Source organism: Centropristis striata, chromosome 1 (genome assembly GCF_030273125.1).
Source record: "Centropristis striata isolate RG_2023a ecotype Rhode Island chromosome 1, C.striata_1.0, whole genome shotgun sequence".
Taxonomy (NCBI): domain Eukaryota; kingdom Metazoa; phylum Chordata; class Actinopteri; order Perciformes; family Serranidae; genus Centropristis; species Centropristis striata.
In genome coordinates, this window is record NC_081517.1 from 19,483,769 (window position 1) to 19,627,947 (window position 144,179).

At 40.3% G+C, this 144,179-nt stretch overlaps 1 protein-coding gene across 1 annotated transcript; it reads left to right on the forward strand.

Annotated features, from left to right (window-relative positions):
* Nucleotides 1–2,216: 2,216 nt before the first annotated feature.
* On the forward strand, nucleotides 2,217–118,113 carry LOC131972160 (protein sidekick-1-like). The gene is made up of 18 exons (XM_059333943.1): nucleotides 2,217–2,350; nucleotides 6,155–6,261; nucleotides 7,939–8,086; nucleotides 39,425–39,558; nucleotides 67,923–67,949; nucleotides 77,762–77,864; nucleotides 82,178–82,353; nucleotides 85,010–85,093; nucleotides 87,473–87,667; nucleotides 89,097–89,213; nucleotides 89,349–89,516; nucleotides 90,358–90,460; nucleotides 92,248–92,421; nucleotides 97,152–97,288; nucleotides 98,465–98,612; nucleotides 108,048–108,188; nucleotides 112,459–112,640; nucleotides 117,863–118,113. The coding sequence occupies exons 2-18, from the start codon at nucleotides 6,204–6,206 to the stop codon at nucleotides 118,102–118,104; spliced, it is 2,337 nt and encodes a 778-aa protein (XP_059189926.1). The 5' UTR covers nucleotides 2,217–2,350; nucleotides 6,155–6,203; the 3' UTR covers nucleotides 118,105–118,113.
* The last annotated feature ends 26,066 nt before the right edge of the window (nucleotides 118,114–144,179 follow it).

Genomic DNA, 144,179 nt, shown 5'->3' on the forward strand with positions numbered 1-144,179 from the left:
ATGGACCTGTCCATACGTACTGTAGCAAGCAGATAAGCCTGCCCCCTATAACCCAGCTTGTGTGTGTGTGTATGTGTGTGTAAATGGTTGATGGGTTGAATAAATCTTTTTGTCTACAACCCCCCACCCCCACCCCGCCATCACACTCACCCCACACCCAGATGCTGATTTTGGTTTAGTGGATCCAGGCCTCAACACATGCTGACAGGTCCTGCAGCTAGTTGCTATGGACAGACTCTTTAGCCTTGATGCCTCTATGCTGTGTGCCGGTGGAGCCAGGTCTGAACACCTGAGCCAAGAGTTAAAGACTGGATGGCATTGTTTAGACAGCAGCTGCAGCCGAGCCATTCAGCAAATGTACCTTGCAAGGCATGGCCAGCAATTCAACAGCCTTATCATAAGACACAGTAATGGTAGTGTGAGTCACTGTGCAATTTTGTACCATCTTGTTGCTTTGATACTTGACAGGCTAGTGCATTGCATGGACAGTGAGTGCTAATAAACAAAGGGTCTCATGCAGCAATATTTTCCTCAATATTTTTTTGCTCTAACCCAGATGTGCTGAATGACGAATCCCACCTGATCATAATTGGCATAGCTTACGTCCCCTAAATGCTATACAAGGACAGGTTTTGTGCAGTGTGCAAGTATTCTGGCGGATGCCTCAAGGACTGGAAAGATGCCACCAAAAAAAGGCTCTAAGAAGAACTTAAGCAGTAGTGAAATGCACGTGCTATATACTTTTCAGTATGTCAGTAATGGCATTACAGGAAAAGAATAGGCAGCTATAACCTATCTGTAATATATAATAACCTAAATTTGATTATATCATATTCACAAAATCTCACAACCACTTGTAACCACTTCTTTACCCCCAAAAAAGAAAAAAATAAGAAGACAAAATACAAACAAATCATGGATACAGAGGAAAAATAAGACGAAAATTGTATTGCTTCCTGTATGATCTCTTGATATAAGAAAGTGACAGATGAAAAGAACCCTTGTCCAGTACAGTAAATGGTTGTGATCTTAACATGCAACAAGCTTGAGTGAATGTGATTATCTATATCTTTTTATATCCCAGCCCATTTGAAAAATAGGACGTCCAATCTTGTTCTACATTTGGGTTGAATGTGACTGCGAACTAGAGTTTGACCTTTCTCTTCACACAAAGCCTGAAGTGTTATATACACTGGCATTTGATACAATTCAACTCATGCCAGCAGCACACAGCAGATGCTCTGTGCAGACTGACGTCGTCATGTTACGCTGTGTCGTTCCAGGGAGTAATTGTGATAGAATTGCTGCTTTTCTGGACCACTGATGCGCATCAATGCTGGGAAAAAGGACTTGCCGACATGATGATGCATGTCACCGGTGTGTGAGCATACATGGAAAATAATGTTCTGACATGCGTCATACGCCCTACATGTGTTTCCCTGAAGGACATACCTTTATTGATGGGAGTATAATATGTCATAATATGTTGCTTAGCATCAAACATCGCATACCTTCAAGTCCATCTAAGAATGAGTGTTCAGAACATATTACAGCAAATCCATCCATGTTCATTGTTTAAGATTTTCTGGCACTTTAGAGGATGTTTTTCGCAGAGGGAATTTTCAAATTCAAGTATTTATGAGTAGTTTTATGACTGTAGAAAGAGGAGTAGAGGAATGTTTTGGTAGACCTCTATAATGGAGTGGTGACCTCCAGAGAAAGTACTGGTAAATCCTGTTAGATGAGTCAAAGCAGAATTTTCCACTCTCACACTCTCTCACTGCCACACCGCACGCACGCACGCACGCACGCACGCACGCACACACACACACACACGCACACACACATCCTGGTTCAGGTACTCTTACTGAAACTAATGATGGAGAGTGTTGTAAAGGTGAAAGGTCAGAGTCTTGGCTGCAGGAGTACAGAAGTGCATATGAACGAATCCAGTAGTAGAAAGCCATATATTACAGAACATGCAGATTCCAGTCTGAAACAAAAAAATGTAGGCTCATTGGTTTGGCAGTGTTTTCTTTCACCCAGTCTTTGAGGAAAGGACAAAATATGAATGGAATTGAATATTTTTCTGGTGGATGACTCAAGATCACATTTGCTCCATTGTCCAAGCATGACTAACAGACTTTTTCATACAACAAAAATAACACATTTCCCTCTCTGTGTCTCTATCAGAGGTGGCTCCCTACCTGCGAGGGGGTGGACTGGGACAGCAGGTGGTGTTGGAAGGAAACAGGCTGGTGCTGACCTGCCTGGCCGGAGGCAGCTGGCCTCTGCAGTACCGCTGGACTCTCAACAACAGCAATGTCACCGACTGGACACCGCAGTACAGGTCAGTTATCACCGACTGGCTGGTTATGACTTCCTCATCATGTCAAGGATGTCTCCATTGTCCTGAAGTGTATGTCTGCCTGTTTTTCTATCTGACTTCATTTATTTTATCAGTGTTTCTCCTTTCTTCTGAGAATTTCCCGTGTGATCAGTCATGCCTGTAGCATGGAAGAAAAGCACAAGAGCTGTGGGCCATAAGTGATCGAGTGTGTTTAGAGAAGGTCAGAACAATTTAGACAGTCCATCCAAAGTGAGATTAATAATTACATTAGCACCATAAATATGTATATGGTCTGGGGAAAGAAAAGAAGTGCAAATCAATACATCTGAGCTTCTTTCTCCTCTATTGTCTCTGTGCCTCTCTTCTTTTTCTCCTCTTCCTCTGCCCCCTCTCTCTCCGTCTGTCCCTGTGTGTGTTGGTTGGTAAGAGCTTAGCAATCCCTCTCAGCAAAACTGCAGCTGTGAAACAAAATTGTTTTTCACATCATTCAGATATAGAGGGGATCTTGGGAACGCATGCACACTGAGGGAGGGAGAGGTTGAGCCAGCATTTTCTAGGCAGTCGCTGTTCGAGCCAGGAGGCGTTGTGCAGCTCTGGACTGCTCTCAGCGATCTGGCTAGTTGAGTTTGGTGAGGCCCGGCTATGCTGAATTGGCAAGGTGCAGTGAGTAAGAGAGTGTGACCATCTGGAATTTCAGCCTTGATTTTAAAAACCTATGCATTATTTACATTTTTCTTTACTGCAAGGGTTATAGTTACTGGCAGAGTGAGTTCTTGAGCAAGATACAAACCCACAATTGGTCCTGGTGGTTAGGATGGCGCCTTTGGTGTGTGAATGTGTGTGTATAAAGGTTCCCACGGGTACTGGAAATTTGAAATTTGAATGTGGTGTGTTTTCAGGGTTTAAAAAGTGATTTGATTTAAAATAAATAAATAAAATGTTTAATACTGCTTGAAATGTGGGTTATATGGGATGTCATGTCTGACAATTGTCAAACAGGTGACACATTTTGAAACATGAAACTATGTGGTCTTTTCTTATAACTTGTGTAGAATGCTGTCACAAAACATTATTTTGGTTGTTTAACACACAGTAACATCGAGGTATAAGTGAAATAATCAATGGACTGTATGTGCTGTATATAAATATATAATTTACCACGAATGAAAGGTGGAAACGATTGCAAGTGCACCTTGAAAATGCTTGAAAAGTTCTTGAATTTGACTGTAAGACCTTGGTGTGCCAATGTTACATTACACACATTGTAAAGAAAGGATAAAAGCTTTATATGAATGCATACATTTCCATTTCCACATATTCAAAATACTTCTGGCTGTACAGAATCACACACTTTGTCCCTTTCCAACACCGTCTCTTTAGAATATAGTCTGATTTATTTTATTTCAATTACCTCCTATGCTTATGTTTAATGTACTGGACAGGGAAGAATTCCGATGAGCAGCGCTGGAAGTGAAAATGATTTACATTAATGGACACTCCAGTTCAGTTTCCTTGTTCAGTTCTTCAGTTCAGCTACGGTAGCCTGGTCCCTTTTACACACATTATTTTCCCTATTTTTTAGTTTAAAAAAAAAAGTATAATCAGTGGCCAAGTTAGACTCACAAAAAAGTGTTTGCTTTGTTTGTTTGGAACACCGTTGACAAGGCTACTGTATCATCATCATTATCAAAAGTGTATAACAGTCTTGGCTGACAAATATTTTTCACAAAGACTTATTTTTCTAGCTGACCCTTGTGCTCATTAAATGCTGCCTAATTGTGTTAGTAAAAAGAAAATGGCAACCTGCTCCACCTGCTTCCTTATTCTGCACAAACACATGTGAGTGGAAATTAATTTTAAGCAGACGAGACAATGGAATATCCACATTTTCCCTTGATATTACTCATTGAGCACTACCAGGCTGGCTCCATCTGCATTCTTCTTCAGGGTTTTTTTTCTGAATGGAATCACCCACTCAGCCTTAGCCATGACGTAAGTTACCTCTGTAGGAAATTCAAAAGGGTTATGAATAATGTAAATGCTAACACTAGCAGAGTCAGCATGCTAATTTTAGAAATAACAGCGCAGAAGCTAAGCAATGTACTGCTGTGGGTGCCATGTTAGTTCTGATTTTAAAGTCACAATAAAACAAACAAACAAACAAACTATATGTGGCAGCAGTACGATAGGCCAGCCAGTTACATGTTTTGGAAGGTAAAGTTACTGTTTTTGTCAATGGAGTCTGGTGGCTTTGAAGAGAGCATTGATAATGGTTTTAGTTTCATGTCAGAAAGGACTTTGTGACGGCAAGGTAAATTGATGAAAATGTTCTGAATATATCGTTCACTTGACTGGTTTTGATTTTATTTCAGGTTGTCTTTGTTTTAGGTGGCTTAAATATGTGCAACTCTACTGCACAGCAATAAATATCACTCTCTTCAAAGCCACCAAACTCCTTTGACAAAAACAGTAATTTTTCCCTGCAGAACACAGGAGTTGCTGGTTTACCACTGCCTTGATAGGTTAGTTTCTTTGGGTTATTGTGTGACTTTTGGACTTGGATCCAAACTAACGTGGCGTCCACAGCAGTACATTGCTTGGTGTCCATGCCGGTAACGTGACTTTGCTTCTCCAAACTGTGAGCGTGTAGGCGAAGAAAATATATGTTGCAATTTCATCAACAAGAAACCTGTAACAGGTCATGAGGGAAAAACCTAATAATAATAATATAACAATGAAGCACTGAAATGTGGTGCTCTGTATTCACACTCTTATTAAAGGAATTCACGCATCGCAGATGCCTCTAGTCATTTGAGATTGATGCTACAGGGAGGTTTGGTCAATTTGTGAAGATCGAAAAACCTGATTGAAATTGTTTTTTATCTTGGATCACACGGGGAGTTTGACTTCACACGCAGGGCTGGGACTGTGTCATAGAAATTTACTGAGAAATGGTATTATTGATTGGGACATGTCAACATTTTGAGTTTGTGTTTAGTGAGAAATAAAAAGGAAAACTTGTTGGGGTTTGAAAATTTACAGTGACAGCCCGTCCACACACGCCTGTTATAAAACGTAATGGAACACGGACACAGAGAGAGAGATGCACTTTCCAATATCAAAATCTGTTTCAGGATGAGAGCTGCTGTGTAATGTGTCATTCCTGATTCAAATGGACTTGCGTGTGTGAGTCTTTGATGTACATGTGTGTGCGTGGGTGTGGGTTTGTGTGTGTTGGCAGCAAACTCTGACAGCCTGGGAGTTAAATACTTGGCTGTCCTGGTATTCATAATGAGCCCCAAAGCGATGTCCAGTTTTACTGTGTCTATCCGGTTTGTGTGTAATAAATGTGTGTGTGTGTTTGTCCACGCATGCGTGTATATGCATTTGTGTGTTTGTCCAGCATGGCACCAACCTAGATCCTATGCCAAGCTTCCCATTAGCGAAGCACAGTCCATTAAAACCCCATTAACAACCCCTCTCAGTAAAAAAAAACAACATGCACACAGTCAAAAACATTTTCACACACACACACACACACACACACGCACACACACACACACACACATACTGTACATATGCACCACTCCGCCTTCCCGTCTGTTATCGGGGAACTTTGACAACAATATGCCCAATCCATTCTCCGATCAAGGTCATGAAAGAGAATCACACAAGAGTGCGTACATATGGACAAACAGACCGCCACCTTCTTTCCCTTCTGTCTCGTCCCAATGCTGCTTTCCTCCTTATGATACTGTTTATTTACAGCTCTCATCACCATGCTCTATATGTGTCCATCTTTAGGTTGCCTGTCCAGTCTCTGAAGAGGACTGATGCTGGTCTGTATCAGTGTATGGTGAGGAACAGGATGGGAGCAGTCATACACAGGAGAACGGAGGTGCAGGTGGCCTGTGAGTACAGTGTTTCACACCATTTTAATAACGCCAATACATGAGGGCTTTTTTAATGACTAAGTATGCTGGCTTTGTTGGAAACTGTACCAGCGGCAACAAGCAGCCTTTCTCTTAAAGTCCAACTGAAATTACAATTAGTCATCCCTTTTCACTGTTAGAAATGGTGTCAAATTAAGTTTATTGTTAATATTTTATTATTACTGAAAGGAAGCAAAACCAGGTCTCTGCGTCATTAATTCTCCTTTCCTCTCGAAACATGCAATCTGATACCAGTTTAACTTGATTATTTGAATGTAATATGTGAAAAGCATTTACCCAAAGAGTAAACAACTTAAATCAGATAAATGGCCCGGTCACACAAGCAATAAAAATAGCGATGTACACGATTAGTCGACTAGTTGTTTGAATGTTGCTTCTCTTCGCTAGGCGGCACCGGAATACTCGTCAGTTAAATGTATTTTCAAATGATTAATATTTCATAAATGTACACATTTAAATTGCATATTAACATATGCTGAGCCAGCTGTTGCTGTGCCAGAGAGTCTCTCCACTCTGATCTGAACTCATCAGCCGCTCTTGACTCACTTCCACTCCGTTGCGTTTTCCCGGCCCCCACCTCTTTTTTTTTTTTTTTCAAAATAATGGATCTTCTGATCGACTGGATTGGCCCAGATCACACTATAATCATGTGCTAGCCGCTAGCACGTGTAAATGATAGCAAAGCATGACCCTTTCTTAGACCACAGTTCTTGCTGGTGTTTTATCAAACATTACACCACTCAAAAGGTTCATGAGGCGCATTTTCTTACCAAGCAACAGGAGCCACTCCTGCTGACCAGACACAGGAGACATATTGATATTGGCAGCATTAGAAATACCAATTTATAACATGGTTGTTGAAGAATGTGATGATGTGACGATTTCCAATGGCTCTCATCATATATGCAATGTTTTTTCAGTTAACCAGTCTTTAACCATATAGATTAAATTTTGCTTTATTGTGTTTCTTACATTTCGACTAGTCAACTGTCCAAGTGTAGACGTAGAACAACCCTAATTTTAAACAATGAAAGCAGTTCATCCTAATTGAATTCATGGGGGCAGGATAAATTGGTGTTACATAGACACAAAGTCATGCTGTTGATAGCAAGCCATCCTCTTTTCTCCCTCATCTTGTCAACAATGGAGGAAAGTGTCATAGCATTGGTACAAAGACACCTTGTGAATGAACTGATAGAACTTTTAGTCCTGTTAACGACCGAGCTAACTCGCTTGCCGAGACTCTGAGAGCTTTTCCCTCTTCGCTTATTCTCTATATCGAATGAAATGTTCAATCCTCAAAACAAAATGTCACAGGACATTGAACAGCCAAGTACAGAGAAAACAGAACTAAGCTCTGAAAGTTTTCTTTGCGACTGACTAGTGCCAACATGTTCTGGCTAGCCAGTTAGTGGTAGCTCGCCAGCTACAGAAGCTCACCAACTAGCGCCGTAAATATAGTCACCACGTTACCAACTTCTATGACCACACATTCTTTGAAGACATGCAGATTACTTTTGCTCTTCCACTTTCCTTATATTCTGTGATTTGTATTGCTTGCATTAATATTTATAAATCTAAATGTAACTTGATATATTGATATTGTTCTTTATTTTTACCTCTATCCTCCTCCAGTTATGGGGAACTTCTCCGCTGAGGAGCAGAGAAAGACGGTGACTCAGGGCCGAGCAGCCGTCATCAGCCAGCCTCCCCTCGCCTCTTTCCCCCGACCCCTCGTCACGTGGTACAAAGACGGACACAAGATAATCCCCAGCAGTCAAATGTAGGTTTCTCTTTCATTCTGGATTTCTGTGTGTGTGTGTGTGTGTGTGTCCCTCCCTATCCCTCTCTCCCTGTCTACCTTGTGCATTTGACACACTGGCACAAAGTGTGTGTAACCAAGTACTGCTTTAGATCAAATTAAATTTTACAGTTCTTATCCCTCTGTGGTATATTAATTAGCATGCCGCAGAAGCACAAAAGTTCTCTTAAATCCTTGTACACCAATTGTTATGAATAATAAGCCATTTAGATAACTGACCCCTTTCATTAGACATCTGTACAATAGACCAAGGACATTATCAGGAGAAGATAAAATGGATTTTTCACTGAATCAAATGGTTTCCTCTTGTCTAATCTAGAAGGTTATTAAGTAATTTTAGGTGCATGGGAGATGTTCATTTATATTAATTGTACAGCAGAGATATGAGGGTCCCAGGATGTGTTGTGTAAGCTGTATTTCACAGTCTTTTGTTTAACACTGTTGTCTGGCTCCTTTTGAAATGCCTGTAATTTGCATATTATTCCGTAGCAGCTCCTGCTATCCTGTCAGTGTCGTTATTTTGAAAAATGCTCCTACAGTGTATTAATAACGTAATTATTCAGGCAGAGCCGGGACATGTAGGCTTGTTGTGAAAGGTTTTTAAGAGTAATGCACGATAGATTGAGGCAGTATCTTAAATTATTTTAGAATATGTACCTGTTTGAATCTACTCATCAGGGAAAGTAGGTTTTGAGATATAGACCTGCAGTGATTTTATTACGCTGCTCTCACACTCCGAGATAACTAACTCCCCATTAAGAGCACTAACTGCTCCCCTGTGTGTTATTGAATGAAATTGTCAGTGGCCTTGCTGAACACTTAAATGGCCAGACAGCAACTTTTTCATTCCTTTAATGACAGTCACCACCTCAAAAGTGCTTTTGAAAAAGCTTTGCGAAGTCAGGTTACATTAGCTTTTTATTTATTTATATATTTTTTATCATTTTTGTTGCTGGTTCACACCAAGTTTGACTTTCTTTTTAATTTGAATGGACACTGAAACCGGCACTCCTGTGGAACTTAATGGGGCTTCATTGAGTGTAGCTCAATATCGGAGGACTCAAGACGCCGCCGCTATTGAAAGTGTTTACTGTCAGAGCATCATCATTTCAGTGTCCTCACCCCTCACAAATGCACCACCAAAAAGAGCGCTTCTACTATTATCACTGCCACTGGAGTAAAAACAAACAAGTGAATAAATAAATACTTGACTAAACTCTGAAAATAAGGCTCCGAATGCTACAAATGTTCACCTGCTGATCAATTACTTTAATAACCACGACAATGTAGCACTGAGTAGCAGGGTATAAAGACAGCCCAGACAGCCTTTTCTCCACAAACCCTATCTGGATCTTTTTGTTACATTCTCAAATGGTCCGTAATTTGTCCAAGTGCAAGTCTAGCCTCACGTAGCCACTGCAGAGGCTGTAGAGTGAGATGTTTGGGGAGAATTATTTTGTAAGAGCTATTAAACGACTACTTTTGAAGACAAAGTATAATAGCAACACTCCGAGGTGGTTCAAAAACTCCGTACCTTGCATCATGAAAGGAGGCTGGGCTGAGTATCCCTTAAATCCCAACAGACAGAAACAGTTGAGTTTCAGCCTGCATGCACATTTTTTCAGACTGACGTTGTTGAAACACAGAAGCTAATATTGGTATGGAGAGGAGACAGAGCTGACAGCAAAATGAAGATTATCGATGTAGCAAAGGATCCATGAATTCCTTCTGATTGCCAGAGATGGTAAAAATACCTGAAGGACAATGAACTCTGGCGGCCAGGAAGAATAAAATTGGATTTATTGTTTTAGTGTTTGTTTTTTACCGTTGTTTCTAAGTAAGTGTCATAGAATTCCAACAGAATTTATATGGACTACTACATTTCTGGTACTGGGACATCCATGCATCCATCAATCCAGGCCGGGTCGCGGGGGCAGCAGTCCCAGCATGGTATTTTAGACATCCCTCTCTCCAGCAATGTTTTCCAGTTCTTCCTGGAGAACCCCAAGGCACTCCCATGCCAGACGTGATAAACACTGTCGCTCATAAAGTTGGAATAAAATATATTTTACCTCTTTCCATGAAATGATTGTGGCAATGCAATTTATTCTTGACAGATAAAGTGTATATCTTCTCAAAACAATCACTCTCTTCCAAACATATCACAATGAAAATGAAACCACAATTAACAGAGGAATGTGTCTGAAAACAAAATTATTCCAACTTTATGGGCGACCGTGTATAATCTCGCCAACGTGTTCTGAGTCTACCTCTGGTACCGTGACATCCCTACTCTGAATGAAAGCCTGACAGGGATGGAAAGCTCCCCAGAGCCTGTAAATCCATGTTGAGGAACAAACTTCCACAAAGTATCTGAGTTTGCCAAAAGCACCTCCTTCAAAGTTTGTTACACAAGGACAAAAGCAGCACAGTAATGTCTGGCAGTAGGGCTCAGAACTGGAAGATCTCCATCCAGAATCAGTTGCACAAACAACAAAAGTCATTAATAGTAAAAGCACAAAATGAAGATAATGAAGGTTGAGTTGAAACTGCAGCGGCTGCAGAGATTGCAGAGTAAGCGCTGATGCAACTGTTGCAGGGGTAGGTTAGCAGAGCATTTAAAACACAATCTGATTTGACAGTGAGCAATTGGCTGTCACAGTGTGGCAGGTGCAGTCAGCTGAGAGTTTTGGGCTAATGATCACAACACAGATGACGCTGTGGCCTGTGTTGGAGCCAGTTTATGCAGTTAATGTAGCTACATTGGCTCCATTTCTCTTTGCCCTTTATCTTAATTAAGTTGAGAAGAAATGATAAACATCCTGCCTGAAAAAATGCACTGTCCATGCATTTTATTATCACGATAAGCCATTAAATTCATGCTTTTCCTCAGTTATTTACTGCAGACTTCTGCTGAATACCTGACTGCCTCCACTAAAGTCATACCAAATGAACACATTTTTATGAAATACAATGTAAGTGACATTGAGTGAATGAAAAACAGAGGCGCTGTCTCACACTTAATGTAGAAGATGTTTTATTTAGACTATAGACCAATTTTATGCAGTGAGACAGGGAGGAATGTCACTTGATATAAATCATTTGCCAATCTCAATTAACTCTATATAGTGTCCAAGAGAACCTCTCGTCTCCTCTAATGGAGGAGGGAGAAACTGAGACATATTTAGAAGTCAGCTTTCCTATGGTACATTTTTTTCCACACCTGTGATTAACAGCTGGCACAGCATCAGACCTGTAAATTAAAAAGGTAAACATTTCACTCTGACAATCTGTTCTTGCTTTTAAAAAAAAAAAAAGTTTTCTAACTAAATTTACTTGCAGTTAAAGTACATTGGTTAGCAGCCAGCAATCCAGTTAGTTGACAGAAAATGAAAGTATTGTGTGTTTGCTTCATGTTCAGTGAGTTATCGAACAAACTTACAAGCTATCTCTTTAGAGCTGTTCATGCAGTGGGTCAGATGGTCTGCATTCAAAATCTACAAATATTAAACCTTAAATTGGTAATTTGTTCTATGTTTTAGTTTCAACATTAGCATTTCATCTGATTAATGCTGAAAGGGAAACTAGATTATGAACTTCACTGATTATGCACACCACTTAAATCAACCAGTTGTTTTTTTCATCCTCAAGGATTTTGTTGTAGTTTAAGAGTCTTTTGTGGCTGTGCTGTTTTAGGGATTTTAGTGTTTAATGTTCTTTTAGTTAGACTAGTCCCTCTCTGGGGGTAGATAAACCCACTTCCTGAAGAGTAGCTCATTAATGATTGCTTAATTGTAGCAAAAGTACTAAATACTAACTTCACTGCAGTTCTAACCAATGTTTTAAGTCTGAAATATACTCACACTAGCTACATGACAAAATTAAAAATAAATAACAGTCTTAAATAATGGATAACAACGTAAAAAGCCAGGCAATGATAAGCATTTTGAACCATGTGAAATTATTCTGTGTAATTTCTACTGACACACAAGTAAAAAGTTGACAAAGACTGAAATAATCTGAGAAATTTTTCTCCCCATCGATTTCTCAGACATGATTTAATATGTCACAATATTTCTGTCCTGGTTACTGGGATTTTGTTTGGGCCAAGAACACCTGATTGGTGTGCAACTTTGAAGCACAGAGTTTGTTTAAGATTCAAGGCTTTCGCACTGGTACCTGTATCCATGGCAACAAGATAAAAATGACAGCTGCCACTTTCTGTGTCTGGTTATGGCAGTATATTATGTGATATAGAAGTATTTTGAATGACATTGTTAGCATGTCAGGAAACATTTAATCCTCATAATTGTATAATTTTTAACAGAAAAATGTCCATCTCTGCTTCTCAAAGAGCATGCACACCTGTATATGATGAGAAGAAGTGAATCTCACTAAATCATTTTCAAGTATTAATATAATCTTCTATCTCTGAGATGAAACATTCTGATTTGCTTGCACCCCACATACACACTGTGATAAAGATTCATGCATAACACTTCCTTTGAACCCTCATAGAAAAGACTAATTTGCACCTTTCTTCACAGCTTCTCTCTTGTCTCTACAAGACATGTCTTCCTCTCCCTTTCCCCCTCTCACCTCGCTGCTCCATCTCTCACTCCTCTAAATTATTCTTTATATGGCTCCGTTCTCTCCGCTGCCTCTCACTCTCTGTCTCTTTTACGGTCATTATCATGCTACAGGATATACTGTTACAGAAGCTATAAACTTCTGTTCCTGAATAAACTACTTAACTGCTGCAGTGTACACACACACACACACACACACACACACACAATCTGTCTCTCCAGACCAATCTCGGTTGCGTCTACCTGGCTCAAACGTTTCTGTGTGCGCTCATGCGTGTCAAAGCGAGCGCACTGAATATTTGCATGGTTCTGCCTGTGTAACCGTGTGTGTAACGCTGTGTGTGAGGCTGTGTGTATGCGTTTGTGTTTGTGCACGAGGTTACGCTGGCTGATCCTGCGGTCCGGTGAGACAGGGCCAGATGGTGCCTGGCGGTTGGCTGTCTTCGTGGTGACCGAGCTGATGATGTTGTTTATGAAGTTTATTGATCCGATATGCATCGCTCCCAGAGTCCCCAGCCCCATCTCGCTGTCTGTCTCTCTGCCGCTCCCACCGCTCTCAATTTATCTGCGTGTGCCTTCCCCTAACCCCACTTTGCATATCCAACACACACACACACAACCTCGCTCCCCCTGTGTGTCCACGCTCCTCATCACGTCCGCACTCACACATCCTGTCTGTGAACATTCCCAAACTCCCCAGCTCTCAAAATACTGGCCAGCAAAGAACTTACAAGCTGTCACTTCCCACACACTCTGCTCTAATCTAATGGAGCCTGCACTCCCTGCCCCCTCCATCTCCATGCTGGTCTGCCATCACTCTGATTCACCACCCCTCTCCTCCTCCCCACCGTGCAAAATGTTTTTCATCCCTCATTCTCCCGTTCTCACATGGGCTCTGGACATTTTGAGTGTGTTTTCTTTTTTAATTTTTCTGTCCAGCAGCAGAAAAAACAACTTCAGGACAGTGCCGCCACTTCAGCTGTGCTGCGCGCTGGTATATATTTTAGCTCTGACCTGCAGCCCAGGTCGAGAAGAGCGAGCTGCTGTTTTTAATTAGCTCTGAGGCCTGTGGCAGATGGACGTGAAATGATTCTCATAGCCAGCAGCTTTAAGAGGACGGCCAGGAGGAGGAGAATTAGAACTTTCTTTTTCCATCAGGGACGCAGAAAGCCCAGATTGATCAAATAAAGTCAGTGATCTATGCAGAAGCATGACAGGGCAGACAGCGAATATTTCAGTTTCTTGTTGCCGGGGAGTCGAGTGGTGCGGAGATCGCTGATGTCACAGGTGGTCAATGTCAGGACGGGGCCTTAAGGGGAGTATTTCTCCTCATAGACCTGGCCTAAGCAGCCATATGCTGTGTGTGTGTGTGTGTCTGTGTGTGTGTGTGTGTGTGTGTGTGTGTGTGTTTCGACATTCATTCATTTTAATTTGTCAAACACCACTTTAACAGAGGGAGCGATTCATTATTTTGGTGCTTTCCATTCCTCTCTCTCTCTCTCACACACACACACACACACACACACACAGCAGAGGTCTGAACAGAAGGAACTTTCTCGCTGCCTGAACTTTGCGAGCAGATGTTTTGTGTGTTTGTGTCTGCGAGCGTGTGCACATATGTGTGTATTAGACAGAGTCGAGAGAAAAAGAGCATCATTTGGGGGGAAACTGAAAGGATGTGTAGGCTTAGATCGCACCACATGTTGAAAATACAACCGGCCATTTGAAAGGTCTTCCATCCACAATGGCACCGCCGCGGTTCATAATGACTCCGTTTCTCACGGCAGCCAAAGGGGAGGATCAAAGTGACTGAGAGAGAGGTAGAAGAAGGTATGAAAAAAAAGTTGCAGGAAATGAATATGGAGTAAAGAGTTTAAGCTCATCTGAATCCATTGTGTCTGGAAACTTAATCTCTGGAGCCACCAGAAGCTTAGATAGTCTATGTGACTTTCTTCTCAATGATATGATTTAGTTGCTTTTGGGATTACAAAAACATCCCAGACATGTAGGATTTTAAAACATATGGCTGCACTAAAAAGAACCTTGTGCCAAAGTTTTCTCTTCTTACTCATGTATTTTATTCAACAATCCTGTATTTCTGTGTCTTTGATAAGGATTTCACTTTTATTGCATAAACTGACTCAAACACTGAGTTTTGAGTCTTATCTTGGTTGTGATCTCATATTCCATTTGTACATGGAACATTTTAAAACTTGGTTGTTTCCATGATATTAACAGTATCGAGGCGTCTGTTCATCGACGTCTATGAAGGCTGAAGGAGAAAATTTAATCCAAATCAAACTTTCTCCAGACATTTATGGCACATTTAGAAAACTAATTTCACATAAAATCCGTATAAAATTGCTGCCATGGTACGTAGTATGTTGTCATTTGTGGGCTTGAAGTTGAATTATTGTAATATTTCCTACATTAGCGGGCCAAACAGCCTCGCTCTTGGAAGGCAATCTGCTTGATGGAAAGACCAAACTTATCAGTCTGACTTGCATGCCAAAAAATGCCGATGTATTTCTTAATATGCTGTTTAATTTCTGCCCGTTTCTGAAGCTTTTATGTATAAATGCCATGTATTAGCTGGACCAGTGGGGGGCTCAACCTGGGGGTCTGGACCCCCAAGGGGATCACAAGATAATTTCCGTTGTAGCCGGATGGTTGTGGACAAAAAAGTACCACATTAAAACTAAAATATTACATTTTAGACTGGGGAAAATTGCAGCCACTCAACTAAAGTGAAATGCCATCACAAACGAAGCATTATTTATTTAAATGTAATTATCATAGCATTTTCAATAATCACTCAAAAGTCAGCAGGGCAAACTACCTGGAAACAGCTGTATATGCCTGTTTGCAGCTCTTTTTCTCTCTGCCTCACACTGTTTCATTCACTTGATTTTTCTGACTGGTTGCAACTCGAAAAGGTTTTTAATACCACTTAGATAGACAACTTTTTGTTTTTTAAAATATTAGATTCATAGACAGGGTTCGATGTGGTTTTCCCTTTGGGACCTGTGCTGCTGTCCCTGTAAAAACCCAGGTCTTTTCACTGGCAGCTTAAATAAGGCTTGTCATGAATAATTGTAGTCATGATTTTAATATAGTACAATAGGAAATAACGTCTGCACATGAGCCAAAAAGTCTACCACCTGACCAAGAAATTGTGTTAAAGTTAATTGCCTCTTTGCGCTAATAGCAGTAAATGGCATTGGCTAAAACATTTCACATTTCACAGTTGATTTCTGCATTGATTAATTCTAAAGAAGAAAATAAAAGACAGGACATAAAGCAGCAGGGATCCTTTTTTGACGCCTGCATGAACTTGATATTTTCCAATTTACCTCTCCCCTTTGCCTTCTTGCTCTGCTCTGTTTTGCCTTCCCTTATTGCATCCCTTTCCATAATTGAATTGCTTCTTTGGTCGCCTAATGTGGCGGCAAATAACAGAATGAAAACAGAATGAAAATTCTCTACAGTAAACTCTTCCGATATCTTACCTCTCTCTTTGTTTTGAAAGGAATGTTGTTGCTCCGTCTCTCTCTTGTTTGCTTCTTGTTCTCACCCCCTCTCTCACTTTGTCTCTCTTTCTTGTCAGGTCGTATTAGAGGTTGTTAAACCCCGTTCAAAGGAGAAATGGTAATCCTTGTATTCCACTCTTGACCTTAAACTCACCTCAGGTCTTTAAAGGGAAATGATGAAGAGATATTATACGCTACAGATTGGAGCAAAGCTGTGGAAATTGATTCTGCCTGGTGTTGTTTGAATCCCTGTGAATTGTAGTTTGTTTAGTCAAATTTTGTTAAAAATAATTATTAACTTGTGGAACGAAAATGGCAGAAAAGTCTGAGGTTTATACAGTTTAGTCAGAGACACATAGCGAGAAATTTTCCATTTATGGCAAATGGTTATAGATTTGGCATACAATATTCTACTCTCAAATCATCTGAGCAGAAGCGAGGATTCAACTGATCCTTTCTTAATAAATACATACATGAACAGTAAATCTTTTAAATACCAAACGGCACGCAGACCAGAAGAGCCTAAACTTTTCCATGCAAAACTTCACAGTCAATGTTGTATGTTATGGTCATGGCTGATACCGGTGCAGGTTCATCAAAGAGGAAACAACAAAAGAAGAACAAAAGAACAAAAAGCTTAAAGGGACAGTAAACAGTAAACACAAGTCAACCTTGGTCAGTTATTCAACAGACGAACAGAATGGGGGATTTGAAAGGATTCAAAACTGATCCTGAATTGGCCCTCTTCCTCCTCGACTGATATGTAAAATATCTGCTTTATTTATGATCATGAATTGACATTTCACCGTTGTTAATCTTTCCTCGTTGCTATGCATTCTAGAAACAGCTGTGAAAAGTAGAATTAAATGTAAGTTGTGGCTCTCCTTCATTGGCTTCCAAAAAAAATGCACGCACTTGCTAGGTCAAGATCTTTTGTACCAACAAGTTCTCTAGCATAAATAGCAGAAGAGGTCGTGTGTCAATACCACAAATAAGGGCATGTAGGTACGTATCGTGGCTCGTGGTACAACGGCACGTTCTTAAAGTAGCACACATGTACGGTCTGTGGTTGCAGTAAAGGCTGCAGTTTCTGTGGATTTATGTTGTAAAACCACTGACCTAGGGTTAGGGCAAAAAACGTCCTGGTAAGGCGTTATAAAAGACAGTTTAAACAGTAAATAAATGTACGTAAAAGCCGGAAGTGAAGTAGTTACAAGGGTCACGTGACTACCACAAGTTACGGAAAAAAGTTAACGTGAACCTAACTCTCCTGATAGAAAGTCCCAGCCTCCAACTGTACATGGGAATCCGCAGTTTTAAACTTCAGTTGGCTGTCAATCACCACTACGTCAGCAAGATGGCGGCAGACGCATTACAGCAGACGGTGAAAAACGGAGACATAGCTAATTTTTCGCTGCGTGTACACACGGCCTATATTGACATTTTTTGCTTTAATGCAGGGCTGTTTCTGATCTGAATACCTACTTTTTTTTTTTAATCTCAATTCATCCATTCATCCATTTTCATCCGGTGGGGCCGGGTCGCAGGGGCAGCAGGCTAAGCAAATTATTCCAGATGTCCCTCTCCCCAGTCTCAACGTCCAGCTCCTCTTGGGGGACTGCAGGGGATTCCTCCACCGTGTTGTGGGTCTTCCCCGGGGCATCTTACAACTGGGACGTGCCTGGAACATTTCTAATGGGAGGCGCCCTGGAGGCATCCTTACCAGATGCCCGAACCACCTCAGCTGGCTCCTTTTGACGCAAAGGAGCATCAGCTCTACTCTCAGCTCCCTCCGGATGTCTGAGCTCCTCACCCTATCTCTAAGAGATCTCTCTACGGAGGAAACTCATTTCAGCCGCTTGTATCCGCGATCTCATTCTTTCGTTCAATACCCAAAGCTCATGACCATAGGTGAGTGTTGTAACATAGATGGACTGGTAAATGGAGAGCTTCACCTTTCAGCTTATCTTGTTTCTTGCTAATCCGAGTAGAGGGCGTTGGAAGTGTGTAGACAATTTCATCTTGATACAGCTGAAATCACAGGCAGTTTCTTCTCCGCTGACAGCAGAAGAGTTTGAGCAGTAGAGCATCATGTCTGTGGAGGTTAAACAGTTAAAACCCTGCCTTGTCTGTGTGTGTTGTTGTCTGTTTACATAACACGTATCTTTGCATACATGCATAATGTATTCAATTGAGATTACTAATCATCTCTCTACATTTGTAATCAACCGTGTAAATAATTGGAGAAAGGATTTTCTAACCTCAGATTTAGGACGAGTTCACTGCCTCTTTACAATTTATGTCTACTCCTCTTTATGTCTAATTTAGGTCCAATCTCTCCACTTGTGCATTTTATCAGCTTGCAAAAGACTTCTTTTTGCTAAAAAAAATTTGGCCAAAGGCGACTTATTCTACCACCACACTATTATTCATGAATTTTGCAGTAAAGAAATCAGATGACTTGTTTAATTTTTAATGTTATCACTGTACTGCATGGGGAATGGGGGAGCGACACATGTGGCAAAGGGAGACAACGAACAAGGGGTTGCTTTAATTGCATTGCATTTTCTGGTAATATTATTCATTGTCAAGGTGGAGTGGGATAGAATTGCATTATGAAGACAGCACTTTAGGGCCTGCTGTCGGACTATGAATATTCATGGCTTATTCTGCCAAAAGCAATTTGTTGTAGCTTTGTTTAAAACTGATGTGGTTTCCAAGTCTGTAGGCTATAAGTAGACCCACACATATGCCACAAGGTAAAAACACTATGTTTTTAATAAATGACATATTCTTTCCTATCTGGGTGCAGAATTGGGTGGATATTTTAGAGCTGATAGCGCTATTATTTTCAGACCCCATCTCACAGTCAGATATTTTGTTGTTTACTGAAATAACAGCCTCGATGTCTGGCGGATGTATTAGGTGAATTTGATATTCCTCTCATCTGTCCTTAACTCGTGTCCCTTCCTTGTAACTGTGTTCCAATTTTGTTGTCTTCTTCCAGTCATATTTCTCAAACAACTAAGGTAAAAAAGAAAACTTTTCTTTTAAAGTTGAAAGTAGAAAAGACATTAACTCTCAGGCTGTACTTAATGACTCTCCCAAATGACAGAGGCTTACTCTGCTTCACACACTCAAGGGAGGCAGACGAGCAGCGGGAGAGGCAGAGGGAGGAGGAGGAACACAAAGCTCCCTAAACTGCAGGAGAGCGACACAGATGATTGCATCACAGTTGCAAAATATCTTACTATTAGCTACCATGATTATATTTTCCTTTAACATATTTGAATAATCTTCGACTAATCATTGTAGTTGTTTGTGTTCCTGCAGCGGTAAACAAATGCTTTATGTACTGTAACAAGTCCTATTAGGCCGCCGTTTACATTTCCTCAGACCTCTGGCCCTGGTATTAAAAAGCCATCTGTATCTGGATATCAGGATACGCCAAAACATATGCTAATACAAGGTGTAAACACACGCAGCACACATTATCATACAAGTGTGACTGAATTTACAATAGCTCACATTTTGATCTCAGCAGTAGATGTTACAGCTCACACAGTGTGTTTAGAGTTGTGAAGAAGTACCACTCGGGGTGTAGAACCGTCATGACTCACTCTGAAGTTTGCAGTGCTCAGCTTCACAGAGGCACTCTGGCATGATCAGGGTACAGTAGTACTGTAGCATTCACAGCAGCTGAAAACCACTTTTTTGTGGGAAGAAATCAACCTGCCTGTTATTTCTTTCGCCTCCTGCAAGAGAAAACCTGGTCTGTTGGGCAAATAAAAAATAAACCCTGGCTGGAATATATCTTGTCAAAAGGTTGGTTTTTTCCAGTGCTAGAGGTGTGACTCTGGGAATGGTAATGCCGGCTGGTTGTTTGGGCCTCCATTTTGGTCTGGACATAATTGTCTAAGCAACAATTAAATAGATTTTTACGGAAAACAATGTGTACAAATATTCATTGTTTTGAAAGGGCAAATCTTATTGATTTTGATGATTTCAAGACTTTTTTCTCAAGTTTCAAGTTCTTTATGAGTTATTTATGTGATTACTTATTAAAAAAGTACTTAAAATATCTCAAATCCAACAATTTGAATTTAAAGCCTTAAAACCTCTAAAATTCTCTTAAGATTTCATGAAATATCTTAAATGCAATTTGAAAGGTCTTCAAAATGTATTAACGTTACTTTTATTTAAAACAAATGCATAAACTTCAGTCTCGCTTATAAATGTTTTGATTTTTGAGGACGCTTTAACATAATTACAAAATGGAACAAAGTACCTGTGCAGCCCGGTCAGAGTTTGAGCTGTAAATAAATTCATGTATTTTGACTTGTTGAAACCTGCAGAGACCCTGTATTTATGTGATAATCCTCATCATCTAGCAGATGAAATCGGCACAACATTTGTAAAGATATTAATGATTTTCCATGATGAATCCTAATCACTTGAACACCACCAGCAACTTGACATTTGTGGTTACGATTGATAATGATTCACTGTCTCACAAGATGATTTCAAAGATCGTGTGACGGAACTCCCATTCTCATTTGCTCACATCGTGTTGTCTTGTCACGAAGCTATTAAATCCATAAACTCAAAAGTTGTTTACGAAATGTTTGCCTTAACCCAAAGATTAAATTAACAGGAGACTTCAAGCCTAACTGTGAGAGAAACAGAGATGGGGTTTTTTTGTGAACACTGAATTATGTAGATACACTAAGATTCTTGTTCCTTGTATTACTTGCATGGCTGCAACTGTGACTGAACTCTGCAGATTTTGAAATGGCTTCTACCTGACTGCTGAAAACATCCTCAAATCCACCATCACAACATTACCCCTATAAAATATATCGACATTTAGATCGACTAACTTATGTTGAATAACAAATAACTCATCTCTCATATTATAGCAGCCTATATTGCATCAATACGCTCAGCACAAACAGGCCACCAAGGCATATTTCCATGTACAAACATGTGATATAGGGCACATGTAATGACATCCTAATGTTTGCTTAACCACATAGTGCACATTTAAAGTTGTAACATCTATTATTTGTACAAAACTAGCGTTACTCTCGCCCTCCATCTGTCAGAGCGCAGCTGAGGCTGTCAAGGACCTTGGAGAATCTTGCACTGCTACGTTCTGCAAAACCCGTCCTTGTGAAATCTTTTAAGAGTCCCATCACATGACTTTTCCTCTAGCAGCACGTTAAGACTGAAATATCTCAATGATTATTGCATGGATTTCCACTAAAACTTGCCACTCAGATTCATGTCCCCCTGAGGATTTTGATGATCCTTTCATTGATGACCATTGATGTCCTGCAAGACAGTCCTAACAGCCTCAGCTGTGCCTTGTGCAAGTTTTAGCATGATAAAAGTAACTCCCTGCATGCACCACGAAGCCTCTGCAGATGATCCAGAACGCTGCGGCGTGTCTGGTCTTCAACCAGCCCAGGAGAGCACATGTCACTCCGCTCCTCATCTCTCTGCACTGACTCCCGGTCACAGCCCACATCAGATTGAAAGCCTTGTCTCTTGCCTACAAAATAGCAACAGTCACAGCACCTTCTTATCTGAACTCCTTTGTTCAGATTCACAAACCCTCCCGTCCACTACGCTCATCGAGTGAAAGGCGTCTGCTGCTGAAGGCCTCTGCTTCTCAAACCAGACTCTTCTCCTCTGTAGTGCCCCGGTGGTGGAACCAACTTCCAAACTCCATCTGATCTGCTGAGTCCTTCTCAATCTTTAAGAAGAGACTGAAGACCAACTCTTTACTAAACACCTTCACTCTTGATCTACACCAGTGATTCCCAACAGGGGGGAGCCGACCCCCCCAGGGGGGCGCCAAAGATCCATGGGGGGTTGCGAAGCCCTCCTGATTTTAAGGGATGTAATAAATCTAATGTGTTAAATATAGATGAGTCAGCATTTAATTCATTAGTGGGACAAAAACAACAAAATAAGGGATGCATTAAACATTTATTCATTTATTTAAATAGAAAAATCACTACATAAAAGTTTGAAAATAAAGGCTATATCGCAAGAATAAGGACATGTGTAACATCCCTCCTGCAGTATACACAGGTAACCTCACCTAGCGGTAACCTCACCTAGCTGTAACCTCACCTAACAACAGAAACACAGAGCTAATGGAAAAATGACAAAGCGTTAGGGAGACGAAAATGCATAATATCTCAAAAAGAAAAAGAGAGGGTACCATGAAAGTCACATTGAGTACGACTTCATAGAAGCAATAGACAGTGGGGGGGTCGCCAAAATTTACAATGGTAAAAGTGTGGGTCCCTCAAGAAAAAGGTTGGGAACCACTGATCTACACTGATGACTACGACAAGTATCGCACTGACCGCTCGTGTGACCTAAAAGCACTTGTGTCCTAATGGACTCGAACTTAACCCACGACACTTACTCTTGCTATGTTTCTTGACTTCCTCCTTGCTTGTTTTGTATTAACCCTGAATTGTGCGTAGCTTTGGATAAAAGCATCTGCTAAATGACATTGTAGAATTGTAGAAGATGGTGCACATGGGAAACATCAGCATGCTGGCATTGTCTTTGTGAGCATGCAAAAGTTAGATTTAGCTCAAAACGCTCCCGTTTCTAAGCAGAGCCTCACTAGCTGCTTGCACAGCTGTATACTGTTGTATACCATACCTACTCAAGTCCATTGAAAAGTCTGTACAAAGTTGACATCTAGTCACATTGCAGACACAAACGCATACAAATAGCTGTTAATAAGCATGGGCTTTCATTTTCATTTAACACTTCTTAAATTAATTGAATTATTACCAGGTGTAAATTAAGGCTTATGCACGTACAGTTTCTCTACTCTGTAATTCTTTTGTGTTTGTATGTGAGTGTGTGTGAGCCTGCGGGATCCTGGGTTGGTGATTCTCTGGTAATCTATTTCTGTCTGCCAGAGAGCAGCTGCTTCTGTCTGAACTGATCACTCTCAGACAGACAGAAATCACAGAAGTGGGTGACTGTGTGTGTGTGTGTGTGTGTGTGTGTGTGTGTCCAGCCTGGGTAGCTCATGCTGATGATGATTAATGCTATGGATATGTATCTTTGAAAGGTGCAGTGTCTTTTGTCTCTATGTCTGATCTGCCACTCTACCTTCGTTCTCCACCTCTCTTCATCTTCCTTTTCTCTCTCCCTGCTTATATCCTATATCATCTCAGGAATCATTACACCCCCATTAAAGCCTGAACCAACACACTCCCACCTGCCAGCTTGTGTGTGTGCACGCGTGTGCGAGAGCGTGTCCTCTGTCTAAAGTCGTTAAATATTCTAAAGACAGAGACCTCTTTTAATTATCCACTAATCACACTTTTAATTACCTGCCACGCACACATCCATCACTGACCAGACTGTACACACATGCACGCATACGCACACTCACACCCGGCGCACACACGTATGCTCACGCTGAAATCTGTCATTGGGAAGAGTTCTTAACCTATCGACAAAACACTGAAAGGGAAAGCAAAGGGGAGAATGAGTAAGAGAGAGACTACACGGTGCAGCGAGGAGTGACTGAGTAAGGGATGGTTTAAAAGGCCGCAGGTGATGAACACAGGGAGACAGATTAAACAAATGAATAAGCAAATAAAGGAAAACATTTAAGAGATTATATTATGTTTGTTCATCATCCTCCACACTGTAGTTATGTCTTTGTGGAGCCAAACATCCGCAGGACTAGCAAGAGAAAAGCAGCAACAGAAAGCTGATTGACTGCTTAATATCAGAGCCACAAGTTGACATCTTCAAGATCAGAGAGCGGGATCAATAAGCAGAAGGTCACAAGTTTTTTTTCTCTCGCAGACAAATAAAGGCCAAATTTTAGCACTTCCTGCTCTCGGGAAATTACGCTCTCGCTTTCTGTGCTCCAACCTCTCTGCTCGTGTATTCACGTGGGAGTTTTGTGTTTATGACTCGGGGGCTTGTGTCACGAAATAAATGCATTCACAGTGCTAAAGGTGGTGACCCACTGTCCTCAGCTTTAGTTCAGACACTTAGCTATCCATCCTTATTGAAGGAAACTTGTTTCTCTCTCCCCTTCCCGATTTTCTAAGTGTTCACTGATAGGTCATGCTACAGCTTTCCTTTTCATAATTACACCTCGGGTCCAAAGAAAGATTATAGTGTTCCACAACCAATACATATTGACTCATACATGCACACAAACAAGTTCACTTTACTGGAACACACATGCTCTTAAATACTGTTCACAATCACGTAGGCCTCTTATCTCCTGCTGCTACGGAACCAGCATCCACAGCAATATTTACATCAACTGTCTATTTTGCGATTGCGTTTCGTTGGCTATTTTCTGGCTCCTAGCAAATCTGCTTTCACCAAAGTGGGTGGAGTTGAGCTGAGGTTGTGTTTATGCTAATCAGTTGGCACACTGCAATTGTGGTACCTTTTTAGCATGAAATTGAGCTTGAATGTCCGCCTTTTATTTCAAAAGCATGAGCAAAGAGGAATTTCTGTGGTATCATGTTAGTAGAGGGGAATATATGCATCTCTTGAAAATCACAAAAAACACTCTCATGTATGCTCTCTTTATGCCTCACTTTTCATTTCTCTCTCTTATATACATATTAAAGTGTGCATGAAAAGAAAAGCCTATACTGGGTGATCCCAGTGCACACATACACACACATACATACCGGTCTTTTATTTAAAGTCTTTTCAGTGAATGCCCTGAGTTTGTGTTTGGAAATGTTTGCCCAGTTCCAAATAAACAAACAGTCTCTGTCACACTGTCTGGCTTTGTAGAAGGAACAGGTCAGTGTGAGTGATGCATTCACTGACAATTTAGCTCTCTTTCTGCAGGCTTTGCACACACAAGAAGATCTATGAGAGCAAGTGTGAGTGTGCTTGTGTTTGTTACAGAATAATGTAGATTAAAATGTTTCCACCTGTAGGCGGAATCATTTTTTTGGCATTGTATTGATTTCCTATCACAATGGTGACAAGTGTATCAGTTAAAAACCCTTGTTTTATAGGAGATGCTGCAAGTGTGTGGTTGTGTCGGCGTTGATTATAAAGCAGGGGCATTTTGCTTGTTTACTCCATACTATTACTACTGACCTTTACAGTTACAGGAGGCAATTTGTCTACATTTAAATAGCAAGATGCGACTTTGTTTTTATAGATCACCAGTGTAACCCGCTGTACACATATTTACTTGCCTGATATCAGGCACAATTGGTCAATTTAAGGTTAGTACTAAATTGGGAATAGAGATGAAGCTATTTGAAGGCAACCAGCAATTAAACAATGCACATCATGAATCACAACAACCACTGTTTGTATATTCGCTAGTTGTATTAGGCCATTGTGTGCAATGTTAAAAATTAGCGATATGACTACTTTATGATTCTTGATGTTGTTGTTTTTTTCAAGAACATGGCAGTGATGGGATGTAACTAAGTACTGGACTTAAGTACAGCTTTAAGGTACTTTTACTTACTTGAGTATTTCCACATTTGTAACTTTATACTTCTACTTCATTACAATTTAAGGCCAAATATTGTACTTGACAGCAGTAAAACGCTTCTTACTGAAGAAATGCACCAACAATAATAATCTAATAATATGTTTTGAACATAGAAAGCAATCTATGTGGGGTCATTACTTACTTACTTAAGTAAATTTCGAACAAAATGTCACAGTGTGGTATTAGTACTTTTACTTAACGTAAGGGATCTGGATACTTCTTCCACCACTGGAACATGTCACTGGTCACTGTGACCTCACAAAACTTTGGCCACAGATCAAGAATTCATACACTAATGAAATATTCCTCATAAATGTCTAGCAAGATTGTTAAGACCCTTTACCTTATGTCTAGGGGAAAACATGGGTGTTATGAAGCACACAAAAAAAACGGTACTGTGAAAAAATGTACAGAAACTATTAACAAAGATAAACCAACTTACATCGTAGGAGTGGAAGCATAAAAACATCAGGGTCTTCAGGCCAAAATAATAAACAAAAATACATAATAACTTGTCAACTTGCCTACAGAATGAAACAAAAGAAAACATATCTGGGCTCTCTAAGTAGCCACAAAACAGGAGAAAAAGTAAAGCATTTCTTCTACAGAGAAGAAATGCTCTACAGAGAACTTCTACAAGTACAAATCTTCCCTAAAATGACTTACACTGACTGGATAACAAAGACAAGCAAGCCAAGACTGGCAAAGAGAGGGTAAACTGAGCTGTGTGTGGTGAGCAACTCTGGTTGAAGACGATGAAGAAAATTGAATAAAATAAATTATTTTCCCCTCATTAGCAGATAGTTCCTTAAGCAAACCTCACTTAAAACTAATTAATTAATATTTACTTAGATTGTTGTACTGTTTAGCTCGTGTGATTTCATTATTTCCAACACAACGCAAGGAAAAAAAGGCTGCTTTGCAAAATATCATAAAACTACACCAATGACAATGATAATCATAACATAAACACAAATTTAACCAGAAATGCAGCCTCATTAAAATAAGTCTGCAGGTATTTCTGATTTGTTAAAAAGCAGAAATTACAGTTATATTAAACTTTATTTGAATAGTACCTTTCATACAAGAAATGTAGCACAAATGTTTGCTCATCAGTAGACTAGAATGAATGTAAAAACTGGGATATAATGTTTGGAAAATAAGATACGAAATAAAATATAAAACACAATTGAAGCAGCATAGTTCCAAGCCTGCAACTGGCAGTAGATCCATGATAGTTTGGGCTGAGAAGTGTGTTCCATTTAATTCCCCCACACCTTCCTAAGCCACTTTTCCTCCTTTCTCCAAGTGGCTTCAATTGACTTATGCTGTTACGAAAAACCAGGGGCTGACGGTATTTGAACGAGGGGAAGTGGAAGTACTAATGAAACACAACACTGGCCATTATTCAGCACCATACCCCAGGAACAGAAGGGGTGATTGTGACCATATTTCACATTTGGTCAGATACTGAATTGGTGATACTAATCTTGGGTGCCCACCTTCAAACTCTGATGGTTGTAAATCACTTTTGGGCAGTCTGGAGGAAGATGAGCGTGAAGCAGCAATATCCATATTTGAAGCACTGGCTACTATCATGGCTGCATATGACTCGGGGGCAGACATGCATGTAAACTGCAAACCTGCAAGTTGGTCATTCTAGTTTATCTATAAATTGGGTTCCTAATTGAATTTCCTTAAAATGTACCATATCATAATATATGACGTCTAGAACTAGTCCAGGCAATCAACTCGAGGTCACCGCTAAACTCAAACGACTCACTTCTCTCACTGCAACATATATTCAACCATGTAACCTTGAACACTTATCACTGCTGTGAATAAGCTCCAACAAACCATGAAAGGACTTAGCAAATACTCCTTCACTCCTGACTGCAGATAGCTTCACACAGTGAATTCAGACTTGTGAAAGGAGAATACAAAATCATAGTGTCTAGAGTCACACTCTTTATTTCAGGTTCAAACAGTCACATGAACCAGAATTAGAAAATGACGGCTTATTTTCAAGTGTGAAGATTACCGGCTCTCTGTTCAGCTGGTCTCTTTAGCCGAGCAGCTGGGGGAGACGGTGTTTGAGGATAAGGTGTGTTTCTCCGGCAGAGAGAGAGAGGGAGATAGAGAGAGAGAGATAGAGAGAGAGAGAGGGAAAGGGAGAGAAAGAACGTGAGACGGAAAGACAGCGAGAGAAGTCACCGCCAGTTGTGTGGTTAATTGGAAGCAGACATAATTAGTGCTAATTAGGATAATAGCCATTCGTCTAGAGATCCATCCACCTAATGGGACTACAACAGTCACTCAGCTGCACACACACACACACACACACACACACACAGTCACATTGTTACCATTCATCCAGCTGCCTTGTTAGAGGAATGTGGTCTTGTACTGTAGATTTAATGCACGACCTGTGATGACAGATATCCATACCATAAAAAGTAAATGTTTTTTCTGTGTGCATTTACAGTGAATAATCTGCTGTATGTGTGCATGAATGACAAAGAGACAGACGGACATGAAGCAGAGGTAGAAAGGAAGTGAGTCATGGAGCTCCTGTAGCTGAACAAACAGCGAGTGGAGAGAAAAGTCTCCCTTCTCTGTTTACTCAGCATCTTGCCTCATCCCTCTCTCCTCTCCTCTCTTCCTGTCTCCACCTCACCCTTGCCCCGCTTTGCTTTCCTTTCCTGTACCGTTGCCTTTCCACTTCTCTCTGCCTGTCCCCCGGGCCATGCCAGGGGACATTAAACAAACGTAGTCTGTCCAGCAGCCCTCTCTAACTCTCTCACTCTCTCTCTCACTCTCGCATATACACACACACACCAATTACTTTCAGTCTGCAGGCCCTAGGCTGAGAGTGCACAGGCATACTTGACTAGGTGTGTGCCGGCATGCACGTCCTCTGTCTGTGTATATATGTGTGTGTGTGTGTGTGTGTGTGTTTTACAGAGGACTTATTGGCAGTGGCAACTGGCCAAGCTGGTGAGCGACCACAGAAAAGTCTCTCTTTCTGTGTCCGTTTGACCGTTTGAAGGAACTGTAAAGGTGATTGAGGAAGCAAGACCGCGATTTAGGCACTGCGTTAATTACAAGTCACAGAGCTGCAGAGTGTGTAGGGCAGAAGGTAGGGAAATGTTTTCTGAGTCAGTGAAGGGGCTGTTAAAATCTCTCTCAAACACATTAGTGTTCATTACTGTTGTAACCTCTACCATCTTTCTTTTTTTCTCTCTCTCTCTTTTTGCCTCTCTTTATTGGTCTCATGTGCAGTCACATATGCAGGCCGTATTTCTCAGAGTGGAAAAATCATTAAGATTTACCACGCAGAACTAAGACATTAACAGAGAATAACTTTAGATTTGGTGTTCAGTTATTAAATAAAGTGTGGACAGGAACAGAAATACAATTTTGACACGGGCGAGGGGTTGGGTTGCATATGCTATGACTAAAAATCTGGAGAAGCTTGTACTACCACCCAGAAATTGCTTGGGAATAAGTGTTTACTCCTCTGGCTAAGGCCTTATTAGTCATACCTGATTAAATTTTAAATACACACACATTAGGTTCTTGTTTGTGCCATTTTGGCAACAGTTTACCTCACTCAGGCAACCACAGATGCATGCGGCATACACTCACCACTTAACAGGGACACTAGTTGATTGGAAACACCAGCTGACACACAGTGGTAGGTTTCTGTGCTAACTGACAAACTGACAAAGCTGTTTGCTACTTGTCAAAACTAAAAATTAAAATCACCCATTATGTGGAAGTGCTATTTGATACTTTTGTCCTGTGTTTTCTGATCAACAGTCCAATAACTGTCCAAATACTTTAATTTACAGTTATATCAAACAGAAAAAAAGCTGGAAGCAGAGTAGGGATTGTTATTGATATGATTCTATTGATACCTATCCAGCTGTGGTGTCTTTCTCAATCAATTGCCTTATCAATTCCCGATCAGTTTTCTATGTGGAAAAAGTTGAGAAACTGGGTAGACCAAAAGTTTCTGGCAGTGTTAATCACAAGTTTTACGTCATTGTTTTGCCATTTGCAACTCAAGAAATCATGCTGGCATCAATAAAGTAAATTTGGAGGCCTATGATTCCAATGGACCAGACCATTTGGAACCACTTGTGAACTGAAAGTGGTTCTCGATTCCAATCCCTAAACCAGAGTGTGCACTTGTGTTGAAAAAACTGAAACCTATAACTTATTAAAATACTTCACTGAATAATCAATTATTGACTATTTGTTTCAGTTATTACATATGCGGGTGTAATGTTCAAGTGAATCTGGATTTCTTTTTGTATCAGCATGATAATGTACCTTGATTTTTCAGTAATATCATTGACTAGATTAGCAAAAAGTCATCCCAAGTGTCAGGCCGGGCTCAAGTCAGGACTCAGATGCACAGTTGAACTTAAAAGTTTCTTTATTCAAAGAATGCAGCAGGGTAAGTCCTCACAGAGTGAAAGAAAAGGGCGAACTCTGAGGGCTGACTCTGAGTACAAAACTAAACAAAGAAAAGTCACTCAAAATGAGGATGAACACTGAGGCCATGTTTTTACATAGCAGGGTATTTAGAGAAACCACCATTTCCCCCCCTTCGTTTTCAAAAAGTTGTCATTTACATCAACCTGCATAAATACGCCATCGATCGCCATTATAACTATGCCAAACCTATGGGCGGCAGTGTAGGGAGAAGGATAAAGCCATGCAAGCCAATCAGAATCCTCAGAATCAACAACAACGAATAACACGAGCAACTTCCTGTTCCTTTCAAAACAACAAATATGGCGCGAGGTTCGTTTGTGTGGACAGACAGCGGTGCATAGAATGAGCGTGACAACCTAAAACCCCGTTTCTCCCTGTTGACACGACAACACATAACCGTAGTTTTCCAAATTCTCCACTTTGCCTGGAGTTTTTAGAAATAATCGTTTTCTGTGATAAAAACAGGTTTTCGTGTAAAGGACTAAAGGGAGGAAAATAATAAAGAACACAAAATCACTCCAAAAGGAGGAAAAACAAAAACGGCTGACTCAAAAAGCTATGAAACTAAGAACTGCGCTTAACTAATAAATTACAAAGAAAAATCACTCTTGCGAGGAATCCAAAAGGGCGAAAAACAAGACAAGCTGTGGCTTTGGCAAGAAGGAGATAACTGGCTGGTATGGTGACGGGGTCAAACATACTGGACCAAGGCAAGGGAAAACACAGACTATTGGAACACATGGAGGGAAGGGAGCACCAGGTGAACACAGACTATTGGAACACATGGAGGGAAGGGAGCACCAGGTGAACACAATCGGTGATTAAGGGAGACAATCAGACAGATGACACAAGGGGAAGGACAACTGACCTGAAATGAGAGGAGAGTTACTATTTCAAAATAAAACAGGAAATAACAAGATCAGAACACAAAATAAAACACCACCTCACCGCGGTGTGACACCAAGCATTATTTTTTCATTGTTAAAATAATTCCCACTGATCGATTAATTGACTATTTGTTCCAGTTATTACATATATGGGTGTAATGTTAAAGTATTCATAGACCTTGTTAGGATGTCATGCACACTCTGGCCTGTAGGAAGTTGCATGTAGTTGTGATTGTAGGGCTCTGGATCTGCCTTTAATGAACATGAATGTTTCCCTGTTATCATTTTTAATGCAGTCCAAAAAAAATTGGCCTTGATTTAAATTAAGATAGACACGATCCAGGCCTTCTAAATAGTTGATGCACATTTTTAATGCATCGGCAGCCCGCTTCCATTATTTCTTCTCATTTGGTTCGGCTCCAACAGGCCTATTATAGAGATGCTGAGTTGTTCCGTGGATATTTTGTTTTTTTCCCTTTTGTTGATTACAAGATAAAAGGGCAGCAAACATTTTATGTTTTAAGTGACATTTTATGTTTGAGGGATTTTTTTAGAATGAGTCTGGAACGAGAAGAGCACTTAATGGGTTTTGCAGCAGGAATGCCAAAGACAGTCCAGCTGTGGGACTCTGCTATACCACCCTGCTGAGCAGCAACTACAGCAGTACAAAATGCAGTATGAGACACATAAGATAACAATACAATAGCATTAAAGTGCCACTTTTTACTTTTTTACCAAATACATATATCAGCATATTACATTGTTGAAAAACTGAAGTTTTTGAAACTGTTGCCAGTTTTTCTGAGGTGTTCACAAACATTATTGATGTAGACTGACTTTGATAGCATCAAAAACATTAATGACTCTGTTGTTGTCTGTTGTTAAGCCGCCTTTCAAAGATCTGTCAGTCAATTTCAAAAATAACAGCAGGTTTCAGTTGTGTGTTTTGTGGAGGGGCTTCCCCTTTGTTTACACTATAATCACACATTACTGCCTTACAGTACTGATGTGGAAGGAGAAAAACATCCCCCTGCCTCCTTTAGACTTGAGAAAAAATACTTTTAAAAAAGACTCTTGAGTCTTTCGAGTCTCACAAAAAAACAACCCCACTGTTGAAGCTGCAGAAATGACATCATAATTTGTCCAAACTATAAATATTAATTTAGCTTTTAGGCCTTTCCCTCACATTTGTAGCAATCTGAAAGTTAAACAAATGTATTTTTTAAAGATTATTTTTTGAGGCATTACGTTCTGACTGAGCAAGAGGATTAAAGAATGTTCAGCAAATATACTGTAAAACAAATCTTCAACCCCAGGCTGTGTTAACAATAGCTTCATTTAAAGTATGCATGGAAAATCACTAAAGCAGTCACTGTCAAGCTGCTGGCAGCAGAATGTCAAGAGCTTCTGGCAGCGGTCCAGTTCTAAGTCTTAACTCAGTTAGACTGTTTAATCCCATTACAAAAACACATCTATCATATTTTCTAAAACTACATGAAACTGGTGGAGGAAATTGGCAAAGTTAAGTTCTCTTCATTGTTTTTATTCTCTGCTCAGCACCAGAGTCAACCCTCTTTTTTATTTCACTCTGTGCTGTTACATTACAGAAGTGCACAAAACTTATATCATCTAAGACCGCCACCTTCTGCTTGAGCCCAATTCACCCCAAAGAACCACAACAGGAACTGGCAGTCAGGTACTGCCATTGGCCATTAAACGGCAAAGTTAAAAGTGTGTGCTTTGAAATTGGTAAAAAAACAAAAACAAAAAAACAACCTACCGGGTTTGTGTTTGTGCAGAAATGGAATTCTTGATGGATGACTTGCACATGTATCTTCGTGGAGTCCAACAAAGTTACCAAGAAGTTTTCTTTTTTCCAGAATTTAAAGGTTAACAGCAACCCACAAATTAATTTTTATCCCCACGACGACTCTGTGAATTAAGCGGGCAAAAAAAAGCCCCAAAATAATTTTGGATCCTGAAGATGGTAGCAATAATGCGAGAAATAACTCAGAATTGCCAAGATTAAAGTCGTAAATTTATGAGAAAATAATTCTGTATTTATAAAGCCACAGAGTTGCAGGAAGAAACTCTAATATCAGAGATTAAAGTTGTAAATTCCAAAGAAAAAAGTCACAATTTTACAAGAAAAAATCAAATGGGATCTGTGGAACAGCAGGACAAGATATGAAGAATCATCAAATTAATCATCTCTCAAAGCATGGAGCCTCGGAGAGCGCAGCAACTCAGGCACCAGCAGTTCAGAGTCCGGACACACTTTTGGTAATATGATAAATCTGTGCTAAAATCTCCAGTAGTCCTATTTGAAGTGTAGTTTAATTAGGTCATCCCCTGCCAACATAATACACAGCAAGCAAGCAAGCATATCCAAGCTTTTTGCTCATAAATTGAAGACAGAAGTTGAAAAGAAAATTCTCTGAATATCGTTTCCCTCCTCCGGATCTGTAATTACATTTGTTTTTTAAATCTTCAATGGCTCTAATAATTCGTTGTAGTAAATCAGTCAAATTAAAAGAACAAAAAAAAAGAATAATTTAACTAATAATGATGACTTGTTGCAGTAATGCTTATACAGCAATCGCTGGCTTCACTGTGTGTGTCTTTTTATGGCAGCTTTTGTTTGCCGTTGTGCGGACAAAGAAAAACACAGGCCAAACCAAAAAGCTATCATAGCACAAATTGATGAATATCGTACAGAAGCTTTCCCCCTCCTATCCACATTCAAAACAATGCACTCCCTGCAGCAGAGTTTTATAGTTACCAATTACTTTGGGATGGAGGACACTGCACCACAACTCACGCTGACAGGCAATTCTGAGAGCAGGAATGCTTAAAAAATTTGAATACCTCAACACGGTGTAAAGTTTGTAATAGCAAAATCCTAACTTTAAGCAGGATTTATACAGCTGCACACGCACATAATGCAACATTCAGCAGGTATGAACCTGTGTACGTTAACTGTCAATCAGTCCGACAGAGTGTGTATTCAGTTATTCACTGACTTGAACCCCAAAGTAAACATCCGGTTGAATCGGCTGCAAGAAATAGTGAATGATCCTATCTGTGTGAGTGCCTGTGTGAGAAGGTGTGTCTATGTATGCAGTGTAATATGTTGGTGGCTGGCTGGCAATTGCATTGGAGACGAAGCTGCCAAAACGCCTGCTCTGCTGTCTGGACTGGGTTTACAGTGGAGTATCTCTCCTCCTGCTCTGTCGCCTCACTTCTCCACCCGGAGCCTCAGTATGTCAGATGCAGTGTTGTTTAAGAAGGTGGCTCGCTGCCTATCAGAGACAGAGTGGGAGGGCAGATAGGGCCGAGGTGGGCCCTGTTGGCAGGAGAGACAGTCCCCAGACCAGACACACACACACACTCTTAGATGCACTTAGATGTAAGAGAAAACACACTCATTCATGCACGGACTCGCTCCCTCATCCTCTGGCCTGCAACATGTGTGTGCTAATTAGCTCTTGGCACACTTGTTTGTGTGTGTGTATGTGTTTGTGAGTGTTTTCAGTAGTCAGCCCTGCAGTGTGGACACCCAAGAGTGTTTATTAAATGAGTCTTGGGGCCAGACACTTAATGAAAGACCAATCTGACTTGGTGCTTTGGTTCAAAAGAGTCAGAGGGGGGAGGAGAGGGGAGGTGAGACAGGACAGTTGTATGGAGTCAGAGGGGAGGAGTGTGATAGAGAGACAGCTAGAGAGAGAAAAAAAACCCAAAGAAAATTGGATGAAACCAAGAAAGAAATGTGCAGATTGTAATCTGAAGGAGAATGGAAAATGGCATATGAGAGAAAGAGTCAGAGAGGCTGTGTTTTATTATTTGAGCTGGGATGAGGGATACAGGGAGGAATGCAGACGGATGGGGGAATAGGATGTAGTTGATTACTGTATTTTAATTTCCCTCTTCTGCCTGGGGATACACACACACACACACACACACACACACGCACACACACACACACACACACACATAAGCATGCAGAGTCATGCGCTGTTCTACAATTGAGTTTGTCTTTAATTAAAAGCCAGAACAATTTTGTCCAGTTTAATTAAATGTAGAACTTAAAGAGAGCAGAAAGTTGCATGTTGAATTTATGTCATATTTAATCTAAACTACATCGCTATTCAGTCAGAATGAAAAGGCGAACGAAAGCAGTTCATATGCACGTCTATCTGTATGCCTGCGTATGTGTCTGACTACACTGTAACTCTTTGGATGAGCTTGTATAACCACCCTGCAGCTACTCAGAACAAATAGGGACCTTTTATTATTTTTTTGAAGGGAAATCCAGGTGAATTTGGGTCCTCTAATCTCTGTTTCCTGCCTTCTTATTGCCACATTTCATTTCTCTCCCTGTGTTGCTTTTTCAATATGAAAGTTCAATGGGAAGATTTTACGGGGAAATCAAGCCCGAGACCTCCCAATTTGGAGCAAATGAAAGCGTGAAGCAAATCGATGTAGCCATCAGCCAGTGTCATCACAGTAATTTCACATGTAAATAGTATGTGTAAATGGGATATGCAAATGAGGAAAAATACTACACGAACAAAGACTTTTAACTTGACAAATGCTCAGATGTTAATACGCTATCTTAATTGGTCTTACTGCGTTCTCACACCCGCCCACTGAGCGCCTTTGACTTTGGCTGTTAATAACTTGGTGGATTTAGATTCCCTGGAACCTCCCAGGCTCTTCCCTCCCTCAGACACTATAGGCAAGCAGAAGCGTGCCTTCACTGTCTATTAATCAGCATGTGCTGGGTAAAACAGTAGTGATAAAATGGGCTGGTCAGTGCAGTTAATGAGCTTAACAGCCATAAATTGCATTACAGACCTCGGTGGGGATGCAGAATCTATCCTCACTGTGGAACAAGTCGAAGAGAACAGGAGAATGGTTTGGTTAAAGCCTCTATTCCAGGCAGTGATACACAGCTGAGTGCACACACACACACACACACACATACATGCACACACACACATGCAAGGCAACATACAGTCACACAAATAGAGTGTCAGTGTTGTGGTTGAGGCTCCAGCTCTTGTGGATGTTCTCTTGGGAAATCACACCGAATAAAATTAGACCTGAAGAATTCTGTCTGTACGTGAGTGTGTGTTTGTGTGAGTGTGTGTCAGGCAGCCCCACGTTCTCTCCTCTCCTGTCTTCAATCAATACGTAGTTCAATCACTAGTTCCTATCTTCATGTGATGCACATATAAACACCTCCACGTATGTATACTGTAGAGGAATATCATGATCTCATGTTAACGGGTGCACAACATAATCATCTCCAAGCTGTGAATGAGAGTAGACCATATTCAATTTGGTCCGACCGACATGCTGCTGATAACACTGCAGCGCCACCTAGATGCATTAGCGGCCTCAGTTATGTTTCCCCTGAATGACATGCAAGAACTGAGAATTCACCCACTGTTTAAAACGTTTTATTCTAGTCTGTCTGGCTCCGTCCATCTCTTTACTGACCCACTGTATGTGCTTGTCAGTTATGAGAGCGTGCTGTGTGTGCGTGTCAGGAATGAGAAGAAGATCAGTTAAACTTGTGTTTACAACATGGGTTACCACACTACCACACAGTCTATAGATGCTACTGTTGTGGCTGTAAAATGTTTTGAATGTTTGTTTTTTTTTTGCAGAAAATGCAAGTTGAAGTCATGGAGAAGCCACCCAGTGTTTCAAATAACATTTGCACGAAAAAAATTTCAGTATCAAAATTTGATCAGTTCAGTCCGATAATTTTTTGGAAAGTGTTGAAGAACTGCAGGAGTCTGTTCTTCCTTTTTGGTTTTACTAGTTTGAGCCGTTTGAACCTGCAACCTGTTGTTTGTCCCCTGTCTCTCAAATGCCTTTCACTGAAGCAGTAAAATAGGAAATAAAACAGCACTTATCTTACATACCTTATAGAGTTGGGAATCAGCAGAGGCCCCACGATACAGTTTTTATCCTGATACTTGAGTCACAATACAATATTATTGCGATTTTAAGCAATTTGCAATATGCTGAATATTGCGATTTAACTGTTTAACTGCATTTCGTGTCCACAAAATTAAATTCAATCAAGAATTGTTTTGTCAAATAAGAGAAAATTCTCAGTCTATTCATCTGACTTCAGTCTTTTTATTTCTCCACAATGAGAGTCAAACCAACAGACTGACCAACAAAGTATTCAGTCAAACTGAACTCAACTGATATCAAACATGTATGGACGACAACAACTGCAGCATTTTATCAAACTTTCCTCAACTTTAAGCTTCACTGCTCTGAATTTTTTTGAATGAAACATAAAAAAGCCTAATTTTGCAGTGTTATTTCGACAACTTTCCGACACGATATCCTGACGCACATGGTACATATAGGTTATTTAGATCTGTTCGTTTCAAAAACAGCAAAAGTACTGGCGGGCCGTCGGAATGCCAAATATCGATACTTGGCGGCCATGAATTGATATAATATTGCCACTCAAAATATCGCAATACTACGCTGTATCGACTTTTTCCCCCACCTCTAATACTCTACTTGAGATGGCTGTGGTTCAGATGGAAGGCTTGTCATTCGGTCTACATATCGAAGTATCCTTGGGTTCAGGATACTCAACCACGAGCCTCGACCACCGGTGTATGAATGGGTGAATGACAAAAGCACCATAAGTGCAATCCATTAACCATTAACATTCTTACTCATTCTTACTTATTGAAACCAAATGAAAAGAGGTTCTTTCAAAAAGACAGAATATAGAAAAATAAAAATAAAAACAGCTTTGTTCTACCAGATGCTTCAGGTTACCACTGCCTAATTGATATCTAAGCAGCATATGAGATGGCAGCTATGACTCAGAATCTATTGATAATCAAAAAGCAGCAGGTCGTTATGACCCTTTGGCAAACTTTAATTTAAACTTTCAAAGCTTTAAAGTTTTGGCAACAACAGTAAAGCTCCATTTCCATTGGTGCTCAGTATGATGACGGTGCACGTGGTATAGTGTCGAATTAGGTCGGCATAAGTGGCATGTGCTATTTTGTGCGCCGAATTACAACGGAGCAGAAACCACGCTTAACTGGCTCTGTGCTGATCTAGTTTTGGAGTCCTCACAGTAATTTATTGCTGGCAATAAAACACTGCTAAACAATGCTCACAAAAATACACACATCTGACAAACACACACACTCTCAGATGTTTTGTTCAAAATGACGTCTCTCCATATCTAAGCACTCTCCTATTCCAAATAAAAAGGTGTTTAGATATGCAGTATTCAGGATCATGCACATTGCATATCTTTTGTTCTATTATTTTTTTATTTATGTAGCCTCAAATCACAAGTTTGTCTTGCAGGGTTTTACAATACTAACACAGAACACAGTGTGTAGCTGTGTTGCGGGGGCACAGAATCAGACTGAGTCTATAAGGATAAAAGACAGTCATCTCACTTTAATGTGCTTTATTCTCCCTTTGGTCATATTGATTTTATTTCAGTGTCAGCTCTCAGGTTAGAATATTGGGAGATTTACATTCACTGACATGCTGAAAACACAAGTAGCATCACTAAAAACATCAACCTGCGCTTCCTGCCTGGCGGCATCTGCTCACAGACACACAAGTTCAAACACATGAAAATCTGAGCTGTACGAATATATTTTTTTACCTCTCCTCGGCTCCCTATCCTCTCCCACACCGTCTCCCAAAATCTACTCTTCCTATTATGCTCCCCTGAAAAGCGAAAGCAACACAAAGTCTGTTTGTAAGTGATTGTTTCTTATCTCTGTGTGCTCATGTGAGAACACTGTTAGATCTTGTGTGTTTGTGAGTGTGTGTGCCTGTGTTTATTGTATGTTTGTGCTGTATTGATTGCTGCTTGTACTTGGGGAAATGAGGATGGATCAGTGTAAAGAAGGAAGAACAGAAGACAATACACAAACGAGAATGGCCAAAAGAATGAAAGAGCCACAAAATGAGCCACATATCAATCTGAGACAGGAGGAGAGATTTATTTAAGCTCTCTGAATCCTCTTTCCTTTCTGATGAATGTATTCAATGTTTCCTTCCCCCCTGATGAATTCTAAATGATCCATGTACCAAATACTCTCCTCTTGTCAGAGTCTTAGTATGAGCAGTGTTCTGAGACGGAGCGAGGCTAGAAGGAGGCACATTTTGCCTTGGGGTTGTTGGTATTGTCTTTTCTAATCCCTCGTTGTTTCATTTGTGCCCTACAGTGCAATCACTTTGGACAATCAGCTGGTCGTTTTGGCGACCACTGCGGTGGACGCTGGACGTTACCATGTGGAGGCCGTGAACGAGATGACAGGAGAGAATGTGACAAGTCCTGCTGTCTACTTGAGCATCTCAGGTAAAAGAAAACAACCCACAAATAAAACATTCTGGGGAGAATTCACAAAGAATGGATGGCAGCCACTGATAGCACCATGAATTTTTCATCGCTTGCAACCACTATCTGCCCCATCATAAGGTCAGATACACTAAAGATATAGCACTAATGACGACGCAAACGTGCCCATAAAGCTTGAAGCTGGGTGCATTTTGCCTCCTTTTTACATATGATTGCAATTATCCAAGTGAGTAAATATGTGCAAGTTTAAAGTGTTGTGAGAGATGAAGCACTGATTAACTCACAATCGGGATAGGCTTGTGGTGTTTTTGTTTTCATAAACTGGGCTCAGCACATCTAACCGCAAAGACAGTAAGCGAGTCTTTCAGAGAAGAGAGAGACAGCGGTTCTTTATTGATCATTTAAATCTCCATGGTCAGACCAGCCAAATCGGTCAGGACCTATTATGAATTAATCTTCTGTGTTCGTATACACTTCCAAAAAATAACACACACAGTCCACTTTCACACAATGAGCGTATGTGAGCGCACCAGCCATGGGCATCACCAGATTCAGACCAACCTAAACGACAGAAGAGGTCACATGTCAGTACCACCCATTACGCTACGTTTGTACATATCGCTGCTCACGTTTTGCGGCTCGCGTGTTGCAGCTCGCAGTATCGGCGCATTCTATAGATACCCATATGGTTTGCGGTCGGAAAAAAGGCTGCAGTTTCTGTGATTTTATGTTATAAAACCACTGACCTAGGTTTAGGGCAAAATACTTCCTGATAAGACGTTATACAAGACAGTTTAAACATTAAAAAAATGTACGTAAATGCCAGAAGTGAAATAGTTACAAGGGTCACGTGACTACCGCAAGTTACGTAAAAAACGTGATTCACATAAATTACGCAAACAAGGTAACTTAAGTTAAAATTGTTTACTTGATTTCACACCTTATATTCATCCTTATAAATGCACTTTACTACACCAGGCGCAGTAATGTGCTGCCCACTGCTCCTTGCATGGTGTGTTCACGTAAAAAAGGATGGGTTAAATGCAGAGGTTGAATTTCACCATTGTGGTATTAATAAAGTCAGTAATAAAGTAATTCATCTTAATCTTTATGTCCTACCAGCTCTCTGACAACGATAATAATTTCACTCCAACTGCATGTGGCTTGTAGCGCTGGTGTTTGTGAATTAGACTTTTGCAACGAGGCTAATTTGCATAGAAAGGGGCCAATTTTGCACCGAATGTTTGCATATTATTACCTTATTTAAATATGTCCAAATTAACCAAAGCCTGAGACGCAATATACTTGGCAGTGCAGTTTGGGGTGCAATTCACCCTTTGCGGTTGCTTTGAGAATTACACAGTTTAATTTAGCCTTATTTGCAAATGTTTAGCAGCCGCAAAAGCCTCGCAATCCGTTTGTGAATTTTTGAAGGTTTGGGTGTAATATCAAACAACAACGCTGCTGATTAACACGGTGCACGTTCAGCAAGTCACAGCCAGCAAGTGAAACCATGCAGCATATTAAAATCTCACAAAGAAGCTTAATTCATTCCATAATCGAATGTGACTGATTGTGGATTAGGAGATATTCAGGATCTCTGAGAAATTGCTACTTCCTCATTATTTGACTTTGTTTCACCTTTTGCTGAGCTTGATTGGGTTCTCTGTGGTATAACTAGGGGTTTGGAACTGATGGCATTTTAATGAATTAGAATCCAGTTTGCTTAAAAAAATAACTTGAAGATTGAGTTGAAATCTGCACTATTTGTTGGCTCAGAAGGCAGAAAGCAGTTTGAGTGGCGGCTTAATTACTGTTGACAACCCGTACAGTAGATACAGCCAGAAAAGAAGATGACACATTAGTTGTAATTAACTTCATTTTGTACACATTATTATTTTTATTTATTTATTTATTTATTTTTATAAACTAGTTGATCCAAAGTCTTTCATTAAGGTTCATTAAGCTTAGAAGGTCATATTACTGATATCTTATGAATAGAAGTTTAACTGAACAACTGAAATTGACGTGTCATCGGAAAAAACTTACCATTAAGTCTTCTTGAACCACTGTTTACCTCTGTCCAGTCATGATCCTAGTTTGTTTGTTTTTTATTTCCCACAAATCATCTTTGGCTGAGAACAGACGCTGAACTGGAGAGCCAAGTTTTATTTTGGCTCTTTAAGTCATTTTCAACTAAAACGATTTTACTGACTGATTTATGAAGTGATGCTTGACATTTGTTACATCAAGTGAAAATAAATGGCCTTCTGACCTGAATGTTTCGCAGACTGAGATTCATTAAGGTTGCAAAGAGACAAGACATTCAACAAAAATCAATAAAGTTACCCTTTGATCTTTGATACTGATACTATTTGATACCAATCTGGATTCAAATTGGACCATCTGTTAAAATGCAACTTTAATTATCGCCGCACTATTTCTTGAAATTCACAGCCCTTATGATGAAATGTGTAAGTTCAGCAGTATCAGCCGATACCAATCGCAGATCACAAGGTCTGTTTGAAGCCTTCTGTTTATTGTGTAGCATTATTTATTTATCGGCAGTATTACTGGCAAAATAGAAATCTGCCTCGTCTGTTCCCATTTATATTAAATAATTAATTTCGATGTGCTAGTGATGGTAAAATAATAACTAGGAAATGGCCTAATGAAATTAAATAAAAATGAATAAATAAATAAAATAAAGTGAAATATTCACACCCTTTGTCCTTAGATCATTATTATGTGTAGCATTTTAACAAATTATGATAACCATGATTTAAACAAATATTCCAAATAAAAATTAAATGAATATAATCTGAGGTGAATGTATTATTATTCATCTGTACATTGTAAACATTGAATCTTAAATCTTTAAAAAAAAAAAAAAACTAAGATTATGTCATCTGACCTTCCCGGTGCTCTTTCAGGTATTTAATCTTACAATCTTTCCTTTGGAGCCAAACTTGCAAATTGCACGTTTATTGTCATTTTCTTGTGTAGCTATTTTTTCAGCGTGTAAAGAAACATTCACTGGCTGATTGAACGGACCACACTCGCTATTTGTTACAGTCTTGGTATTTAAAAAATGTAAAATCATAGTTTTTCATTGGCTGTTGGTATGACTTTGTGTTAAATTTAAAAGTTGAATCATGCAGTCGGCCTGTTAATTAAAAAAACCCTGAATAATTAATTGTTTTTGGCTGTTAGTGAATGGCATGCGGCTTTTTGTTCATTTTCGGACAAACAAGCCACACTCACAAGAAGTGATTAGTTTTTTAATTTTTTGCTTCTCCCTCTGTGTTCCTGCCTCTGTCAAGGCCTTTATCGCTAAATCACTTTATACCCTTCTCTCTGTATCGCTTCTCCTTGGAGGGCACAGGATAGACTCTACTGTCTAACAGTCCTTCAGCTGAAGTGTTCACTATGGTTAAATGAGAGGAGGAGGAGGAGGGAGGGAGGGAGAGAGAGAGCACTCTGTCCCTTGTGGCTGTATAGAGTTTTAATTAGATTCTCTTTACAGGGTTGTATCCTTTGGCATCCTTTGTCACAAACGCACACACACTGGCACACACACACAATCACATAAATATACGGGCAGTACCTTGTTACAGCTGTCAGAGTGGAGTACTCCCTTGGGCGTTTTTTAGGAATCGTAAGGGTATAGTTAGGCTTCACTGATCAGTCTTCGGCCATAAACATCTGCGTGCGTATGTGTGTGTGTTTGTTTCAGTTTATTAGTGTGTATTTTCTACAATAAACATTTCTAGGGTAAATATCCTTCGCTATAAAGCAGCATGTTTGAATCAGTTATTTGTTATTGAGATTGGAGAGGAATAGAGGAAAGAGGGATTTAATAAAAACTGGAGGACGAATTAAAAAGTCAAAATGATGCGAAGTGGAGGAAGAAGACAAGCAAAGAAACATGAAAACAAATTTCTTTTTGCTTTATTTTCTAAGTTAATCTTCCATTTTAAACCTATAACAGCCCATTGGTCGGTTGGTTGGTTTTTGAAATGGAAAGGGTGCTGCAGATGTGAATGTTTTTGCATCTTATTACATGTGTCCGCCACGTTGCAAACCACTCATTACACTGCAAGATGACAATGCAAAGAAGGAAAAAAACAAATCAGCAGCATACTATGAATTTGGGTTGAAAAGATGCCTGTATTGAGTGTACAAACTGAGCAGAAGACTGGTCCTATTAATGATAGAGATCATACAAGGTTCACTAGCAGGAAATTTGAGTAAAAAAAGCCATTTTGGTGCAAATTAGATTAAATTGAAGTGAACTGAAGTGATGAGCAGTTCCCCAGGTTAACTGACACCAGAAAACATGTGAATGAACTCATGCAAATTGTGTTTGCATCTTTTTTTTGTCCTATCTCTGTCTCCCTCCATTTCCTGTCTCCCTTCTTTTCACTTTTGCATTCCATTAAGCAGCCTGTACAGGATCTGAAGACACAAGTTCTTAGCTGTCAGTCAAATTTCCTATTTCTAAAAATGTTGTCTTTCTTTTCAGAAATTCTCCAGAATAAATGAGATACCTATTTCCTATTCTTCCTCTTTCTTACTTTGATTTGAGCGTTGTGCTCAACGGAGAAGAACAAGGGAAAGAGGATTGGTAGAGAAACAGACAGAAAAAGAAGAATTAATGAAGTGAGTCACGGATGCAGACTGAGAATATGACCAACAACCTGTTATTGTCTGGTGGAGAAAGCACTTTGAATGTCTCCTGCCCACAAGCACAGGCATTAACACTGAAGATGCAGTCAATTTTCACAAGACCTGCATGTAACATTCATGCCGCATGAAGATTGACACTCAAAATCTTTCGGCTAATCCACAAAGCCCGTAAGAGCGGAGAAAAGTGGTACACAACCAGCTACATGACCTGCCTACTTGACAGATCCATTATCTGCATGTCCCTGACCACTACTCTGTAAGTGTGGCTGAGACTGCTGAATATAAAAAGCACTAACTGTCATCTGGTCGAGCTGCAGCAGCCACAACTGATAGCAGCTCAACAGCTTGGTGAGAGGTCACACACTGTAATCAGTGGAAGAACAGCCCGCCTCTAAAATAAACAGCTCCTGGAGCTTGTTTTTTTTATTTTTTTTATCTCACAGCCAACAACATATGGTGTTACAGAAGACATTTTCACTCAGTTATCACTGCATACTGAACATGACAGATTGACAGAAGATGAATCTTAGCACATGCATAGAAGCACAGAGCTTTCGTTTGTGCTTCCTTTTGAAAAGAGTATCCAGTGAAGGGCTGGGTGATGGAGAACATCAACTAGCACAATATTTTTTGACAAAATGCCTCGATATCAGCATTGCCACTATAGCACAGGGTTGACTAGTGATACTTTCACACTCATTGGTAATGTGGATTAGGGATGGGCGTTTGGGAGAAACCTGCCAACTCAAACATCTATAACGTTAACGATCAGCATCGACATGGGCAAAATAAAATATATTAGAACTGTGCAAAAGCCTGTTTTGTTAACGGACACTTTTATTTTGAAAGGAGGAAAAGAGACTTTATCCTGTCGATCGTAAAACTAAATCAAGTGAGATTAAACTGTTAAGATAATGTCAAGGAGTTCAATGTTTTATGTTTTAACCCCCCGGAAGGTTAGTTTTCATAGTAATCTTGCATATAAAGGTGTTTTTTGTGTTTAAATACGTTTTGGATCAAATTAAACTCGGTATTCCTGCTAGCAAATTTTGATGCAGTAAGCTAGTTTTGCTCAAATGAAAACTCTTGTATTTCTGTGTGTTTTATAATTGTTACTGCATCTTTCAGTTTGCAAACTGAAGCTTTATCCAACTTAATTCTCAGCTCTTTGGCTTATTGACACACGGCCACAAAACTGAACGCTCGGCCATGTTTCAGTTCAGTGAGTACAATTAAAATAAAAAAATACACAGATCGATTAAAAATTCCATTTGATTGAACAAATTCTTAATGACTATTAATCGACCATCGATTAATTATTCCCATCCCTACTGTGGATATTAGTGCAGTGGTCAAGACCTCCTAAACCGAGACCAAGACATGACCAAAACAAGACCATGACCAAACCAGTGCAAGTCCCACACTGCACGACACAATTAGGATCAAATTTGGAACATGCAAACCATACACGCTCCACAAATTGATCCGAAAAACCCACATCCCCATAAAATCACCCACAGAAAACAAATGAAGATTCCTCTTCCTTCACCTCTTTTATTACCATACACCCATACATCTGCCATATCCGAACCATGACAAATGTCTTGATAAAGGCTTCTCCTCCCAGAGAGCCACGGCTTCTTCTTCTGTCTCCCACGTTCGAGTGCGTGTGAATGGCGTCAGGCAGGGCTGACAGCTGTTAACAGTACCAGCAGCATTTAAAATTAGAATTGTGAGTTAGATTATTGGTTGCATTTGAAGCAGGGAGTTTTAGACAGCAATGATGTTAAAAAAATAAATCAGACAATGCTCAGGCAATTTACTGATATCCCCACAGTTGTGGTCTTGACAGACCTTAAAATAAAATCTCTTCTTTGTCTAAAGCCGAGAAAAGACAGAGGAAAATTGTGCAGACATTAAAAAAATTGAGCTGTGTTTCAATTCACATACTTCTTTCCTTACACCTCATATTCTGAGTGCATGAAGTGTGTTCACTGCAGTGCACTGTTGAGCACTATGAGCTATAGTAATCTGTTCCACACTTACACTATACCATAGTCGAATATAACCCATTAATGGCTTAACTTATTGGTCTCAACTGAATAACATGGTTGTGGTTAGGGCATATATATTGCTATATTATATATATTTAGGTTATTATTTATTAGAAAACTAATTATAGAACAAAATTAGATTTGTTTTTGATCACAAGAGTAAATGAACCCAATAAATATTTTGCTTCATTACAAATCTGGAAAAGGGCCCCATTATACTAAAAAGGATATATTTTTTCATATCGTCCGATCTCGATTATTATCACAATTTTTTATATTGTTTTTGAGCTGCCAGTTTTAAAGCATCTGTACTGAAAACTAAAGAAACTAGAGATTAGTTCAATATTTTATTAACATACGAAAGTAACTAACAAAGCAAATTAAAAAAGATGAACATAGAAAAATATAAAAACTTTTTTACTCAACAGTGCAACTGTAGGAAAATACTTATTTTTTTCATGCTTTCCGCATAATCACTTGGGTGGTACTTCTTCAAATGATTGAACAGATTTGTTGTTGTTAGAAAGCCCACACTGTTAATGTTCTGTTGACTTGTTTATTGAACTAAGTTCCATTCAGTAATAACTTGTTTCTCTGTACGTTTTCATATTTCCCACACTCTTGAACGCACCATAGCCATTCCAACGGCTTTGTGAATTGCCGTGCTGTGAATGTAAGTTTCCTCTCGATACAGCAGCACATATGTTGTATTTTCCTTTGCTCTTTCCCAACTTTCACCTGTTCCTTCCTGGTTTATTGTTCCAAGTCATGGCTGACTAGGCCTGGGCCGATAATCAATAAATCAATTAATCGCACGATAAATTAAATGAACTCAATAATTTTGCCGGCCTCGATATATCGCCATGCGCATGCGTGTTTGTTTTCCTCGTCTGTTGCCTCCAAGCAGGCTGGATGACAAGAGGGTTCACTCTGTGCTCGATCTCAGCACCTGGGCACTTTCGTTCCATAGCAGAATGAGCGGAGTGAACCCTCCTGTCATTCATCCAGTCTCTTTGTCTTTGTGGGGAAGGCTGGGCCGCTAGCATTGGCTACACACAGAGTGCAGCAGGTGAGCCTCGTGCAGAGCAACACGAGGAAAAAAGATGATTGCAAAGCCAAATGCCACAGCCCCGGTGTGGGAATATGTTGGTTTCAAACCGAATGAAAAAGTTGAGCCCATCAACACACGGACGAGCCTGTATGCCGAATTTGTTCAAAAGTGGTGGCAACAAAAAAAGCCACCACAACAAACTTGCATGCCCATCTAAAGCAGAACCACCCGACCCAGTTTTCCCAGCTGGGGAAAAAAACTGCACCTGGAGATGCAGAGCCTTCGTCCCGACAGTCAACACTGGTCGACAAAGTAAATATAAACGCTGTGCGCTCACAGAAAGTGGAGTTTGCTACATCGCAAAATAAATGCTGCCCTTTAAATAAAAAAAAAAGTTTGTTTTATTTATTTAGGATATTTAAACGTTCTTAAAATTACAATTACAATGGTAAAAAACACTGAGAAATAAAATTGTATTGTATTTGAAAGGGTGTGCATTATTATGATATATTATCATGTTGACAATAATATCGTTTATCGGCAATAATTTGTGGGACAATATATCGTCCAGCAAAATTTGTTATCGTCCCAGGCCTATGGCTGACATCTATTTCGCTATCTCAGCTCCGCGTTTAGCTCCACGCTCAGTATTTCTGTTTACTTCTCTGACTGGCTGTTGTCACGCAAATTTCCGAGATGTTTGATTGAGTAAATATGCTCACAGCTGATCACCATAATCAACCTGACATTTTTCGCGATTATATAAGCGCCCAGAGCTAACTCATACTCATAAAAAGTATGTTATTTTTACCAGGTACCCTTATATCTACTATCACAATATTAATATTATGTGGATATATTGCCCAGCTCTACTTATGTAGTTAGTTAGTATTTCACTCTCATGAAGTTTAAGACTTGAAAGACAGATTTGTTGTTTTGTTTTGTTTTTTTCAAATCAATGCAGGCCAACATGTTCTGGCTTTTAGTCCTTACATGTATTATTAACATCTTGCTCTTAGACCCATGTTGTGGCCTTATTCTTATCTTAATGTGCCACACAAGGTGTCTAAATATCAAGTTAACGCTACGAATCCTATCAACACAGCACCTCCCAGGAGAGAGGTTCAGATTCAAAGTGCAGATCTGGTCAATTAGTTACAGTACACACTCGTGTATTCAGTGTGTTTGCATTAGAAAGAAAGAGGGTTCTAATGGCCTCAGGGTATTTCTGTTAGTGACAGGAGATGAGGATCCCTTCTCCAGTTAATTAAGCTTCATGCATACCTGCTATCATCTCTGCCTCTCTGTGTGTCTTTAATACCCACACATATTCACACACACCTCAGCCTGTCAATCAAAACAGCAGTCAGTCTCCCTGTTGCCCAGAAGAGTGTGGGCATGTCTGTGTGCTTCTCTTCAGTTCACAGCAGTGGAGGTCTTTGTAGATTTGTACATCAGACCATTAGAGCAGCAAAATATCCCCAAAGAGTGTAGTCACTGGAGGGAGTGTTCACACACACACACACACACACACACACACACACACACACACACATGAAAGCACACAGACATGCAAACCTACACATGCAAAAAAAAAAAAAAATACATACTGAGAAACACTCTGCATATCCGGACATCATCAAAGATGTGCATTTTACAGAATGAAGAAATGAGACAAAGCGGCATAAGACCTTAGACAACCCCAGATATAAAAAAAGTTATGATCCCACAAGATAGATCTCATATATATATATAACAACAAGAGAGAATAGAGGAGAGGGCATGCAGGGTAGGCAGGAGAAAAGAACAGAAGGCAGAACATGAAGTGAGAAGAAAGAGAGGGGTTGGAGATTGTGGCAGACGCATATATGCGGATATAATTACTGTAGCACTTTAAATGCTATCTCAGCTTTGGGCTCAATAGTTGATCAGCTGCCTTTATCTTTTCTATAGAGAAGTCAGTAATGTCACGCTTGTTAATGATTGCTGAACTGCTAAAATAGCTGGGAATATTAAGTCCATACATAGAAGCACAGCACAGCTTACAGAGCGCTTCCTTTTGAAAGTAGTACTCTACTGGTTTAGTTTTTCACCCTAAATGAAGTTGAGGGACTTGCAAGAGAAATTCTATTTTCTTTAATCTATACAGTGGAGGCTAGCATCTCCTGACTAAGTCCCTCAATGCAATTGATTGCATTTTCTCATTTTCTCATTTTCTCATAGACCCTTGATGCCGCGTATATGCTCATGTTTCAAATTCCATCTATAGACAGAGCACCTCCATTTCACACAGGATGGGTTTGAGTACTCAATTTGGATGTCAGTATTCATTCAACATATACATTACTGACTGTGTTTTTTTCCTTCTTTTTGGCTTTGTAACGGTCAATATCTTGCTATGATTATAAGTGGCTCACTGCAGCCACAAAGCTAATGCATTAAGTGACGTTATAACATTACAGCAACATTCAACATGCTTATGATGTTATTTTAAATATAATTGTTTTGAGCACAAATAGCACTGCCAGACTAGTCTTCCACTGAATTAGCCGCATAATGTTAGCTACGGCAGCTGTATGTGTCGTTAGTCGACCCATCTACAGCTGTGCAAAGGTAGCTAGTTAGCATTGCAATGTAAAGTAAATGTAAGGTTACTTGCGGTTACTTAATTAGACTTGAAAATGCATAACTTGAATAAACATGACTAAATTAAGCATGAATAACATGTTCAAACTTTAAGCTTTGTTGTTGATTTGCCTTTTACCAAATTGCTCTGAGTGAATTTAAGTTCTCTCTGGTAAGCGGTGATGCAGTGTCTTAAGCTTCTATTATTAAAGGTATAATATTAGAAGGAGTGAAGCTGTAAGTGTGAGTTCAGACTACTGAGCCTCTGTGTTATTATTTTATTACCTTTGTGAGTATTGGAGCAACTTATAACTCGACTACACTGCATTAACTTATCTGTGAACCTTGTTTCTGTCTGAGTCAGAAGATCGGCAATTGTTGTTGTCTTTTTTGCACTCAAAATTGTTTTAGAATCACTTTAAATACCTACTTTTACTTACTTTACCTAGTTTTTTTACAACACTTTTCACAGGCTGAACAGTACTTGATAAAATCTGCGTTGTTCCCCTTTAAAATGCTCTATATATACATACTGTACCTCCATAATTACTGTACAGCAGAAGTCAATGCAAACTTTATACAAAGTTTCCAGAAATAAGTTCTGTTGAACACAAGAAAGTTGGAAGAAGTCGTTTGAACATTTCCAGCTTGTCTTTGAAGCTTTATAGTTCTGCACATTAATGAATTGAGTTGTAAATTTGATTCTGCTGTAAAAAGAACAGAGACAATCACAAGGCGGTTATTTTCTCAAATACTGTATATAGTGAGGAGGCTGAAAACAGCGGCAACATAGAAAGAGCAATCACAAAGCAGCAGTAGTGATGCAAGAGCAACACAGAAGCGTTGTGCGAGTGTTGAAGAGAGAGCTCAGGGATGGTCGGCTCCAAGTGCATAAATGCATTGTAAAATAACCTTATAACCTTTCATAACCTTAATCATTGTGTGTGTGTGTGTGTGTGTGTGTGTGTGTTGGGGGAAAGTGTGGGAGTCTGAGTTTGATTACCTCGGCTTGGTGATTGGAAGAGAGTCTGTCTGAGTTTGATTACGCTTCCTGTAGGAGACTCCCCTGGTGTCTGCCGCTTTACATCACTCCATTTCTCCCGTTTCTCCTTTTTTTCCCCCTCCCGCCTCCATCAAGCGAGGCTTGTCACCCCACGGCCCTGAGAAGTGACGGAGTGGCCTTTGTCAGGAGCTGAAGCATAGACTCGTGTAGCATCTGACTCAGCTGACCTCCAGATAACCCAGACTCACACACGGTGTCACACACACACAGAATTGGTGGGGAAAGTAGATCTGAAGGAAAAGAAGAGAATAATACTAATACGCTCGTACAGCATATGGCACATGTCGTATTACTTTCTGTTTCGTAAAAAAAGCTTTTACACATACATGTATTGACGTATTTGATGAAACATGTGTGGATAAATGTGTGTGCTCGGCGATTAAATTTGTGTTGTTATTTTTATGCATGCCTGTGTGTCTCTGTGTCATTTGTTTCTTTCCCTCCCTTCCAGATGTTTCCTTTCCACATCACTGACTCTTAAATGAGAGCCTGCCGTGGATCTTTCTGTGTACGTGTGTGTGTGTGTCTAAACAGTGTGTGTGTGTGTGTGTGTGTGTGTGTGTGTGTGTGTGTGTGTGTGTGTGTCTTTGCTCCAGGTCCCATCCCAGTTGTTCTGTGGCGCGTCTAATTGGAGGTATTTTAGTGTCCCTGGAGAGAGTGAGTGTGCGGTTGTGTTTTTGTGGGGTGGAATGCATGTGGTTCGTGTGTGTGTCTGTGTGTGTCTGTGTGTGTTGTAGTGTCACAGACCCTGACACCTGTGAGCCCCCTCATTTAAAAGCTTAAACACAGAATCAGAGAATCCCCTGTATCCCTGCGTGCAGCCGTTGTTTCCAGTGTTGCAGCTCTCATCATGCGTTCAAGGTGTTTTGCATTTTGCTGCATCAGCCTTAGCAGGCTTCAAGAAACACCATAGAAACCTCTCTAACCTACATGGCAGCGTAATGATCAGTGCCACAATCTGCTTCACATGGATAGACAATCTGCAGCTTTTAGAGTTGGTTAGGGAAATTGTCTCAGGAGATTTTAGGCCAACTAGTGAGGCAGACATATGGGGTAGTGATTCTCCCTCAGACTTTTTGGCTGGTGACCCCTAAAACAAAACAAATGCCAAATTAGATGCTGTCTAGCAACTCGCTACCCCCTGATAGAAGCGCAGGTGTACGCACTGAACAGTGACTCTAAATCTTTTTTCTCTCCCTCTCAAATGACTGCCCTTGATTAATAACCATCAGAATCTATGGTAATGTTGGAAGCAGCTGCCAATATTCCTTGTTTAACAGCGAGACAAAAATGGCTCAAAGATTTCACAGTTACGGTCAGATGTTAGTCTCCTCCTATTAGCCAACAGGGACCTTCTTGCATAGAATTTCTTTTTGCGGCTTGCTAAACTGTAATTGGCAACAGAAGCAGCTCTCTGATCAGAATAGAACATGCTAATTTGATCTTGTGAAAGATGCTGTTAAACGATATTTATTGCAGTAAAGACTTTTTAAAAACAGTTTTTTCATGATAAGTGCTGAACGGTAGAAGAAAAGGACATCGATTTCAGAGAAACAAAAGGAGACAGGTGGGGTCCAGATAGCCACTTGGTACACTGGCTGTTGATGAGTTTATTGGCACTTGTTGATAAAAGACGCAACCCTGAAGCTGAATGATTTTTGCACACTGAAGAGAGCCTTCCTGAAACATCTGTGCATTTTATCTCACAGCTTTTAAATGAGAACTGAGTTGACAAGGAGAAAAATTTCTCTGCAGGGATTTTGATCATTATTATGATTTGAAAAAATGCCAATGTTTTGTCCTACTTTCTCAAATGCGGAGGACTTAATGTTTTTCTTTGTGAAACTTAATATCTTTGGCTTTTGAACTGACACTTGAGGAAAACAAGACATTTTTAAATAGGCAGCCTGGCTTTTGCGTGTTTTTTTTTTTTTTTAAAGATAATTTATAGACTCAAGATTGAAAATAATTGTTTGGATCCTTACCTGTCGTCTGTTTTGATTAGATAAACATTACTCGCTCCGTTCGGTACTCCAGCTGTCATATCTACACTCTGACTCTGGAGAAGAGTCGCAGTAGAAGCAACAAGCAGCCTTCAACAAGCACTGAAACTTATTTTTGGTCCTGTTATTTGTGCATGCTGTTGGCTTAAGGCGGCCAGATACAGCAGTTTTCAGCAGAAAGCGATTTCTTTGAAAAATAGAGTTTGGAGACAAACGAAAACACCACATGGGCTTCAGACGCTGAAGTGTGTTCAGGTTTACTTGCCAAATAACTGCAAATTTCTTGCACAGCAGCCTTCATTTTGTGACCATCTGTGATTGCATGGCTAGATGTGCAGAAAAAGCATCATGTTTACTGTTAAGGAAATGAATCTTTTTGTCAGGTGTAGCTGGAGTGAAATGGATTAAAAACTTCATTTATTAGAGGTTTTATTTGTATTACAGCAAGCATGTGCGGTACTATTTAAAAATTATACTGTTTGCATGCAAAATGAAGAATTTAGGTAACAGCCTTCTCAAATAAAAGACAGTAAGATAACATAGACTATATTTAAGACGATTCCCTTGCCAAGAAATTCTGAATTCGATATTAGGAAAGGAGAGGACCAGTTTGTAGGATTTAGTGGCATCTAGTGGTGAGGTTGCAAATTGCAACCAACTGACCCGCCCTCCCTTTTCAAGCGTGTAGGAAAACCAGTGGTGGGCTTCACTTTAAGGTAAAAACTAGGGCCGGGACTTGATTAAAACAATTAATCTAATTAATTCCCATCATCCACGGGGCCAACCAAAGAGTCTCATCAGCTTCTTTGTTCATGTTCACTGTGGTTTGTTGTTGTCTGAACTCATGAACGCTAGTTGGTGCTCTAGTATAATCGGTCCGCCTGAAACTCATCCAGTGAGAAACGTTCCGCGGTGCAAAAATAAGTGCGATTAAAATGCGTCAATATTTTTAACGAATTCATTTTTGTGTAATTAATTAATCTTAATTAACGCGTTAAAGTCCCAGCCCTAGTAAAAATGTTAAAGACCATTGTTTGATTTCTGGGCTTCAATATTAATTAGAAATGTTAAATTAGCTTCATGTGTTTTTTTTTGTTTTTTGACTGATAGCCAACCCTGATTAACTAATCATTAATCATTAATCATTTACAGACAAGCAGTCTGGGAGAGTTATGGCTTGGACATATTTTCCACAGACAGCTGAGGACTTACAACAGTTGCACAGCTACAATGTTGCTTGTGTTGCCGTGGACACATGCAGCCACATCCCCAAGTCTCAATCGTATCAAGTAGTTTAGTTGCAAGGTTGTCAGCTGTGTGTCTGCCGGGCATACTGTGTGCTAGAGAACATGTGTTTTAACTCGCCAGTCCTTATTGATACAGTGGCATTTGTCACATAACTAAATAGGTTCTGTGACAAATGCCTCTCACAAGACATAAGTTATGAGTGCTGTCAGCATGAATGCCATGAACTTAACAGGAAAAAAGCTTAAAATTCCACTTAGTACTTAGCACTACCAAGTTGAGGCTCTCCAATAAGCTAAACCAATAAGAGGCATGTGTAGTTGCATGTCTCACCCCTGCGAGTTGTAGTTTCTTTTTTTCTTTAAATTCTTGTTGTTACAGTTAACAGTTAAATGGTTAATAATTAACATCTCCACTAGAAACACAGTGGTGCAATGGAAGATGACTCACTCCCTCTGTAGATATGGAGGGCTCATTCTAAGCTAACGAAAACACAATGTTTCTTAGTTTCAGGTGATTAAACACTAATGAAAACATACTTATGAATCTCATAATCCATTTCTGCACCCTAAATCCTGCACAGTCAATTTGATCCTGAAGTAGAACTCACATAGGAATCCTGCATTCAAGCTGTCCAAAGGCTAGTTGTGTAGATAACCACGCTGAAGGTCACTTAACAGAATCACTGATGCATTTAATTGCATGTAAACCTTGAGGAATGATCACCAGCATGCTGGAGTCAGTCTAGCGCACTCATATCTATGAAGAGCAGGTTCATTTGAAAGATCTAATCTTGTGTGAGGACTACAATAATGTATTGAAAATCTGCTCATTTAAAGTGTACAGATGTGGCGCACACACACACACACACACACACACACACACACACACACACACACACACACACACACACACACACACACACACGATCATACAAATAGGCACTAATACTCAGTGGTTTTGATAAAGAGGCTTGACTAATGAATCAGTGCTTTGATTAATTCCTGCTACAACTGGTTGTCTGGAATTATTATATTCAATATTTCAGTTGCAAAGGGATCAGACTCGTCTTTGTTGATCCCCGTCCCCCCTCTCTGTCTGTTTCCTCTGTCTCTCTCAGTCCCTTCTCTCTCTTTCTCTCTCAGTGTAATGAGGCTCCTCTGTGGTTCTATAATTAAAACCCCAGTGTACAGACGGAGAGATGGAGTGATGGAAGGATGGACAGGAAACTGACTCATGGACTGTGTCAGTATGACAAGCGAACTGTGTGTGGCTATGTGTGTACGCTCTACTTGTTCCACCAAGTTATGGATTTAATTGAAAGCATGTTTTACAGCATGATGAAACAGATTAAGATGGATGCCCATGCATAAGGCTTTGACAGAGCATTTTGCAGTAGTACACCCACTTAAACTGTCTTCAAATCCTTTCCCATCGACGAATAGAAAAGTCAATAGACTAAAAAAGAAGGCAACGGAAAGGCAGGTAGTGAGAGAGGTGTCCAGCGGGAGAGGAAACAGACTAAAAGTCAGAGACACTAGATGGGACAAGTTTCTAAGAATCAATGAGTGAGCAGAGGCTGTGAAGGTAAAGAGGCCAGAGAATAGCAGTAGAAAGTCGCTCTGAAAGTTTGAATGTTAACACTGGTTTCTTCCAACATTGTTTACCTCAAGGCACCAGTTATAGTCAGGGCACTGATTTATGAATCTTCATCTATACTGTGTGGAAGCATTGTTTGAGTCAACATTATCAAATTGTCCCAGTAGTACTTTTCTAGGTGTGTCACTGCTCCATTTTTTGTTTTGAAAGAATAGAGAATATTCAGGACATCATGACCCCCTTTCCACCCGGCTTTAAAACGCATCCTTTATGCAGATTATATCCAGATATTATTTAACCTTGTCACATTTGCACCTGGCAGTAATTTGTGTCTCCAGTGCCTACATTCAGATCTGATTAAGATCCTATGGCTCTGTCCAGCTAAAAGGCTTTCTTTTTTACCCTCTCCTCCTGCTTCAGTTGTTTCAGAGGGGAGGCAGCACACCTCAGGGCCGACAGACGTGTAACCAAGGTCCCCTGTTTAAAATTCGGGACGTTTTAGAGGTGTACTGTCCACCAACCCTGGAGGGTATTCTTGCCTCACCTCGGAGCATCAACAACACGCCGGGTTGTTTCTTTCTTTTCTTTTTTTTCCTGATGGGACTTTTCTCTTGTTGCTGATTAGGGATGTTCTTCGTGTCTGGGAAGTATTTTTGTTCGCAAGTTGCAGGATTATTGACTGATTTAGTACAATACACATTAAGGGTAACTAAAATTCTTTAATGAAAACATCAATGAAGGTGGTAGTTTACATCGCTCAGAGTGATATAAGAGAAATAATGCATACTAATACTACTAATAACTGTTTGCATACTAACAACTAATGCATAACATGTGTGATGATGATTTGAATGGCGTCCTACGAGCCGTGGGTTGAGCAAAATCTTCAACAATGTCACCAATGTCCAGCATTTTTCATAATGAAAGATTAATTATTTCATGTTGTTTAGTATTTGAATCCACCCTTTGTACCTGGCCAGTTCCACTACACTGAGTGTCTTTGGAGCGTCTGCCCCCCTTCCTTCTTTCACATAATGGTATGATCCTAGTATGATCCTAGCCCGGCGTGGCGGTGCCGCTGCACTCTGCTCACCCTTTAATTACTCCACTGGGGCCTATCATATCGATTAAAAATCTTGTCATCAAGTCCATCCTTGGTTTCATCAAGGTTTAACCAAGCCACAACCTCTGGGGTCCAATAACCAGTCAATCTTCATTGACCCCCATGTTAAAATCCTCAACTTTACTGCAAAAATAAATACTTTTGGCACAAAAAGCAGATTTAGGTTCAATAGCTAATATCTCCCATCATGACAACTGTACATTTTTACATAACTCACCAATTTAAATTATATTGATGCTAGGCGAAAACATAGTTGATTTGAGGTTACACCGACATCTGCTTTTCTCCAGGCAAATACTTGGGGAGGGATACCATCTCAGCTGCCTTTTAAGGGATGAAATGCACGAGCACACACAAAACACACACGGGATGCTGAATGAGGTGTCAAGTGCGCAGATAAGTAGCGCGGTGCTCGTGTTTTTAATGATCCTGTCAGTCACACGGCTGTTCCTTATCGCCACATCGCTGTACACCCTGCAACCCAAGGCTGTGTGTGTGTCAGTCAGGGAGTGTGCACGGACAGCAATATTCTGAATAGGAGCTTTATTCCAGCTCTGGTCTAATGTTGGACGCCGTGTACACGGAGACAGACGTTTTATAGTGTCCCCACTGTGTTTAGTAGTGGTGCTTTATTTTGATACTCATCACCATGTGAAAATGCTCGAGCTTCATGACTCCAAACTGAGGAACCCAACGGGATACACTGTTCATATGCCAGCTTGTATCAGCACATACTGGCTATATTCAGGGGTTTTCATAAACAGTTTTCCGAGTATCCCGAATATAAATGAAATATTATTGCGCATGCGACCACACTGATTGTCTCTGTGTGTCAGAGCTTCCTGCTGGGTGTAACAGGTTATTGGAGTAGCAGGCCAGTCAGCAGATGTTAATTTGAAGCAATAGAAGTGGAAGAGAAAAAGAGAGATTGAGGGGAAAAACAGAGCTGATGAATGATGGGGCCGGGCGGGAAAGGAAAGATTGGATTGATGGAACAGAAGGAAGATAAAGGATGGGTAAATAGGAGGAGAGATGATGAGGTGCTGAGGGAGGGGAAATATTTTCAACGGCAAAGAGAGAGATGAGGTGGCTTGTCTAAGTGTATGTTGTGTTGTGTGTGTGTGTGTGTGTGTGTGTGTGTGTGTGAAGGGGAGAGCGATATGGATACAATTTCTGTAATTGTACTGCATTTCTATTGTACATTTTATGGAAATTCAACAGAGAAAGTGTTGAGTTACGACTGTGGCTCAGGAGGTAGAGCAGGTTGTCCACTAAGCTCAAGACTAGCTCCTTCTGTCTCCATGTAATCCTACCAACCTGCCAGTCCATGCAGAGCCCAGAGGTGCTTTTTATCATATCTCACAGGTGCATCATTCTATCATTCTTTTTTTTTCATGTCAATAATTTGATGATTTGTTTCTTCATATCATTGTCTTCTGTTTCTGTTTTAATTAGTCATCAGTCAAAAGTAACCACTCCAGCTTATTAGTTAGAATAGATACAATAACACAGATAGATAAAATGTGTGCCATCTGTCCTAATTTAATGTATCACACACAATCAGGGGGTTAGGGACACAAATTTAAAAAATTTCAAAGAGACAGACACAGATGCAGAAGTCACAGATTTTCTCATTTTCTCGTTTTGACAATATGTGGATTAACTAACCTTACTAAAATTTTCATCAGATTAAATTAATTACATAACTAATAATGTTTGAGAAGAAATAGAATTGCCTAGTTGTCTATTTATTTCTGACTTATTTGAAATCGGAGGTGCAACAGAATGATGCAACAATGGTGATAATACATCATCTTTATCAACACAAAGTCATTATATGGCTATATACATAATACAGACTATACAAACGAAAACATACAGTCATCGATTGAGCTTGACAGTTCATTCCTGACCTTGGAAACAGCAGTTGATGAAACTATTTTTAGGTTTCCTGGTGCTTTTAATCCATGTCACAAGGCCAAGGTCAAGAATTAAGTTCAGCTTTGAAGCTGACTTGCTGAAAATAAGTTTTGTTTGCATATTGAGATTTATTGAGCCTGTATAGTTTCACATTCTCACACCAATAAACGCACACATTCACGTATACAAACACTTAAATCCAGAGTTATACACAAGCACACGTATTTCCCATTTGTTCATGAGCTATTGAACTGACACCATGGCCTGAAAGACTGTGTGGGTGGTGCATTTCACTGCTCTGTCTTCATTTGTTAAAGCCTCACTAAAACACCGCTACGTTTCACACCCATTTACAAATTCACACACACACACACACACACACACACACACACACACACACACACAGACTTATGTATGACTGTGTGTGTTTGTCCTCTTGTCCCCTGTGCTATCAGTGTGTTCGCTTGGCAATGTTTTTATCAGGGTTTCGGGGCAAAACAAAGTACTCGCAAAGAATTAGTGTAAGAAGAAGAGATAAAGAAAGAGAGAGAAGGGGGGAGTGAGGCCGAGCAGAGAAAAGATGAGGACAGAGAGGGATCGGGTACCAGAGAAAGTCAAAGAAAAGGAGTCGAGCCGTGAGCGAGTGCAAAATTGGGAAAGCTTTGAGGACGAGAGAGATGGATGAGAAGGAAGAAAGAGAAGCAGAGTGTAAAAGTTGAAGATTGAGAGGGGATGCTGAAAACAGGAATAGATCAACAGGGCCTTTAATCCAAAAATAGTTTCCGCCCTTCTCCTCCTTCTTCCTACTTACCTCCCCGCAACTCCCTTCTCCCCCGTCTGGTTGTTCGGAGTGATTGAAGAAGAGAGAAGTGTGTTGCCTCCGCGTATACCACGCACACACATACAGCAGTGTGTGTGCAAGCGGACATATTGTGATCCACAGACAGACGGATGATGTCCATTACCAGGCCGTGCTGTCCGGAGTCAGGCAGAACAGCTGCAGCCAGAACTCACTGATCTATCACTGTTCTAATGAATCTGTTATAGCCAGGCTCAACCAATCAGTCTCTGAGCCACTTAATCAATTATGCCATTAATCAGCCACAGACCCTAACTGTTCTTGCCCACATGAGCGATCGCTTTACATATATACACAGACATAAAGATACGGGCACACACACATGTGCCTTCGACATACGGACACAGAGTGAATCAGTGTGGAAGTGATTGCAAGAATGAGCTTTTCTTTGTTGCAGCAGGAGGCTAACACACAGCATAATTAAATATGGGTTTGTTTGCAGGCTATTAGTGTAAAAAGGAAGAATTAAGAAGTACACCTGAATGAGATGAGCATCACATTCAGGTAAACAGAAAACATTTGCAGATGAGATACTACAGGATGCTTTGAGTGATAATTAACAAATGATTGGCTGATTTGTTTCTGTTTCCTATGTTTGGACATTGAATTAGTGTGAGCCACTCAAATGTGTGGATTTTTCCGCTCTATATCATTGTAAATTGGCTATTTGGGGGTTTTGGACTGTTGGTCTGGAAAAAAAAAAAGGCAATTTGAAGGGGTCGCCTGGGAGGAATTCTGATGGACATTTTGCACTATTTTCTGACATATTATGGACTAATTGCTTGGACACACATTGCAAATGCTGATCAGATTCTAAAAATGATTTGGCCATGACAGCTGTTCAGACCCAGTTGGACTCAATCTGTTTCAAAGTCGTCTCATCCAAATGTGTTGTGTTTTTACTATGCTTCTTACCGTTTTCGCTCTGAATTGCAGGATAAAATACCAATTTTTGCTCTCGCATGATTTAGCCAGTGATCCGACTGCCATCCAAGCCTACCTACCACCCCATGTGTTGTCCTCTGTATTCCCTCATTCAATAAGTGCATCATTCTGGCTGCAAAGACTAAAACAAAACTGCATATTGGTGAAAACAGACGATATGTGTTTGTCATGTTCCAATAATGTAAAAGTCTGTTCTCAGTCTAAATAATTCTATTGACTGAAGACACTGTGTGATAACAGCAATCTCACAAGTTAATTGCATGCCAAAGTGTGAAAATTGATTCAAGTAAATCTGTGTTAGATAGACTGTGCAATCTGTGCACAGACATGTCCCCAACTTGCACGCAGGTGCAAGTTGGGGACAGAAAGAAAGAAGAGTAATAGAAAAAATATTAAAATTATATCAATTTCCATTTGGAGAGAAAATGCTGTGTTTTTTTGGAAAGGAAAATAAAAAACAATAATAATAATTATATGTTAATGTGACAGTTTTTCTATTTATCATCCCTTTTAACCCATTTAGGCCTAAAACGCCTGGAAAAAATGGCTGTAAAACCTTTGGCCGGTTTTAAAATAAGCCCCTAAAACCTGAAGTTTTTTTAGTAATTGTATGTCTTTTTTTGGTAATTCTATGTCTTTTTTGATAATTGTGTGTCTTTTTTGGTAATTTTGTGTCTTTTTTTGGTAATTTTGTGTCTTTTTTGGTCATTCTGTGTCTTTTTTTGGTAATTTTGTGTCTTTTTTAAAATAATTTTGTGTCTTTTTTGGGTAATTCTGTGTCTTTTTGGTAATTTTGTGTCTTTTTTTGGTGATGATTTCAAAGTTCAGGAAAAGTCCCATGTTGCATTGCGATACTCCCGCATGTATTCTGATGCATTTCATTGGCCAAGAGACTGAAAATAGGTGAAAAAAAACTACAAATACTACTAAACGACGTATCCGCTTTCCCGGCTTTAATGGGTTAATACCATAGTTGTGAGTCTTTTATCAGCATACTTAAAGAAGGGTGCCCCCGTACTCCTCAATATGGATACATGTCCACATACAGTTGCACGTATTTTTAAAATGTAGTAAAATAATGAACAAGCTCTGGCTTTATAATTAGCTGGTTGTGAATCATATCAAGGCCGGGGAAAAGAGGAAGACAAGAGATGTCTGTTTTATGCCCCCCTTCCACACAAACACCAAGGCACAGGTTTCCAGTGGTACTAATAGCATTCATTACAGGCTTAAAGAGAAACAATTTGGATTTATCAACGGTGTGCAGATTGATCCTTAAATTTGAACAGATAATCACAGTTTGACCAGATGGTCACATGCTAATTCAGTAGACATAGTTTTGATTAGTTGGTTATAAATGTTGGTCCGAGAATCAGCTGTGAGATAAAGCGTCTCAGAGTGTGATGTAGGTGTACAGATTTTGACAGACGATCAAAGATATTGCGAAGTGCAAAGGGGCCTTAACTGAAAAATAATAGATAAATGAGTTAAACCTATTGGCTTCGGTATGGTTTTCTTCAAGGGAGTTTCCCAAAGGCGATCAATAAATTCCTTGTACAGTATTCACATTTTTATTCTGCTCCGAAGACTGTGAGTTTGTGAGTGAGTGTCCTAAGGAAGTGCCCAAGGAAATGCCAGGACATGTCACCCTCCATTGATCCGTCACGTTCCTCCAGGCCTCGTCCCTCCACTCGCTGCCATGTGCTAAATGAATGGACTGTGTCAAAAGCAGAAGCTACACAGGGAGCTGTGAATGCTTAACTGGAATACCACTTGTTTCTAAAGGAGGCACTTAAAATTCAGTATCCTCTTATGTATGAGGCTTATTTACTTATGCTGAGGGTCTCTTAGACACAGTTCTTCAAGTCTGTGGGACAGAGAGAAGTGATAGTATAGAGGAAGAGAGATAAAGACAAAGAAGGGAAGACAGTGAAGAAGGAGTTTAAGATAGGGGAGAACCCTGCAGCATACTGGATAAAAGAGAACAAAGTGGGAAACAACCTGATTTAGTAATGATGCATCTCCCTTTTCTTGTCTCTCCTGGTCCCTTCTCCATCTGGCATTTTACCCCGAGGTGGTGGGCACACAGCAGCACCAATCACTGCCTTTGAAAGCTCCACCTTTTGGCTCAAACTTTCCCTTGTCTTTCTCGTGTCTTTCATCCCTCACTTCCACTCTCTTGCCTTTTAATATTTCAGCGAGATCAGAGGCTTCCCATAAATTCTCTGTCTCATATCAGAGGCGCAAACTTGCGGAAGCAGCACTCTTCTTTTGAATTGGAAATGATATCTCTTTTTTCATGCCATCATTAGGCTCACAGTGTGAATTGAACATTTACATCTATTTCCCATTGAGAGTGCCATGTAATGAAACATGGCACTCGTGTCTCTTTTCCCCACATTTCCCTTGTACTTGTGTTGTTTCCTTTTAAGGCTGGATGTTTGTTTGTTTATCAATTCCAATGCCACATTTTTATTCTCCGTCTCATTTCTGTGCTCTTTGTTCGACTCTTGAGGTGATAAGAGGTAATGTTTAACAAGGGATTGGTGGGTTGTTTTTTTATTATCTCAAGTGTGCATTTGAGTGGAGGCATCTGTTTGGGCGCAAATAAACCAAAAAGTCTGAAGAGAAGAGAGGGGAGAACAAATTATCTGTAGAAAAAGGTAGAGGAGGAAGAAAGGCATGGATAAGCTAACCTTTTTTCTTTCAGACAGTGAGCAAAGAGAATGTCAGAACCCGGTGACATTTGGGATTCCATACAAGGATGATTGACACCAACTTTTACCTGTATGTGTATGGGAGACCGGGCTGTCTATACTAACTGTGTGTGTATGTGTGTGTGGGGGCATGATTGACATGGTAAATTGGAAAGGTCAACTGGTGCCAGTGTTTTGGTACAGACGGGCAGACAGCAGAAAGATGTAACCTTCCCGGAGTCCACATTTATGGAAGGGAAGGAGAATCCGAGAGCATTCAGGGGAGTGTAGGATTGTGTAAAAACTAAGATTTAATGTGTAAACCTGCTCAATGCTGTTTATATGCTGTGTATAAATGATAATTCTCCTCAATTCTGGTCAGATTTAAACCGTGAGACAGACTACTGGGTATAAGAAGAGGAAGCATACGGACTACGAAATTTATCATCTTGGTCCGTCAGGAATTTCTGCGAGGTCTGAGGTCAACACTCCAGCCAGCTTATTATTTTACCGGACACAACTGTGTGTGCATATTTGGAGTCCATGTGTCCTTGTGTTTCTCTCTTTGAATGTGTCAGGATTGGAAATTGGAGTATTGCATTTGTATAGCCATTGATATGAATTTCAAATAGGTGTGTGCAAGTGTCTGTGTGTGTGTGTGTGTGTGTGTGTGTGTGTGGGTGGGTTTTAGTGCAAGAAACGGGAACAGAGTGAAGGGAGACTGAGATTGACAGGGTAAATTGGAATGGTAAGGGTTTTGAGGTTGAACTCAGGGTTTTAAAACAGTCGAGAAAGAGAGAAAGAAAAGACCCAAATGTGTTGCTAAAAAAGTATCCTTTCGCTCGGGGAAGTGTGACAGTGGATGCGGATGTGGGTGGATGGGGAGAACGAAATGAGGCTGAGCGGGAGAATAGATTGTCACAAAGGGCAAAGGGGTGTCTGGTTGTATGTAGATGGAAAGGAAGGAAGGCCCGGCGGGGATGTTTGTGTGTCGAGAGGAGGGGTGAGTCACGGAGGGTTTGGGGGTGCTGCGGCAAAGTCAGCACCTGCACAGGTCAGCTGGGAAGGTAACACACTGAGACATGACACACATAACAACATAACAACATCAGCCTTTACACACATGAAAAGGACAGCTACAGCACACAGGATTGCTGTATTGAATAGCAGACACAACACCCCCCCCCCCCCCCCCCCCCCCCCCCCCCCCACACACACACACACACACACACACACACACACACACACACACACACTGGGTGGCAGGAACACACAGAGGACATGGTGACCTGTTTGTTTGTAGGTCCTCCAGGCAGCTGAATATACAATAGTGAATTCATGAATACAAATCATACTCAAGGCCGAGACACACTTAGGCACACGCTAACATTTTCACATCACGTTAAACTGTATTTTAAACACATCCCATTAATATCAACCACGATACTTAGAAGTGGCCTGTTTTATGTGAGTACAAGGCTAATTGTCGGATCAGGAAAGCATCACTGGCCTACAGCGGTGAAATGCACATCAATAAACAAATTGATTAAGACGACAAATGATCCGAAGCATTTTAAACAATGGGGAAGTGAAAGTTACTGGAAAATATGCTTAGTGGATTCAGCTCTATGAACGTCAGATGCTTTGTTGTGTTGTGACCTAACACACACACACACACACACAGGCTAGCTCAGGCTCTTGCTGTTGTCCCCTGATGTCCCCATTGTTTCTCTGTTCCCGTTTGAAACTGAAGATGACTCAGTATGACACATCATTTGAATACACACGCAGAATTGTATGCCCCCCAGACCAAAGCCTGCGTGTCTCTGTTTGTGTGTCAGTGGGCATTTGTGTGCGAGTGTGTGCTGACCCTCTTTTGGACTAGAAAATAATAGACTTACCAATACTGCTGCATAACAGTACAAACTGTGCTCTCGTTAAACGGCTGCGTTTAGGTGTGTCTGCAATAAGTTTGGGCAGTGCTTTTTTGTACTCTTGTGTTTTATAAAAACACATTGATAAAAACTCAATGTGATTTTATCCTAAACATATATAAATATATATATATAAATATATGTTTGAGTCTGAGGAAGACTGCTGCACAGTGTTGTTGTTTTTAATCATGTAGTTACAATACTTAATTTTGTATAATTTTGTACCTCAACAAAACAGCATGCCTTGATTTTTTGGAGAAACAGTATTATGCCTTCAGTCCTCATTCATCAGCATCACCTGAGCCAAGTTTTTTGGCCCTGAACCAAGCCCGTCTTCTCTCTAGTCGATGTCTTTACATCAATTTCAGGAGTCACTTTTTCACAGTTAAACTTTCATTCATGTCATATCAATAACTTACGATTATAAACTTTATAGTCTTTAACACAGACTGTATAAAAGAAGTGAAACCAATGCAGAAGGGCTTGGGACTCCACTGGTTGCAAAAAGAAGTTTGATTGTATAGAAGCCTATGAGAAAATGGCCAAACTATTCATTTGATTTATTACCGCAGTAACGATGTTCCTAATGAGTTTATGTTCTCAATTTCTAGTTTTAAGTCTTCTTCAATACAGCATGATGTAGCAGAGTATGCTTTAGTACATGGCTGCCAGTCAAGCCGTATAGAGGTGAAGCAATACATATCCATTGCACTGTGTACATTGAAACAGCTGTGGACATGCTTTTGTGTATTGTCCATGTTTCTTGGAACTTTTACCCTTTCACAGTGTGTTTTCACTTCATGAAAGTTAATTATTTGATAGCCTTAAAATGCCTTTTTCGATTTTTGGTTGTACTAAAAGAAACTCTTAGGATTCAGCTGTTATTTTATTTTTATTTTTTTTAATTGCAGATGCACCTTGCAAACCAAGATAACTAGTGCTTGTGTTAACTGGTAACTTAGCGTTTCACAGTCAGCTCCTCCCAAGCTCCACCCTTTCATCCAAATTTGGCCACCTCTGGCTCCAAAAATCTAAGATGGCAACATTCATTTATTCATTATCTTTAACCGTTTATCCGCACTCAGGTCGCAGGGGGCTGGAGCTGATCCCAGCTGAAATTGGGCGAGAGGCGGGTACACCCTGGACAGGTTGCCAGACTATCACAGGGCTGACACATAGAGACAGACAATCACACTCTACGGGCAATTTAGAGTCTCCAATTAAACCTAAGTGCATGTTTTTGGGAGGAAACCGGAGTACCCGGTGAGAACCCAAGCTGACATGGGGAGAACATGCAAACTCCACACAGAAGAGCCACAGGCCAGAGTGGAACCGGCGACCCTCTTGCTGTGAGGCGAGAGTGCTAACCACTACACGACCGTGGAGCCCAAGATGGCAACATGGGTCGTTATGTTATGGTAGCCACATCCACTTCTTTTATACAGTCTATGATTTTAAATCTGGACTTTCAGTATTTGGATCAAGCAGCTCGCAAAACAGTCGTGCCAGAATTAGCAGCTACTTAAATCAACAGTTAGGTAATTATATATTTCCGTCCAAATAAAGATAAAATTGGAAAAAAAAGAATCCAAAAAACGAGCAAGGAAGAACAAACTATGAATCTTACCTTTTATGCCAACTTTGAGCACTTGTAAGTGTGTGATCCCTCAGCTTTTTATAGCTGCTTTTTCTTCCTCGTCAGCTTGCTTGCTCACTCTTCATCACTTGTCCTTTGTGTGTGTGTGTGTGTGTGTGTGTGTGTGTGTGTGTGTGTGTGTGTGTGTGTGTTCATCGCATAGGCTCAACCAACTTTGTGCTGATGCTGATGTGATACGTCAGAATCTAAATTAAGGCCTTGACGCACGTTTTTCACCACACACAAACACACGCTCAGTTTAAAACACACATACACACAAACACACACAGTATTCAAGAGTTGAGTGAGTGGCTGAGTGGCTGAATGGGAATGTGTAGGGGTAGCGTATTGATAGATGAATAGTGAATGTAGATTTTCTGCCAGTAGAATGTCAATGCCATCATTTTCTCGCAGCCTACAGTCTTGCTACTTCCAGACTCATGACAAATACAGGGAGAAAGACAGAGAGGGGAGATAGAGGGGAAGAAGAAAAGAATGAATGAGAGGGACAAAATTTGGTAGCTGGCAGTTGATGGATGGGCTGCAAACAGCTTGTCTTCCTCTGGACTCCATGATAACATGCCGCTCTCTGTTCCTCCCTGCCTCTTCCTCCCTCTCATCCATATCTTGCTCTCTGTCTCTCTTTCTGTATTTGTTTTTTCCTTCCTCTCAGAGAAGGAGTCTCCTTTTCCTGTGTGCCTACTCAAGTCTGAGACGCCTTAGAGCTGCTGATTTGTGAAAGCCTGTATTTTCTTTAGCTTTTTTTAAATGTGTATTTGCCAAATGTGTCTTTTTGCTGCACCCCGAGGAAACACTTGAAATCTAAATGATATCTCTGCTGTTTTTTTCTCTCCCCACCAACTTCCTACCCCCCCCCCAACCCCCAATTCTTTTCATCTCATTCTCTTTGGCTGATGGACAGTTGGCAAGAAGAACCGCGGGTCAACAGGTAAAGAACCCATTTATATTTACATTATCTTCCCTGCTCTTTCTTTTTGGCTGCTTCTTTCACTCTTTCTATCTAAACAGAGACAAATATTGTTGTGACCCTTCCCTCTCCCCAGAAGGTCAGAGCTAAGGGTCGCTAAGCTAAATGCTTTGCTGCAGGTCACATTGGCAGCAGTGGTGGTCACATGCTGAAAGAGATTTTCCACGTATGTAGTTTTACAGCTTCTGGCTCTTGGCTCGTAAGATAAACCTACAGTGAGACACCTCTAACCTCAGGGTCAACCTGCTGTAGGCCTGCATCTACTCATTCGATGTTATATAGCCCTTAATATTCTGAACAGGGGATTCTTAGGGGGAAATAGCAGGTCAACAGTAGATGCCACATAGAAGTGGTGTAGGTCATCTGAAAATAGAAGATCAATTTCAGATCCGCACTGTGTGTCAAGTTGATCAAGTCTTATTATTGTTTTTATGTTATAAAATTTCAATGAATTAATTAAGTTATTACACTTAAGAGTGTATAAGGGCCTATTATGATGGGAGTTTATGGTTGCCATTCCCATACTCAATGCATCATAAGTTGTTCCAGAAATTTGGGGATTGATTTTTATGCAGATTTGGTACTAAATTGTATCATTTTGAGTATTTTAGAATTGCTAAAAATGCGCACAATTCCCCAAAACTACAAGTTTGAGACACTAAGACCTTGAGAAACAGCACAGAAAAATCCAAGTTGTGATTTGGTATCAAAACCAGATTTCAAGAGATTTTCAAGCAAGAATTTCATTTTTTTGTCGATTGGATAGAAAGCACCTCTGTTCTGTAGACCTCTGAGAAACCCCCTTATTGTCAATAAACCTAGGACAGACATTCTTCTTCTGAATGCTCCAGGTCTCTAGTTCATGGTTGTAAAGTTTCATGAGGCTGTGATTATCCTAGAGGTCACTTTATACAGTGAGGTGAGGTTTCAGGAAATAGTCTCAGTGCAGTGAAATGCTACTATGGGGACTCACATCATGGGGACATATGAATGAGTCTCAGCTTTCCAGTCATACCCAACTCATGCAAATCCAAGAGTGTTTAGAGTCCACAGCATGCAGAAATATTCGAATACAGTAGGCGTAAGTAATACATTTGTACTGCATTGGAAAGACTGCATGGTTTTAGCTCAATGTTGGAGGGTTATTAAGCCCCCTTCCTGACAAGATATCCTGATATGATGGGGGGCCAATCAATTCCTTAGATCTTCTAGTTTTATATGACAAAAGAAAAAGAGAAAAAGAGTCGGCCAGTCGTCATCAGAACACTAGTGGATGCAAAAATAAATGTAACAAGGCTTACTAATCTCTTGATAGTCTTTGTAGAGGTTGTGTGTCAGTCCTTCAGGCGCTTTGCTAAATTTGTTGTATAAGCACTTTTCAGTATCATTGCTCTGTACCATCACTTGCTTGTGTTCTTTGCCTTTCCTTGCTCATTTGCCACAAATGCAAAGTATTTTTAAACAGCACTCCTGTGGTTTTCCTTGTCAACTAAAATCTAATCACAGGAGCTCTGTACTTGCCAGCTTTTGAGTTAACACCACAACAAAACCTGCAAATTATTATTTTCACCTGGAATGAATAAGATGAAAGGCGAGAAGACAGCACTGAGAGTAACTGAGGGGAGGCAGAGCTTTGTGGGCCACTGCAGCCATGTGTGTGTCAACTCGCTGTTGGAGAGAGCAGAATCGATAGGTTTCAAAAAAATCATTATTTTTGACAACATAGTATACAGCTTCTCTTGGTTTGAGCAAGGCCTTGGAAAGTTCTACAAGGAAAGCTTTGGTTGTGTGTCAGTTGTTTTTAGCCTGTTAGGATCATCAGCAAGGCCAGCCAAGGTATTTTGTTTTCCCTTTAAATTATAGCATCACTGGACAGGGACTTCATTAAACAAAACCTGAGGCTTGACATTGTTTAATTTAAATTCAGTCAGCCAACTCATTTGGAATAGATTATTAGGTGAGTGTTGATGTTTGGCGTCTGGGTTCTGACCTCATCACTCCCCACAAGGAAACTCAAAGCTCAGCACAACATTAAATAAATAAATAAATAAAGTTTGATGAACTGTATGTTCAGCCTGTGTCGTGATGCTTTAAAATTGTATTATGGTGTATCGTAGCGCGTAGACGTGGGAGAGAAAAGCGATACAGCATAGTATTGTGATGTTTTGCGTGTCAATATTCATTCTAGGGCTGCAACTAACGATTATTTTCATTATCGATGAATCTGTCGATTATTTCAGCGATTAATTGATTAGTTGTTTGACCAATACAATGTTAAAAAATATCAATCAGTGTTTCCTAAACCACAAGATGACGTCCTCAAATCTCTGGTTTTGTCCTCAAACCAAAGAGAGATTCAGTTTATTGTCATAAAGGAACAAAGAAACCAGAAATATTCACATTGAAGAAGCTGAAATCACAGAATTTGGACTTATTGTCTTCGACTTATTATTCGATTATCAAAATAGTTGACGATCAATTTAAGAATCGATTATTGTTCGATTAATCGAACAATTGTTGCAGCTCTAATTGATTCAGATTCATGGCTGCCAAGTATCATTATTAAGTGTTCCCGCGGCCAGCGTGCCATCAGTATTTTTTGCCGTCTCTGTCTTCCGGAGGCCGTAGCGGGCTCACTTTTAGAAATATACCGGAGATACAGGTATCATATAAAACAAAAAGATCTAAGGAATCTATAGGCACCATGTGTGTCAGGATATCGTGTCGAGAAGTTGTTGAAATAACACTGCAAACTTACGATGGTTTTAGCTAGACGTTAAAGACACCCAGGTATGTGACTTCGTCGCCACGTTATTTCACACACACAGCCGTATCGAAGCTGTACGGAACAGTGAAGCTTAAAGTTGAGGAAAATTTGTTGTCGTCCATACATGTTTGATACCAGTTGAGTTCAGTTTGACTGAATACTTTGTTGGTCAGTCTGTGGGTTTGACTCTCATTGTGGAGAAATAAAAAGACTGAAGTGAGATGAATAGACTGAGAATTTTCTCTCATTTGACAAAAACATTCTTGATTGAATTTCATTTTCTGGACACAGAATGCAGTTAAACAGTTAAATCACAATATACTGTATCACAATACTCGCCATATCGCAAAATGCTTAAAATAGCAATAATATCTTATCGTGACTTAAGTATTGGAATAAAAAAATCGTATCGTGGGGCCTCTGCTGATTCACACCTCTAGTAGCACAACAGGCAGCCGAAAGTTACGTTAATACCTTCCAACCTAGGTAATGTTTCAGTGTTACTACAGGTGGATGCTGGAGTGCAGGTGGGGCTTTTGAGATGCTGTATGAAAGGCAGCAGCAGTACTGGTGTCAGCATGGGTTTCAGGTGAGGCAGAGTGAGCAGAGCACCAGTGTGTGTATATGAATTTGCAGTTAGGAGGGTATGCCACGTTAGTGGGGTGGCACACTCAAGGTAACTGCCTGAACTAACTCGCAGGCTTCGCTTCTTTTTGCTTCATCAGACATGCTAACTCATTTTCCCTACAGCACCACTGAGTTTGGCTCAAAAACACACCAGGTTTCCAGTCTTTCTCTCTAGCTGCAAACACACACTCAGCCTCGTCCTCAGCTCTTAAAAATGCCATAAGAGTGTTTATCTCGGCTGATAAGTAAACACTGAGTCACAGAGAACTCAGAGTTCCTGAGCATTTCTATAACATTTCCTCATGGGGACATACTGTTATTATTATTTGTGAAATATTGACATACTGCTTTTTTTTCTCCTTTTTGGGAACCATGTGCCAATGATTGAGTGAGTTACATTTTTGTGGAAGAATTATTCCCAGAAGCCTCGATCATGTGTTGATGAGTTTCAGAATTAATGGAGGGAGAGAAAATTTATTTCAGTTTTTACTCACTGTTCTAAAAAACTTTGCAGGCATGAAGCAATTGCACATGCCCTTATTCCAGCATTGTGATGATGAAATGTTACCTCATTATGTCATTGCGGGTTTTGTCAAGCAGCCCAAAAACCGCAACTAATATAATACTGGAAATTAATCAAATAATCATTGAGTACTCCCAAGAGTTTACCTCGTGCCCTGCCTCTCCATTACTGCTGCCTCTCTTTCTTTCTTTCCTTCCCCGTCTTTCCATCTCCCTCTCTCCGTCACATGTGGCCCGATGACAGAGATAGATAGATGGTTTGGCAGCTGAAGGGAGAGATGAATATTTAAAATCGGGCATCTTTCTCGCTCTTACTGCTTCCCATTGTCTGTGTCTGTCTCCCCTTGGGGCTTGGATCTTCTACTCTTGGTGTGGTGCGGTTTCATATATGTGTGCGTGCATGTGTGTGTGTGTGTGTGTGTGTGTGTGTGTGTGTGTGTGTGCGTGGCATGCCTTGGCTTGTGGTTTTTTATATTGGCATTCTAAGGGAAGTGTAGTCTGACGATGACACTTAACTGTCAGCATGCAGCATTAATGAGTGCAGTGACACACAAACACTCACCCCACTCTCACACACATGCCATATTCTTAAGAGAGATCAGCAAATGATCACCTTCTCCTCTCCATTTATTTTTGTATACCCTCCAAAAAACTCTTTAAACTCTTTAAAATAAAGCTTTCCTTTAACCTCTCATTCCCAGTGTCCCTGATTTCCAACTTTCTTTCCTTTTCTGTGCTTTCTCTAAATATCTCGCCATCTTTTTCTTTCTCTCAAACTCTTTCTGTGTGTGTGTGTGTATGTGTTGAGTGTGCAGCCTCAGTGTGATATGTGTTAGTTGGCTGTGAACCCTGCAGACACATATCTGACAACTCTATTAATACACAGTCAGCTAACTCCAGCCTCCTCCTGTGTAGATTTCTGTGTGTGTGTGCGTGTGCGTGTGTGTGTGTGTGTGCTCACCCCTCAGCCAGTCCCTCTGCTCTCTAGGTCTCCGCAGATATTTGTTTGAAAGGCTTAAAACACACAGATCTCCAGTCATAGAAAGATCACACACACACACACACACACACACACACAGAACACATACGCCGACCGACTCACTGACACAATAGGACATGTGGAGTGACTGACAGATTTAATAGGAGAACAAGCTGTAATCTGAGAGAATCCATTCGTAGAGGGATTACATTTTAATCTGTGGATGGAATAGCCTTTCATCTCTTTCTCTCTCTCTCTCTCTCTCTTTCTCTGTCTCCGTTTATCTCTCGCTCTCTTTTTATCCATCTCTATCTCTTTCCTGCCCTAAAGCTGTACCAATCCTTTTAACCAGCCCTGTTTTTTTTTATCATTCCCTTGATTTAATTTGAGGATTTTTCTGCTTCCTTCTGAATACCACACACACACACACACACACACACACACACACACACACACACACACTCACACACAGCTGTGTCACCTCAGCAACACTTAACTGTCAATCAGCAATGATTGCACTGACGAGAGCATTGTAACGTTGCAATGCGTCGCTGCCTCTCTGGTGTTAAATTCTACCCACAACACATAGAATGCACACTTCCCCCCTTATCCTCATTTATTTTGATTTATTTCTTAACTGCTTTAACAGCTCTCCTATTTTTTTTTATCATCCCTCTCTCTTTAATGAAGCTTTTCAGCCCCAAGTTGTTGTTCTGATATTGCTTCGTTGTACTACAACCCTCCCTGCATTTTTTCCCGCTGCCCTTCTCCCCTCCATCATTCCTACTCTGCCTCTCTCTGCCACATGGTGTTTCTCATTTGCTAAATGAGGAATCCAATAGAGTTAGATTAAACTTCTGGGCTCTCTTTGTAAATTCTTTACAGGGAGCTTTGTAGCTGCCACAGCTTACACACACATGCACACACACGTTTTAATAATAACACTGTCTGTCATTTTGAATATTTATTCTTGTTTAAGTTGAGGAAGATTAACTTAATAATCCCTGTTTAAACAACAAAAAGGAATAGATGAGGATGATAGCCGAATAAAGGCGGTAAGATAGGCAGCAGCGAACGAGAGATGCAGACGAGATGAATTGATAGAGATTTCCCCAGAGAAAGAGGATGTTAGACACGCTGACAGAGAGAAAAGAAGAGTGTAGATCACACAACCATATGGCATTTTGCTTTCCCCTCTCCTTCTACCATCATGTCTGTCACTCCAGGAAGAAGAAGACCATCTGCACAGTCTCCCATCTACATATACACTCTATCTCTCTCCTCTGAGCCCTTTCCTTCCCCCTCCTTGTTCTCCCATGTCATACCAGTGTTCCTGCTGTCCTGATTTGTCTGCCGGCTCCCCTCAGACTCACAGCCCAAGCTAACAGGTTGGGTTCACATCCTTCTCTGCTCATTACTGGCGGTCGCTGCTGCCATTAAGCCTCCACTGATGGCTGCTACTCCTTGCCTGACCTCTGCTTCCCACAGTGGACAGCTAATGGACGCTCTCTTCTTGTTCTCTCTACGTGTACCGCTGCCTGTCCACCATCCCTCTGTCTCTTTCCGTCTTCCGCCCACTCTCCACTCGTACCTCTTTGACGCCAGACCTTTCAAATTGTAACTCACATCGTACAAGATGTTGCGCTCTGCACTGTGAAATTAAAGACACAAAATGTTTTTTGTGTGTATATACACTGTGTGCATGCGTGTGTGTGTGTGTGTGTGTGTGTGTGTGTGTCGTGGAGAAACCAGGAGAAATTGAGAGTGATAGAGACCTCCACTATTACTTCCCATCTCTCTTTTTTGTGTCACTTCACTTATCTTCCTCATTAATGACTCAACCTCTACTCTGAGTTAGAGCGTCAGTGAGTGTTGGTGTCAAGACAGTAGAGTTTTTGGTGTGTGTGTGTGTGTGTGTGTGTGTGTGTGTGTGTGTGTGTGTGTGTGTGTGTGTGCGTGTGCATGTGCACATTTGCCTGTCGTCATGTTCCCGCATGTCTCATTCCATATGACAGTGGGATACGACTTTTCAGCTCCATCTCTCCGATTTGAAAAAGGAAAGAGAAGAGAGAGAGAGAGAATGAGAAGGAGGAATAAAGAGCACCGAGTTAATTACCACCTTTTCCTCCTTCCCTTCAAAGGGGAGATCAAAGCTGCTCTTCGCCTCCCCCTGCCTTCCCTCCATACCCCCTTCCTTACACCCCGACCCCCCTCATCAGACCAAGCCTATTAATTTGTAGTCCCCACTCCTCCTTTATTCATCGGTTTCTACAATGTATCCATGGGAAACCCAATGATGTTCATACATATGCACACATATAGCCATAATCATGGAAGAAAAAAAAAGATCATATAAGTCATTATAATGAGAAACCTTCTCAAATAGTGACTTAGTATCTCAAAATAACAACTTAGTATCTCATAATAATTACTTTTTATCATAAAATTATGAATTAATATCACAAAATCATGACTCAAAATTACAACTTAGTATCTCAAAATTACGATTTTTTTTTTAAAATAAAGAAGACATTCTTAGTTTGTACCTGCAAAATATATTTTTGGGGTTTTTTTTGTAAAAAAAAATATCAGCATTTCGTGAAACAAACTTAGTATTTTGAGACACTAAATCATTTTTTCAAGATAAGTAAGTCAATTTTTTGTGATAGTAAGTCTTTTTTTGCAGTACTCAGTCAATATCTTGAAAGAGATTTAAGCTATGACTTACATGATGTATTTTTAATCACATGGCTGAGTTTTCATCTTCAACGGGTGGAAATCGGCCTCCATACATAAGCTTCACACATTCTGTGAAACATTGCTCACCATTTTTTCTCCTGTTGGCCCATTCTACTGTTTTATACTATTTTGCTGAGCAGATGTTACACATTTGAAATTGATAACAATCCTAGAGTGTCCTTTTCTTATGAGAGGCCATCCCCGCTATAAATCATACTCACACACAAACACACACACACACACACACACACACACACACACACACACACAGACAATCATAATCTTGCACACACACAACCATACTCTCCTGCGCACCTTTTAGGCCATAAATCATTCTTCACATACTCACACCACTGTACTCTTCTCTAAACACTATCATTGTAACTCACACACACCATCATACTGTCTCCAATACATCATTACAGCCTGTATGGTAATGTGTTTCAGACAGAACAGTGGCGTGTTTGGCAAAGGGTGATATTGTTTATAAGAGAGAATTATCGTGTGTGTGTGTGTGTGTGAAAATATGTCTGGGATAAGAGGAAATAGCAGTTTAGAAGAGTTGAGACTCTCTTTTGTTTCAGTCAGACTCTGACATTCAATCATGTATAGTGTCATCCTCTCTTATACACTGTCTTTTACTCACTATTATCCTCTCTTCTGTACTGTCATTCTATCAAATTCTATAACAGTCTCCCACTTTTTTCACTCATTTCCATGCTATCCTTCTATTCTATTCCTATGTATATTTGCATTAAGCATATTTGTGTGGGTGTTCATTTTAGTAATTGCGTGGTTATGTCTCGACAATTTCAATATACACGGTCGCCCATGAGGTTGGAATAAAATATTTTTTACCTCTGTCTATGAAATTATTGCGACAAAGTGATTTATTATTCTCAAAACTGTATTAATCAGTCTCTTCCAAAAAAATCACAATGAAAACGAAACCACAATTAACAGAGGACTGTGTCTGAAAACAGAATTATTCCAACTTCATGGGCAAGCGTGTAGTTTATGTTTATGTCCCCTAAAATGTCTTCACTATACGGACTTGTTTTATATTCGTCTACTGAAGGGGGAGATGATTATGCACTTCGATAGCCAATCAAAAGATGTAAGACAAACCTGAAACTCCAAACACAGAGCAGAGCGGATTTGTCAGTACAGAGAATAAAAACACACTGTAACATCGTAGCAGATATAATGGTATGTTTCACAACTATGTCACCCACTGCCAGTTACAAGCCAACAATCAAAACATATGCTAAAAATGCTTTGTCTGCTAGTCGACGATTTTTGTGCACAACGGACTCTTTTAATGATTCTGGAGGCTCAAACATATTAGGGCTGAATCTCTCCGATCCCCAAAAAATTTCCATCTACAGAGTAGATGTGCTTACAATCCCTTTTCAGAGTTTTTAAAAACATTTTGTGTGTGGAAAACCATGCCAAGTATTTTTACATACTTTAAGATGTGTCTAGAGGAAGACTTTAAACAAGACAGACACATGCTTAAATATCAGAATAGAAAGACAGGCAGTGCTCCTTTCCACAGTTCTATTTGAATGGAAAATAAGAAATATGACAACATGTCTGTAAGATATAGACAATTTAGTTCATCTCCTTTGCAGCAAAGTTAAGTTTTAGCATATCCTTGGTGAAGACCACAGTTAGCCACTTCAAGTAAAAACCAGTGATTCACCACAGTTTATAATATATCTTTTGACAGCAGCCATTACAGAAATCAGATGCTGGAAGAACCAACCAACATGTCTGACGAGCCAAATATGAATCTGATTGTGCAGCAGATAGATCGTTAAAAAATCCTAGCCAATGATAAAATTTGTGTTTAGGCTGATTTGATGTTAATGAATTACAATACAGTGACTGCCCAGCGTTAGATCAAATGAAACAAAGGACACTGGCATGGTGTGTATATAGATGTATATATGTGTGTGTGTGTGTGTGTGTGTGTGTGTGTGTGTGTGTAAAGTATCATTGTGTGTACAAGAGTGTGAATGTGCACATGTGTCAAAGTGTATCGAAGTATAAATGGGAGACTTTATGTTTGAGATTATGCCTCTGTGTGTGAGTTATGGCTTAAACGGCCTCTCATATTTTCTCTCTCTGTCACAGATCCTGAATCAGAGCTTGTGGCTCCGGCGATTGTGATTGGACCTAAAGACACAACGGTGGTGGCAGGCAGCGAGGCGACACTGGAGTGCATTGCTAATGCCAGGTAAAAAAAATTATGTCCACACACACACACACACACACACACACACACACACACACACACACACTTTTGAACAATTCCTTTCTTGCTAGACAGCACTGTTTTCTTCCAGGGCAATTAGAGGACACCACATAAACTCGTAGCTCAGCAAGTCTCTCCCCTCAGTACACACACACACACACACACACACACACACACACACACCAGTAACAAGTAAACTTAAACAGAAGTTGGATCAAAGTCCCATCTGACATCAGCAGAGAAGCTAAACACATAATACAAATTCACACTGGGCCATGCCAAGAATTGTATATATATACACACACACACACACACACACACACGCACACATATTGACACAGGGGTTGCAGTCTACTCTAACTCAACAGATGTTTTTCAAAGCTACAACAAATTCTACTTCAGTTCCAGGGTTGCCATAAACTGAGCTGGAATCCGTTTCTGCTCATCTCCTAGACAAACCCAGTCGGCCCTCCCTCTGTGTCCCATTTCAGTAAAAAGACCATTGAGCACTGGCTTATGTGTGCTTTATGTTAAACAATGCAGTATGTGTTTTGAGCACAGCCTGTGCTGTGTCCTTTTATTCCCTGTAAACAGCTGCTTTGATAGATTCTTTATCTCAAGACTAAAGGAACATTTTACACCATTTTTTTTTCCAAAGAAGATGGAGAAAAATGTGGGGAAAAGAAACAGAATGCAATAATCTGCGTCACAGCTCTTTTGGAATCAAGGTTGTAGACATAGGTAATGTTATGAGCACAGCGTAGCTATAAATGTGCAGTACTTACCAGTAGGTAAGTACTGCACTGCAGGTATTAATTGGCCGGCCAATCGATCGGCACCGGTTTCCTTAATTTTGCGGGATCGGCGATCAGCCGATTCTTTTACGTCAAACCTATCTTATCTAGCGATCTTATCTGCCTCCGCAAAGGTCTGAAAGTATTTATTTTAAGTTCAATATTTTGTTAACTACCTCAGACATTGTGATTTCCTTTATGTGTTAAAGAAAATACTGCTGTGTTATTGTTTTTCAATAAAATAAGTATTGAATGTGTATGCTGTGAGTTATAAAAAAAATCGGTATTGGCCAGAATCGGCAGGTCAGGCTTTTTAAAAATCAATGATTGGCCAGATCGAAGAGTTTGCATATTCCGTTGCCAGAGGACGGAAAAATAATTTCAGGGGCAGTTTGGAAAAAAACAGTGATTGAAAAGAAAACTCTGGCTAAGGTTGGGTTGACCACTTGAAAGCACTGCTATCCTGAGTTGTTGCATTACCTGCTCAACATGCTGTGTAGATTTTTATTCAGATCTGAGGAGTATTTATTCAAGGTTTTTGTTGGATTGTGTTATTTAGTCGTGCTGCTTTGAACTGTGAGAGTCCCATTACATGTTTCTCAGCAGCACTTGACCAATTCTTATACCGACAATTGTGTAAAATATGTTTTTGCTATATTTATACTTTTTATTATAAACCAGTTTTATACAAAAAGTATGTTTGTGAAGTCTTGAGCTGCCTTGATAAGTTCACTGTGATACCTACTTATAGGTAGTGTAAATCTTTTAGTATTTTATGTCACATTTTCACTATTTAGCAGATGTATAACTGCATAGTATATTAACTACTCAAAATATAAGGTGACTACAAAAGGTCACCATAGTTTCATTTTCAGTACCCAAAAGCATAAGGCTGGTTGCCACCCTCTGAAAAATGATTTAACATTTTTTAACAACAGAAGAGTCATTCAATTATTAATCCAGGATGTAGTAGACATGGATTTAGGCTTTTCCACTCGAACTCAATGCATTTACAGGCAAAAGCACCAACATGAGAATCTCTCTTGGTGACACTGGCTGGTATTAACTATACCTCAAAGATGGAGATAGAGTGTAAAGGATCTAGTGTAATATTGCTGACTTTGCCTAATTTATTTAAGAAACAAGACCAGAACTAATGATAGCTAACTCATTTTGGAAAAGAAAAAAACTGTGTGATCCGCTGATGACGAGTCTCATCTATCACTTGTACCTAAAAACAACCTAATAAGCCTTGTAAATCCACCCTATGCAGACCCGACACTAAACTAAATTTAGACAGGAAAGGTGTAAAGAAATCCTAGCAACAGCAGGATCCATTCCAATCATACAAATAATGAGAAATATGCTCGGACCAGGGTTTTTTTTTTCATTTAACATCATGTAATTGGGTCTTTGCAGCCCACTCTGCTGGTATTACAACTGCAGACAAATTAGCTCTGAGTATCCAGCATTTCTTCTGCCAGAAACAACCCACTCCACAGGGACTATTTCTGATATCAGAGAATCCACTGAAAGATACTCTCTCTAGAGAAATAATTCTGCACCCAGGGAACAACTGAAAGAGAGAAACTATTCCATTGAAGTTTGGGAGAAAGGAGAGCGTGATCAGTGAAATCAAGTGCGGTGCTGAAAACTAAAAGCATCTGCTATCCACATCCATTAACCATTAATCAGTCATATGCACCAATGCAGTCCTGGTGGAGTGCTAAAATAATTAGGAGTTTGATTGAAAACAAGCTGTGCCAGTTGGTCTAATATTAAGGCTTTAAAATTAACTTTTCTGTCTTTTGGTATGGTTTGGATTATTTTGTTGTGGACAGGACCCACTGAGTTAGCATATTACATTTTTGACATGTCAACCCAGCTGTAAGTTTAATTACTTTTGCATCCAGCTTTATCAATACCTCGAGGTGTATCATCTGCAAGAGACACTCTCAACTGTATCCAGAGAGAATTAAAAAAAACATTTTCTGTCTGATTATATTAGCTACAGTTGGACTGCATATTAAGTGGACTTGGTTGAATGTTCATCCGAGTTACCCACCTTGAAAAACTTGAGTATTATGTGACTTCCAACTGTCTATACAGCCTCGAGTAAATGTTTCTGGGGTTGTGGTGCAGCCTGCAGATGTCTGGATACCTGATATCCAGGCTAAGACTTAGGGCTGGGCGATATGGCAGAAAAAATGATCATGATATATTTTTTCATATCCTCCGATCTGCTGGTGTAGTCCTGGGTGTTTTTGTAGGTATGCAAGACCCAAAATAAACAAACTGTGAGATTTGTTGTTGTTAGAAAGCCCACGCTGTTAATGTTTTGCTAACTTGTTTATTGAACAAAGTTCTATTCATTAATAACTTGTTTATCCGTAAGTTTTCATATGTCCCACGCTCTTGAATGCACCCAAGCCGTTCCAAAGCTATTGAATGCACCATACCTGTGTGTGAATTGCTGGGTGCTGTGTGTGTATATATATATATATATATATATATATATATATATATATATACGGCAATTCACACATAGGTATATATATTTTTCATTATAGGTATGAAACCAAAGAACTACTTAGAAATTAAAAATGTAATAAAAATAAATCAGAAGAATGCAATATTCAGGATTTTTAAGCTAATGTAATTTGGTGAATTCAATGTCACAGTGAGTCTTATTTCACACCAAGCCTTTATTTTTCATTTATTATGTCATTCTAACTGATTAATTTCTGTTTGTTTAATGACTGCTACTATATTGGTTTTACAAACCCCTCTAACCAAAAAGTGACACCAAAATCATTTTTCTCGTTTTTTAAATTTCAGCCCTCACAATGTTTTAATATGTGAAGTAATGTGATTTTATCACCAAGTGTTTCTATTTGCATCTCTACATTTTGGATTTGTTTCAGAGCTTACTATGAACTTGACAAACCCCCACAATTAAACTACATTTTTTAAGACACCCTGATCAAAATGCATCTGGAAGGCAGTTCCAGCTGCTGATTACATGATTAGCTGCTGTCCCAGAAAATCAGTTGCACATTTTAACGCAGATTGCTTATAAGAACTGAAATGTTGCATGAAAATGCACCAAAGCACGGAGCTGCACTTTCATGAATAGATACAATGCTTTATTAATGCTGTCTTACACAAATACACACACACACAAAAGAATGATGCTTTGATGTTGTTTATCCAAAACAAAAATTTCACTATACATGAAAACCCATTTCCTTTTTCCAACAGCCAGAGTAACTGACTGGAGCTCCTTCATGCTGAGTAGAGCTGACTGCTCTGATATACAGACTGTCATCATTCATTTCCTGCCTCATTGACACATAAACTGATGGATTTAATATGTTGTAATTGCCTTCTGTCACTCTTTTCCTTTTTCTTCCATTCACCCTACTACTGCTCATACTATTCTTTTCTTTCTCTCCTCTCCTCTCCTCTCCTCTCCTCTCCTCTCCTCTCCTCTCCTCTCAGACCGATTGACAGCCTTGTGGTATCATGGAAACGTGAGGGGCGTCGTCTGGCCAGTGGGCGTCGGCTCATTATTCCTGCCCCCACCTCTTCTGACACAGGATTATATGTTTGTGAAGCGTTGCTTAGCAACAGCACTGCCAAACCTGTGGAGGCAAGGGCACACCTCACTGTAATGGGTAAGGAAAAAAAGAAAAGTCACACACACACACACACACACACACACACACACACACACGCAAACACACTGCCTAACATGATTATCCTGGGTAGGCCTGACCCATCAAGCCTAATGCCTTAAACATGTACCATTAATTTCTATTTTAACCTCACTCTCGTCTTGTCTTGTACATTTTTTCCCCCAGGCTGTGTTTCATTCTGTTTATTCCTCCATTTATTCCCACTTTTCTCCTGGAAGCATGACTGTGAACACCCCGGGCGGTTACTGTCAACTACAGAACTACTCGAGCTGAATCCGTTGTCCACACTCACCAATAAACTGCCCATTGTAGTCACAAACAGCTGCTACATTCGTGCACACACTAATTCCCCCCATGTGAGCTCACAAATACATGCATGTGTGTTCTGTACACACAATCACAATGTGGCCCCAGCAGACACACATGCCTGTTTGCCCCGCAGCTAAATTAGTTTTGTTCCCTGGAGTCGCCAATCAATAAGAGAACACTGAAAGCACTCAAACGGGAGCGCTCTCGTCACAATCCACTCCTGTCCTCGATATGTGTGCGTAAATAGAAAACAACACACACGCAGGCAGGGAGCGTGTGATTGATGAAGCGAAACTTTTCTCCCCCAGTTCGTCAGCGTCTTTTTGATCTGCTGTGATTGTCGGAGCGAGGGAGCACCTAACGCAGAGAGAGCAAACTACCCACGCCTACAGAATACTCACTAGTCAGAAAAGACCTGCCTGAATATTTATATCCCACTCATTCTCTTTCTGTTTCCCCGCTCACTACCTACCACCAATTTTTGTACCCTCTTTTCTCTGTCTTTTGCCTCCCTCTGTGTGTCTCTCTCTGCGTTATCTTCCTTCATTAGACCAACAGGACTGTTAAGGCCTGCCTGGCAGGGACAAAGTCTGCATGCATTCATATGTATCAGAGAGACTGATGAATACATTGGTACTGATCCTCTTTTTTTGCTATGGGCTCAACAGACCTTGATGCAATGAAAGGGATTCCTAAACAGAATAGTGTATGTGTCTGTGTGAAAGAATGAGACAGCCTCAGAGGTATTCATTATTCAATTTTATTTCTTTTCTGCACAGATCCACTAATCGGAATATGTATGACACTTGGTGCCCGTGCTATATACTGTACAGACGACTGCTGGTGCAAACAACAATATATCTGTTGTTGCTCTCCATCTTTGTTTTGCAGGCAGGCAGCAGGGAATCCACAGAAGCTCAAAGCTCTAAGCCCAACCACCCAAACACTCCAAAAAAAAATGTTTTGTTGGATTTGTGCATCTAGGTCCTTGCACTCACCTGACTGAAGGCGATTAATGCATCCGTGTTATCGGTGTCACGCCACATGGCTGTTATTCATCTCTTGTTTTCCCGTTCTTCCGTTCACTGCACGCCTCCCTCGTTTCCTTGTCAAAAATCGTGCAGAATTCCACCGTGCACAATAAAGATAGGCGATGCGGCACATGTGTGGGTTTAAAAGTTACCACAAAGTAGTAAAGAACTTTAAAGTCAAGAAGAATAAATGTAGCAGCAACAAGGGAGAGTACTGTGTAGCTGTCCACACACACACACACACACACACAGCATGATCAAACTTGCAGTCTGCCTTTTTTTTGCCACCTCAGTTTACCCATCCGCTGTGTGAAGCAGCGAAGGAGAAATAGCGCAAGAGACGTTTTTTCTCCTTCTTAAGTTCTACAGCATTAAAATGACAACATGGTGTCAAAACATTACTATTTTATGTTATTATTAAACAAGTATGGAGCCTGAGAAAGAAAGAAATGAAATGAAACTTCTATTAAAAAGCCTTCTACGCATTTGTGAAGACTTATATCTTTGTGACAACCACTATACACATTCATTATTTAGTGCATACACTGGACATTTCATTTTCCTCAAAGTAATTTTTCAGTGAACAGGTGCTGCTACTGTGTGGAGCCACTTTTCGAGAGGTGCCAGACTGAAAATGAATTAGCCAGTCTGTCTCGCTCTCCCCCTCCCTGGGCCTGCTGTGTCAATATCTCCACACTAAATATTAACAAATGTTTTTGGAATAAATGGAGCGTATGCAGGAGCAGGTACATTTTTCACAACACGGAGCATTACAGTAATACACCAAAAGGCATAATATTCACATTCAAATCGAGGGGAGCTTTGTTTTGCAGCTGCTGTCAGCATTTAGAGCGACACTGGTGAAGATGTTTAGAGGGAGCAGTTATTGGCAGCGAAATGAAGTAGTTTAAAAAGGGGATTGTTTCCCTTGGGAAACTTAAAGAATGTGTTTTTCTCTGTGTAGAAATCATTTCATGGGGCATATAGACTGAAATCCTGCCTTGAAATGGCACTCAAGAAGGGCCAAGAGGGAGATCCATTTTTATTCTGCAGTCTTTTCTCTATTAAAGAATAAATACTTTCAGAGGGCAAACTCACAATTCTTATTTCAAAATCTTTTAAAGCCTTTTCTGAAGGCTTATTATTAGTAGTTCAATCATGTTGCTAGCTGGGTGCTGAGGGTGCTTCTTAGTTCTTGTTGTTCAGTTTAAGATGTAATTTAATCCATATGTTCATTCACAATGTGTTGCATATTTAAAACCATTTTGTTAACGTTCTACATTTTTCCTCTGCAGAGCCTCCATCTCTGACTGCTCAACCTAAGAGGAAGATTGTGGCTGACCTCGACAGGAATGTAGATATTCCCTGCCTGGCTACAGGTACACTGCGTGTCTGTGTGACTACTAACATGCCTAAAAGATGGGTTTACACAATTTCAAGTATGTAGGAAATGAGAGACAAGAGCCGTAGTACTCGTGCAGTGTAAAAATGCATCCAGCTGAAGCCGATATAAGGGCTCAGCAGCTGAGTTAGTCATGTCAAGTGTAAGAGTATCTTGCAAAGCTGTGCTGTGGTGGATGGATAGTAACTCATACAGTAAGGTGTAAAACACCATCATTTTGGAGGATACCAACTTAATTTGACAAATTCCGATTGCTGAAGGCCCAAATTAGCTTTGGCTGAACTTTTAAATGCATTTTTGTGCAGAGCTAGGACTCGACTGTATATTTTGTCCCCTTTCTCAAATACTGAAATTGCATTAGCAAGGGAACTCTTCACAGCCAGTGCACAGAGGAGGAATGATTACAGCAATGAATAACGATTTCAATGTACAAATATAGATGTGAGTATTCTTTTAGATTTTAACGAACAAGCTTAAAAGCTTAAACCGAGCTTGAAACTAGGTTGTACGGCATGTGGTCAAATTACATCTGAAGACAAAAGTGCTACCCCATGGGGAAATGATCTCACTTGAAAAGCCTGCAGTCATGTTTTTATGCACATTTTGAAGTATCACATTAGAAATGCTGTTTGGAAACACTTCTTCAACTGTGAAAAAGAAAAAAAAAGTTTTTATACTTGCTTGAAGTGATTTTTGTCTTTGTGGAAAACAATAGCGGGATATATCACCACCTTTGCAGAATAAGTTCTAATGTATTGAACACTTATTCACATAACTTATCAGCTGTTTCTGCTGTCGGCATCTTATTAATTTATCATTAATTAGTCTTCATCTCTGGAGAGCACGAAAACATGGCCAATGCTACCTGACATGACACAATTAAAATTAGCCCTTTGAAACAAATTCCTGAAGACATCTCCATTTTTCTCTTGTAGATAAGTTAGACGGCCAAGGTGACTTGTTTTGTTTCCTATTTCCAATCTCTGTTTCTTCTACTGGTGGATTTCAGCCGTCTGTAAATAACAAAAAAGCTATGCTCTGCTGAGCCAAGTTTATTCACTTCAAACCAGTTGATGGAAACGCCCCTAATTCACATTACTTTTTGCAGCATTTCAAAAAGTTTGCTTAAAATTAGTTTGACAAAGAGAGGCCAGACTCAATGGTTTGATTCAGTGGGGTATTAAACGATCTGACAAGCACTTTGAAGCGTACTGAGGCTCTAACTCTGCTGGTGTTTGCAACCACATGGGTCAGAAAGTGAACTGATTGTAATGAATCCTCACATGAAAATGTTATCTCTGAATGCTGTTTGTTTGGTTTGTATTTGTACATTTGATAGAGCCTGTCTGTTAGTGCCTGGGCTGGTCAAGGTGACTCTGTCAACCTCACATTATGCTGAGGTTTGGTGTCATTCAGTATGTGTGTGTGTGTGTGTGTGTGTGTGTGTGTGTGTGTGTGTGTGTGTGTAGAAGAGTGACGGTGTGCTTGTGGCAGTATGAGAATATTAACACGCTGAGACCGAGCCTGCACTTGTTCGTCACTTTGGTTTTTAAATGGATTACATGAAAACATTTATATGAGCTAAGGTGGACACGGCTTTAAAAACTGCAACATACTCCTCTCTCTTTCTGTCCCTCTCTCTTACACACACACACACACACACACTGAGCGAGTGTGTTCCTCCCAGTAATCTGATACAGTGGAAGTGTAATTAAATAGCAGAGGCCTGAGGGTATGAAGAGAGGGATGGAGGTTGAGAGGAGGAACGAGGGAAGGAGGAAAAGACAGATAGAGTGCAGAGTGACAGAGTGAGCGAGACAAGGAGGGGGTGAAAAATACTTCACGCATGTCTGTGAAAGCTTGACACCAACAGATTGAGCAAAAGTGTGGAATTCATCTCTCTTTGCCTCAAACACACACACAGACTGAAACACACACACACACACACACACACACACACACACTCTGGTGTGGAGACAGAGTAATTGCATGAGCCCCCTGCCTGTCACATCTGGCATGTCCTTCAGACAGGTGGGAGCTGATACTGTAGATATTTGGTGTGCAGCTTTTGCCTACATCTTTTATTCAGAATGTTTTTTGGCCCCTTCTGCCACCCTTAGCCTACCACCCACACCCCCCAATCAATATATTATTAGCAGTCATTATGCCCACATGCATATTTATAGAGCGAGAGTGGATAACAGAGAAGACAGATTGGTGAAAAGAGTGTGTGTGGCTGTTTTAGTGGGAGTTGGAGCAGTTTGCTCAGCGGTGAGGTCAGCTGGCTTGTTATTAAGGAAATTGAACATTTTCTCCCTGTTGTGTGTGCGCTCTCTTTGTACATGCACACATGCAGGCGTGCCCCAGCCCAGGATAGAGTGGTATAAAGACACGGTGCCTCTCTCCAAACTGGCCAACCCTCGCTACAAGGTGAACGCAGCGGCCGGGCTGACGGTGCGCCGGGTGCAGCCAGGAGACGGAGGAATATTCCAGTGCTTCGCTCGCAATGCTGCTGGAGAGACTCAGGCACACGCACAACTCCTTGTCTCTAGTGAGTTTGTCAGGCACACTCACATAATAAAACACGTTTATACACACAATAAAAGAAACTTTTTTTTTTCTTATTCACCTCGTCTTGATGCCACTATTTTCTTCTGCTTTCTAGGATTAAGATTCAATTTTGCACACACTGAAACAGCAAGCAGTGAATTTGACCTCTGCATTTAACCCATCCTTTACAAACCAGTGAACACACCATGCTAGGAGCAGTGGCCAGCAGATTACTGCTGCCCACTGCTCCTAGCTGCTCCTGCTCTTAGATTTGAGCCAGCAACCCTCCAGTTACAAGCCCAATTCTTTAACTTCAGCCCACGGACTGCCTTATCTTGTCTATTAGTATCTACACTCCACTTCATCTCTTTATTTGTTTGTCTTTGTATTACCCATGACGGGTGTAAAGATGGATGACTATTTCCTTCCACTGTACAAAAGTGAAGCCAAAATATCCAGGTTACCAGTTCCATCATATTGTGTATTTGCAGCCACAGTATGCATCATAGTGATCAGTGTAGAGCCTCTGTATGGAGATTACTTGCCTGATCAATCACGAGTCAATCACAGCTGTCAATCACGAGTTACACCCACGTTTCATAGTATCAAATAAGTAGAATTTACTTTCGAACAAACTTTAGTGTGATTAGAACTACCTAATATGACAGAAATCATCTTTGGGAAAACTTCTTTGTTGTTGTAGTTTGGCTCATTTCCTATCTGCTAACATGAATGGGGCAGGATTTATGAACTTTTTTGCGGCTCGCTACCCAAATTGTTGAAGAGTCTGTTAACTAACCAATTAATGAACTAATCAGTTCAGTTGTATTGCTCTTTCCTTCCCACTTTATCCTCTACATGTGGCCTTACCATACATGCAACAGTCATTAACTTTGATTAAAGGATCAAACACCTTGTGTGCTGCTCTGCGCTACAAAGTGAGTTTGAGTTCTGTTTGAGCTGGAAAATAGAACCATGTCCTCAATATTTCTTTTGTGTTTTGGCAATAGGACGAGCCAACCAGAGCCCACCTGAAACAGAAGACTGTTTTCTTTTTTAAATTAAAGTGATAGTCAGTCGAACGCTGCCTTGACTTGATAGTAGGCAGTGCGTGTCAGCCACAGACGTCTGCATGTACGGTTATATTTGTCTCAGTAGAGTTACGCTCGGTTTAGTGAGCGTTATAATTAAAAGTCCCCATGGAGCTTCCACACCACTACCTTCCACATTAATGCACACACACGTAGCTCTCGCTAATGAATAAAGCCTCCATTGATCAAAGAGGAGGCATTTGTGTTTAGATCAACACTGTCATGCTTTCTTTTTCCATTCTTCTGTTTTATCTTTGCCATTAAGCTCCACTCCTATTCCACCAATCTCCTCTCACCAGCCGTCTATCGGTCCTCTCACACTCTCTCCCTGTGTTTCAGGTGTTGCCCCCACATTTACATTCCCACCATCTGACCAAACAGTAACTGACGGGAACACGGCCATGTTTATGTGCCAGACGAGCGGAGCTCCGAAACCTGCCATCACATGGAGGAAAGGTAACGGAACACACACTCTGCAATACACAAAGACACAGACAGGCTGACATGACGTGTTTGTAATTAAAAATGTGCTTAATGACTTAATTACTGTGGTTCACCTCAAGGCTATTTCATTATTTTCTCTCTCTGCAGGATCTCAGGTCTTAGCTAGCGGCTCCGTCCAGGTTCCTGGGTTCACACTGTTGCAGTCAGGTGGTTTGCTGATTCAGCCAATCAGCTCCCAGGACTCAGGAGAATACACATGCATCGCCTCCAACTCCGAGGGAAGCATCAACGCCACCTCTTCGCTCACCGTCTGGAGTAAGACACAAATACACAAGCACTTCACATACAAACAAAAATACACTAAACTGCTCAATATACATTTGCTAAACAGACTAAAACAGACATGGAACACTAATTTATCCGCAGATGTCAAATTGCATTAGCTTGCGCTTCTGAACAGCAGCGTGATTGGTTATCGATGCAGTGGGAAGGTGTAATGGTGAAGTAATCATCTGATTGGCCAGGGTTAGAGGATGATTGATTAACTGGTAAACTTATCGATTGGCTGAATTTTTTTAGATATATCTTGGCAGCTTCAGATTAAATACTGTTGTATTAGATTAACCACAGCCCTCTGTTGAGTGCTGTGGTATATAAAAGCTAAACTCATCTATTGGAGGCCTGGTCTATGGTTAAAATGCACCAGGGCTGAGGTGCTGACATAACAGATGCCCTCTTCACTGCATCCATTTTTCACTTTTTTTCACAGTTATAAAACGTGAAACACCAGAGACGAGAAAAGCACCAATTACATCACACTGTTTTTCACATTATAACTCTGTGTGTGTGTGTGTGTGTGTGTGTGTGTATGTGTGTGTGTGAGAGAGAGAGAGAGAGAGAGAGAGAGAGAGAGAGAGAGAAACTAATCTGTTGACTAATTCATTCCTCATTATTCTGGAGCACCATACATGTAAATGTACATGTTTTAATAAGACTGTTTGTTATGTTAATATAACATTAACATGACATAATAAGAATAATAAACAAATATAATTTCAGCGTTTAATTGATGCCACCTGTGTCACTGCCCCTCCTCCTCCTCTTCCTCTTCTCTCTGTATTTTTCTCTTCTCTGCATTTCGCTCTGTGTTTCGCAGGTCGTACAGTCATTTCTGTGCCGCCATCAGACCAGCGAGTTATCAAAGGAACCACTGCTATACTGGACTGTAATGCCACACACGACCCCAGGGTCAATATCAGGTACAAGCTTGTTTATATGTCGGTTACATAAATGCATAATTAAGGGCCGTCCAAGCCAAGAACGGCATCTATAATGAGAACAATGTGAGTGTCGACACTGATGAGCTTTAATACTCAGTGGCACAAAGCATGTGCTGCACGCTCCAGCTGTGTCTGAGCCCTTAAAATGGAAAAATTGGCTGATGCCCCTGGCATTTTCCCCAATGCAATATATGCAAGCCAGATTATTGATCATTAGAAATTGAGACAGTTATTATTAGGCCTATTGCATCTAGGATGTCATTCTTTTTTCTTTTTGATATCCGTTGATACAGTTTGTTTTATACAAACAGTGGTGAGTTATATTGAGTCTGATTGATCCAATGTTAGTGTGACGTCCTAGCCTGGCGAAAGCCAGATCACAAATAAGATCTAGTCTGGAGACCACCTATTGATTTTTCCGTAGCGCAGGCGTGGTTTACAATCATCCAGAGCCGTTTTTTATTAGGGAATGTTGGTTTTTTTTTTTGTTGTTTTTTGCCATTTTTGGGCTTTATTGATAGGACAGAGTGAAGGGGGAGACAGAGGGGAAGACATGCGGGAAAGGGCTCCAAATCGGATTCGAACCCGGGCCGCCCGCTTACGAGGACATTGCCTCTATGGTACGCGCTCTACCAGGTGTGCCACCGGGAACGCCCCATCCAGAGCTGTTTATTGGGCACTACGAATGTCTATCATACGCGTTTATACGTAGCTCTTAGCCAATCATATCAATTATACCAGATGACGTATGTAGAGCTACAGAACGACAACAATGACCGGGGTCTTGCTAAACCCCATTAGCTTAGCCACTAACGGGGCTAGTTGGTAGATTAGGCTTTTGTCAAATCCTGCTGGAAGCAATGCTAAAACATCCTTTTTGGTGGTGATAAAGAAGTGTAAAGCCAAACGTTGTTCTTCTTTTAAAATAAACTCTTGCTCTAAACTATCTAGAACACTGTCTACAGCTAGATCCAAAGAGAGCTTCCCCTCTGCTGCAGCCATGTTGGATCTGTAAGAAAACTACAAAACTACAAGCTTCCGTCTGTCCAATAGTACGCGTCATCGTCTTGCTGTCCCTCCCCGTTCTGTGATTGGATACCAAAAGCAGGGCTAAGAATCGGCCATGGACACCATGCCGCCTTGCAGTTCCAAACGAAATCGAGCTCGGAAGGCAGCATGGGTACACCCAGGCTAGTGACGTCCTGAAAATTTGTTTAAATTTCGATGCCTGTCAGTGTTTCTTTTGTTAAATAAATAAAATAAACTCACTCCTGAATGATCCTAAAGATATTGTTCGCTACTGTCCTTGTTGTATCTTTTAAAATTATGTATTTATAGTAATTTTCATAGTCATCGTCATCGTCTCATCATCATAATCCGTAGCCAAGTGGCTGTAGGTCCACTGTGATGTTTCTCATCAGTTCTTTCCATTTCTGATCGATTCTTGTCGCATTATGAGGTGTCATATTTGTCCAACTTGCAATATTCAAGATTCTTTTTTCCTCATTTTCCATGTACTCTGCCATGTAATATAGTATGAGCCAAGCTCAATTCATGATTATGACAAGTGAGGTGTCCAAACCCTCTCAGTTTTCCTTCTTTGATGGTGGAGAGTAAAGCTATATGGTTTCCACTTTTCTGTACTGTAATTTCATCTTTAACATCGTCATAACAACATTGTCTATTTTTCTGTTTTCCAATGGTTTCTGTGTGTCTGTGGATACATACAGTATAGACAGAGTACATCTATTCTGTCTTTATTGCAGCTTCAAGTGGGATCGAGGTGGGGTGCTGGTCCGGCCCACCAGTGGCGGCCGTGTGTCCATGCGCCAGGGCTCCCTCACTATTGGCCAGACGTGGTCAGGTGACATTGGGGATTATACCTGCACCGTGACATCAAAGGCTGGCAATGATTCTCGCTCCGCACGCCTCGAAGTCATGTGAGTGTATTATCTTCAGAGAATGCTTTGATTTAAAAAAATAAATTGCTGTATTTAATTAGGTTGGGGCGATTAATCCAATTTTATTTTCAATTTCTATGGCTTCCAGCAATTATGAAATTAACATGATCAAGTTTAAATGATTATTGTGCCACATTCTGTGTCACAATGATGCTCTTGTGTGTTGTAAATCCAGTGCGCCCCATTCCAACAGTCCCACCTGTTTGCACTGAGTTACTGATATGTTGAATATAGTTTTACTTAAATGTTGCACATATGTTAAGAGGTTTTCGTAACAACATAGGTATATATTAGGTGTATATATTTCTTATTTTTTTATTGTACTTTTTTATTGTTTATTTAAATGTGTATTTGTTTATTTAATTAGTGTTTATATTTATATAAAATGTATTTCATTGATTCATCTCATTTTTATTTACATTTCTTGTTTTATTTACTTTATTTGAATTATACTTAAGAAAAAGACTTCAATCAGATCTCCATATTGACCAAAATAATTGTGAGGATGAGGATTTTTGTAATTATCTAGCTGAACTTATTTAAATGCTATATACATGCATATAAAATAAAAATACAGGACAGGCGTTTGATCCAACAAAGCATGAATTGTTTTCTCCTTTGTGAACAGGCACAATGATGACTCTGGCTTCTTGTGCTGCTGTCAAGTAGGAAAACAAACAGCCAATCCATAGGTAGCAGTCTGGCTGATTCAAATTGCACATATGATTGAGCCTTATAGAAAAAAATATTGACTGCGAAGAACATAATTCAGGAGAAGCAGCACATAGGTAATTTAACACATAACTAGACTTAAAGAAGGCATTGGTGTCAGCCTATTTCAGCGGCCGTTTAATGTTATAATTGCTTGTTTCCAAAAATAAATAGCCATGTCCTGTCAGGGGTCAGACACCCTCTAAACCAAATTCACATCTATATCATTAAAACTGTCAGGTGGGAGAATGTGGCTTGTCAGTGGGAGTTATTATTAGACAGTAGTAATAGAAGTGTAAGGTCATATCTGCTATCAGGTACCCTTTACATGCAATACACTGAAACCACAGCCGTGGTAGTCTTTCAGGATAGAATTTGGATGTAGAGTGTGTGTGTGAGTGTGTATGTGTGCTTCGCGTTCATGTTGTTTGGTTGAACAAATTCCAAACATGTTAGATTGTGTGTTTGGTATGAGCAGGCATTCCTAACGCTCAGATTAAAGCACGCCACACACATATTTCAAGTGTATCCCACGCTCCGCCCCGACCCACACAGCCTCATTACAGCCACTGTGAGAAAACACTATCAGGTAGTAGCCTTTATATATTAATGGGTTACTGTATAATATATTTATAAAAGGCACTTATGATATATTAATACAATTGCAGGGTTGGAGAGAGATAGAACATGAGTCCACATCCTTGTGAATTATACAGCGACGAGAGGTTACACGTGTCAAACTCAGAGGGAGGAAGTGAAGCTCTGTTTATGGCTGTGCAAAAACAAATGGGGAACGAAGGGAGTTCTGTACGTGCGTGTGTGTGTGTGTGTGTGTGTGTGTGTGTGTGTGTGTGTATGTGTGTGTGACTGACATTCTCGTTAGCTCGGTATCAATGGGTCATGGAGGTTAACAGACGCTGGCGGCTGAGGAGACAGACTAATTACCAGCAGGTTATTGGTTCAACTCCCGCAAGACCCATCCATGTGTTCGTGAGTTTGTGGCTGTGTGTATATATGTGTGCGTGTTTTGTGTGGGCTGTGTGAAGGTAGTTGCTCTAACATCCTCAAAGCTCATCCATTAATTAATATGATCATGTCAGCTCAGAAAAGAAAACATCATTCTCATTTCCCCTTCGTCCCCCGCCGTCCCCCCCTCCCTCCGCCTCATCCACCGCCGTCCTTGCTTCTTCTCATTGGAGGGCTCCCTCCCCCTCTAACACTCTCTCTTTGTTCGCCTCATTTTCTGACATCACACCCACTTAAATATTAAAACATTAAACACACACATTCGGCAGAAACAAAAACTGAAATGCATTTTTTAACTCTTTATCATTTGGTGTAATTAAGAGCTGGCAGCTTGTCAGAGTAGACACACATCCACGATTGTTTAGAAATAATTGATGAACTTATGAATATGGAATACAGCTAGTTCAGGCAAATGGGAACATGCCCTTTCTCATGCTTTCAGTGTTGATATATATTTGTTTTGTTCCTTTATGTGGTCTGGCATTATCGTCACACCTGTAGCCTTCACATAAGTCGACACTGAGATCTGCTTTCCATTCCTTCTTCACCCTCATCCGGCAGTTTCTGAAAAGAGTTATGGATGCTCTAAAATTGGTATAATCAAATGTCTGGACACTCTTTATTGCTTTCATGAATATATCTGTTTGGCTTTCTTTGTTATTAACATGGCAGGGATGCACAAATATCCACAGGGGGATGGCCAAATGTCTGGAGAATTTCTTTTTAATAGATGTGGTGAGATATCTTTGCTGTAGTGCAGATCACGTCCAGAATAAAATATCACAATAAAAATATGCAAACCACAGCTATATTTGAAAGATATCACCCACTGGAACTGATCCTGGACCAGACCCAGGAACCAACCTGGGAGTCGGAGACAACACTATTCCACCACACATACCTAATAGAAAAACAAAACACAGGAAACAAATATCTGTCTAATGAAAAGTCTCGGCTCTTTGTCACTGATTTCTTTATGAAACACAAATGCATAGATATGTAATTACATATTCAGCCACACTCCTTTGTCTAGGGAAATATGCTTATTTTCTTTCTTACCAAGAGTTAAATAAGGATATTGCTATTTAATGTCCAGACATGAGAGTGGTATCATGTCGGGACAGAAAATACGGAGCTACCACCAGCAGCTATTAGGCTTAGCATATCAGAAAGACAAGGAACAAGGGGGAACAGCTCGCCTGGCCACAGACGGTCCAGACTGGTTTATGAGCTTGAATCTATTTGATTTCAGGCAAACCAATTAAACCTGCATTCCGTGGATAACTTTTTAACTTTATAGAATGTGTTATAATCAGCAGACAAATACCTTCGCTAAATCCAACTAGTAATAAAGCAATATGACAACACTACTAACACTACTAACGTAGGCCTGGGACGATAACAAATTTTGCTGGACGATATATTGTCCCACAAATTATTGCCGATAAACGATATTATTGTCAACATGATAATATATCATAATAATGCACACCCTTTCAAATACAATACACTTTTATTTCTCAGTGTTTTTTACCATTGTAATTGTAATTTTAAGAATGTTTAAATATCCTAAATAAATAAAACAAACATTTTTTTTTTTTTTTTTTTTTTTTTTTTAAAGGGCAGCATTTATTTTGCGATGTAGCAAACTCCACTTTCTGTGAGCACACAGCGTTTATATTTACTTTGTCGACCAGTGTTGACTGTCGGGACGAAGGCTCTGCATCTCCAGGTGCAGTTTTTTTCCCCAGCTGGGAAAACTGGGTCGGGTGGTTCTGCTTTAGATGGGCATGCAAGTTTGTTGTGGTGGCTTTTTTTGTTGCCACCACTTTTGAACAAATTCGGCATACAGGCTCGTCCGTGTGTTGATGGGCTCACCTTTTTCATTCGGTTTGAAACCAACATATTCCCACACCGGGGCTGTGGCATTTGGCTTTGCAATCATCTTTTTTCCTCGCGTTGCTCCGCACGAGGCTCACCTGCTGCACTCTGTGTGTAGCCAATGCTAGCGGCCCAGCCTTCCCCACAAAGACAAAGAGACTGGATGACTGACAGGAGGGTTCACTCCGCTCATTCTGCTATGGAACAAAAGTGCCCTGGTGTTGAGATCGAGCACAGAGTGAACCCTCTTGTCATCCAGCCTGCTTGGAGGCAACAGACGAGGAAAACAAACACGCATGCGCATGTCGATATATCGAGGCCGGCAAAATTATTGAGTTCATTTAATTTATCGTGCGATTAATTGATTTATTGATTATCGGCCCAGGCCTATACTAACGCGATAACTGCGAAGCCAAGGCCAGCAACATGAAGAGTTAGAGTTAGCGGTAGAGTTAGTCTGGAGTTAGTTAGAAGCGGCCCCAATATGCCAACATCCTGGATTTGAAGCTGATAAAAAAGTTGTGCCTTAGACTGTGCTTCTTTTTCTTTTGTGTTTTTACTTTGAGGTGCATAATTACCACCAAGTGGACAGAAATTGCTACACTTTGTTTCAGGGGCTCTCTCAGTCTCACTTTGTTCCACTTGGGAGTTGAGTCAAGTGCAAATCCTAGTGGTAAAACTCTGTATACCTTCAAAACCGGGATGCCCAACTCCAGTCTGAGGATTAAAAAAAAAATAGGTCTACCACCACCTTTAAAGCATATTAATTACCACAGTATATTTTATTTGCATGGAGAAAAAATATACCTTAACAAGGGTGATGAAATATTCCTTGGCTGAGCTCAGTAAGAGAAATAATCTAGCAAATAAACCCTCCTGTAAAATGGATTCTGTTACCCTCAGACAGAGCTGACTCAGTATCTCTAGTCTTTATGCTAAGCTAAGCTAACTGGCTACTGACTGTATCCTCATCACTCTTGAACCATGAATAAATGGATTTCCAAAAATATCAAATTAGTACTCTGGTTCTGACAAATGTGTCAAACTTGGATCTGATGTTTTTGGTTCTTTCTTGTCTTCTCTGTATTCAGTGAGCTGCCACACTCTCCTCGCTCCCTGACGGCTCGTCTCAATGACTCTGACTCCCGCTCCGTCCTCCTGTCCTGGCTCCGCCCTTTTGATGGGAACTCCCCACTTCTCTACTACCTACTGGAGCTCTCAGAGAACAGTACGTGTGTGTGTGTGTGTGTGTGTGTGTGTGTGTGTGTACTTTATAGTCCCTGAGCGACAAACAGCTGTTCACTTGCTGTCTACCAGGCACTGACACACACTCATTTACAAGAGGCAGACATATGGAGAATGGTGTTGCTGCGTAAATGTACATCCAGGTTCCCTATAAATAAGCTCTTATTTTCCTCCCCTTACCCCCTCTCTAACTCTCTCTCTCTTTGTCCCTCCGTCTCTCTACCACAGATGTTTTAACAGCAGGCTGGCTCTCTGTCAAATGAGAAATAGAGGGAGAGAGGAGAGAGGGATTGAGTAATAGAATGACAGGAGAAACAGATTGGAGGGAGATGGCTATAGAGTCGCTGTTGCTCCTGCTGTAAGCTAATCGGATGGATTGGTCAACGTTACGTGCAGAGGTTAACACTTGGCGTGTGATTGAAGCAGCTGGACTGATGGACAAATCGTTAATATACTGTAGTTTGAATTAGAAGTGATCTTCATTCTGATCATTTTTAAGACAACAGGAATATGACTTTCCTGCTGTCACTGTTTCAACAGCTGCTTTATAGCATTTGCAAAAATACTCAAAAATAATGATAGTCTGGTCGATTTTAAATACTGAATCCAGACAGTGAAAACTGTTGTGTGCACAGTGACTACCAGCTGTGTGTCTGGGTGTTTGTTATGTTTGATGTTTTGGATTTTATTTTAAGAGAGAATGGGCCATTATAAATACAATATATACTGATGGCAGACAATGGCTCTAATACACTCACCAGGCTGGCTTTAAATGGCACACACACCATCCTTCTCACTTACAGAGCTAAGCATGTGGCTGGTGCGACGATAATAGTGCATCTGTCTGCGATATCTTCAGGAGAAAGACTGAGAGATAAGCTGGCAACAAGCTTGCAACAATATACAGAAGCATCTGTGTGTCTTTATTAATCCCCCTCTTCCCTCCAAACTTTTGTCCTTATTGCATCCTGTGATACTTTTCTTTCTTTATAATTCTCTCCAGCTTATCCCCTTTCCTTTCTACCTTCCCTCCTTGCTTCTTTTATCTACTCTTCCCTTCTTTTCTTTTTGATTTATGGGCCCCGAGTGTCCCCGTGTCTCTGTTTGTCCTGCCTCAGCCAGATTATATCAGCCTCTAATCTTTATGTCCTCTGTCTAGACTCGCCATGGAAGGTCTACCTATCAGAAGTCGATCCCGTGGTGTCCGAGGTATCAGTAGGCGGGCTCACACCTGCCAGGACCTATCAGTTCAGGCTTTGTGCTGTCAATCAAGTGGGCAGGGGTCAGTACAGCGCCGAGACACACAGGTAAGAGACCAATTCAGTCATGGACACACATCTTGGACACACACACACACACACACAGCTACCAGTCTTATTTGATGCATTATTCACAATACTCCTTGTGAATCCACATGACCATTTTACTGATGTTTTTCAAAAAGCATGAAACCATTTTTTCTATAAAGAACATGCTGTGATGTGTGAGAAATAGAGACCCTGTTCCACCTCTGTGTAATAGACTTGGTCACACTGCTTTACACAAACTGGGAATGAATAAACTGGAACCTTTCTACAGTCAAAAGGCATAGTGTTTACACACCCACACACTCTAATTTGTGTATCTAAGTGTGTGTGTGTGTGTGATGTGTACGTTGCCATGAGCATGGATAGGGACACGGGATTCAGGGTGTGGATGAAACCTAGATGGATTCTAACGAGGAGAGGACCAACAAACCTTCCCTTTTTCTTTAGAATCCATTTCCTTTGCAATGAGCAATTTATATTCACACATCCGCACTGTAGATGTCTACGTGACGTGTGTGTATTTCGCTGCCCGTCTCCTTCCACTGGACATTGTGAACTGCAAAAATGAAATTAACTGTTCTGCGTGTCTACGTGTGTAAAAGGGAGAGTGTGATTTGGCCGGAAAAGTAAATAGATTGCTGTGCAGATGTTTTATGCTGGTGTGTGTTTGTTTGTATGTTTATCCCAGGAGAAAACACTAATGGGGGTAATTATGATGCCTTAGCACTGATGGAGCTGGATGGAGTGAAAGAGGGCTGGAGGAGGTGTGGCAGGACTCTGAATAATATTGCTCCTGAATACGCACGCTCACCAAATAACCAACGCTCACACACAATACAGCAGATGTGGCCGTGTGTTATAAAGTAGACACACACGACACAAGGTTTTGTCTGGCTGAAGAGAGTGACCACAGGCAGGAGCCAGTTGTGGTTCTGCCAAGTAGACTCTCAATAACAACAGCAGCTGTGAACGCTGCCATGACACATTCACACACCTCAGATTACATTCTCCTTTCCCTTTGTTCATCTTCGGTTTTTTTGTTCTCCTGAATCCGTCTCCCTCCTCCTTTTCATTCAAAATCTTTCTCACTTATCCTCTTCAGCTCATTGTCTGTCATTATTCCCCTTCCTTCCTGTTCCTCTCTTCTGCTTCTGCATGTACCACTGTATTGTCTGTGTCCAAACCAGTCCACAGTCCAAAGTTGGTTGTTAAAGGCTCTGGAGAGTAGATGGCATTGATCCTTTGCTAAATGAAAGACTGGCAGACGGACAAGTCATCACTTGTCAGTGTATCAGAGCAGATGGATTTGTCTTCTCCTCAGTGTTTGTTGCATACATAACCACATGCACTTTGCTTTTCATCTGCTGGATGTTCGCCTGGATAGGACACGCACATGAGCCGTTGCAGATGCCAAGGCGCGTGCTACACTTGACACACAGGGAAAGCGAGGCGGGGGAAAATGTCCTGCAGAAGCTCCGAGCTCCAAATGAGAAGTATGACAAAATGCAGTAATGTGCGAAGAGTGAGGGAACGGGACAGAGAGCGAAGGAGAAGCTTGTAATATTGATGACAAAAAGCCCTTATTAAAGTTTGAACTTCCAGCTGCTTCTGCACTCTCCCATTTTGTTCTTGTCCTGATTAGGATCTTTATCGTAACAGCACTAATTCATCCATTTTTTTTCTTTCTCTCGTTGCCTCAAACCATTCTCCTGCCTCACTTCCTCTTATCCAAGAGAGTGCACAGGGCCGCTGAGGTGTCGGACAATGCGTCCAGTGAGATGGACATCCACTAAGAGGATATATACGAATGAATGTGATCAGAGCTGATAAACATTGCTTCTAAATGCAGAAACCCTTCTGGATAATCCAATTATACCATCTGGAGTGTCACACACAGACTCGGTTGTTTATGCATGACCTACACTCACACCATTACCATCTTTAAAGAGGAAGCATTAACAGAGGAAAGACAGATGATGCATTAATGCCTCTGAACTCTGGGCAGCATGAGAAGTCTAAAGCATCTGTCTCAATTCTCTTTGCCTTTGCTCTTATTTTGAATTCCAGCTGTTCAATCCGAGCTAGAACACATCAGACTTTGACACTGGATGTGTGATTAAATACTCACTCCTTCTTTCTATCACACACACTAATGGACACTCACATATTATATTAATGCTTTAGCAGCTTTATGAAATTCAGAGATTTACAGGAGATTTGTCTTGTGCTTTACAAGATGTCATCCTTGAATTACATATGTGCTTTACTGTGGCCTCAACTATGTTGATGCTGCCTATACTGTAACATAGTGATTGATGTATTTACTTTTAACTATAGAGTGGAAATATTAAGGTGATGGCAGCGAGAAAGCTTGCACTGATAAAAGCTCTGAGGAAGAGCTCATTGTTTGTTCAACAAAATGACCAAAATTACAGTCATTTATCCACATGGAGAGAAAATGTAGTAAAGGCTCAGTCATTTCTTACTATCGCAGTTCTTGGTGTGTCTCCATAAGTTCCGTAGCCCCTTAGTCGACATTTGTGAAGAGGAGGTAATAAGCGACAGCTAAGTCCTACATATGCCTTGAAGATCACAGAGATAGCAATGATGTAAGAAGGGATGGACATGAATATAGATCAGTCTCAACTCAGAAAGTTAAACTGCTACTGGAAACATTTTGACATACAGTCATGGAAAAAATGATTAGACCACCCTTGTTTTCTCTAATTTCTTGTTCATTTTAATGCTCGGTACAACTAAAGGTACATTTGTGTGGACAAATATAATGATAACAACAAAAATATATCATAAGGATGTAATTTAAGAGCTGATATCTAGACATTTTCCATGGTTTTGTTAATAATGAGTTGAGTTAGTTTAGTTAAATTTGTATGAGCTGTTTTGTTGTTATCATTATATTTGTCCAAACAAATGTACATTTAGTTGTACCAGGCATTAAAATAAACAAGGAATTGAAGAAAAAGGGTGGTCTAGTCATTTTTTTCCATGACTGTGTCATAGCTGAGTCATAAGAAAGCAGTAATAACATATATCTGATCATGTCTTATGAACATTTTTCAATCGGTATATCCTATAATTGACTCACTCTGATGCTGGCCCACATTAAAGGATAACTGGGCACATTTTGGGTCTGATTCATCCCTCCCGACAATCATAGGGATGTTCCCAATTCAAGTTTGGTCTGAAACGATTGTCTGCCTAAGTGATCCTGTAGTGTGATAATCTTGTCCAACTGTTAATGAATGGATCAGTCTGCCTGATTTCAAATCATAAATATGAAACATGTTCGATAAACTGAATAGACTGAAATCCTGACCGTCACAGTAGCTTGTAGCTTGCGCTTGCCCTGTTTGACACCAATAATATGTAAGACTTTATTTTCAGCTTGTGCTGCAAAATGTAAGCACCATGCTGGTTGTATCTGCTCAGCCATGACTTCATCCACAGCTTTTCCTCTCTTTTTGTGTATTTTATGATAGAAAAAAATAGCACACACAGATACAGCCAGCTGAGGACAACAGACAATGCCTCCTTGTTTTATAAAGTTACATTTCTGGAAAAATAGAATCACCACTCTGAAACTGTTTAGTTTCAAGGCCAAGTGTGACGTCTTGACTGAATCATCGTGCGTGCGTGTGTGTGTCCCTTACGATTAAAATATTGAGAGTCTTTCGTAATATCTGTGGTCTCCCACGTTTTTAAATTCAGTTAGGATGTGAAGGGTGCACCAGGCATTAATGAGGAGTAAAAGCAGGATGGAGACTGTAACTTTCTCGAGCAGCTCTTTTCTGTCCCCACACTTTATTAGTCTGTTCCTAACTCACATGTCACTGAACTAACCAATCAGAAGCTATGAGGACTTAGGACTAAGTTGTTCTTACTGTAGAGGATGGTCCAGCTTTACCTCGTAGACCTTCCTTGAACCCCACTTATGTGTCAATGCAAGGAATTCAAACAGGTTTTATATATACATATACATATATATATATCATTTATAAAAGCTACTATATTTTATAATTTTGACATTTGTTTTTTTCACCATTCATTTAAGGTATTTAATTAACCTCCAAATGGTCAGGGTCAGCCTTAAGTGAATAGACCAGCGTCTACTGTGCCCTTCGAGAGATCTCATAAGAAGTTTCATGAATTAAACAGAAAGGAACAAAGTGGTAAAAGCAGGCAAAGGTCAATCATCGACAGTCATAGATCATGATGATGTTTTACACATTCTTTGTGAACTGCGTATTCAAAGTCAACCTTTTATGTTTAACATTTATATACTTGCCAGCATTCCTTTGTAGGAAATGTGTTCTTTTTAACATAAATGTTCCATAATTGTCATGCAAAATTGTCAGACCTTGTGAGCTCATCCAGGCAGATACTTAACACCTTGACAAAAGTATTACACTTTCCTTTGCAGAAATCATTTCTTACTTCACCAGGCCTAAAGTCCACACTAATGCTCACAACAGCAATGCTAACATTCGTTCATTCATTCAGTCAGTCATTATCCTTCACTGCTTATCCGAACTCGGGCCACGACAGCTGGAGCCGATCCCAGCTGACATTGGCCTGAGACGTGGTACACCCTGTACAGGTCTCAGACTATTACAGGGCTGACACATAGAGACAAGACAACCACTCTTACGGGCAATTTAGAGTCACCAATTAAACCTAAGCTGCATGTTTTTGGACTGTGGGAGGAAGCCGGAGTATCCGGTGAGAACCCACGCTGACACGGGGAGAACATGCAAACTCCACACAGAAGAGGAGTGGGGAACTGGCGACCCTCTTGCTGTGAGGCAAAAGTGCTAACCACTAAACCACCTTGTAGCCCCCAGAAGTATAATTTGTATAATTATGTTCACCATCTTAAGTAGTTTAGCATATATGCATAAACATCAATTAATTCATCCATCTTCATCCACTTATCCCAATCTGGGTTGCAGGCACAGCAGGTTAAGCAAAGTATTCCAGCCATCCCTCTCCTCCACTTTCCAGCTCTTGTCAGAGATATATAATGTTCTAGGTGTACCCCAGGGCCTCTTACCAGTTAGATGTGCCCAGAAAACCACTAATGGGAAGAGCGCAGGTGCATTCTGATCAAATGCCCGAAACCACCTCAACAGATCTCCTTTTGATGCAAAGGAGCTGTAGCTCTGCTCCGAGCTCCCTTCCGGATGTCTGAGCTCCTCACCCTATCTTTAAGGCTAACCCCACCACCCTATATGAATTGTATAAGCATGTTAGCATTTGTTATCTAGAAGGCCATTTAGAATGGGCAGACCTCAGCCAAGGCTCTATCTCATAATTTTAACAAAAGTGAAGTGACGAGACGGTGATTTGGATGAAAATGTAATGGGTTCTTCCTGGGCCCATGCTACACTCGTCCACCTGGTTTCTGTTGGGAATGTCTTTACTAATGCAGGGGTGTCACACTGACCCGTGAAAGAGCCGAGTGGTTGCAGGTTTTCAATCCAGCTAAGCAGGAGCACACTTGACTCATTGGACAAATTCTAATTTTGATCTGATGATGGCACTAGAGGAAGTTGTTGGACATGGTGTTTTCACTCAAAACCATAAATGTCAACACCATTGTGGCCCTGGAGGTATAGTCAGGTGATCACTAAGTCAACAGGATTCAACCTGAGGGGAATAAGACTGTCTATACGAAATGTCATAGTAATCCATCTAATGTTTGTTGAGATGTGTCAGTGGTGGAATGATTCACTGGTATTGCCAACTGTGCCAGTAACATGGCTAAAATAAATATGACAAAACACAAAATAATTGTTAGCACGGTTTGTGGTAGCAGCCTTCCTGCACTGACATTTCCAGACAACACGTCAACACTTCAGAAACACTGGGTCCCAACTTCTGCAAGAATATTGTTTATTCTCAGAAACAATGAGGTTAATCAGCTGTGACTGGCACTTAGATCCATCGATTACTCATTGTTTGTGAAAGCTCTAATCAAACTTGAATTAGCCAAACCGATACACTGATGGACTTGCTGTTTTGATGCTGTTGTCCCCCAACACAATTAATCATATGTATGTGTATACAAACACAAACAGGAGCAGGTAAAGGTGTAATTATTATTTACTGTGTTGTCGATCAAAGTGTGACAATAAAGCATCATTAAGATAGGGAGTGTAGTATTTATAGTACCTTTATAGATAGACTGACAGCACAGTTATTGTCAAAAACAACTAGTTCAGGGGTTTTGTCTCCTTATTTTATATTATAACAAGAAAAAAATCTTGAAATTGTATTTATTTATTTTTTAAAATATATGCCCTCTAAACTACAATAATTACAGCAACAGCTTTTTGTTGCCACAAGTTAAAATATGGTTAATATGATTGTTAGTCAACTTATATTTTGAGTGATTCAGATACTATGCAATAATAGAGGTGAAAATGTGGCATAAAAGAATGAAAGTTTTATTACTGTTATCAAAAAAATATTTGTAGTTTTTGTTTTATCTGATACAGAATTTGAATCAGAAGTGTATAATGTTCAAATGTAGTGGTCAAATAACATGTCGACCCTTAATCATGCAGCTGTTGTTTTCAGGAATCCCTCAGCAATATTTAAATACCACTACTGCAACAAATATTAAAACATATTAATAAGAAATACTTAAATGTATTTTGCTTTGCTGTTTGCTCTCCCTATTTCTATATGTTTAACGGTAGTTCCCACTGACAGCAACCAAAAGCCAATAATTGGTGCCAGTTCCTCAAAATGACTTTTGAGCGCTGTATGTATCTATTTTTCATGAAGATATAAACATAAAGCACATACACAGAAGCAAATACGCGTCTCAGCTGGTTTGGATCCATTGTGAACAAAGTTTCTCTATTTCCCCGAGTCAGTCTCTTTAGTGTGTCAGCCTCCTCCATTTGTGCAGCTTTTAGCCTCAGGCAATACAGCACAACATTTAAAGCAGACAAGACTTAAAGTGTCAAACAAGAAAAAATAAGCTCATCTATTCGCCTGGTTTTTCCCAATCATGTCACATCTGGTTTCCCTCTTCCTTTTCATTCCTGTTGCCCTCTGCTTATTTCCCTCCATTTCCCTACTCCTGCTGGATCTGAATTTTACTATCCTGTTTGAATAGAGGCAGATTTAACATCCCGGCAACACCATTAAATTTAAGAGTCGGTGTGTATGTGGATTTAGTGAGAAAGCCAGTGGGCATTAAACTGTGGAGAATGACACAGATAGAAACTTTTACTAATTCCCACAGCATAGGGACTCGCAAAATACATGCGCTAGAAAACCTGCGGAGAATGTCCTCTTTTCTTTACCAACAAGAGACAGAGAAAGTGTGTCACACGGCATTCAGAAAAAAGTTACAGGCTGTGTCTGATCTGTTTGCTTGCACTACATGTATGAATGTTTGTATGTGTTTTAGGGTTGATGTGAAGTGGTGAAGAGTGGGGGGGAGGGGGGTTGCTGTTTGTGTATTTAAACTCTGGTGAGACGTCCTCATACTGAACCCACTGTATGAAATATTTACCCGTAAACGGTTCAGCGGGAATTAAGGCAAGTGTGTCAGTGTGCATTTGTGTGTTTTTTTACTTGCAGTCAAACAGTGAATGACCGCATCTGTTCAGTACTGTAAGGGTGTGTGGGTGTTTGTGTATGTGCATTAATGTGCTTCATCAATTTCAGTCAAAAGCAGTGGCATAGTTGAGGATTATATATACCCCATTTCCAGGCGGCTACACTAATGCCCATCTCATTCACACAAGGCCCATTAGCCTGTGAGTGTGTGTGTGTGTACATGTGTATGCCTACAGCACCTGGTGCTGTCTGACAGTGCCTAACCTAATGGAAGTAAAGCACAGCTGTAAAACCACTGGCCTGTGCCATATATCCGCCTGCGCGAGTCTCCAGCTAACAGCTTTCACACCCTTACTTTCACACAGGCACACACATTTATAGGCGCCTAAAGATTCAGTCACACAAATACAGAGAGCCATACCACGGCTAATGGCTCAATAGTTCATAGAGAATCATTCAGGGGGACACGGGGCACAGAGGGGAAGAGAAGGGGGGGTGGAGGGATGTAAATCTCCAGACATAATCCATGGAAGGGAAAAGACCATCGGATGTAGCAGTCTGTCTTAAGCTGGGAGAAATTTGTTTGGTGTGTTTATACATGTGTGTGTGTGTGAGCACATATGGCTCTGATTACGTTAGCTGAGCTGCTTACAGTAAAGCCAGAGGCTGACCAGCTCAGCCTGCATGCTTTACCAACCATGAGAGGGCTGGGAGCTTTAATCACGGGTGGGGCAGGGAGGCGAGAGGCAGAGGGGAGGGTTTTTACAGCGTGGAAGAGGAGAGAAGGAGATGAGTAAAAGATAGAGGGATGAAATAATTGAGGCCAAAAGGACATGATGGATGAAAGGTGAAAGTTTGCAGACGGGAGGGAGAGAAAAAAGTGGAGAAGGGGATCAAAATGTCGAATGAAAAGATGGAAAAAGGTTTTGAGAGACAGAAGAGAGTTGAAGAGGGCAGACGGAGCGAGGGATCACGCTGTCTCACTTGAAATGAAAAGACAAGCTCTTTCCTCAAGCTCAACTAATAGTGATTAAGTATCTATTGCTGTCATCCTGTATAGCTGCCCGACAGAGGATGCTGTCGTAGTTAGGTAGAAAAGAAACTGTCCAGACGAAGATTGTCGTCGTATAAATGTGACAGTCGGAAAACTTCAAGTGTAAAAGGAGAGAAATACAACAAAATCTAAACAGTAATGTGCAATATACAGACACTAAATGCCCATTTGTCGTTCTGAGCTGCCAGCGAATAAAACCCAGTTGTGATTCACCTTATACCGAGTTCAGGAACGCTTTTACATTTGTTGGTTTAAACACCCGGTGTCAGCTCGATCATTCCCAAGAGAAATCCTCTGGCGCACTGGAAGTGATGCGTTAAACGTTTCCATCACTGGCAGCGGTGGTTTGTTTGAAATAAATGAACAATATAGCGAGAGATGAAAAAGCAAATGTGTTAAATGAAATTGCAAGATACACGTAGAGAACGAGGGACGAGAGAGATGAGCCCAGAATTCAATAAGAATTCATCAGAGCTGCTTAAGCTGTGAGATGATTCTCTATAATAAGTTGCAGCTCCGTCCCGTGGATCTCTTGTGACAAACATGATAATGTGTTTGTGAACGGTCTGACCCCCCCAGATGGGACAAGATGAAGATATTTGGGAAAGAGATGAAGCTGTAAAAATAGCCTGCTTATCTAACATACTGTTCCTGTGCAAACTGGCCATATCAGTAATATGTTGGACACTTCTTCAGCAACACTGATATTCTCATTACAATGCATAATCAAGCTATTCTAAATCATTCGTCTCTGTTGCTCTCTTGCTTTCTTTCTTGGTGTGTAGATTGATGCTGAGAGAGGAGGCACCAAGCGCTCCTCCAAAGAATATTGTGGCCAGTGGGCGGACAAACCAGTCCATCATGGTCCAGTGGCAGCCTCCGCCAGAACCCCAGCTCAATGGAGTCCTCCGAGGATATGTGCTGAGGTATATATACACACACGAAAACAAACACACATACATGTTTGGGATTGCTATAGGCAAGAAAGTGAAGAAAAGTCTTCATAAGTATTTCAGGGCATTGGCAGCTCTGCACTGTATAGATTTTTTTAGATACCAAACTTGCTACAAGTATTAGAGTTGTATTTTTTAAAACATTTAGACCTTCTGAACCCAAAACCCACTGGTTTGAAAGACATATCATTAAAAAAAAACAGGAAATGTAACAACAGAAATTATTGTTTAATTTTTGAATATATAGGAAGGTTATAGGTCAAAAGAATTATTTCCTCCCATAAGCAATTCAACTGTATAACACTTCACCTCTGTCTGACAGATGACACTAGGCAACTGCACTTACTGATTATTTATACTTATTTATTTTTAGTATGTATTATTAGTATGTTTTTGGATGGTGTTTTCGATATTCTTATATACTTTTCAATATTTTGTTTGGTGTGCTTGGTCTGATGGTCAATATCTCAGCTTGAACTAGTGATATTTCAACAATGTCTTCATGTCTGATTTAAAATTTTGCCACAAAATAAACAAACATTTGCACGTAGCAGATAAAAACATGAAATACTGTACCTTTCAGTGCAACTGGGAAGTCAATTAATGATTTTGCTTGGACCAACAGTCATGTGACCAAAAATCATTAAAACTTTTACTGAACTGCGGGCAGTTTACACAGAGCAGAGAGGAGAGGACAACAAGGTTGTAAGTAGAGGTTGTTCAAATGTACATAGTTGACTATGTTGTTGCCCCTGTTTTTTCTCAATATTTATAAACATTTGTGGGAAATGTAACCCTCCTGTTATGTTGCAGGTCAAATTGACCCATTTTAAAGATTAAATCTAAAAGAAAAAAAAATAGCTGAAAGTATTTTTTCATAAGGACAAAGAATTTAAAAATGTAAAAAAAGAAAAAAAGAAATAAATTAAATATTATGTAAAACCATTGTATTTTATTTAGGTCTTTCCAATGTTTATTAAAAAAGTTTTAACATGCATTTTTTTTATAAAAAAAACAAAACAAAAAAAAACCGAGTGAATTATCCTCGTTGAACCTGATCTGTGAGAGGTAAAGAACACCATTGCACTAAATGTTGATTGAGATGTTTAGTAATGGAGTTATTAATAAAATTAAACAATGTTTATTGGGATTTTTATAGTTTCTGACATTTTTGGATAATTAAACACGCCCCAGGTCTAATTGACCCACAAAAATTATTGCAGTTGTATATATAGAAGATTTTTTAATTCCAATTTTTGAAGGAAATAAAGCACCAAAGTTGCATTTTATCTTTGTTAATGATTTATGACCTCATAACTAAGTTATACTGCACAAAAGACATTCTTCTTACTTTTAGCCATGATTGTGCTGTTTCCACACAGCTGCAGGATTTATATGTTGCAGTGAAAAACAAGGCCACAGTGAGGAAAACGTGACAGCAGCAAAAAACAACCTTAAACTGCTCAGTTCAGAATATATCAAGAAAAAAATACGCTGGTCACAGCTTCTTGAATGTGAAGATTCATTTTGCTGTTTCATACAACTGGAGATGTATAACATTATTTTCTTGGACAAAACAAGCAATTTCACCCTTTGAATCTGGAATGCGGTGACAGGCTTTTTCTCTATTTTCTGATATTTAAAAGACCAAACAAGTGTCTGATTACTCAATTCTGCAGAGAATATTTAGTTACAGCAGCCCTAAAAAGAGAATATATATATATATATACATATTCAATTTTTGAGTTTCCCTCTTTCCCTCTTTTCCAAACCACACATACATTTACACACAGACACAAGTGCTCTTTACAGATGCTCTGGCTGCCCTTGCTCCGCTGTCCTTCACTTTGATGTCTACCTAAAGTGCGACACACTGGGTGCAATCAAACTGTCATCAGCTGCCTCACATGATATTTGCATATAATAGCAGTAGAAGTTATCAGGTCTTTATCCTCGTTCAGTGCGTTATCTGACTCCACTTCAGAAATCAGCTGAAAATAGAAACGTACCCTCATAGATCTCCAGTGTATCATTCCAGCTCTGTAGGACAGGACATCTACCTCCCCTTCTGATTCACCTTTCTCCTCACTGTATCAGGTGGCAGATCCTCACGCTCTTTCTTCCATGTTCTCCCACTTTTCTCACCCTCCTCCCCCAGTGTGAGTGTCAGTGTGTCAGGTGTCAGGAGACCTGATGGGGGTTATCTCCTCTCCACTACGGAGATCCCCTGTCAGCCTCCGGCACCCCCTCGCTTTGTGAATCTGTGTTTGTGTGTATACGAGTGTGTTCCTGTGTGCATGTGTGATAGAGCGCTGACTCAGCCAGTGAAACGTAGGAATATCCTGTAACCCCTTATAGGCACCATATTAAAACGCTGACATGTGGATTATTACTCCATTCAGCTCCATCAGATATGTACAATACCTAAGTGGTATTACACCTCCGTGTCTAGTCGGGTCATATATCTTTTTAAGTGGACATTTATATCACATGTAGTAAAGGGAAGGCCTTGGAGGTGCACTATTCAGAGATGTCTACCAGGCAGTAAAGGTTTTTTTTCCTTTCTGACATGATTCAAGTTATAGAAATCCTTTTAGAATAGTTTACATAAATTGTTTTTTTCTATTTCAAAACGTATATGAGGCATATGCAGCATGCAACTGAGTGTGATTTTATGCTATTAAGAATAAAAAACAACAGTCAATAAACAATAATTTAACAGTAATTTACACAAGCAAATCACACAGGGCAGTTTGGACACACCTTCTCATTTTAAACATTGTAAAATAATACTGAAGACATCAAAACTGATGAAAGCTTTGAACACTTCTGTTATTCTCTCAGTCAGATTTATGAGCTGCTTTCCTGGATGGTTTTCAATTAACAGGTGCGGCTTTTCAAAAAGTCACTTTGTGGAATTTCTTAATGTGTTTGAGACCGTCAAAAGCAAAAAGAGGCTACTCTGAAGAATCTAAAATATAAAACATATTCTGGTTTGTTTAACACTTTTTTGTTTACTACATTCATGTTTTCCATCATAGTTTTGAGCTTAATTTTTAATTTAATTTAATTTAATTTCAATAGAGAAAATAGAGAAAATTGAATGATAGGTGTGTCCAAACTTTAGACTGATACTGTGTATGTATATTTATGTTTATTTAATTTATGTATTTGCATATCCCTCTGAGATACAAATAAACACACCACACACACACATTTCAGAGAGGGCATAGTACATGGTCAGCCATAATACAGCACCCGTGACTCAGTGCCTTGCCCAAGGGCAGTTTGGCAAAGATGCTGGGCACTCATATTGGACATATTTCTCTGAGCAGTTTTTTTGCTATATTACATTTATCCGTTAGATGTTTCTGTCCAAACACACTGGACAAGTAGGTTTTTACATATAAGGAATTTGCCTTTTATGCATAACAATAAAATCAGTAAGACAAAATAAAGACAAAAAGCAAGTACTGCAAAGGCCAACAATCATAAATAAAAGAGAAATCAACAATAATAATGCAAGACATTTATAAAACATATGTAAATGTATGTGTCTGTTTTACGACGAGGATGAAATGTGCAAATATTTCCAGTATAAATTATATGCATGATATGAAAAGATAATAATAAATGTGTGTTAATGAAACACATTGTGTGCGATGTGGGGACTGAACGTTAATGTACTGTGTAGTATTCATGAGGTGGGATGAGAGTCAGTATCAGTTTGAGTTTTGGTCTTAATGGACCACAGCCTCGAGCCAAAAGGGAAGAGTCTCAAGAAGTTAAACACATACATATATCAAGGGAAGTTCAGGGTTTATTTAGTTGAAGAATGAGTGAGATTTTTACTGTTGTGATCTGTACTACAACATTCCTCTACCCCAGCTCCATCACACCAGCAGCACCTGCCTCCTCATTCAGTCAATTCACCCTCGTTTAAGAATGAGTTTTCTTCTCTTGGTGCTTCACCTCTCAATATTTTCTTCTCTTTTTTTGCCGCTGTTTCCACCATTTTTGTAGCTTCCTCTTGGATGTTTGCTTACGATCTGGCATGTGGTTGCACTGTTCTTTAGAGTCCAGCCCCTCACACCCTGGATGTGTTGGCTTGGATGTGTTTATCTGTTGGTTTTGACTTATGCTTAGTCACTTGTTTACTTTTCTCACTTGTTTATCTACAATCCAACACATTCACAAGTGTTTCTGTGTTTCTCTCTGTGTGTGTGTGTGTGTGTGTGTGTAGGTACCGTCTGGCAGGGCTGCCAGGGGACTACCAGGAGAAGAACATTAGCAGCCCAGAGACCAACTACTGTCTGTTGAAAGATCTGATCATCTGGACACAATACCAGATCCAGGTGGCTGCCTTCACTGGAGCCGGCCTGGGCGTCTACAGCAGCCCTGTCACTGAGTACACTCTGCAGGGAGGTGAGTCAACACACACACACACACACACAGAAAGTTTTGTTTCTGGTTGTTAGAGGACACAGCAAATGTACCAAGAAATTCTGTGACATTACGTCAACCATCAGTCACTGCATGTAGAATTTATAGTATTCCAGTATTGAATATGAGTAACATAATCTTTCAGTGTGTATTACTTTAATTAGCTGCCCAAAAGAAGCTGTTCCTTGCAACATGAGTCCTTAAATCCTGGACCAAAAATAATTCAGCCCTGGGATATGTCACATAATGTTCCGGCTTTGCTATAATGTTACACAGGGTCCAAATGTGTTTCCTGGTGGTCAAATAAAATCGATAAATACTAGATATAATACTTAATGAATACAATTTTGTGACAGCATCATTTTCTGTACTTAGTTAGAAGCAAGAGCCCCACATTTAGATGTTGTGGTTGTATATATACATACAGTATATATGTAAATAAGGAGAGCCTTTTTTCATGGACTCTGTGAGCTCAAGTCATAGACAAGTTCCTACGATCTTTGTGTAGGCCTGTGAGCTTCTCCCTTTGCTGTTGGTATTTGACAACATAGGACTGAAAACGAGTTGTTGGCACAGGCGACTTCTGCATACTGCCCACACCAGGCTTCTGCAGGGAGACTGGGAACGGTAACGAGGTTATCTGCAAATAACGCAGGCATCCGGTCCTGGTTAACGTTACTGCTGGTGAGCACTGGTCTCCCACAGAAGCCAGGTTGCTAACTAACACCCATTACTACTGTTATCTCTTCACCGTTAGAGCTCCCAGTTTTCTTCCACCCTCTCTCTCCCTTTGTGATCTGTTGATGAGCGTTACTCTCCATACAAGCACTGATCTCCCACGGAAGCCTGCCCCAGGAAGTGTGCAGAGCAGAGCGGTAGCAATTAGCTATTACCATTGTTGGCTCACGGCTAGCAGTGCTAGCCGCCATTATGGTTCAGCTACCTCCATAATTGCCTGTCACATCAGAGGTAAAGGCCATGTGGAGCCAAGACTCTGTCTTTCAGTCAAATCTAGTGAGAGGTTTGTGGACGCAGTCCCTTCCACGACTGAATGGTATAGTATTACGTACACATTGCTTTTTTCTTTTTAAAGATATTTTTTCGGCCATTTTTGGGCTTTATTGATAGGACAGAGTGAAGGGGGAGACAGAGGGGGAGACAGAGGGGAAGACATGCGAGAAAGGGCTCCGAGTCGGATTCGAACCCGGGCCGCCCGCTTACAAGGACAATGCCTCTATGGTACGCGCTCTACCAGGTGTGCCACAGGGAACGCCCCGCACAGTGCTTTTAACCCTTTGATGCACAACATATAAACACCTTCTAATGCACAACTTGGGTCAAAATGCTGGCTGTGTGTTTGAATATCTTTTTTTTTATTACAACAGATCATTATATCCATTTTTACTTTCATACTTTATGAAGAGAAATAGTTTTTGTATTATTACATCAAGTTTACACACATGGGTCAAAAATGACCTTGTGCATTAGAAGCGTAGTGATAAAAAAGTGATATACTAAATTAACAATGTTGTTTGTCTTATTTTTAAGGTTTAACTTTAAAAGAGTTGTTAGAACCACCAGATTACATTGGAAAATCACATACTTTAACATTTGAGACTTATTAGAGCCACCAAATAATAATTTCCATTTGAAAAACAGCACAACATGTGCATTAGAAGCGGATCGATAAAAAAAGTTGTTGTTTTTTCAAACAGTAAGAAATGATAACAAAAAATGTGTTATTTGAGAAAAACCTGGAATACTGAATAACGTAATTAATTTATTGCAAAGTTATAGAATATAAAAACTTTAATCTTGTCACTTTAGACCCATGTTGTTCATCAAAGGGTTAATGTGCATACATTTTGATGCAACTGTGTGGATTCACAGATCTCAAAAAATCTTGCAGCACTCAACAGATACATATCTTGGTTGTCAGAGTGATAGTAAGACCATCCTCTACTAATTTTTCTTTGTTGGGCAGTGATCAAACGCCTGAGATCACAGTGACAGGCAGCAGTGCCTCTGCAGGCTGCTCGGCTTCACTCTCGGCTTTAAGAGGAGCCGGTTCATTCAGTTCAGACTTGTGTTAAAGTTGCCCCTGAGGCAACCTCAAAGGCATATCAGCTTCAACCAAGTGGGAGGAGACCCTAGGGGTGACCCAGGACTTGCTGCAAGGATTACACCTCCCATTTGACCAAGAAGCACCTCAGGGTGCTGCAGGATATGCTGGAGGAAGTTTGTGAGGAAAGAGTGTCTGTACCGCTCTATAAATATATTATATGATACAACGATATAGTGTGTTGACTGGAATAAGCATGGCTGCACAGTGGAACACGCTTCTACGTGTGTCAGACATAAATCCATGCAGATGTAGCGAAAGACGGAAGAATGTAAGTGAAGACGTTAAAGAAGGATGAGAGGAAGTGGTCGAGGTGTAAATCTTGTTTAAACACGTGCTCCTCTCTTCCTGACTTTTATTCCGTCAGTATATTATCATTATTAAAGATGGGCCGAGCTACACATACACACGCATGTGCACATAAAACTCGCAGTCATTATTACAAGAGTTCAGGACAGGTTTATAGACTCAGGAGAGGGAGTTAGGCTCATTAATTATTCTAATGTGGTTTAATGGGAGTGGCTGCAATGGATTGGACATTTTCTCTCTCTTACTATCTCTGAGAGGATGTGGTTGAAGTCAGTGTTAGACTCTGATAACATTGCTCTGCTCCCGCTCTCTTACATACAGGCATACGTGCATACTAAGATTCCCCCAGAGGACAGAGTTTAGTGTTTTATCTGTAGCTGTGAGCTGCGAGGGGTTAGAAGCCGATCCCCAGGAGTACACTCATCATGGCGGGGGAGGGGAGAGCATCTTTAACATCAATTAATCTTCCGTCTCCCTCTCTGTCTTCTCATCCTTTGGCTCCCTTTCTCTCTCACTATCTCTTCCCTTCCATTTTTCACTAGTTTTTGTTCTGGATACTCCTCCTCTCTATGCGAGTCTGTGTGTCGTCTGGCCTCCTTGGCTCAAACATAAGATGTAAAGGGCATTCCCATCATGCAACAGTGCTTTATCACTCAGTGGCTCTCCAGCATCAGCATAAACCCCTTACAGTGTAATCACCATAACATGTGCCCACAGACACACAAACTGTATGTATAAGTACACACACATTTCACAGTCACACTCCTCTCCTCCGTGCTTTAATGTTTAATGATGGACCGTCTGACCTGCTACTCTGATAGATTCAATATAATGCACAAAGATCCACATGACACATTTGTACACTGACATGAAGGAAAAATAAGAAAATAAACATGAGAGATGGTGGAAAAACCTTTGAGTGGTGTAAATCTGTGTCTGAGCCAACACAGGAGAGAAAACTATTTAGATCAGACTTAGAAAGTGGATTTTTTTCCTCTTCACTTGCTTGTTAGGGATTCAGTATGTAACTTACGCTTCATAAGAAAAACTGCTCTAATGTATACATAGCATATATTGTGTCTCTTAGCACTCTGCCTTCTCTGACTCACTCTCTGGTGGGTGATGATTGCCTTGGCCAAGTTTATACACGCTTCAAACAGACTCATTTCTACTCTGCAATTCTCTATTCTATTAAGTTTGTCTACAAGTTCTTATTATTAAACTTTTGGTGCTGAATTTTTTAACCGAGATTCAAATTTAAACACAGAAAAAGCAAGTCCTAGTTTCTTACTCGCTGTAAAGTGGAAGTGTGAATGTTTTATTTTAATTTTAAAGCGGAACTAATACATTTTAATAATGCTAGTTCACCACAATTGTAAAGTAAAATGGCAAGTGAATGCTTTTTCCATTGAAAAAATTGTTATACTGTATGTATATACGTCATGATGATGAACTATGAAAACAGTTTTATGTCGCTCTAGATGGACAAAAAATAACTCTTATGATGTCACCAGGGTTATTTGGGGATTAAAACATGTAATAGGAAACCTACATTACAACATGGAGGTGTGATGTGTGAAAGGAGTGAGCATTCAGTAGACAATTTACAAATTGGATGGACACAATCCAGTCGCATTTTAAGAAATGTAAGATTCAGTTTTTTTGTTTTTTAACTTGACCAATACCAGGATCCTCTACTGTGCTGATTTTTATCTCTTTTTTTAATCCCTGAAGTGTTATAAATTGAGTATAAGCAACAACCCAGTCTCATGAGTCTTGTATCTAATACATTTTCATTTTTAATGAATAAACTAGAGACCGTCTTGCGATGGGATCAAACCAGCTGCAACATGAAAACAGGCCACCGGCCTAAAGTTTCTTAGGCCAATCTGCAAACTCTTGATTGAGAAAGTTGATTTTGATCTCAACTACACATCTGTAAAGTTCCATGACTGCAGCTTGCTCAGTTGTGGCGCTATTGTGTTGACAAAACCTGCCCCCAGACTAAAACACAGACATATAAACACCTGGTAAAGTACTCAAATCTGCTTCTGTGTTAGTCCCTCGTGCCTCCAGGAACACATTTTGTCATGATGACACACAGATTGACAAGCTGCCGCGGCTGGTAATCGTGGCGTACTGTGCAGTTACATCATGTCGGCAATAAAGGTCGACAGGTCTGCATGGTTAGTAAAGAGAGAGTGATGTGGCTACAGGACTGAAGGAACAACTCCAGCCAGTCATCTAACTTTCCGTGTCCACTGTCGGTCCTCTGGAGGTCACTGACTGAAAGGCTTAATAGATTTAATTTATCATTTCAGCTGTCTTTATGAGCTGTCATTGTGCAGTGCCAGTCACTGAAGGGGCAGTACCTCAATCTCACTTAGTCATTCCTAAACTGATATTATGCAAAACACGTGAATGCAAAATACAATAGATGAGATTAATTTTATTGAGAAATTAGGTCATTTTGCAGCACAGAATAGCTGCATAAGTTTGGCATTTAACTTCTGCAAGCCTAGCAGATATTTTTAATTAAAAAATGAGCTGAATCTCATTGTGAAACACTGAAATATGATGCTGTATGATATATTTAAAACCACTACTTGTTGAAAAAGTAAAAGCACGACCCTGGAAACTGTTTATTTCTGCAGCTTAGGGCTCCGAGTCTGTTACTGTGTCTGTATTGCCAGTGTATCTAAACACTTTTTCCTGTGGTGAACTCATTGCAACCCAATGTAATGTGTGTGTGTGTGTGTGTTTGTGTGCTCAGTTCCCACAGCACCTCCGCAGGAAGTGGAAGTTTTAGCTATCAACTCGACTACCATCCGCTTCACATGGAACCCCCCGCCTCAGCAGTTTATTAATGGCATCAACCAGGGATACAAGGTGACACTGCATTGTGTTGTGTGTATGTTAGAACACTGTGTGCAATTTAAAAAAAAAAACTGTTCAAACAATCTTGTAACAATCAAAATTATTTGTTATATGTGTGGGATCACCTGTATTGAATGAGAAATTAAATTCTTTCAATTTTAAGCTTATATGATGTAATTTATATATTCAAAATGTCTGTTTTCATCATCTTCTATCAGTATTTTTTAATAGAAATAGCCGCTGCCCATTTACTGAAATTATATTGACTATGCTTTAGTGCAGACCAGACAATAGCCAGTATTTTAATAATATTACCAATCAGTGGATTATTCTTTAGCAAATTAAAAAAAAGAAATGTTGTATTCATCTATTTGCGTCACTGTAAGAGTTTAGTTTGAAATCCAAATAGATGCTTATACAATGAATCTTTGTGTGGGTGTGCAAGCAAGTTTTGTTAAAAACCCGTTAACCTCTCATCAGACTTTAAGCTCAGAGGTCATGTCCCAGAGTGCATTGCTCTGCTCTTGTTTACCCATATGCTTAGCCCAGTCGAGTGAGGGATCAGCTCCAGGTAGAAATGAAAAATGACTGATGGAGTAAAAAAGAGGAGAGAGGATTAAATGGGGAAAGAGCAGAGGAGGTTTTGAGAAAATAGGGAGCGAGAGACCGAAGAGAAATAAGAGATAATAATAAAGAGGCAGAATAATGGGGAGCAGGGTGAGAGCGGAGGATTGAATAGCGTGAGTGATCTATACGTAGTAGTTCTGGTACGTGATTTATTCTTCACTTTTATTGTGCCAACCAACCCCATAGGAACTGATTAGCATGACAAAGAAAACGCATCACGTCTTGCCGTGTATCACTGGTTCCATGTGTGTGACTGAATTAGAGTGAGAAAGTTAGTGTCTTTGTTGCTCGATAAATACTATATGGCTTTCCTTTTGTTTGATGTGGCTCTCTGATGCTCTCTCTGTATACCAGGCTTCACCACTCCAAATAAATGGAGCCTCTCGGTGCCGCTACACACGTGGGTGTTCGTCTTGGTGTGTGTTGCGCTGGTTAGAGGACAGTAGATAATGGTATTAATTAAAAGGGGATATGAAGCAGAGCCTCATCTCATCTCATCCCCCACAGATCACTAACTGTATACAATACCCTGAATAATATATCTCAAAACTGATTGCCGGAGGGGGAACTAAAAAGCCACTTCTGACGAGTCTTCCATTTACATGTCCTTGAAAATGTCTAATAATGTACTTGGAGTGGAGTTTAAGACAAGTTGACCTCAGATAACAGTTTTATAGATCAGCTGTGGTCAGAGGCATTATGACTCTGACTGTTTTTGGCCATACAAGCGTCACATTCTCACAAATTTGATAATTCAGGAACGCATTAAGAAACTGATTTGCTTTTGGAAGTCAAAGCTCAAGGTTAATATTACATTACAAAACGTGTTTTTGGCCACAACACAAGAATGAGCAATTATGACAATATTTCTCATAGATGTCTGATAGGATAAAATATTAATATCAAAGGTCAACTTCACTGTGACATCATAGGCTATTTTTCAAGGTGTAAGTCAGGAAGAGAAAGGGAGACTGTGACTAGTGGGCGACTGATGTGGGTTTTTCAGTGGCGATATTTAGAGAGGAGGGCGGCTGATTGCAGATTTAATAAATGTAACCAAAGTTAAATGAACATTTATTTTACACTGTTATTATCTGCACTGCCTCTGTTTGCATCAGGAGATCTGCTCTTGGTTTGTAGAGCACTTATTTAAACTTTTTTTTTAAATGTATTAACTAAATCATATCCACAGATAATCAAAAAACTGAACTTTTTAGTGCATTTAACAAAATGTATCAGCAGACAGCAGCATCTCATTATTTCTAGGGAGAAAGAACATGTGTAAACTTACATAAATAAAGAAATAAATAAATAGACAGTGTTAGTAGTGGCCTTCCCTGGTGTCGGCTTACTTTGTTCTACAGCAGCCACACTGACAATGTTGCCTGCAGATGTGTGTGTCGACATTTCTTTTTTTCAAGCGGGATTAATTAACCACCTGGAAACTTGGGTAAACAGTTCTTCTGTGCTGCCGGGTTGAAGTTGTGCATGAAGCATCCAGGTTTTAGAATTTGTAGCTTCTCTGCATCCGGACAGACGTGAATTGAACCGCAACGTTACTGGTTAGTGGAGGCGTACAACTGCGAGGCGGTTTTTCTTCTTGTCTGAGCAGACAGATAGCTTTTGAATTCCTATGGTTATATAAAAGATGCATTGAACCAATATAGAAGAAGTACACGAAGAAGAAGAAAACAAGCCCTTATTACTTTTTTTTCTCTGTCCAGTACCTGAGGAACCACAAGTGGCAGCAGAAAGATCAAACAGTGTTTTTTCCGCTGTGCACCATCATGTTGTTCTGTCTCTGCTCTGGTCCCAGGTCTACTTGAGGACAACACTGCACTGCATGAGTCCTTCAGCACACTTTTGGTGTCTTTTGCAGTTTGGTTCAGAAATGCACACGTTACTATAGCAACAGCAAACCCAATCATCCCAGCACCCTTTGAAAATGGACTAGCATCAGATGCTTGAGGGTGCCAGATCAGCACTCTTTTACTGCACCCAAACTGTACTATGCTGATAAAAAGTACAAAAGAAAACCTTATTTTACCATGACAGACTGGGTGCAGTGCGGCACCCTTTAGGCAGAGAGAAAAGCAGCCACTCAACTGTCTCTGGCTATCAACAAACTTTCTCCTAATAGGAGATATGTGTGTGTTTTTGATCGGGTTTCTGTTGCAGATTGTAGATATTATATGAAGCAGTGTGTAATCCTATGCATCTCTTTTTTGAAGAAGTTGGCAACAGAAGTGTATTTTTTCACAGATCTATTCAAGGCAAAATGTGTAGTTATGAACACCCAAAAGACCCAGCATGGTTAACTAGAGAGGAGCATATTGACTGAATAAAAAGCGAATAAATATGAATACAGAAAATATCACAAAACAGCTCTAGTATGTCTTAGGCTGTTTCTAAAATCACTCTTTTTTTACTCATTTGTTCCCCTATATAATATACACTATAATTTACTGTATAGTGAGCCATGAAGAGATTTCTGTCACTTATTAATGATTTTGTGTCATCACTCAAAGTGATCACAATCATACTTTCCTGTCTATAAAAATGCAACACTCTGCATTGTGGGCTTGTTAGTGGAGAATACTATGCATGCTTTGGAGGTGCAAACCCTAAATAAGGTTGTGGTTTGTGAATGTTATCAAAAATTAAGAATTGTTCCATGTTGAACCCCAACAGGCTGTTCATATTTTAAGTATAGTATGGACAGAATAACACATAATTATATTGACTTATATTGATTGATTTATTGACTTTCTTTATTTTTGTGTGTTCAAAGTGCCCAACTCTCACAGGTATACAAAACACCAAATACACAGTTGCAGTTATCAAACATTTCATCACAAAATTACAGGTTATTAGTCCTTAACAAATTCAATTTAAAAAAGGGCAATCACAAAAAGCCTTCTCTGCCAAGCTTGAAAAATAAAATCTGCGACAACAAAGGTTTCCTTCCTGAAGTACATCTCAAGTATTTCATAGTCATCCAGCAAATAGAAATCAACATAAATGGAGGTCATTTTACTCAAAAGTACACCCCTTAAGCCCTCGTAGATAAAACAGTAAAACAAAAAAATGAACCTCATTCTCAATTTCACCCAGCTCTCACAACAAAGTCTGTCTTCCTCTGGAGTGGCATTAAACCTGCCGATCTCTGCGGCTAATGATAATGTTCTTGATCGTAACTGTGCACTATTATACTTCAAATGAAGTTCTCCGCGGTAGCTATTCTCTGTGAGACATAACTTTGGTTTACACTTTCTATCAACAGACTGTTTTTTCTCTGTAAATGAGAAACATTTTGTTTCTGAATATAACAAAGTAACCTGTTCTCGAAGATGAATGACAAATCGTTTAAATTAAATTAAGATTTCAGCTCATTAGCCCAGGGATGACCATGTGAAATGTCTTTTTAGGGAGTCACTGATCAGACATCTTCACAAGTCTACTCCAAAGCCGAAGCATTTGACATTTGTGTCTGAAGTTTGTACGTTTTCATCCCGTTTCTCCACTAATGGCCAAAAACAGATGCAAATGTATTAATTATATTTCTAGTGGGACTCACAAGGTGGCCTGGTATTAGTGTGGAACTTACCACTCAGTAGTGAATGACTAAATCCTCTTTGACCAGTTTAGATAAGAAACATTGACATTCCAACACTGGTGTGGTAGATACATTATTAGACATGAAGAATGTATGATTTGTGCAGTTTTCATTGTGTTGATTTGGTGTTTTGAGAGACCTCAGAGGCCGTCACACTGCTTCATGTGAGGAGCTCTGGGTATCTGGAGGTTAAGATAAGATGAAAATGTTGATGATGTTCCTATCCCCACGGTAAATAATCTGAACCAAGGGGTTACACAGCACAGTTTTGTCTTGTTCATGATCCTATGTGGGCTACAGATTTTGCATGTTCTCCTCATGTCAGCGTGAGGTCTGTCCCGGTCCTCCGGCTTCCTCCCACAGTCCAAAGACACGCAGCTTAGGTTTAATTGGTGATTCTAAATTGCCCGTAGGTGTGAATGAGAGCGTGCATGGTTGTTTGTCTGTCTCCCCTGTTTCCATTTAGCAGCAACATGTGGTCTGAGTGATCCCAACAAGTGGACAGCTTTCAGTCTGTGTGTTCTCACCTGGCAGTAGCATGTGTCTTCAGTGATCCGATCCCATTTTCCCGCTCTGTATGTAAATTAACATATACATCATTTCCGTTTGCGAAACACCAAATGCATTGATGTTTTTTAACCGGCTTCCTGCTGCCCCTCCCGTGCCTCGTCGGCCGGAAATAAAAGATGAAGTAGTAGTATGAGTAGTAGAAGAAGAAGAAATCAAAACAATACATTCTTTGGCGTGTTACAGGCAAACACCACATCCGACCTCAGTGCGTCCTGACCTGTATTTAGAGCTGTCCACTTTCGGATCACTCAGACCACATGTTGCTGCTAAATGGAAACAGGGTCTACAGGTGCATCTCAATAAATTACAATATCATAGAAAGTTTATTTATGTCAGTAATTCAATTCAAAAAGTGGAAATAACACTTTATATAGATCCATTACACACAGAATGAAACATTTCATGTCTTAATTTATTATATTTCTTCTAATTATAATGAGTATGGCTTACATTTAATGAAGACCTAAAATTCAGTGTGTCAAAAAAAATGCATATTACAAAAGACCAATTTTAAAAAGTATGTTTAACATGGAAATGCTGGCCTCTGAAAAGTATGTCCATCTATATGACTCAATACTTGGTTTGGGCTATTTGACTTGAACTACTGGAAATGGACTTTTCCATCATATTCTAATGTATTGAGATGTACCTGTATGTGTTAGCCCTTCGATAGTCTGGTGATCTGTCCAGGTTTAGGGTCTCCCGCCTCTCGCACAATGTCAGCTAAGATATTGATATTCCTGTGTCGCTGTATACAAGAACTTCTCCACTCAATGTGTTGTATGAACTTACAGTATATATTCATGTAAGTCCAACTGAGGCACATCAAGTTTGTTCTACAATTCAAGTTAAGAGTGACCTTAAATAAGTTTTCCACATCACTGCCTATGTAATACCAGGCAATTATATTGTACAGGGACAGTGTGGAGGAAATGAGTGTGGGTCACTGACTGTATGCCTTCACTGAGACAGCATACAGACACAAACCTGTTGCTGTATCCACTGGTTCTTAACCTTTTCATGTTGCTTGCTGTTTCTCAGAACAATCAGCTTGGTGTTTCAAGACAGATAAACCAGAAAGTCTGTAAACTCATATCTTTAGATACAAGTCTGAAGGCCTAAGGATACAAACATGTTTGGTTTGAACAGCCAGGCCCTAGGCTTTGTCCAATGGGCTTCAGGCACTGTGGATTTTTGACTTGTTTTGTGATTTATTCTCTTCACCCTGACGTGCAGAAACAGCACCCTCTCCGTGTTCTGGCACCTTCTGATTTACAAATAAAGCATTGACTATGATACATGAAACACACCAAATCCACCAAGTGATTTCAAAATATTACCCAGCCTAATATATATTATTTTATTTGCAATATGTTTAAAATTAACAGCATTTCTGTTAAGAAACAACTTGGGGGTCCCTACAACGTTTTTTTAATCCCGCTGACCTAATAAGCATTGTTTGTTACCGTTCTGTTAGTGGACTGAGAATAAACAAGAAGAAAAAGGTAAATAGTCAAGAAAAACATAAAGTTTTACAGTTGGACAGTTTTTGGACTGTTAAATACAGATTAAAAAAAGATTTGCTTTGCACTCATGCCAACAAAGCAGTATGTAAATTTCCCACAGACAAATTGCCATTAAAGAGACATTTAAAATTCTATACCTCCCATTGCTCTTTTCAATTCTGCTGAAAACTTACTTCACATCTGAGCCAGTTATTGTTTAACCAGGAACTATAAATATAGTGCCATCACAGTGTTGCCCATGGCTTATCTCTCATTATGAATATGTAAGTGTATGCTTTTCACTGTTTGTTTTTGTGGATAAAGCAATAACACAAGCCAAACTGTCGTGGCTCTGAATATAAATGAAGTCTCACAATAGAGACAAATTAACTTTTCATTTAGTTGGACTGATAATCAAACTTAATGTTTGTCCTCAGATGCTGTTATGACTGTTAATGACATGCTGGCAGGAGTTTATGTTAAGTGCTACATTCGTACGTAAATAAATGCTTAAATTTTAATATGTTTGGGATGCAGATAACTTTTTCTGGGAATTAAACATGAATATTGTTTTGCCATTTTGACAAATTTGTAAATAGCATTTGGCAGTTTTAAACTTTAATGACAAAACAACCCCTCAAGGTATCAGTCGGATTCAAAAAGATTCACCATAGCTCACACTGCGGTACAAATAAGTTCTGTCTCATAAATTCAGTCTGAATAACAATATTTGAATTCGGTAGCCTGAAGCTGATACTGCTTGATTTAAATAATGAGTAAACAAAAAAAAATAATGGAAATATACAAAAAAAGAAATAACTGGGATGGGGATTTTAGATGCTGTGACGACCTGCTGGATGAAAAAGATTTCACAGACGTTTTTTTAATGTCACTGATAACTTTTCTTTCTCACTTCACACAGCTGCTGGTCTGGCCGGAGCAGTCTCCAGAGGACGTTACTGTGGTAACAATCACCCCAGACTACCCCGGTTCACGACACACGGGATTAGTCAGCGGACTCAAGAAATTCACCTGGTACTTTGGCTCCACCCTCTGCTTCACAACACCTGGAGACGGCCCCCGCAGCCCGCCCACCCTGCTGCAGACACACGAGGACAGTGAGTACACACACACACACACACACACACACACACACACTTCAAAGTGTATAAAGCCAGCACAGAACACAAAGAACACTATCAGCCTCTCCTGTGAATAATAATGAAAGAGTATTGACTTGCTCTGTGTTCAGTCCAGCTGTTTCCATCAGTGTGATACACAGCTGTGTACACAATGTATTCTCTCAGGCTCTCACTTTCTTTTGTCTACTTTTTAATCTTTTCGTTCATAGCTACCCCTCCACACTCCTGTTCATTTTTCTCCACTGTGTCTATTTAAAGGGAATTGATTCATATGTTTTCAGGCATACTGGTATTTATAGCCTACTGTTCCATGGATAAACATAATAGCTGCCACTCCCAGTTGCAAGTACACGTGCACGGCGTCGCACCGTCCAATACACACAATAGCCTATAGGCAGACAGACAAGCAATTATTACCAACCAGCAATTATCGAGTGGGAAAGGGATATTAGAAGTACACACACAAAAACACATGCGCATGCACACACACACACACTCCCACACAGCCGCAGACTGGTATTGATTGGGTGCTGGGCGTGTTGCAGGGTTAACGGTGGGTGTAATTCTTGCTTGATGATAGCTTTTTGCGTGTCTGTGTGTGTGTGTGAGTGTTATTGAATGTCTCAGATGAATAGCTTAATCGCTCTGCAGGGAGAGCGGTTAGAGAGCCATACATGAAATGAGAAATGACAGGCATGCGCGCACCTGAGTGCGTGCAAGCGTGCATGTGTGTGCGTGGTGGTCAATGCAGATGTGATTAGGAGGTGGTGCGTGAAGTTGAAGAGTAGTAAGTAAAAGGCTGCACAGACAGCGTGTTTGTGTGGAGGGATAATTCACTGAAAAATCAAAAATACATTTTTTTCTCTTTTCTGTGGTTTTATTTATCAATCTAGATTGTTTTGGTGTGAATTGCCAGTTGTTAGAGATTTCAGCCGTGGAGATGTCTGCCTTTTCTCAAATATCACAGAACTAGATGGCACTTGGCTTTGGTGCTCAAAGCAGAAAAATACATTTAAAAAAAGCTCAGAAATCAATTTCAATTCAAGAAATCATGACCCGGTTACTCAAGATAATCCACAGAACTTGTTGTGAGCACAATCATGTTGTAAAAAAAAAAGTATCTGCATCTTAAGAAGCAGGATCATGATCATAAAACAATTCAGATTAATTGATAGCATTATAGGTAACAGGAAAAATATGGATTTTGGGGTGAACTGTCCCTTTAAAATTTAACCTGTATTATCTGATGTATTTGTTTTTTTAGCACCTGGACCAGTTCGCCAGCTAAGCTTCACTGAAATCCTGGACACATCAATCAGAGTCAGCTGGACAGAGCCTGAAGACAAGAACGGCATCATAACCGGTTAGTGTATTTAAATATAACATTTCTAAACAGTAACTCCTGATTTCCTCTGAAACCTCTGTATTCCTTCCCTAATCAAGAGACTTTCGTTAGGAAGGAACAGCTGTGATGAGGGAATCTTAAATTAGGTTGAGTTAGTATGTTTGTGCCAGAAAGTAAAACACACAATGATTAGATATAATATGCCCAGCGTTTCTAATTAAAAGGGATTCTTCTCAGGTGGACGAATACAGTGTGTAGAATGACTAATTTAAATTCAAAAAATTAAAAGCATCCCCTTGAGGCAGCAGTACAGGAGGAGGCCTGAAACTTTTCATAGTTCCTTCAGTATTCTGCACTTAGTCTTTTATTTTCTGTCTGGCGTCCACAGACATCCCGCTGTCTCCGACACTGTGTTTGTGTACAACTGATTCATCGCCGGCTAATCCTTTCTCTCTGCAGCTTGTCTTCTCACATTATCTCCAACATGCCCTCATCCCACGCCTCCCAACACCCAGGGTGTTGTTTGTGTGGCGCATCACAGAACTCAGGGCCCTCCTCCCCCCCCTCAGTTCATTTTGCCTCAGCTCGTCCGTGGCTCTGTTAGACAATGGTGCTGGTGAACACGACAAGCTGCTGGGAATTAGGCGATTACACTGCATCGTGTGTGTGTATGTGTCTATGTGTTGTTGACACGGCCGCACCATGCCCGACATTCATCAGGCACCTACGAGATCCTGCGACGAGATCACAGTCTAACAGCTTCGGGGCGGCAGTGGCTTTCCAGTGGGCTTACACACTCGGAGGAGTGGGGAAATGGTTATTCAATCAAGGTCACCTTGCACATTTACTCTTTTCTCCTCAACCTGCTTTTCATCCGGTACCTGGTGAGCACGGAGATAGATGAGGGACCACTCACCCTCTCCAGGGCTTTACTCACAAGTGGCTTCACACACACACACACACACACACACACTACGTTTGAAGGTGGTGGAGTGTGATGCATGACTGTGAAGATGCATAGGGACAGACAGGGATTTTGACTGTAGTTACCCCTCCCGCACTCTCTTCCTCCTTTTTGGCTCTGTACCTATCATTATGTGCAAGTGTGTGCACTTGCGCATGTGTTTGTGTGCATACATGTCTGTTGATGTCGATACATGCCTTTATTAACCCAGCGTGTGCGCCACACCCCCGCAGGCTACGTGTTGTGGTGGGAAGTGTCTGGCATGGAGTCGAGTCGCGAGGAACGATCACTGTCTAACTCCACCCTGCAGTACCAGCTGACCGGCCTCACCTCCACCACCGCGTACGCACTACAGGTGGCAGCGCTCACCGCCGCAGGACGGGGCGTGGTCACATCCTCCACCATCTCCACTGGAGTCCCACCAGGTACAATAAACACACACACACAGGAGCCTGTGACGGTGGATGTTAAAAAAGATTCTCTCTTGTTTGTGCTTGTGTGTGTGTGTGTGTGTGTGTCTGTGCCTGTGTATGTGTGTGTGTGTGTGTGTGTGTGTGTGTGTGTGTGTGTGCGTAGCAGTGTAAATATGACTGATGAGCTCTTTCGGTGCCATTGTCTTTCCTCCGGCTGATAAGTGGCTGTTACTGTGCATCCATGAATCATCACCCACACAAGCAACACACACATTCACATGCACAGTCACACACAAGAGTTAGTCATTCGCCGCATCTTAGAGAGCGCTTTAGTGCGCGGTTTATTTGTGTGTACACTGTGTGCACACTGGTGTGCGTGATGAGTTTGTATGATTGGACCAAGGCCAAGTTGCAATCATTATTAGTGCTGATTAACTGCAAATGGCATAGTGGAGGGAATGCAGAGATGGGAGAGAGGGGGCAAGAGACAATCAAAGAACAGGACTGAAGAAGGGAGAAGCAGATAGAGAAACATAATGAGGGAAGAACAGAGAACACAGGAAAAAATGCAATCTCCAAAGAACAGAAGACCAAAGTCTCTCAGAAATGGACTGAGAGGAGGTGGAGGAGACCGAGGAGAAAACTCGGCTCATACAGCGGGATTTTTGTCCTAACATTTTCTGATTACTAATTTATGAATAAAAGCAGAAAAAGTGAAAGCAAGATGGATACAGACAGTTCTTAGATTCAGAGGTTATTCATTAATTCATGAAAGCAAAAGACTGAAGGAAAGACAGAGGAGTGAAGATTAGGAAAAAGAACTAAAGAATGAGAAGGGAGAGATAGAAAGAGAGAGATCCACCGAGCATAGATTCTTTTCTTGTTTATTTATTCATGTATTCATGGAGTTGAGAGAATTTTGTCATTCATCTGAGCAAGGCAGCTGATATCAACATTTCCACATTATAACCCTTACAAGTTCACTGCATGCACTTACAGAGCAATGGCGCCTGATAGCTATAATTTGTCTTTTGTTGTATATATGTACCTATCTGTATTCAGAATAAATATTGCCTGGGTTCTATAATAACTGGACCCAGTCGTGTTATAAAGTCAGTTTGGAATAAACAAAAAAAAAACCTCTGAGTTATTCTACTAAATCTCTCTGATATGTACCAATGTACTGGTGTCTTACAGTACACAGCGTTTGATTTAACACATCAGCTTTACAGATCTATATTCCGCTATGTTCAGCAAATATGATGCTTGTGATGCTGCAGCAGAATTGGATGGATTACAGAAAATCATACTAGAGCTCTTACACCATCCAGAGATACCAAGTACAAACCAAACACAGTGGAGAGAAGTGGCTGAAAAGTGGGTCTGAAGTACTCAGTCTTGTGATGAGTGAGACAATTTAGAGCCAAGTGGACTGTGATGATTTTTTTTAATGCAAATTTCATTAATACAAACAAGCTGTCGTGTATTTCATTTGTCAGGACATGAATAAAAACAACAGCAAGAACAGGATTTTAGCTCGAGTGTCCAGAGCAGTTGTCTGCCTGCCTGACCAGAGCCAAATCAATCCAACAGCTGTCAGTGAAGAAGTCTATTCAGAGCCAGTTATAAATTGTGCATGACATTTGAAAGGTGGAGTTGTAAACCCTTCATTGGAATATTTAGTTCTAGTTGAAGTGTGCATACAAAACGTATGATTATTCCTCTTTGATTTATTCCAGGTTAACAAAAGAGAAAACTCACCACCAGGAGAAAATTATAATAGTCTTTTTGTTGCTTGTTGTTGACCAAATTCAGTTCAGCTTGAATGTGACAGAAACAACTATTCAAACTTTTAGTCAATGGTGTTAAGCAGCATATGCCAAGGAACAGTACTGCAGGCTGAATGACTTGATTTACAATTGTTCTTTTTTCCAATTGATGCTGTTTGTACTTTTGCCAGTTTGGGAGAAAAGTTACTATCTCATTATTTTTCCTTTTTCCAACTTATTCTCACAGAAAGCTTTTTAGAAGTTGGCGTTTCTTCATTTTAGTCAAATATTTGTCTGAGGAAAGAAACGGCAAGATACGAAGATTGGTTGTATATGTCAGATTTGAAATATGGGGGACAAGAAAAATATACGATTGGATTGAAAGCTCAGTATCCCAAAAAATAGAGACACCATTAACATATTGCTCAATTGAACAGATAACATATAAATCATAAATAATAATAACATATTTCTTTATAGAACTCCACAAAAAATACTTTTCATTTCAGCTGATATTTAACTTTAAATAAACAAAAGTGGACTACAGAATAACAGGCCGTCAGACTATGACCTTTGACTAATAGGACATTTTTTTAACTAATGGGGTTTCAGAATAAATGGGCCATCAGACCAGTGGCACGACACCAAAATATGACTGTCGTGACTTTGTCTGTCAGCTACATTTCGTCAGCTCTGTGTTGACATTTATGTCTTTTTGGCTTTGGACAAAACAATCACACACAGTTAAAAAATGGACTAAATGTTTTGAAATGGCAGAGATAATTTTTATGCCTTCACTTGTTTTCCGCTTCTCTTTTCTATCCAGAGTTTTTGTGCCATTCAGGGTGCCAACAGTGGTCAGCCACACTGCACGCTTCCTGTCACTCATCATCTCCATGGGGATGGAACAATGTTAGAATAAGAATGGGTCAAACATAATTTATGAGGCCGCCCAGCCCACTCAGACATTTATAGGCCTTAAATGGACTTTAGTGAACTGTGCATTTAATTCACCTCTCGCCTCCACTGGTGTACAGATTTATCCCTCTGTATTGTATTATCAACCTCGGAAATATGAATTAAATTTCTCTGACTGAGAGAGATTTACAGCTGTTGCATAAGTGCTTGTGCTTTAGTAAAATTAACATTTTCCTTTCTGTGACCAATCTTTTATTCTGCTTTTTTATGGCCAAGCATGGACACATTTAGGACTGGAAGCATTTTTTTTGGCTCACTCTTACTTAAAGCCTTATTATATTTTAAGTCATTCTGGCAACATGATTTCCTTCTTTTTTTCTCCTTTTATCAGTGTTATTGCACATGTATTAGAGATAAGCCATGTTGCAGTTCTGACCACATTTTTTCAGTTTGGAATTTGTACATGTTTTTTTTTTTTTTTTTTTACTTCACAGAAAACTCCTTTTCAAAACATTACTTGTCTTTTTCATTTCTTTTGATCTCTCCCTTTGAAATAATGTGCCATGCTGTGATGCTTCAGTCCCTTTCTGCTCCAACAAAGCACTAGTTATTGTAAATAAGTGCTTATTGCACCTCTCTTCTGCAGCAACAGCAACTAGAGGTGGTTTTATTTCAAAGAATTTGTAACTCACTATTGAAGTATAACAAATACCACTATCATGAGTGCAAGAATCCCACAGATTTTGGTCATTTTTAATATTAATAATACAAAAAATGCAATGACCTGTCACTAAGAGTAGCATGAACACAAAATGATTTGACGCTTTAATGCAATATTCAATCTGTTTTTTATCTGCAGAACTCCCTGGTGCACCATCTAACTTAGTCATCTCCAACATCAGCCCTCGGACAGCAACACTTCGGTTCCGCCCTGGTCCTGATGGAAAGACTGCCATCTCACGGTGGATAGTAGAAGGCCAGGTGCGTGTGTCTGGGTTTGTGCTTATGAACCTTTGTGGTCCCTGCTAATTCAGAAAGCATCTCATTTTTATTTTATTTTTTGTAAAGCACTTTGTGTTGCATTTATATGTATGAAAAGCGCTATATGAATAAAGTTTGATTTTATTTGATTTTATTTTAACAAAGAATATCATTCATGAGCAGGTGGTGAAGGAGGTTGGAAAGGAGGAAGCGTGGAGGGTTGTCTACCAGAAGGACAACCAGCCAGATGCAGACACGCTGGAGATCCCCGACCTCACTCCGTTCACTCAGTACAGGTGAGCAGCAAACATCCACAGCCTACACAAGAACAAAGTCAAGTGCTCCCACATGCACACACACACACACAAACTCACACACATCTCACTCTCCGCCAGTTTCTGCAGTATTGCAAGACTCAGGTGAAGTTAGATAAATCACACAGACACACAGAGAGACAGTTCCATCTGAGACTTTTCTGTTTGTCAGCACCTTCACAGCTGCTGCATGCAGATCCTTATTACCCTCCCGCAACTAGCTAGAGGGAAGGAGAGGGGAGTGGAGTGGAGTGGGACGAGGGCAGGGGAGAAGAAGGTGATGAGAAAGCGGGAAGGGCAGCAGAGAGCATTAAAGAGGAGAAGAGACAAAGGGATAAGAGAGAGGGAGGGAAGGAAATAGAGGAGGAGAGAGGAGTGTCTTTAATCCTTGCTCAAGGGCCGTGGAGAGCCTGCAGTTTATAAACGTGATCTATCGTCACTCTGAACAGCGGCAACACTTCCTCTTCTTCCTCTCTCCCCCTTTCTCTATCAATCTCTCTATCTATCCTCTGCATGTATCAGTCTATCTGTCTATCTCTGCCTCACTCTCTGTATCATTGCCTTCATCTGTAATGGGATTGCTCCGCGTGTGTGTGCACACATTGTACACTCTCAGGGATTATATTGTCACAGGCGACACCATTGGGACATTAGATGAAGTGATGCACTTGTCTGTGTTTCATATCCCCCGCTTTAAGTCCCTCTTTACACCCTGCTCTCTATCTCCCTATACAGGGACCAGTACTCATAGATGTAGTCTCTCACATGCTCTCTACACGCTCACACATTTTATCACTCACACCCACACTGAAGCATGGCTGCATTTAGAAGTAACAAAAGCAACAAATGCTCCCTCGTGGCTGTGTGCGTGTGTCACCAGTTCTGTAGGGTTGTATCTATTTCTCTGACTGAATGTTTGGCATCCTTGCACTGCTTAACAATATGCCAGTGGCCTTTTCAGAAATCCTCTGGTGGAGAGTTCCAGCTGAAGGATGCCACCTCATAAAGTATGTTTTAGTTGTGAAGCAAATAACATAAATATGACAAATGCCCGACTAGAAAATTCCCTTTTACTGTGAAGTCTGGTTGTCTTGTTCACATGTCATGTTATATTGCATTACACTATGGATCCGTTTTGTCTGGCAGGTGATCCCTTGCAACTGTGTGCTTATGAAGGTTGTATGTACTTTACTTCTTAGGTTTTTGCCACTGCTTCTATAGTAACAGTATGTGATCAGTTGCAAATACTAGACACCCACTTACCTTTGAAATCCAGGAAATACCATGACATTTCCACCATGAATTGATGCAGAAAAGGGACAAGTTGGTGCATAAAAATTCACAAGAATGTAGGAACTGAAGTGTAATTATTGTTATTATTATTCATTATGTTTAATCGCATATCTGCACTCGGGTCGCGGGGGCTGGAGCTGATCCCAGCTGACATTGGGTGAGACATTGGGTACACCCTGGACAGGTCTCCAGACTATCATAGGGCTGACACATAGAGACACACAATCACAATCTCATTCACACCTACGGACAATTTAGAGTCACAATGCCATTTTGGACTGTGGGAGGAAGCCGGAGTACCCAATGAGAACCCACGCTGACACAGGGAGAAGATGCAAATTCCACACAGAAGGCCGGAGTCAAACCTGTGACCCACTCACAGTCTCTTGAGAGAGGACCCAAAGACCCTGCTTAATATTCTAAATGTTGAAGAAAAATCTACACCCTTGGAACTGTCAATAAATTCCCTGACTTTTAGTCCCTGATATGGGTCAAGCTCCAGAACCAATGGGTCCTACATTACCCACAATGCAAGTCAATATCATCTTAATGTTAAATCCTCCCAACCTGGTAAACACCAAGTCTTTTAAACTCCACAATCCATTTTGTGAAAGTAGGCTTCCTGTTAGCTTGTTATTTTTTCACCCTCCAGAGCAGCAGTTTACGTATTTCAACTGTAGCGTCCCTTTAACTGTGCTCTCTGTCCTCACCAGGTTCAGGATGCGGCAGGTGAACATTGTCGGCTCCAGTCCCATGAGCGCCCCCTCCAGGCTGATTCAAACCCTGCAGGCTGCCCCTGACACACACCCCTCTAACCTCACTCTGCTGTCGGCCACGCAGACCAGCCTGCGCTTCAACTGGAAGGTACTGACTCATGCAGATACACACTTAATACCTCTGTAAAGCCTCTCACTCTGCAATCTTTCAAATAGTGCTAATTTGACTGATGAGGGTTTTCTTTGCTCTGCAGCTCTGGTATTTGCTCTTATTTTTATATCAGTGCATGTGTGCATATGCGCATACATGGACTCTCACCAGCAGCAGAACTGAACAGGTTGAGTGGCTGACAGCCTATAATCAGTGTCTCTCCTTGTTATCAGTGCTAACGCTAATCTGTCACATTTCCCATTCACGGCGCGGACTGCTAGCAGCACAAACTGCAATGTAATTTTCTTCTTACTGTCTTTTCTTTTCTGCTCTTGTTCCTGCTCTTCGTCCTTCTCTCTTTCCCTCCCTCTCTCTTTTACTCCCCCATCCCCTCTTCTATTATAACATAAATGGAGAGCAGAGTATTTTCCATTTAAGAGTTGGAATGAGAAAAAGAGCCTGTCAAATCAGACACAGACACTGAGGCACTATGGGCTACCTGTGCAGCATGCTAATAGGATTTTACCTGCATGTTAGCGACCAGCCTGAGCCATGCTAGGTTTGCTGTAATGGAACCATCACAATGGTTTTAGCTAAGGCTATTATTCTAAGCTGCATATTAAGGGTAATAAAGCTAATGTGACATTCTGTATTATGACTCCTAAATGCTAAGCTGAGCTAAATCACCGAGGTATTTAAAATGGCTGGGTGTCTCACTTCCTTATCTGCAGCACAGCACAGAGCTACCACTGTACAGTGTTCTGGTGAAAATCTTCTGTGGAATTATATGCTGCGAACAAACCGAACTTCTTACTAACATGATTTCAGGGCACTGAATAATAGGTGGTTGTGGCTGTAATGCATAATGACATGGTGGTTCACGGGCAGAGTGGAGAGAATGAGGTGACAGAGAAAAAGTACGGACAGGAGAAGGAGGGAGGGTGACAGGAAATGAAAGTGGAAGCAAGTAAAAGAGGATGACAGAGTGTGAATAAAACAGGGAGAAGAGGGTGATAGAGAGAAAGATCAGGAGATGGGATGTCAAAGGGGAGCAGACAGTAAAAGGTTTTTAGGATGTACTTTAAAGTTAGACATGTCACATAAATAACCATATTCTTTAGAGCTACGAAACGCCCTTTCACTTGTGTGTGTGTTTGTGTGTCTCTGTTTATATCACACTGTGGAGACCTAAACTTGATATTCCACTTATGTTGTCGGGACCCAACTCTATTCTGGGTCTGTTCTGATGCTGCAGCTGCAGAGGACCAAAGTTCAAAAATGTTCTGCTCATAGTGGCTTCAACAGTTTATTTCAGGTCTTACAGGCTGTTAAAAAATAACTTATTATGTTTTTGTTCCTACTGTTTTCACTGGTTTAAAGAAGTTGAGGCACTGCTGGAAAAAAAAGTTGGTGTTAGATTTTTTTTCTGTCAACTAATTAAAGTTTATTTGATTAGTTAGTTTGGTGCATACCTGTCAACTCTCCCATTTCCCCCCATATTTTATCCCTCTCTCCCGCTGTTCTCCCCTTTTAATATTTTCCCATAAATCTCCTGTATTTTTAACCTTTCTAAAAATATAACGTTGGCAGGTATAACTTGCTACATTTCCCTCCAGTAAAGCAAGTGGCAGTATGCAGAACATTAGCTGCAACATCTGGTGACAAGAAGTCAGTGGATGATGGGAGCTGACTACAGTCTGGGAGATGATTTCTCTTTTTCATTCTTGTTTTTGTAACTAGGATGCTCCTATACCATATTTATTAAATATGATCCAGCAATGTCTTACTTTGAAAATAACATTAAGATGCCAAACATGGTCATAATTTTGTACCGTATTTTGTATTTTCAAATGCCAGTGCTGACAGGTATGGTTTGTTTGGTTGTTTGCTTTTATTATCGACCTGCTTTTAAATCACACCCACACAGTCCTGATAAAATAATAATAAATGATAGAAATTCCTTTTTTTTCCACCCTAAACTTAAACTACCATTGTAGCTTATTTACTGAGTTTTTAATGTAACAGAGAAATACTTTGGTTTTCTGGGTTTTAATGTTATGTGTGCACAGTTTTGCACATATCTGATGCACAAAGTATGATATAAATATGCTGTATTGGAGTCTTTATTGTGTGTGTATTGTCTTGTGATTTTTCCCCCCAAAATGCATTCATGCTCCTTTAAGGATCTAAAGTCGTGTTAAATACATTTCTCATTATTATGCTGTGGATATCACTCTGTGTTGGTATCGTAAGGAACTGTGTCATATTGTTTCATAAAGAAACAAGGTGATATGGGTTAAACAAATTAGCATTTTATTAATCCCAATTTTACCAAAATTGGTTTCTCATTCAATCAACCTTTCAGCTCTCTATGGGTAGTTCTTCTTCCATCAATCAGAGTGAAAATTAATTAAATTCTCAAAGTGCAGTGATGGCACAGGGTGGCCAAGTGCTGACACATTATAAGATACTTGCACAGTTCAAGATTAGCACACTGCACCCTCATTTATTAAGCTATGTGGAATAAGGTGCTCAGTATTTCTTTAAAAAATCTGCCTCAGAAATTATTCTGAAAATCTTCAAGTTTATATTAAGTCTTATCCTCACCATGGTTATATTGGTTTGATGTTTTTAAACATGTTTAACTAGCAAGGGTCATTCGAAATTCCCCTTTAACTGTGCTGCCTTTTTTTATTTACACAAAATAAAAGTCTATATTGGCCTGAGTTTTCAAGATACCGATGTCAAATTAAGAGCTTCATGTTACGATAGCTTGTCGATAGCTAAAGTTTGGTTAGTGGAAAAACTGGCATGAAACCCTCCCTTTAGAGACAAATATCTATAATTACAAGCTATGGTCTGAAGATGAAAAAAAGGGAATTAATCACAGAAAACTGTGTGTTCAATTGCTTGATTTTCTTGAAATGGGTTGACAGTCCTAATTATTTCTAAACATATATAGCAGTTAATATACACTGTTCTGTCTCTCTGTCAGTGGAGCTAATCGTTTTTCTTTCTCCGCTCACTCTTTGTCACTCTCTAGCCTCTTCCAGAGTCTGAATACAACAGCAGTCCAGAGACTGTGGGCTACCGGCTGCGTGTGTGGAGGACGGACGGCCAGGGGGAGGACGGGACTGAGGATGTGGAGGGGTCAGGGGGCACCAGTGAGGCCACAATAGAAAGCCTGAACCCCTGGACAAAGTACCAGGTTCAGATTCAGGCCTACAACTCCATAGGACCTGGACCCTGGAGCAACACTGTCGCCGCACTCACTGAAGAATCTGGTAGGAACACAGACCTCATTCACTCCTGCTTCCTGTTTGCAAGTGTCAGGCAGAGCTGTGTGGCCCATGTTGTATTAGAAGGGTATAAGAAGACAGATGGATGAGGAATAAAGTGCCTGATTACCTCACTGAGTCTCTCCTCATCCTGCCACCTCTCTCTGCCCTCTACACTCTCCCTCTATTTCAGTGAGGGGAAGATTGACACAGAGGGGGAGCAGGAGGGGGAGATGATTGAGATAAAATCGAAGATTGGTTCACAGAGTTAAGTTGTGTGAGTCTGTGTGCGCGCACTTGCGTGCCGATCCAACAGTGGACCTCGGCCTTGTTACACATTCAGCAGTGAATCACAAGCCAACGGGGGACATTTTGGAGGTCCACTGTTGGTCTTGCTTTAAAGCAGCGTTGCCCTTCAAACCCCTCTGTATTCAATGTTAATTGTGTTGTGCAGTTCACTGGTTAAATCATTGTTTGCACAATACGGAACGAATAGTACGACGGAAGGAATAGTAAGATATAAAGTTTAATCATTTTTATTCTTCAACTCTTCATGAAATACATTTATACTGTGAAGACTGGGACACTGTGATGTTTAGTCTGACTGAAAGGTGACATTTGTAATTCCTGGCTACAAGCTCCAAAAAATATAGGGCAGTATTGCACCAAGAATTGCAATATTTACTAATTACAGCAACAAAACTGTTGAAGATTGTGTACAGATAGACACTCATTAAACCTTCTAATGTCCTCAAAATGATATTGCAAACTAAAATTAGGACAAACAGAGATTCTGCGTTCAAGAGGCTGTTGCATTGGGCAGGTCCCGGTGGAGATTACTTGCTTAGCGGAGAGAGGAGGCCCAGGTAGCGATGTGATGCAGAGTCAACTCTGGGATCTGCACAGTAAACAATGTGACTTGCTAGCTCCACTGTAGGGATGTCTTTGTGCAGCCAGGGCTCCGATATCACCATCACAGCTATCTGTCTGATCATTTGCAATCCGCAGTCTCGTGCCTTCCAGCTAGTTGACCTTAGACCAGTGGTTGCAGAGAAAGATGCTGGATTCTGCATGTTTCTGCAGTGTTTTATTCTGATAACAGTTGTAGCTGTTGCTAACTGTTGAACTGTGTCTACTTCTTCATTCTCTCTGAGGGCAGTCTGGACACATCTTCGACATAACATCAGAACTGTTATGTCTTCACATTCTGTTGATGGTGTTCATTCATTTTTAAAATGGAGCCTCTAGTCCCATCCATCGTCTTCTTTTCAACCAAATTCACTTCATTCTATTACATATGTTTTTTATTGTTGCAATGAAAAGAAAAATGAAAACACAACATTTCTGTTAAGTCCCAATCCACAAGAAGTCAAGATGTCACAGCGGACCAGGACCTGTGTGGGCTGGTAGCTGGAGAGTCACCAGTTCAGCTGCTGGGCTCTGCCACCGATCCTCTCACTGCTCAGGGCTCAGTGTTGTGGCGACCCATCATTCTGACAACTCCCTTCTTCTGATGCATGTGGGCGTGTGTGTTAATCAAGAAAAATAACAACAGAATGAAAAATTTAATTTCCCCAAAGGGGACGAATAAAGTACATTATTTGATTCAAAATGTCTGAGGAGAATATTAGACTTGGTGTGGTGTAAATATATGGAGCAGTAAATAGACTAAAATGTTATGTCATCTATTATCAATTTTGTTTATCAGTGTTAAATGACTACTGTCATGAAGGTTGTTTTTTCCTCTTCTTTTTGTTGTCTCAAATGAGTATGTTTTTTTGTTGCATTTTCACATTGGATTCTGGTTATTGAATGATTGTTATTGATGTTTGTCTCCCCTATTCTCAAAACTGCAGCTCAAAATTAGAATATTATAGAAAATCTGTGGTACAGTTGCACCAGCAGGGTTGGCACTGTTGTCGGGTTTTTTTGTCAACTAGAAAACTTCTAAACTAGAAATATTCAATATAACACAATTTCAGGGTCATGCATATTATTCAAGCTTAAATTAATCCGTTTTGTTTATGTCAGACTGAGTTTACCAAACTTCTATTATGTCTAAAAATCACAGCACACAACAAAAATGTCATCTCCTGTTCGAAGGGAATTTAATTCTCCAGGGGAGCTTCATTGATTTTGATCGTTGCATGCAGAGAATTGAATCCTGGCAGGAGCATATATCGGTCCGCTTTGCTTATTATTTTCCAGTAATAATTACATCTCTGATTACAATTCTACAATTTAGCAGACGCTTTTATCCAAAGCAATTTGATCGTTAATACAACACAAGCAAAGATAAAGTCAAAAGAAAACACATAAGTGCCATGGGTTAAGTTTGAGTCCATTAGGACGTAAGTGCCAAGTGCTGTAGCAGATGTGTGAAGGTGTTTAGTGAAGAGCTGGGTCTTCAGTCTCTTCTTAAATGTTGAGAGGAACTCAGCAGATCGAATGGAGTTTGGAAGTTTGTTCAACCACCGGGACACTACAGAGGAGACGAGTCTAGTTTGAGACGTAGAGCCCTGCAGAGACAGAGGAGCCAGACATCTTTAACTGGAAGAGCGTAGTGAGTAGGAGGGTTTGTGGACCTGAACAAAGGAGCTCAGGTAGGCAGGAGCTGTGCCAGTTCCTGTTTTGTAAGCAGGAGACAGGGTTTTGAATTTGATGTGGGCTGTGACCAGGAGCCAGTGCAGAAAGATAAGTAGAGGCGTGACATGTGCTCTCCTGGGCTGGTTGAAGACCAGACACACTGCTGCCTTCTGGATCATCTGAGAGTTGCAGTTGTCTAAACGTGGTATCACGAGGGTCTGTACCAGTATTTGTGTTGATTGCTCAGTCAGGTAGGGTCTGATCTTCCTAATGTTGTGTAGGGAGTAGGGATGGGTGTTTGGAAGAAACCTGCTAACTCGATTATCTATAACGTTAACGATCAACTAATCGGTTAATCGCTGCATGTATACATGTGCAAAATAAAAGATATATATACAGTACTATGCAAAAGCCTGTTTTGATAACGGACGCTTTTATTTTGAAAGGACAAAATGAGACTATCCTGTCGATAGTAAAACTAACTCACCTGAGATGATACTGTAAAGAAAACGTCAAGGGGTTCAATGTTTAATGTTTAAGCACCTGAAGAGTTATCAGGTTAGTTCTCACAGTTATCTTGCATATTTAAGTAATATTTTGTGTTTAAATAAGTTTTGGATAAAAATTAAAGTCAGTAATTCATGCTAGCACGGTTTGATACAGTAAGCTAGTTTTGCTCAAATTAATACTCTTGTATTTCTGTGTGTTTTATAATTGTTATTGCAACTTTCAGTTTACAAACTGTAGCTTTATCCAATTTAATCCTCAGCTCACTGGTTTATTCATGTACGGCCTCAGAACTGAACGCTCCGCCGTGTTTCAATGAAGTGATACTGATTCGCAGTCAGAGATAAAATTAGAATAAAAATATACACCGATCGATTAAAAATTCCATGTGATCGATCAAATTCTTAACGACCATAAATCGATCATAGATTAATTATGCCCATCCCTAATAGGTAGAATCGACACGATCTGGCAGTTGTGGCAACATGAACCTGAAAGGTCAGCTGGTCATCAATCATGACATCGAGGTATTAATTAGCCGATATAAGGTGGGACGGGCCGGGATGACAAGAAGCTCAGTCTTAGAGAGGTTGAGCTGATTGTGATGTTCAGTCTACCATGTAGAGGTTTCAGCAAGGCAAGCAGAGATACGAGCTGAGACTGTGAGGTCGTTTAGCAGGAAGGACAGGAAAAGCTGGGTATCATCGGCGTAACAATGGTATGAGAAGCCATGATTGCAGGTGATTGCGCTAAGTGAAGTGGTTATTGATTACATTTATTGCTTAATGTTTTGCTGCACATAATATAGGTTGCTGTGTTTCCTGATATTTTCATCAACTGTGTGACAAAGGAAAAAGAAATCTGAAAATCTTCTGAAAAATTGTTTTTGATTTTTAGAAACGATTAGAAATAGCGGTCCATACTTGGTCAATGTAGAATGATAGTCCACTGTTGGTAATATAGGAATGTGTGTGTGTGTGTGTGTGTGTGTGTGTGTGTGTGTGTGTGTGCGTGTGTGTGTGTGTGCGTGTGTGTGTGTGTGTGTTCTCTCTAGTTCCATCTGGATCTCCAGCTAATGTGACTGCAGAGGCTGTGAGCTCCACCAGGATCCTGCTCACATGGACTGCTCTCCCTCAGGCACAGAAGAATGGAGTCATACTCGGATATAAGGTGTATGAAACATTCAAACACACACACAGACCCCCTCAGCCCATTATCACATCTTCTAACACCTTCACACACACACATTCACACAAAACTCTAATATAAGCCGAAAATATGACGTAATAGCCTGTAACTGCTCTAGTTTGTTCTTCCTACATTACTGCTTTTTAAAGCAACCGGCTACAGTAAGTACGTCTGGGGGCGTGTGTGTAACTGTGTGCACACATGTGAAAGAGGCTTTAATGTTTAATACCGTTTCATAAAACAGCAATTTTGTATTAGGTTGTAGTAGAAACAATAGCTAGATTATTCATTTATGAACAATAGAAATTTTGCATTAGTATTTAAGTCCAGACTTGTGACCCACTTTCGCAAAATAGCTATCTATTCACACCTGCCAAATTTGAGTTATTCTTTCATCCTAACTAAGCTGAAGACGTCTGTTTTGCTGGAACCCCTCAATGGTGACGTAAATAACATACACTTATGTGCAGGATAAATACTGTAGATGGTGAAGTGCAAGGTGCACTCATTTTTACCTGAGTGCACCACTTACTGGCAGTCACCTCCTTCCTTTTACACTCCCACGCACTTCCTCCAGGGGTTTATGATAATGTACTCCACTTTCTTGTTTGATTCAAAAATAAATAGAAGACACCTACCATTATTTTTGCAATATAGCTTTTTCTTGTTCAGGGGCATATATGTAGCCCCTCAACATCCACATGAAAAAAGCACATGCAACATTTTTTGCTGATATAAAACTGGCATTGAGTACAGCTCTTAATCACCACCTGAACAAAACATAGCAAGAGAAAGCTTTAAAAAGAGGGAAATTCATCCTCAATTGCACGGTTGTGTTATAAATAAATAAATCTACTAAAGAAAACAGGCTGTGACTGTGTGATATAAACCAGTACCATCCAGTATTTTAAAAATGTTGTGTAAAATTCAGGTCATATCATCCACCATGCCCAAAGCACATCACACTCCCCATCTGTGTGTGTTTTCTTGTGCCCTCCTGAGGATCACACTGAGCAGTATGCCTACCATGCTAATAGATGGGAAGTGGCTGCCAGCAGTAGCTCTTCAACACCTCCCCTCCTCGAGTAGATGTTGAATAGTTCTTCTGCCCCTTTACGCACACTCCTCATGACTATTTCTGTTTTTAGACACTTAAGAGCTGACACTTTCCTTCAGAATGGCTTTAAGTGTGGCAGGGAGTTCATGAACATAAAAAAAGTAGAGAGAGAAAGAACAAGAAAGAACAGTTCTTGACACCGAATCCGATGCCAGTAAAAGAGCACAGTGTGCTGATTTGTCTTTTTTTAGTCATGGGCACTGTGTAATTTCAATTTCAGGATCAGTTTAGTAGATGTTTCACTGAAAGGATAAGTCTGGTGATTGTCAGAAAAGACCAAAACTAATACGCATTGCTTCTGTATCGAGATCAGTATTGATACAGCCAATTCTTTTTCACCATACACCTTTATTCTGAACGAAACACATCAGTGAGCCACATGTTTGCACTGGCTGACATGTTCCTTCATTATGATGCAGTATGCCGTTGACATTGTATTTTGAGTGAATTCCACATGTTTTGCTCTAGTGCAAAGTCTGCAGCTGAAAATAGACAAATAAACTTTTCATACTGAAAGGAGCTGTACACGACGCCAAAGGGCCAATATCTGTATGTGAATAACAATGAGAGCCGTGTAGAACCAATCACCCCTCAGACAACCACAGGAATGCTCTGATTTTTGTGTACAGCACCTTTAATGTTTGACCGAAAACTACAGTGCCCAGTTGTGATAGGACATTCGTGTGCTTCTCTTAAAGATGATATATATGTTCATTTTGCTACTGTTTTTAGACTGCAGTAATGGATTTTTCTGCTACTGAACACAAAACTTACAAACTGTGACAGCCTTTACACTAAAAGCAGCTGTCTGCCTCGGCCAAAACAAAGCTATTAGAGTGATGACAGTGAGACAAAACAGTAAAGATGCTGGTTGGAGAACTAAAGCTTCATACCACTGAAGAGAACTGAGGAGATAACTATTTGTGGGATCATCATCATGACCAGCGACACCTTTTACACAAAGTGGCCCTATGATCCATTGTTATAATTAAAAACGAATACATTTTTAATAGTACAATGATTATAGTAGTTTTAAATATTTACATCTGTGGAAGGAAGGAACGGCGTTGCGACTGAGTGCACCAGTCTTATTCGAACATCATCAACCCCTTTTGTCGCCCCCATCTGACTGTAGGAGTAATCACACAAACACTGTTGATGTTCTAATGATGTCTGCTTGCAGGTGAGCTCAGTGCATCTACCCCACCCCCTA

Coding starts and splice junctions, on each gene's coding strand:
- LOC131972160 (XM_059333943.1), top strand. CDS start 6,204: ATGGTGAGGAACAGGATGGGAGCAGTCATACACAGGAGAACGGAGGTG. Junction 97,289..98,464: donor ACTGGAGCTCTCAGAGAACA/GTACGTGTGTGT, acceptor TCCTCTGTCTAG/ACTCGCCATGGAAGGTCTAC. Junction 98,613..108,047: donor TACAGCGCCGAGACACACAG/GTAAGAGACCAA, acceptor CTTGGTGTGTAG/ATTGATGCTGAGAGAGGAGG.